This window comes from Spea bombifrons, chromosome 2, assembly GCF_027358695.1.
Source record: "Spea bombifrons isolate aSpeBom1 chromosome 2, aSpeBom1.2.pri, whole genome shotgun sequence".
Classification (NCBI taxonomy): domain Eukaryota; kingdom Metazoa; phylum Chordata; class Amphibia; order Anura; family Pelobatidae; genus Spea; species Spea bombifrons.
In genome coordinates, this window is record NC_071088.1 from 93,648,829 (window position 1) to 93,793,007 (window position 144,179).

Below are 144,179 nucleotides of genomic sequence, written 5' to 3' on the forward strand. Positions count from 1 at the left end.
CATTCACAGCAAAAAAGAAAAGTGCCTTCTGCAGTAACCGAAAAATACAAATGCACTCCACTATGCATTGAAAATGAAAGTAGGGCTGGGGTGCTCCTTTAACCCCTTTTGTTACCAATGACGTGCCAGGTAAAGATGACCTCTAGAGGCCTAATGGTTTAACTGGTATGTCATGAGTAAAAAAATAGGTCCCACCTCGCTGTGATCGTGGGGTCAGTCTATGCCAGATTACAAAGGCAGCGCTTGTTTTTTTTTTCCATTTATATCAATATGAATTAAAAAAGCCCTACGTGTCTTGAAAAAAAAAAAAAAAAATATATATATATATATAATATATATATATATGTGTGTGTGTATAATTTGTGTTCATGAAATGATAGGAGAGGGAAATAGGTGCTGAAAGACCTAGTAAAAAAAAATAAATAAATAACTGCTCTGGTCCTGTACTGTAAAATAGTCCTGGTCCTTAAGGGATTAAACTCTCCCACCATCTCTTTCCTTTAGTGTATTAATCTCAAAGTTGTCGAGGTCTTCCTTGCCTTTATCAGAGCAGCTTTGTATGTGAAAGATCCTGATTGCAAAGTAGAACCACAAATGGCTTGGTTATCGCACTGTTCTATGTCAAGGTTTATTTATTGCTGTTTAGGCACAATACCACCCATGATACAAGAAAAAATTAAATTACAAATGTCATAAATACACCAAAATAGTACTTGTGCTCCTTATAATGAGACCTCCTTATTGGTTAGGCAATTGTGAAGTTTGACCTTAATATATATTATTTTAGTGTGTACATTGTTTTTACAGCGCGTCACTTTTTTTTTTGCAAATATAAAGTTTTATAATAAGTTGGGCCTGTTGCCTACGTGAAAGTGGCTTCTGCACCCAAAGTTAACACAATGTGTTGCCTACATATAGGAAATTTAACGTTCAGTTAGAAAATATGAATACGTGCCGAAATAACGCCAGGTTTACAGTGGTTTTGTATAGCACTTAACAGGAGTGCACAAGGGCACCTGTTCCCACCCCTCACAGCGTTTACGGAGACGGAGCTGACCGGCGGGAGTATATATATCGCTCGCAGGGAAAATGTGTTGGGCAATTGCAAATGAGAGTATTTTGCAGTACCCACCCATACATTTGCAAAAGACACAATGTAACATCAAAGTGCATACAATGGTTGGGGGTCCCTTTTGAAGTCATAAACTCAGATGGGCAGCAGCCTGCGCCGGGCAAAGATTATCAACTGCAGGTCTCAAACGGAGTCTCTGAATAGCGAAATAGGAAATGTGATGTCATACATGGAATCTGTTAAATACAAACAATTACTTATTTCTCATCACTATAGCCAATGACCAGTGACCTTTTGATCTCCAGAAAATATCTACTAATGCCATCGCACTGTGCATGTTGTGGCTGTATCTACACCAGAAAGGTCTGCCAGTTACATATCAGAGACCAAGCTAGGGGGTATTCTTAGCTGCCCTCGTAGAACTCCCAGTTAGACCCCTGCACATTTCTCCTTACCAGAGTCCTTAAGAACATCCCCTTTATCTTTGCTTGTCTCTTTTTAAACAGTTCCCAAGCCGCCTCCTTTGCTTTTGCTCGTAGCCTACAACCTGGTTCAAGCCATGTATTGTATTATACAAGTTTTTTCCATCCCTGTGGTAACACATGTTCAGTGGCAATGGTATTTAAACACCATTTAACCTGCTTTGAAGTGTCTGCTCCTAACCTCAAGGTGCTTGTCATTAACAAGCATTGAGTCAGAGACTCGAAATTAGGAATTTGAAGGATTAGCATTTTATTTCTGGCTACCACTGATCTGCAGATTGCAATAAGTAGATTACAAGTATTAGTATGAGAAGTGGAAGCTTTCGTTTTGGCCGCATGTTATTTAGAGACTGGTTGGGGCACTGTTACCCGTTAACACTTGACAGAACTCTCACACAGAGCGCACTTGTAACCCATCTCGAATTGTGTGCAGATCCAGAAAACCATTATTACTACACAGTATAGTTTCAAAGGTTTCACATATAGCCCAATTTATCATGTAGTGCTGTAAGCGCTCCAATGGATGGTGGCAACCTCAGTCATTGCTACATGACACACATCATTTTCACATGTTGCCGACATCTCGTATGTGATCTCACACACGGCAGGCAGCACTTTATATTTTCTGGCCAGCAACATGTGAGAATTAAATGTCCTTAATGTGGTCATCCTGCTGCAAGTATGTCTGTTTTTTTTTGGTTTTTTTTCCCCTTTTCCTCTTGATGCTGCCATTTTTAATAATAAAAGTTAATTTGAGTAGGCAGTTTTCTGTTGGGGGGTTTTACTTTTTCTTTTTATGTATTACTCTTCAGTCTTGTATCACTAAGACATTGTTTTGGAGGTTGAATCTGTTCAGTGAATATCTCCTAATCTGATTGTGTGGCTGGATATACTACCTAGGCTAGGAGATAAATATGATGTGTCTTAGATCCCTTGAGGTCACTTATAAACACCTGCCAGAAGCCATTGTATACAAAGAAAGTAAAAAGCTCCACAGAACAAGCCCTTTCTAAATCTGATACAAGAGACCGTTCTTTTTACATGATGGTAGACTTCCAGTGATCAAATTCCTCAAGCATTTTCAGGACTCGGCAGGTATCGGGTCGTCGGTTGCGCACGATGAAGCATAAACCAAAATTCTTTCCCTTATACATTTAGAAGTGCAGTGTATAAATATTGTGCTTTCTGACAATCAATCTGGGAAAAGCTTAAGTTCATTGGTATGTGTTCTGTCATTGAATGCATTGTGCAAATTGTATTCAGGGACCCTCCAGAATTACGCCCATGGTCCTCCCTGAAGAGTCTGCCTGGCCCTGTTTTAGATTGAGCTTGCGAGCAGGGTCTTCTTTAGATAACGTAACTGGTACTTTCTCTTTCAGCAGGTGCCCGTAATCAATTAATCAATTAGATCAAGAGATTTAGTCATTTTAATAAAATAAAGGTGTTATTACCATTAATGTAATTCATTGATAATAGCCGTGTTAAGTTAGAATAAATCCAGGTGCTGCACAATGTGATGGCAATAGATAAATCCATTGTTATTATAGTTTATTAGAATTGGGTATTATTAGCAGTGTTGTTGGTAGTATTGATTATTAGTAGTAGTAGTATTTGTTTTTCTTTTGTGCAGATTACTACAGCCCAGAAATGATTGGTCTCAAAACCGACCAAGAGGTTCTGGGGGAGCTGGTGAAGATGAAGATTCCAGCAGTGGCTGATTTGATGGAGAGAAATGGTATGATGTGGACGTTGGTGGTCTCCCGGTGGTTTATTTGCTTATTTATTGACATCCTTCCAGTAGAGGTAAGCCTCTTCATTCCTCCATGTAGAAGAATCCATGATCTCGGCTTGTTCTGTTTTGTTCCAAGTGACACACACACCACTATTTCATTTTTATTTTATGTAGGCTGTATGGAGCCACATATTATGACACTTTAAGTGCCAGCAATGTGGGAGCTTTGGTTTGCCAAAAAAATGGTGCCGGCACACTCGCATTATGAATAGATGATGGAATAAAAAAGTCTGTATGAAAGGACTGCAGTCATGTTCATCCATTACAGTGGAAGTCTCCTGTGTTTAAATGCACAAGACTTCAATAAAAAAGGAGAGCTTTGCACTTGAACATGAATGAAAATAGAATTAAAATCAGATCCCGAATATGGCTGCTTGCTACCATGGAAACTAGTGAAAATGTGAAGAGTCAGGATGCTGGCAGCTCATCTATTGTGAGACCAGTTGGCCAGTATGTAGAAAATACATACGGGGATTGGTAACTGTGATGAAGGAAATCTCGCTTCCCCCATAATATTCTTGGGGAAAAAACAGACATGTAATCCATGCTAGTGGTCGGAAGCCGAGTCCACGTGGATCACTCTTGTGTTCAAGCGCCACCTAGTGCACATGTAGTCTTTTTGCACAACTATGATGTTACCAACATGCCTCGGGTAAGAAACTTTCAAAATTGATTGAATACAATTCAAAAATCTTGTTTGAATTAATTTTGTTTTACCTTCCCAAACAGTAGTATCTGTGTAGCAAGTGACATACACGCTATACAGGTTTTAGGCAGCTTCAGTAAACAGAGAAACTTTTCCTGTGCTGCGTATAGCGATGAAAATGAAGCAGATCCTATCACATCGAATGAGTTTTTTTTTTTTTTTTACGTTTTCCATAGACAGTGTTGCGAATATGGGACTGCTTATTCTATGAGGGATCAAAGATTATTTTCCGTGTGGCCTTAACACTAATCAAGCATTACAAAGCATTCCTGTTAGAAGCCAGAAATTTTCCTGATATTTGTGAGAAGTTCAAAGCGATTACTAAAGGAAAATTTGTTACAGAATGCCACGACTTCATGCAGGTAAAATGTGTATATATTCACACACGTATATGCAGGGGCATACTGTAAAGATGTGTTATTAATAGAACAGAATAAACATTTAAAGTTGCCTTTTAATGTATTTTGTGCTGATTTTTATGTTTGCACTGGCAGTAAACTATGAATCGCCAAAATATTTTACGTTCTTTTTGGATAAACAGCGTGTTTAATACCCCTGCTGTGTCATGCATAATATACTTGTGTATATATTATTCTTGCCTAGCATGAAGTTCCACTTCCTGGTGAGATAATTTAATCATGTTTTTGTTAGAGATTCTTTGGAGTGTATAGTCACTGGGGTGCATACGCATATGTGTGTGTGCAGAATATATAATTATACGCCCGATTTATAAGCCGCACCCTTAAAGTTTGGTGGAATGGTAAAACAGGAATATATGTATTTAAAAAAAATGTTGTATCTATTATGCTTTATGCCCCCTGATATGCTTTATGCCCCATAAATACCCCATATATAGCGCTGCAGGGAAGCCTCAGACTACCTCCGCTGCTGCTGGCACCTCTGCCAGGGCTTCTATGGTGGAGCACTGGAAGGTCATGTAATGCCGGCGCTCCTTCATAGAAGCCCCGGCAGAAGTGCTGGCACCAGTGGGGGTTGTCTGCATCGTGCAGACGTCCACCGGCTGCCAGAGAGTAGGATCCAGGTCCCCTGCAGCGCTGCGGGGGATAATTTAGCAGGGCTAAATCAAAGACGAAAAAAAAACACCTGCCCAGCGCCTGGAACTGCATGTACTGGGTGTTGGGTGATAGGAATTGCGCACCCCTGCGCTAAACCTCAATTATAGGCCTACAATCAGGCCAATGCGGTATGTGTGTATATATATATAGATAGATAGATAGACAGACATTTGACAATGTGTATTTTATTGCAGAGAATCTTTGTTGAACCTGGAAGTCTATCTCGATCTACTATTACCAAACTCCGAGAAAAACACAAGTCGACGCTACTCACTCAGGAATAATTCAAGAATTCTGATCTTCGGGAAATTATGAATTACACATTCCATTATTACGACTGTACAGATTAACCCCCTACAAGGACATGATACAAAACATGTTGTAGGATTGACCATGAGGGGGGGAAAGGATATCACTGACTGTTAGCCGAGACCAACCCACCTGCCTTTAAGTGCTTAATACTTTTTGTACTGTACTTTAGTAGAAACTATATTTTGTGATTTTGTAAATTTACTTGAAGCATGTACATTTAATCTGTTAAGACTTGTAAATCAGATCTATATTAAAATATTTATTTTCAATGTTATTTCCTGTCCTGGCAGACTGCAAATGTATCAAATATATATTCACTGTACACAATACAAAAAAAACCCCACTTATTTTAAACTTTTTTACGTTACTGTTTATTCACTAGCCTATGTAAGGTCAATTTCATTGACTTTATTACGAGGGGCCAAACCCAGTGGGTTTCTTGTGCAAGCGGGGTCTAGTGGATCCTGCATTACCAAGTTGTGGAAAGGAATTGTTTTGAATTACCTGTTAAGTTGAATAATCCCTCACGTACCAGCAGACACCCAGTACGAGTGGATTGTGCACCTTACTGCACGCTCTTGTGCATTATATATGTAGCTCTCGCCCTTTAAAACGTAGTCCCTGCTTAATATCAATCTCTGAGGTCCACAAACTTGAAAGACATTGAAGGATTGATCAAAACTAGAACACAGAATGGGCGTCCAAAGCAATTTTAATTTCTGAGCCCCAGCTGAGATTTTATGCCATACGAGGGACAGACAACTGACCATAAGAGGCAGTAGATCAGGAAAGCTCAGCAAACTACCAAAGTAGTTCATGTGGTATAAGGCTGCCGAATGTCTCGATAAAGTGTAGACTTGCATGGCCTGTTTCCCATAAAATCACTTCCCCTGCGAGCTGCATACAGGACTGAACTCTCCCAATTGTCAAGAACCTGTTGTACAACGCTGTGGAGTATGAAGGTGCTATATAAAATAAATACCATCAACAGTAAAAGGGAGGGAGCTAGCCCTGCTGTGTTCTGCAAAAGATGTGATGTTTCTCAGTACGAGAATTAAGGCTAAAAGGAAGATTGTCAGTATCTACTGCCATGTCTTGTGCGAAGGTCATTACACTCGTACATATTGGTATTGATGCATTAACTAAATGTATAGAAAGGGTCATCGTAACATTTGTTGACTCGGCATCCTTTGTGATCATACGCTGTAGTTTAGCTGTTGATCAGTTCCTGGTGTACTCCTTTGCCCCTGTGGGATACATACGGTGCATAAATAGCCACACAAACTCTAGTTTTGCCTTAGAAATGTCGACCTAAAACACATGCACTCCTCATAGAATAGCTGGGCCAGTGAATAATGGGAGTAGAATTTGGTTTCGATGTTGGTTTTTGTAGTCTTTGAAGCTTCCTGTACGTTTTATATACGGACCCCAGATGACCACATTTCCATTCATTGAAAAATGAATAGTTTTTATACAAAGGTTGTTCTTAAATCTGTATCTTATATTGTCTCAGTTGAAGCTGATCTAGTGCCTTTATTTTTACCCTTTCAAACTCTGCTACGCATCTGTAGCTTTAAGTAAATTATGTATATTTTCAGAACACTCCCACATGACTAAATTAGTAGATTTGTCCCTTTACAATCAATACACACATCTTAAAAGCCTCCCAATGCATCACCGTGAAATAATTATGTATCGTAGTTACATAGTTCATAAGGTTGAAAAAAGACCTAAGTCCATCAAGTTCAACCCTTCTACCTAACCTTTCTATTCTTGATCCAAAAGAAGGCCAAAAAACCCTAATTAAGCTACTTCGAATTCTGCCATCAGGAGAAAAAATTCCTTCTTGACTCCAAGAGGCAATCGGATTTCTCCTTGGATCAAGAAGCTCTAAAATATTAATATTATTCTATTTATATCCCTGTATATCGTGCCTTTCTAAGAAAATATCGAGGCCCCTTTTGAAGGTATCCAATGTATTGGATAACACCACCTCCTTTGGAAGTGAATTCCATACCTTAATTGTCCTCACTGTAAAAAATCCCTTCCTTTGTCGTCTATGAAACCTGCGCTCTTCCAGTCTCAGAGGGTGACCTTTTGTTCTTTGTATATTTCTGTTAATGAACAGGTCACCGAAGAGCTCTTTACATTGGCCCTGCATATATTTATATAATGTTATCATATCCCCTCTGAGACGCCGTTTTTCCAGTGTATATAATTTTAACTTTTTTAGTCTCTCTTCATAACTAGTATCGGTTGTGTGGAGAAGAGGATTGATGTGAAATGTTAATAAAAATCAATAACCATTTTAAAGAAAACCATGTATTTATTAGCATTGTTAAGGCAATGCAACACATTTAAGTATCCAACCCCAACCAGGCTTAAAGCTAGCCAATCAGCATATACATATCTATACTGTACATATGTGCAGAAAAATACCATCCAAACTTAGAACATTAATAAAGGAAAGAATGCAATATTTCAAGAGACAAAAACAAAAACCAAGAACTGTCACCCATTTTAGAAAATTAACGGCTCTGAAAAAGCAGAGCATCAGGAACAGCAAACAAGACGTCTCCACTATTGCATTGTTAATGCCCTGCACGAGCGGCATTGCGTTTATTACTGAATTAGAGTAGTAGAAGCATTGGAATCTAAACAAGAGAGAAAATTAATTTAAAAAAAAAAACCACTACAACCAGGTGAATTTAGTTTGATGTCAGTAATTCCGATATGCAGATCGGTCTGTGATGCTTACTCATTGCAGGTAAGAAATTCCCTTTATGTATGAATGTCTGAATGAGCACAGTGCTTTTGAACACCTCTGTAAAATATCGCATTCACTTAGAACGCTAGTGGATCATTTACTCAGAGGGAGTGGTGGCGAGGATCTTGACTCCTAAATAGTCACGTTCTTTATGTGCACCTACCATTTCTTTTTCTGCCAGTCTTTACAGCTGGAAATAGCTATACCTCTTTATGCATTAGGATGGCCCCAAGAGCATTGTGCCGATGTAAAGCACCACGAAAAGCTCAGCTTTCGTAAGGTATAGTAAACCAGAAAGAGGCTTTTGTCTATGATGCCCAGAGAAACTCCTCACGCTCTCCAAGATGCCAACAGTAAAGCGGAGCAGCAAGCACTGTCAGAAAAAGTTCAGCGCACATAAAACTACTTCTTCAGGAGATCAACGAATGCCCCTTTAAGAGCAATAAACTTGTTTTTTCCTACTTTTGAGCATCATAATTTCAATTAAAGATCTCAGTGCATAGTCAACATATGCAGAAACACATTAAAATAACAGAATATCTTATTAAGCGGTTTGTGTGACGTTGTGCTCACACAGATTAGTATCCCTAATCAAAAATGCCTGTTCACAGCAATCTTCTTGTTGATATAATGGGAAATTTACAATGGGTGGGGTATCAATTATATTGTTTGATATCCAGCATGACTTCTCTTCCTTCCGACGAGATAGGCGATCAGTACAATCAGAACAAGTCCAGCCAGGGCAGCACCAACCACAATCGGCACCAGCATGCTATTCTCATCCAGAGCACACTCCACAGCTGGGGAACAAAGGAGACGATATTATAATATACCATATTTTATCTACTAGTCTCTAGACATTCACATTGCATTAAATTCAACATGTTAATGTTATAATACTGGGATTTAATTCACAAGGTCACCAAGACTACAAAAAAAAACAATAGCAAATGTGATGGATTCCTTTCAAATGTTTGCTCACAGACTGATAGACTCCTTTCTTAACCATCTGAAGGAAAGTTGGGGAAAATGATAACATGATATGGTTCAGTACGCCGTCATCCTTTTGTTTGGGCAATTCTGCCCCCCCCCAGCTATTTGCTGCGCAGAAGAGGTGTTCAGGTAAACACATCTCCTTGCATGTGATGTACTTACCGCCAGTCTAGTCCACCGGCGCCTCTGCAAATGCTTCAGGAGGGGGTCTATTAAATGGGAGACCCTGCTTCAAAGCAGCCAATCAGTGGCAAGAACAGTCAGCCCACAGAGGAGGAGGGCAGTTGGAAAGCGTTTACTTGTTCACTATCCTATAGATGTATAGGTACATCTTTAAAAGGTGAGGCAAAATGCCTCTTAGGACACACCGGAAAGTCATGCATTTTCCATACTGTCTGGAGCCCTGTTTGCTGATCGCAGTGTGATCAGTGCAGGGGAGATTTCTACCTCTTCCAACAAATTAAACATTGCAACAAAAAAATAAATACATTTTTAAATACTAAAAAAAAATCTTCACTATCCCAAACTCCTTAAGGCACTAATACTAAAAGTAGTACACTATAGGGTAATATACAGGGGATGGATGTGGCCGTCTAGAACATAAAAAAAATGTTTGTGGGGTATTCCTGTTATCAGGGGTTGTTGCCAACCATTAAGGAGGGCATTGTTTATAAGTGACACCTACTGTGTAAAAGACATTCCAAGCAAAACACTTTTTTAAAGAATATTTAGTGTTATTTATGGTTTTTTTTTTTTATATATCATTTTAGACATCCTTTTTTCAGGACATGTAGGTACATTATAACACGGAAAAAGAGGAGTCTTGATTAAACCAGCTTACAGTAAAAATGGAAAAAAATATGGTACTTGGGGTACTAAAAACCCTTCGCGGGGGCTGTCAAGGTCAGTACATGAGAGCACCCAAGAGCACTCAGAATTACAATATTAGAAAGGGTCTGTTTAAATGCTGCATTACATACTCTGGTTAAGACAGATACATTGATCCTGAACAATGTTCACACCCTACCTACACAACAAGTAACCTAATGCTGGTGAAGATAAAACGATCACTGCTTACCAGGTCCAAATGCATTTCCGCTCACGTCAAAAGGCTGAATTTGAACGTTGTAGGTGTTCAGTGTGAATTTGCTCGTGATTTCAAGAGCTTGTTTAGCATTGCACCTGTAGGATTTACGGGCTGTAGTCTGAAAGTACGTCAGGCTATTATTTGCCACTCCAAGCTTGGGAACTGCACACAGGAAAGCCGGATTAGATTGAAACATTTCAAATTTAAGGCATGAGCTCGCAAACGTTTAGGTAAAACTAAAAAAATACCTTTTGAATCTGCCGGCAGGGTTGTGTTCGCTGCTACACCGCTAAGGTAATATTTACCGGCACTGGAATTCTGTAACAAAAATGGGAACTCGTGTGAGATGAACATTAAAGGGATACTACCAGCAAAACTCAGATTTAACTTGCTGCAAATTTTAAAATATATTTATATTTAATATAAAATACTTGTGCACATTCATAAAATGTTAGTAATCAGCCGCTATATTAAATAAAAATACACAATGTTAAATTAATAAATGAATAATAAAAAATAAAATTAAACTAGAAAGTAAAAAACATTTTATACCATGGCCTGTTACTTTCATTTGCAAATAAACGCACCAAAGTATTGTATGACAGGAGCACAAATTGTAAGTTTTCAAGTTTCTCATTCAAAGAGAGCTCCATTGGTAAGCGGCACACACATTTCACTTTATTTCTTTGAACAATGTTTGAAAGGCTACTCATAAGAACGTGTTTCTGACTAGGATGAACAAGACGCGGCGTTCTTCTTACCAATGCAAACTGAAGGGAGAGCTGCACAGCATCAGATGACAATAATATGATTGCTGAAGTATTTCCACAGCTTCCACTCACGTTAAAATTGTTTCGATCAATATTGAAAACATACAGGGCATCCTAAAAAAAAAACAGAAGTGTGTTTTAATTAATGCGCTGAAATATTTGCTGTAAAATACTACACAAGCCAAAAAAAATAAAAAATTGTGTTGAGAAACCGCAGAAAAATGGTCTAAAGCTTGATTTGACATTTTCCCCCCCAAACGCTCAGCAGCTGCCTACTGTTTTTACAAAAAGTACCTGCTTGCTTCACAATTCACAGAACCCAATAAGGAGGGAGAGTTAATGCATGCCCAATACGGCCACGGTGTAAGGGGTTCCGTAGCAAGGGATGGCACGTTTGAATATGGTAAGACAGGTTTTGTATGTTTTTTACGTTTACCCTTCTTGTATTTAGTTTCTATGAAACGTATTGTTCGGTAACCAGTGATCACTGCCCAGTATACCATGTTCGATTACATTGCTTCAGATGCGAGTTGCACACCTTGTCATCCTGTTTAGTGTAGGTGACGTTAAGCTGCAAGCCCATTTTCGCTAGTATGCAAGGTCCAGATGTCCCGTTAACCGTGTAATCCCCCACTGGGGGGGGCGTTGGTACAAACGGTGCACTTGTCGGTGCTGCAGTCGTAGGTGGTGAAGTAGGGACAACATCCTCGCTGCACAAAGTGTCTACGAGAAAGAATAAATAATTAACCCAAGTAGGGACATTTTACAGTCTTGCAAACACACATGTATTTCACATGTTAATGCTAGAAAGACATTTCTTTGCAGCATACCCCAGGAACATTCTGACACGTCTCCATGTAACATGTATGCCATACACATACACAGTGTATTAACGTGATAAGGAGCACAAAACCCCAAAGCATTCTATAATGTGTTAATGTCTGCCCTCCTGAAATCCTCACTCACATACTACGTAGAAAGTTACTAGTGAAAGCATCGGACTATGCCGCACATAAGCTTACCCTTTTTACTATACGTATTTTGCTTTAAAAAAGCTTCAATCTTTACATCATGAAAGGTTGCATTGACAGATCCCATAGTGATGAGGTGTGGATGAAAACATCTATAGAAAGTGTTCATCTCAGCAGATATGGCAGAGTTGTTTGAGGAAACTTCTTTTGTCACTGAAAGAAAAAGAAAAAAAACACATTGAAATAGCCTTTCATACTACCTAAACAGTTTGTACAGTTAAGCATCTGATAAAAATATTCTAAACAAATCCCATCCTACCATTTTCAGTAGCATTAGGGAAAATATTCTTGTCTGACAAGTTGTAAGCAAATACTATTTCTGCAACTTGATAGCTTGACGCCGTTTTTGTGAAATTAATGGTCAGGGAGTGATTTCGGAAGCTGATGGCTAAAACCGGGGCTGTGCCGTTTTCTGTGCCACAAGTGCTTCTTGAATCCACTTCTGCATTTGATGGCAGGTCAAACGCAGCTTTTTCCTTAAAAAAAGAAAAACAACAATACCAAAAACAATCATTTCTTGCACTGAACAAACAACTTAAAATATATCCGAAACGAATAAGCATTAGGATGCATTCATGTTAAAGGATCTCTGAAGAAAGGTAGCTACATACTGAAAAGCCTTATTAGCATTCTGCCAAATGCCCATACTAGTCTTGCTAGCCCTCAAGATTTTTTTCCCTTTTCAATTCATAGTTACAAACAATTGTACATTGGCCTACCCATAAACATTCATGTGGATGAATCTTTACTGAGACATTACTGAACTCTCCAAATTTTAAGTGATAGGGAAAAGTCTTTGACTGTACCCATCATGCCAAGGCATAAAATGTCCTGTCCAGGCATCTGGCAAGAAAAGGGTTAAGCCCAGTATGTGTATTTTTTGTAGTCTTTGATCCGGGGGTATACATGATATTCTTTGATAATCAGTCCTTAAAGTGTTAACACCAGTCCTAGGCCATAAATAGAATGAGTAGATAACATCGCCAGAGCTGGATTTAGGGCGTCATAAAATGTACTGGGGCATCTGCTCTGTGGGTGACGCAGGGGCCACAGACATAACATCAAACATGGAGAATTTATCTATGGATTGTTAGAAGGCTCAATATGAATATGCGTTTCTGTCATGAACGAATTACGGAGGTGGGCTGTAAATATCATGTCTGGGGAAGCCTAATGTATTAGGCTCGGATTCTTCCAGGTAGTGCTCGGGCTCTGGCTTCTTTGAACAAACTTGGGTTATCTAGATAATCTGGGTCTTGGAGAATCCCAAGGGGAACTTCTTTCTACCAACTTCAGGGATAACTTTACCATCTGAAGTTCCTAGAAAGGACTCATACACTGGTAGATAGGGATTTCTTGTGTTTCTCCAATTGTTTTATGGACCGTGTTGCCAATGTGTCACCTTTATTGCTGCAGGTCATTATTTTTATTAATTGTTTTATATAGCGCCATCATATTCCGTAGAGCTGTACATTGGGTAGACAGGACATAACAAGTAGTGCATAACAGGTGGGGGGGGGCGCTCAAAGAGCTTACAATCTAGAGGTCATTTATTTCTATATTTTATACACAGCTTGGGGCTTTGTTCTCTTTACTTGGGTAAAAACATGTCACAAAAAGGGTTCATCATATATGTCCGATTATTAAGGTGATTCTGTTTTGTTTAGAGTAACCTAAAATCTTGGTGGCAGTGAATTGTACTACTGGGGTGCAGGATGGATTTTAAGGGTTCATTTGGTGGTCTCTGGGGAAGTAACACGTAACCAGGAAATTGGTCGCGTCGTTAACCCTTTCACTCCCACTTTCTCATCTGGGCCCATAGCCCTCACCTGTGACAGTACCCAATATTGTAAAGTCTGATTTATCTCTTTAAGTGGTCAGTGAAGAAACTGTGCAATTCTTTCTGCTACGAGCGGGGCATCGCTTAGGGAAGGGGAAAAAAACAACGCTTTTTCCTACTGCCAACGTTCGGGATCACCTGTTGAAAAGGCCCTCAACACCCGTTAAAAAGGCCAGCATGCCTCCAATGCTAAAGGCGTGGATCCAAGCAGCTCTGCAGAGTGTTTGGCATATTTATATAGACTCGCAGGCCTGCTAGATCTTAGTCAAAGGATCAGTAGAGTATATAAGAAATGTAAGAATACGTTACCTGTTTACCGAGAGCAGTGTATTCCACTGTAAAATTGATAAAAATGTCAGCAATTATGCAGGTGTTATTTCCTTCTTTCACTTCAAACGGAACAGAGGATGCAGAATGAAAACAACCTGCAAGAATAAAACAGGGACATTCTTTACTTTTCCTATTTTGCACTTTTTATAATACTGGTAAAAAAGTCAATAGTGGTTATAAATTATTATCCACTAAACATATAAATAAAAGATAATATCATACCTGCATATATAACTGCAATTTAAATGGCAGAATTGCAGTCAGATTTGTTAAAAAAAAAAAAAATACAGAAATACTGCCCCTAAAACCAGATATACTTGTTACATGCAATATCAAGCGTGATTTTTTCCAACTTTGGGGTCAATTGCTTCCTCACGAGTCTCGTGTTCTGAGCGTACGTTACTCACAATGAACAGCAGGTGGTGCGAAAGCCTATGCTGCTAAACCCTATCTTTAGCAGGTACGATGTATTACGCTCAGTCTTCCCGATTCTTTGTTTAAAGACTGAATGAGCCACATTCACAAAGCGGCAAGTAATAGTAACAACATTTTTTATATTAAAACAAGATTTCGTGCATGCACGTGGTGTTGCTCATGCTGCTTTGTACAAGGTGTAAAATAAATAAATGAGTAAAGTAAAAAGGTGGCTATTTGCTTCATTCACAGCTTCTGGGTATTACACCCTTGTAAGAATGTTATATTTTCAGTTAGATTACAAATAATGCTTTTTCTTAAACTTTTAAGAAGACTAATCTGTGTGGTGTAAACATATGCATTTTCTTAAATCTTAAAAAAGATTTTATTTAGTTTGAATAATAATAATGACAGATAATTAAATGCCTCGCTGCTCGTACACAGATAGTAACTGGTCAGAGATAGCAGCTTGTACAAACCATTATCCTTTTCCTTCCAGACACTACTTTATGTCTTTCGCAACACCGATTAGGTTTGTATAGTTGCTGGATTTGTGCGTTCACATGCTAGCCTGTAAAATAAATTGCAGAAGGCGACTGTGCTGCACTGCCTTATGGGAAACAATAGAGTGTACGGACAGCATCATCACGCACAATCTAACAGGAAGATGGCAGCACCCGTGGTGTACACACTACCGTCCAAAACTTTGGGGTCACTCAGCTGTTTTCCCGGAAAATAAGGACATTTCTAGCTGTGTAACACAATTACAAAAGGGCTTCTAATGATCAATTAGCCCTTAAACTTAAGCTTAGATCCAGTTACAATAATCATTTACAAACATTAACAACGTCTACTCTGTATTTCTGATCCATTTCATGTTATTTTAATGGACAAGATTAGCTTTTCTTTAAAAACAAGGACCGCAGTTTTTTTTAAACAGTAGTAAATTATACATTGGACTGGTTGCTGTACTAACTTGTAAAATGTGAGAGTTGGGGAAGAAAGGGGTCCTCTGATGAGCTCTCACTTTGGTATACATGTTTTGTATATGTTCAGCATATCTTAAAAACAGTATTTCCCAATTCTTCATTGATGCAGGCAATCTAGAACAGGCTTATGGACAGAATCTCTGAGCGCCTACCAAAACCCAGGCATGTTTTAGCAGCATCCGATGTCAGGCCCTCCAACTGTACAACCACGAACTAAACACTGTAAAGTCATGACGGACATTGCTCCTTCGCTATAACAATATAATATACTGACTAATATTATATAACTAATATATGCTGTCTGGAACCTGGTCTATTCAGCTTAGGGTTCAATCAGACCCTTTTTGCTTTGTTAAAATGTAACAAACTGTAGAAAACAAAGACCTTTATCTATAATCTAGACTGCAGCTACCATGAAAGGCAGCGGGTCCTATGCACTGTAACATTGTCGTAATTATACGATCATTTTCCAAGACGTTGCGTAACTTATTTTCCCCTTTAGGTGCGATGTTTCCTTTGCACAGGGAAAGGTACAAAGGCAGTATTGTGTTTCAACCTGCACCGGTCACATGACCCGAAACCTTCAGCCCATGCAACAAACAGGTTTATGAAGTGTCACATGGGCCCGCGCCTGCAGATATTGTGTTACATTAACAGCTCGGGGAAGAAGTCTGAAGGGCCGGGACTTAGCTATGCGGGAGAGCAAGAACACGGAGCCGAGCGAGTGCGCTACAGATAAGAGCGCCACAAAACCACAAGTCAGATGTTATCCAAGCAGCAGGTTTTATTGTCTGCAGAAGCCCGTTCCCTTCACATCAAAAATAATACGGACGGTCTCCTGTGCTGCCAGTAACCAAACAGAATCGCCCAAGTCACTGATCTTATTATCTTTTATTCATATAGCACCGGAGCGCTTCTTACAATACAGATATTCAAGGGGTGTGACAGGACTAGACCTGACAGACTAAGACAAACGGATACACTAGGTCCACAGGGTCCTGCAAGCATGGCGGCTGCTCCGGGATCTCTTACAGACCTTAAAAACTCTGTATAGGTTTACATCCAAGGAAACAAAGAGGTTGCGACACACCGAAGGCCAAAGCTCTATAACATAACTTCTGTGCGAGCGGCCGGTGCCTTCCTGGTTGGCTTACAGCCAGAACCCCGGTGCCATGATCTGCGTATAACACACGTCCAGGCAGCTCCTGTGTTATGAGGATAATCAGATCCTGACTGAAAGTAACAAAGGACGTCTCTCTATTAGATGCATATTTGCCTTGGAGGGTGACGCAAATCATCAAAACCGACCATCACATTGCGTCTGTGGCTATAAGCCAGACAGCGAGGTAAATCCCACCGCTAGAGAAGTATTAAAGCAGACAAATCCCACGCAGGAGAAAGATTAGAGCTAAACAAGTCCAATTACTTGTCACTCGCCATGCACACTATTATATATTGTATTGCATAGCACCATCATATTCCATGGCACTGTACAATGATTGTGGCACTGTACATTGCATAACTACAAGTAGTCCATAACATTTACTTATAGACGGGCTTACAGGGTGGGAGATTTGCAGTGTTTAGCCTTTCATTCTCTCCCTCAGGCCCAATAAAGTACAAAGCCTCCCCCTCTGACAGCCTGACGTCTCTGCCAATACCACTCGGCTGTCACCTTCCCATCTGCCCGGCCTGTCACGCACACGGCATCCTCCCTCAGACCAGGCACCGATACCGCCTTTTAAGACGTCCCCAGGCCCCGGTATGCAAACTCCCCAGCGGCCGCTATAACCCGGTGCCAGGATAATAACAACGCCTTACCGAGCACAAGGAGTAAGACAGCCGCCCGCCCGCACTCGCCGAGCCTCCTCTCTCCGTCCGCCTGCACCTTCTTCATGGTCGCCGGGTTCGTCGGTTCCGCTCGCCGACAGGACTGACTGTCACTGGAGAGGGGATGACTCGCGCTGCAGTCGGTGCAATGAGTCTCGCGGGAGCGCTGCTGTACACAGGGGCGAAGCTCCTCTCACAGAAAAGTCATGTGAAGTGACGTCACTGGATCACGAGGAAATAGCTTTTTTTTCCCGTTTGCAACAACTTTATAAACAATTACAGAACATGACTTGAACTGTACATTTAGAATGATGTATATTTATTTCTTTATTTTTCAAGTATTTTACCAGGATGGATACATTAAGATTTCTTTCTTTTTTTCAAGTATGTCCTGGGTTCTATCTCTGTCGTATAAATCGTAATGTTATATCACTGAATCACGGGACAAAGGGAGTGGGGCCACTCACTCTGCATGACCCTGGCCTGCAGCATTGAGCTCTAGGCTACCCAGTACAGATACTGGGTAGTTTTGGAGCTCAGTTACAAGCATTTAGGCTATGTGTGTCTTAGACATACACAGTTAAAACGCAGTGCTGCCTGTACACAGTGTAATGCAGGGAGCAATCACAGTATTTTTATGGGTCAAACAGACCCAAATTAGACAGGACAGGTCCCTAAAAAAGGGGACTGGTAAATTCAGGACTGTTGGCAGGTATGGTCTAAGCATATGGGTGAAGATAAATCATGGAGGTTATAAGAGCCCCGGGGATGACTCGGGGCAGCTACCCCCACCACTTACTTCTGCAGGATCCAAAGTGGCAAGTAAGTTTGCTAAGGAGGCTGTGCTGGCATGCAGTCTTATGTAGCGAGTATGGGCCAGCAGGGCTAGACTGGCGGCCCTGGCCAGCTGCCACCTGATGACGAAAGTGCAGCTGATGGCTGGATATGTGAGGGCGCATCCAGCCACTGGCTTCACAATCTGAAGATGGCCAGTCCTGGCCTGTGGGCCGGTTACAAGGGGTTTTTGATCCTGAATGTCTGCTCCTAACTACACAGTGGGCTGCAGTATGTCCGGTCTAAACTAGTGTTTTAACTGTAGATACAGGGCTGCCATATTTAAGCATTAAACGTAGGCACAATACAGTGTTACGCAATGTGTCTAGCAGTACAAGGTCTGTGTCAGTTTACACTGGCTGAGACTGATACATACATCGTCACTAAGGATAACTAAAATACCAACCATACCATGGAAAGCAGCCGCTACGTGACACGTCTGCAGAGAATCGCCTGTACTGTATCCATCATCCAGCTTCATTTAGGTTTCTAGTTGATGGCTGTGTACGGATGGACAAAAGCATTCATTCCATTTAACCAGAGTGTCTTAAAACTGCATTTTCAGATGTAGACAGTTTTGCTTATTTAAAGTTGGTAACACAAAGTGGGTTATGTTTAAAGAATCGTCTCGATGTAGAGAAGTCAAATTGGTTACTGCTTCAGGTTTTAACGGTAAGTTCATGTGTTTACCCACCTTAACCCCCTTAAGGACAACCCATTAAAGACGACGCACCGTGAACCCGTAAATGTCCAGGCTTTGTCTTAAAGAAGCTGTGCTTGTGAGTTTTTACATTCTGGTACCCATTGACAACTCACCTGTTAGCAGCGTTGAAGCTGTGGTACCCATCCATACCATTCATAACAATCCTGTGAAGCACACTTGGGTTCTCATGTGAGCTTAACAGTCTGACTGAGTCTTTATCACCAGCCACCGATGTTAATCATTAATAGGAATTAAATCATACAGAAACAGAACAGAAACATAATAACAGGAACATGATTAAAACATTCCTAAAGAGTATGATACGAAATAGTGAATAACTGGTTTCATATTCAGGCCTGTGGAGATGTTGTAGAAGGTCCTAGCTAAACCAAGAGCAAAACCTAACAGTGCAAATGTACAAAATAGTTAATCCAATAACGTCTTCACAAAGAAACACGCAAGGCCTATTTCACTGAACGACTGCCAGCTTTGTCGGGGGGGGAATCAGAACACAAGAGGCCACCGATTTAAATAGCCGGGCGGTAGTACAATAAAAAAAAAAGATATCGTAAAAAAAATATGCCAGACATTCCCATCGCTACTGATGAACGTGTTGAGTGTTCACTATAATGTATAGCCTGCCAGCATATAAGGTGATCTATAGCAAAGAACCTGTAACCTCTGATGTATGGAAAGCTTATATGACTCTCCCTCCTCTACTATGTTGGTCCATCAAAAGAAATGACCTTTGGCTAAAGGTACCATCTCTCTAGTGCTAATGTAAGATACCTGAAATTGCACCCCTCTTGTGCTTATGAGAACCAGCCATCTGTTGGCACAATATAAGAAAGTCTTTGTAAGTTTTTACAATGTTTGAAGGTTATGGAATAGCATCTGATGCAAAAACTAAATAATGATGAAACAGGTGATATGAGATCATGCTTGTCCATATATGTTTATTAGAGGTTGCTCCACAAAGAGCCAATGCAAAATTGTTAGCAATAACACAATAAGAATGAGTGTACTGTGACCTTATCACACAGGTAAAGGAAAACTCCTGATGATAAAACCTTAGTCAATAGACTTCTCAACATGGACAAAGGTCATGTATATACAAAAGTAAAATATCCAATTAACTATTATCTGTTTAGTTGTTATCCATATATTTCTCATTATGTGAGAAACTAAAGAGGGAAAACTGTACAATATGGTGTTTTATAATCAGATAGTATTTGATATCCCAAAATAACAGTCCTGGACTGGCCATCTGGAACACCGGGCAAAAGCTTGGTTGGCCACTGGTCGATGAATAAATATTTAGGAGTCTAAGTTAAAATACAGAATGGTAGTTACTAAATCTAAAGCTTGAATGTGTAAGCAGATATCACTATAGTACACATAAGATATGGTCATGGTACAGCTTATATTTAAAACAAGATCTTTCATGTCCTGTATTATACACGCTGATAATAATCCGGATCAGAACGATGGTATATAATGTCATTATTGTCCCCTCAGCAAGTGATGAGATGATATACTTCTGGGGATAGACACAGAAGTCTTTACAAAGTCAGGGCCCATAGTCAATAGGGAGGAGGCTGGCTGTCAGGCCTCTCCGGTGGCCCCAGTGATGGAGGGTTCCGTCACAATCACAATGTGGCTACATGGGACCTTGATTTCTCAGCTTAGTGGGCAGACCAGGGGAGATCCTCTAATTTCTTTAACTGGCCCATGATCCACACTGACAGCACAGCAAAAAAAAAAAAAAAAAGGTCAATTAACATGCACTAATATCCAACGAGATAGCGCTTACTCCAGACGAGTAGCTGATACGGAGATTCCTACAGTTTTGTGGAATTTTGCACCTACTGTAGTAGGTGTAGTAACACTATATGCAGAATTCTCACAATGGGAAGCTATGTAAACCGCATTTATTCTAGTTCAGAAATGACTCATGTCAATCAAACTAATTAAGAGATGTGATCATGGCAACCATGGGGATTGTAGTTGTGGTAAAAGAGGAGCAAGTAGCAGGAACATTCTAGCTGCTGCAACACTTTGAGTTACTACTATAGAGTTAATGTGTTAAGTGCAGTTCTGCATTTGGATGCTAATAGGACTTGAATGACAATGGGGCCATGAGCGAACCTTCATAGCACAGTTCTAAAGAGACAATCTGGTTATCATATATTTTTTTTATTCAGATATGTTACACATATGCAGTTAGTAGCACAATGTGTACCTTGCTGCAGAATGTATGTTTATGTGCTTTGACCAAAATAAAACAGAATTATTTACTAGGCTGTATATTTGGTAAAGGAGACTGGTAAGTTAATTATGGCTGATCTCTCTGTTACCCATGCAGCTCTGATAATAGGTAAAGGGAGACTTTCTGGGAGACTACATTAGCCAAAGAGAAAAGTGAAACAGAAAAAGGGAAGTGGTAGGAGCTTTGTGGTACTCTGTGGTATTTTGAGGAAAAGAAAAGAGAAGAAATTGTCATCATTCAGTAAAAGGTTTTAGTTGGCGTGACTATGAATAAGTAAAGAATGAACAGGCAAATGTAGCACAGAGGCCGTGTGTTGTGAGTCAGCGTAAGTTATCAGCACAACCAGCCGCCATGGTAAAAAAATAAATAAAAATAGATGGAATATCTATTATAGTATTTTTTTAAGACAAAGACCAAGAACTGTTTTCTGCAGGGCAAAAAAAAAAAAAAAAAATCAGATGTCATTCATCACGGACACGCAAATTATAACTGAATGCAAATAATTCAAAGAGTTTCATCATATACAGTTAGGTCCCAAAGAGTTTGGACATTGACACAAGTTTTGTTATAAATTCAAGTTAAATCAAAAATAGAGGGTTAAAGTGCAGCTTTAATTTGAGGGTAACTCACATCCAAATTGGAAGAATGGTTAAGTAATTACAGCTCTTTAATATGTCCCCTTTTTCAAAAGACCAAAAGTAATTGGACAATTGAAACTGTTTTATGGACAGGTGTGAGCTATTCTTCATTATTTCTTAATTGAGCATGTTAAAGGTCTGTAGTTGATTTGAGGTGTGAAATTTACAGTTGAAAGCTGTTGCTGTCAATCCAGACAGATGAAACTAAGATCAGAATGATAGGAAGGAAAAAAGAGTTGGAAGAAGGGTTGGAACGTCTCATGATCCGAAGCATACATTTATCTGTAAAACACGGTGGAGGCAGCGTGATGGCATGGGCATACATGGTTTCCAGCAGCAATAGTTCACTCATGTTTATTAATGTTGTGACAGAAGTAGCCGGTTGAATTCTGAAGTGTATAGGGATATGTTGTCTGGTCAAATTCAGCCTAATTCAGGGAAGTGGATCGGACGGGGCTTCACTTTACAGAGATGGCCAATCATCAAAAAATTCCCCCGAGAGCAACCCAGGAGTTTTTTTAAGGCAGAGAAGTGGAATATTCTGCAATGGCCGAGCCAATGACTTCAAGCAGTCATTCCCTGCAAAGGATTCGACAAAGTATTAAAAATGAACATTTTATTTATGACTGTGTTGATTTGTCCATTTACATTTGAAGCCTTGAAATAAGGGGACTGTATGGTTGCAATTCCTAAACATTTCCTTGAATTAAAGCTGAAAGTTAAAATTATAAAAAATTGCGTCAGTGTCCAAATATTTCCAGACTCAAGTGTATTATGAAGGGCTGATCAATTTGAGCTTCGTCTATACCAGCATCTTGTCTGCATACTACCTACTGCATACTATCAGTGAGATTTCTTGCTGTTGGAGATACCATTCAGAATTGGCCCTTCATAATGCACAGTGAGGTCAGGGACTTGCCTATACAGTAGGGACAGACCTGGGTATAGGCAAAAAATAAACCTATGTGCAAAGCTACCAGTAGCCCTAGGGAAATACAATCCTATATTTTATCTCAATGAGTGGACAGAGGAAAGAGTGAGGTTAATCCTTAACAACCCTTATAAATATTGTTCTGTCAACATGAACAAAAATATGCAGTAGGCATGATGATATGTGTTAGTTATGATAATTAAAAGGGATCCTAACTTGTTACACAAACTCAGAAGAGTGGAATGCTGCCATGTGACTCAGCCGAAAACACCATCCGTATAGAGACTAAAGCGAGGATTGTAATTTTTACGGAACACAACCAAAGAAACCGCTGAATAAACAATAATAAAGAGAGGCTGCAGTTTTTGGATTTAGAAAGGAAACTGTGACATGAATATAATCCATTTTATTTGTGGTTTACATTGATTTGTATGAGACCACTGTCTATAATGTATTCCACTACTTACGGAAGACGCGCAGCCACTTGCATTACTAAATCCACTAGAACATTTTAGAAAATCTCACTAAATGTAATTATGGAGAGACAGTGTACTCCTTTATGCAGGAGACATGTACCGGGCTGGCCCTTTTAGAAAGCATTTAAAATTAGGTTGTTGAGACAAAATTCACATTTAGCTTAGTTAAAAACAAAGCCACTTATGCTTTAATTTTTTTTTTATTAGCAAATGCAAATACCCATACTTTACATTGTTTACAGTGTACAAATGTGCTCATTCGAAATGTCATTTACCTTTAGAAATTGCATATCGAAGGCTTTACTGGAAATGACAGCATTAGCCCCGTTAGTAACGGAGGCTTCGATTTACTAACTCTTTAAGTGCTGCACCATGTGGAACAATCAACCGAGATCAGTTCTATGTAGCAGCAAAGCTAACCAACACAACAGTGGCCTAAGGATGGAATGGCTCGACAAAAAAAAACGGGATTTTGGGGATACTGTATATGGCAGCATGGTCTATAAGCTTTGAGTTCTCTCTCTGTACTGTCTGCAGTTGTCATACTTAATGACAAGGATTCCTCAATTGTTTTTGAGACTGATATGAAGACTTATCTTCTCTAAAATGTCTGCAATCCCTTCCAGAATATTCCTAATTTCACAACTGCAAATATAACAAAGAAATCTGATATGATCGTCAGTATAAAGATTGCTCCACGTGCTTCGAATTTAGAAGGGCAGATGGCATTTCTTAACTGAATACACAGTCCTATACAAACCTACATTGAAGCAATAGTTATCAAACGCACAGGGACATATACATCGCTCCATCCACTGCTTGGTTCCAAGCTACCAAATATCAAAAAGAACAGACTGTATGAAGAAGGTCGTTTCTTCTGTCACTGAGCATGTTGCCGGTAGAGAAAGAAAACAAGTAATTCTGTTGCTGGTTTATTTCTGAAAGGAACTTGTAGAACATAAAATGCCCCCCCCACCTCCCCCTTCTTGGATCCAATAATAAATATGCAGCATTAAGGGTCTGTTAATAGATCCAGCTGTTGAGTGCAATATAAGCAGAAACAGCAGGAACGTGAAAGAACAGAAGGACAAAGAACAAACAGAAGAAGAAAGAACCTCATGAGAAAGGCAGAAAGAAAAGTGGGAAAGGAAGAAGACATTCATAAAAAAATGACTAATGACAATATACCTTTAAACAGCCACACAAAGAAAATGTATTATATGGAAAAAAAGCTAATTAAATATTACTAAGGCGTATTAAGGATGGGGGTGATCAAGAGGAGATTTGCTTTGCTCACACCAGTGGCATTATTTCACTATAAGATTAGCACGGGGTGCATTATCTGGCCAGCACAGCTTTCTCTACTCAGTCAATGCACATCTTTAACTTGTTCATGCCAGATAGTGGTACTGTTTGGCATTCTCCTTGTCCCGTTCCATATAGTCTCTGTCTATTAGAGATTCAATCCTTTTCTTCAAATCACCAGGCTAAAATAAAAGAGTAAAAAAAGTTATTTAACACATACATTAAATGTATAAATTATGTGCTTGCAAGCACGTAGGTATACAGAACAGAAAGGTAGATATAACCATATCTTTAAAGTGATATACACATTATTTTCTAGCATGTGTGAAGTATACCACGTCAAAAAATACCATTATGGCACCGTGAGTGATCACCTAACTTTGTCCCCTTACATTCTATACACATTTCTATGTATACTTGACCTTAACATATGACATTCCAAATGAAACACATGTTGTTGCCAGATTTGAATTGTCTATTTTTTTCACTTTTCTGAACATACATGCGCATGATTGCCTAGATCAGAAAGCTTTTACCTTGACAGGAAACTTTAGTTGGTTATAAAGCTCTGATACCAGAAGGTTGTGGGTCAGCGTCTTCCTCATTTTCATTATACGTACAATAGCTGCATCAATTTGGTACTGACGGTCTTGGAAAACCCTTTCAGTTGTATTGACTTGTTCTTCTACCTGGAAAGCAAAACAGATTTTCCAGCATACACTTTAGACACAAAATACATTTTGGACAGGAAAGAACAGCCCATGAGTATAGAGTCTGAATTATACGTTAGGTCTTTCTGCTTATTTAAAGGGGAAGTTGCATGGAAAACAAATATTTTTCTCCTTGTACACAAAATATAGCACTGTATACAGTACAGCACAAACTGATTTGATCTAATTTTGTTGCAATAAACTTCCTTTATCAGCAGACCTGGAGGCTGCCATTGTTGTCAGTCATGTGATATTTTGGGCGACTTCCTCTTAATCACCACACTGAGCCGATTCTTTATGGCAGTGGTAATGAAGTCCAGATTTCATGAGTCAGAGTCTCTGACAGGCTGATAAAGACTAAGCCTATTGATTACCACAGGCAATATGAAAAAGAGCCAGAGTGTTTGTCTATTATATTGCAAGAAAACCAACTAAAAAGGGCTAATGTAAAGTTGTCTGATGCCTGTAATATAAAAAATGGTTAGATTTCCCCTTTTGATGGTTCAATATGAAACCTAAAATGCAGATATGCATATTAAATGCTAAATATTAAACTGAAACTGATGGGGTACACCAGGGTGTGAAAGGATTATGACATTCCAATTTGAGTGCAGAGGAAGGCTGTAACATTCTGCTAAAACTGCACTTTTAGTAAATACATTGATTTGACATACATCATGGCATTATGTAGGATCCACATACTGGCAGAATGACTGTAGAGGCTACATTGCACATGGAACAGTTTGCGTTCCCAGCAGCGCATCATGCAGCCGCGAGATAACTCCATTTCGTTAACACTCACTGTTTCTTTCATTTGGATTTGGTTAATCTTGATTCTGTAGAGCTTGTGCTTGAAGTCGCCATTAAAACTAAACTTGTCGCCATCTTCCACTTCTTTGCCCTTCGGAATTTTGTTTAAAACTCTAGCTTTGCCGCACGCAAGCGACTGCAAAGTTCGTCTCAGCTCACCGTCCTCTAAAATAAGAAGACATGCATAACATAATTGTGAAAGAAAAGAATGTCCGTGCTTGTGGTTCATGTACGTTTTCTCACCTATTCCTGTAGCCATTTTTACTTCTTCCAAACTGAATTCTTCTCCTTCGTTATACATGAGCAGCACCAACGTCTGGAACAATGACACCTGCAGCTCTTTCTTCTCCTAAAGGCAATTATATTTAACAGTTCAGGTTAGATATTAAGAAATATTAAGACCAGCTCTGAACATTTTACCGGCTATTCCAATGCTACGAGTGTTGACATTTATGCTTCTTGACAGAGGTTTACAGAGATGCACCAGCAAGGACGTCTAGAAGAGCATGACAAGGACAGTGAAAACACAAATCGGGGGGCAATTGTGAGCATACAGTCATAAGAGTGCACCTAAGAATGGCATTCGTAAATGAATAGAAGAGGTAACACCTGTAAAATTTACTACTAAAATACAGTATGAAAGTAAGTGTTAGCAATAGTATTGTGGCAGTATTATCCCATCAAGCTGAAAGCGTTTAAAATCCCTAAAAGGCTACGTAGAGTTAGGTTAAGTAGCCATGAGGTGCTGACACCTTGTGTTCTGGTCAATCGGAGCTCACATGATTAACCCTTTGAGAGCACTAGTGCAATGTTTTATTGAGGTACTCAATAAAACATTGTCCTTATTAATCACGCAAGCTACACACTCATTTATCTACGTTTCAAACAACTCCTCGATGCACAAGGGTAATGATAATAAACAATGATAACAAACAATGATAATAAATTGAACCCGGATAAGGATATATATTGATAATAATAATTATATATTTTAGACTGCTGAATGAAGCAATACAAAGGGGATCTGGTTGCTTCAGGATGTCAACTTCATGCTGAAACTTCCTGTGAGAAGAAAGAGTCATGCTTTCCAGAGTAAAGAAATCTGACATGGCAGCCACAACGCACAGGAAGCAGTCGACACCGCACTAAAACCACACATCCCACACATAGAATCTGTCCGCAGTAACATTTGCTAATGGCGATCTGTGTTATGCAGTAATAAAAGCGGCATTAAGTACATACTGTTGATTGGCATCCATGGTCCTGATCATCATAAAATATATACATATTTGGAGGCCAGCCACAAAGCATAATTTTAATAAACATATTCCGTTATGCTTACGCACAGGGAATTATTGGCATCAAAAACAAACCCAAATTGTCATTTCCTGCTACTGACTTCACTTGGCATAACCAAAGCCCCTTTTTGCAGGGAATTAGATTGAGAACATGCAAACACAGGGCAAAAACACAGTCTACCTACATCTTTAAACTCTGCTTTAAGCACTGCATGCCCCAGTGTGGACTGCCATTGTAATCTTCTGCCGCTGTGCTTCCCCAAATAAAACGTTTTAAATATTTCCTGAAGTTTCACCATCTGGAAAAGAAGTGAAGACAAACATTTAGCACATAGGTAACCATATTAACCAACACACGGCCTGTTATCTCCTTTATATTCCAGTCATGAGGCACTGCAGATAAGCAAGTACAATAAAACAAGGTGGCTGCACACACGTGACCGTTTCCGGCCCGTCTGTGGTCGTTCTCCTAAAGAGACCAAAAACATGTTCAAGGTAAGGAGTAAACCCCGCTCTCAGATTCTGGTTGGTGTGAATAGAACTCCTGTATATTGTTCATATTAGACACTGAAATAATATTAGTGGGCTGCCTCCTGCTACGTCCGAATTGCTCATTTTACAGGCTCCTCACCCTGTGGATTGAGGGCAGCCCAAGTTTTTTTAGGGCGTTTAGAATTTAAACTGGGATAGAAGTTTTCTACTGCATGGACAACTTGCTTCTAGAAATTGCATGTGAGTATGACATGAACGTTTAATCAACCATTATTCCTAAAGAGGAGCTTCCACATTCCAGAATATTAATAATACTTACTTCTATACTATACAAATTAATGACTTACTCATTTGACTTAATTTTTAACTTTAATTGCCGGCTGGGCTCCTATTTGAAAGATGTCACCATCGCATCATATGGTTTTAATTGCTGCCATACAAGATTTTTGGAGTTGATAGCTACACAGAGGAACTGCATGATCTAAACAATCTCTAGCACTGGAGGCACATGTACCGACTATATCTTACACAACATCACATAACTAAATCAAAGAACTGTTACATTACTTTAGGTGTACACCTTAGTATATACACACACAGCCTTTTTTTTTTTTTTTTTTTTTTTACAGTTGCCTCCTAGAAAAACATGGCAGCAGGTAATAGCTACTTGACCTATCTTTCTTACCTCTGTTGGTAAATGAACATCCATGGGCGTATAGGTTGGCCAGTAGCCCATTGTCAATATATTAACCGTCAAGTCTATGGTGCCTGGGTCGCTGTGACTCTGCATATACTATATAAAGAAAAGCAAACAAATATTTAGTATATCAGTTGTATATCCATATAGATAGAAGTCATAAGATTACATTTGTATGAATAAGGTCAAGTAAGTAAAGTCATGTGAGCACATTAATTGTAACCAAAAAGAGTTTTTCTGCTATTTAGGTTACTGAAGTAGACATCGGAACCTTAGATAAGTGTAATGTCTCTAGGTTTTTCAGTTGTGACCACAGATTGAAAAGTAGGTAAAATGATCTTCACCAGAATGAAGTAAATGATTCAAGACATTGGTATCTGTCTGGTAGCCCAGAATTCATCTACGGCCTTCTATCCTTTTCTAAAAACCCATAAAATCTATGATATTACATAATGGTTTCTGACCTCCCAGACTATGTCCTCTGATAGTATGGATGCCTATACACGGGACAGGGGATATTCATGCACCTTCCTATTTCTATTATTATGTTGTAACCATATAACCAGATTTACCTGCTTGAACTGAACCATCACGTCTTTGGAGAGTTCCATATCTTTAAACATCCCCTCGAGTTTACTCGTAAATGCAGCGCCGCATTCTACAGAGAGAAGATGGACAGAACAGGTCACAGAACCTAGACGGCTTGTTTACACAGCAAATACAAGGATCATATCCCACCAGGGTGTCACTACTTCTAGTACAATCAACAAATGCATCACTTGCCGCTTAATGTGATGACTGCCACAATAATTAACTAATATCTAAAACAAGTAGTAGCAAAATTTGAGAATAATAGACTACAATATTTACTGAAACAAAGCAGACTCTAAAGTGTTGGGAGTTGGCAATATGCCAAGAGACAAAGTTGCTTTTAAGGGATTGTGACGTTTATCATTAGCCACGCATTATTCTATACCTGTGCTCTTTTTGGGTTTTCTACATATTAAAAGGTGGGTGTTAGTGGTTGTTCTCTATGTTTAGGGCCCATGACACTTTTTTTTGAGAATCAGTTTCATTTAAATATTTATACCCCTATTCCTGCATCCATTTTTTGGCTTTGGCACACACATATACTAGATGAAAACTGGTGAGAGCTACGTGAACATGACTTTGGAGTTTCTATCCCTTTTTAATGTCAGCCCATGAAGTACAGTTACTAAACCAAATGCTGTGACGCAATCCTCCCTTACCGTGTTTGAGTTTGGATAACATTGATTTCTCGGAATCCACAGACGCACTTTTCCCAACCAACAACCTTTTCGCAAGATCCTTCTTATAAAACGCTTCAAACACATCTTTACCTGCAAGACAGGAAAAACCAACCATTTCAACAGCATGAACGCCTCGACCAAGGTAGAGTCTACATTTCACACGACCACAGGAATGTTCACCACGCTGCGTTCCTGCAATGCGGTCCTGAGCAAGGACATCACCGACAAGAAATAAAAAGAACAGCAAGATGTCATGCTGCAGATTTTATCATCACATGTCTAGGCAAACCCAGCGAATTGGTGCAATTTCCAGAGCTCCTCGTTCACTTACAGTAACCTTTAGACATGCCAGGCCAGCAAAACTTGGAGGAAAAAGGTCTGCATTGTAACATTAACTCAGTATAATGTATATTGGAAAACATAATCCGATAAAATCAGAATATTCCACCGCTCAGTGACCCCGAGTGCATTATGCAAAGAGACATCAGGAGAAGCCCTATGAAACCGTAGTCCGTTAGGTGGGATGTTTTTTCTTCTTGGCATCTAAAATATCTTAATCCTGATAACATGTATCCATTGGGTGACAAGATGCAACTTGTATAGTCAAAACATATATTGATCTAGTAGTTAACATATAGATCGCCCTACAACATGTTAATGCAAAAGGACATGATTGGGAGTGAAGAGCTATACAAAAGTATCACATAAACCATGTTAATAAAAATTCATATTTGATGTTGTAATAGCTTCACTATGCCTGCAATGTGCTTAACATATAATTTAAAATACAGTTATATTGTGAGAAACTATGTTTTATGCAAAACACATTCTAAATGTGTAATACCTTTATTCTTTTTTTATGCTTTGGTTTATGATGAGTTATTACACATACACCATATTGGGCTTAACAGGGGCATTATACTTGTGGGCTGGGGTAGAAAGACTTGCACATCCATTATCTTTAAAGGAACGGTCCTGTCATGCCTTGTAGACTAGCATCCTATTAGTAAGCCCACGTGCAGGAGGATGGGAGCATTGGCAGGTACATTTAAGGGGGTTCCACTTAAACTCTCATATGGACTGTGTGGTGGGCCACTGAGCCCAACAAATGGACTATGCACATTAAAGTACTTTGTAAGGTAATCACCATTAGAAGTTGCAGCGGATCACCACCTCCGTGGTCTGGTTTTCACAACACTTTTGGCTGCATGCAAAGGCTAGTTGGTGTAATGAGCACAGGGGGTCTCATTAATCCCACTGGAACCCATATGCGAGCCAGCACTGGAGCTAGCTAGCCGGCAGAGAGTACATCCCACATGCACTGTGATAAGCATGCGCTTGGCTGGGGTGGAACAAGGAATCCCTCCATGCATTTGGAAGAGGGAGGACATAACTTAAGAAGGGACACAGCTACCATATGCATTAAAGTGTGTATATGATTGCTGGAATGTCCCTTTAAGAGTTTTTATAGAAATAAGAAAACAACGAAGCAAACGTTAAGTGCAGACGCCACTGAAGAATATATGGCCACTTAATACTTTTTATATATAGGTAATTAATGTTCTAAATTACTTCTATTATAGTAAAGCCTGTATGTGTAAAACAGATTTTGTTTAATGGATATATCATGATGGCATACCACTTACAAAACAAGATGCCCAAATAATTTGGAAAATAAACACACTGGTTAAAACCTACCATGAATGAATCTAAAAATGATCATGATCTTATCAAGGAATCTCTCCAGCTCTTCATCTGTCGCTTCCTTGTTTCCAGAACGAAGCTTAGAATCAACATATTTTGCTGCATAAAAAAAAGTTGTATCTATAAACAATAGTACGAAGCGACACAGGAAAACTTATAAAACATGATATTTCAGTACTAACAGTACTATCAGCACTGGTCATCTGAATGCAAGTACAAAACATAAATATAGACTTGGCCTATGTAGAAAGCAACAATTTCTAGATGTCGTAACAACTATCTGTAATACATACATAGTACCGTATTTTTTTTTCAATTCCTCTAAAGATTTGGAGCACATTCAACTGATCAATGAAATAAGTTACTCTCTAATCAGGGATGTCGAGGGAAGAACCACTAGAATATGTGAATCTGCTCTGTAAAAATAATATTTAATGTAAAAAGCCTCTTTTAGCATGAAACTGTGGATACGTGGTGTTTTAAGCAAGGGGGTGTCATCTTGGTATATTTTCCCAAAATGCATCCAGTGCACACTTTAAACCTATATTTTGCTAAACACTAAACTACAGTGGATGTTGTATTTGTACACACTGTTTAACAGAAACCAGTATGGGTTTTCTTGTAAAGTGTCTTTTATCGAAGAGCGCTCTATGGCCTGTCCATCAACATATTTTCTTAAAAACGAGGAGCCATTTATAGACGAAAAGCGAGGCATACCTATAAGTTCTGCTGGTTTATTAGCCCGTCTGTTGACAAAGGTCTCAAATGACTCTTTCATCATGTTTACAAACTTCTCATTCTTCTGAAAGCAGACATCAATGATATGGTCCACCTTATCCTTGAAGTCCAGTAACTCCTGCACCATCTCTTTGTCTTTCTCAGGATTCACAACTATAGAACTGCCAAAACTCTGAAGATAAAACAGTATTTTTGAACTATGGGTCCAAAGCAAAGCTTTACATAAAAATGTGATTACACCAGTCCATTCTGATTTCCTTCCAAAACATGTGACACTGAAACTAACTGTGCTGAGTCAGAAGAGCCCAAGCCAATAATTTAAACAACAGTGTTAATTAAGCAAAAAACTTGGGGAATATCAGACAAGCGCGAGAAATTCCTATTTACCAAGCTGCTCATTTGCAGGCTGACCTGACGGCCCACTCATTACGAAAGGGATCCCAACACAGGATCTGGCTTTAACACGGTACTCCGCCAACTCCCAAGTGGATTTTAACCCCACATGTGCATTTAGTGTGTCTCTGCCTCTAGTACATGAAGCCCATAAATATAGACATTGCACGGTTTCGAAAATAGGAAGCTACATGAAATGTACCTAGGATAAATCACTTCCATGGCAGGTAGGTGGAAAACGATCATTAAAAATATCTACGAAACGGCCGTATGATTCACCAAATATATACACAATTTTGGGATGCTTGCTTTAATGCCAGACACCATGTGCCCTGCAGAGTGTTCAGCTACAAAGCTGTTCTCCTCTCTATTAGGGTTCAGTCATGAATCCAGCCCGTAGTTGAGAAAACACTGGGACCGTTTGAATGAATGCCGCCAGTAGCCATGCATGAAACAGCGTTTTACTGATCCCAGTAAAACAAAAAACTTATGGGACATGGCAGCCAGTTTACAAGGCAAAAAAGTATAACTTACTTTAATGTACTCTCCCCAATGCTGCAGGAGGATTGACTGGCCACCTTTCACTCGGCTGAAGAGTTGGTACATCAGGGTCAAATCTGGCACCCTGTTTTGATCTAGCATGTTCTTCAGACCTATGTTAAGAAGAAGAAAATAAAAACCAACAATTGCAATATAGATCAGTATTCTTTCAGCATACACAAGGGTAGGGAAGTATTAGTTTATTAAAAGTTGTACAGGTGACGTAGGTAATCTATTCTAAGTACGTCTAGCCCTGCCAAGATAATAGGAAGTTAATAAACAAGAATGTGGACAATGCGTGAGACAGGCCTGCACACATAATGGCCAGAAGGTAAAAGATAACAAAGAGCAACAAAATGTAACAGATTGTTGGGGCACAGACTTTTCATGGCTCATTTGGGCATGTGATATAAGGTCCGGACTGTATAAACAAGCCATATTCATTTTACCTTTTTGTAAGATGGCAGCCAAGTGCTCTCCCAGCAGCTGTTTCTCCACACACGCTATCAACGGTTTACTGTACAACAAAAGACAGCATATTACACGTTAAAAAAAACCCAAATACATTTTTTGGCGTTTTAAAAAAGAACTACCAACAACACAGGTTTTAGCATCCCATGAGAATGCTACCATTGGAGACCCCAAAACACTTTACACAATTCAACTCAGAGAACTCATTCTCTTTCTACCGACGTTAGAAAATGACCCCCTGCTTGCTACTGAAGCAGGATGTGTACTTAAGTACGCTCCCCAAAACAAACAGGAACAGAGCTCATATACACACAAGTAATAATATAGTTATTTTATAACCAGATTATCTCACGGCTTTACCAATGCATTATGCAAGGCCAACTTAGTCTGCCCTTCAGGAAAAATACATAAGACTTAGCCCTTCATAGGTGCTCATATCATGTACTTACTGAGTTCCATGGTCTAAATACGTAATAACCCTGTCCACCTCTTCTTCCAAGCGCCTGTTCACATGGTGAAGATACTCCGGGATCTAAAAACAACCATACTATTAGAACAGATGCCACACGATACACAGCATTTATTCAGAATGTTTGCAATTGTTTCAACTCTTATATTAGTTGATGGCAAACTCTCTATAACAGGTATTCGTTCACTGCAAACTAAAAGTGCTTATTCGCCATGCCTCATATATCACCCTCCTTTTCTTTGGTGTTCAAGATCTAGAAAGGGCCATGTGTTCTCAAAAGTCATGAACTTCCAGATCCACACTCTATCACTCAACATTATATTTAAAGGAACAGAGTACAACAAGATTTTTATAAACCAACATCACTGTGCGTTATTTGCCATCCAAGTAATTATTTGGTCCCTTTTACGATACGTATGGGCTTATGTTTGCAGGTAACAGGCTGCAATTTAGTTAACGGGACACATAATTATGATATCAGCATAGATATCCTTTAATTCTGGCCTGGGCAGCCCACAGTGAATGGTTATGTTACAAGGTTCTAAAAGGCACTCACTAAAAACATCTGCTGCAAGGAACGAATACATGGATTATAGCACTCTCTCGCACCTCTCTTTCTTGCATTAACCTTTGACCTTCCGCAGCATACAAGCTATTTGTTTCCTCCAAAAACCGGACCTCGAAAGAGTCCTTGTATACCTTTAAGGAAAAGAAAATATGAATACGTTTATAGACATACACAGACACACACACACGATGCTAAAACACTGAAGGAAATGTGACGTTGATTTCCCAATGTTTATACAACTCTAAATTATTTAACAAAAGCAAGGAGTAGTAAATAGAATGAACTAATTTGTAGAGAAACAAAACAGTTTAGAGTAACAGTATTACTACAACATGTTGAAAGGAATCTATAGATATTTTAATGCATAGCTGCGCGGTCCCTTTACATTTTTATGGTGCCCTCCCCATCTTCCACGCAAGAGATTTTATCAGTCAGACACATCTCCATGTACGTTGTATACTTACAGCCAGTCAGCTGTTGGGTCCTCAAACACTGTGGTTGGGGGTCTGTTCAACCCCCCCTGCACATGCACGGAAGGAGTTCAACAAACCATTCAGTGGCAAGAATCTGACTCTTAGTGTAGGCTGCTTCTACCAGTACTGTCCCCCAACATCCATCAATCCTCTCACTCAACATAGATACCTTATGCTTAGGAAGGGGTCCTAATTCCTTCATGGCATAATATATAACGAGTGAGTTGAATGCAAGTAGCTTGTTTGTTTTGCCACACAGGGACGAGCGTGTAGCGTGTGGCCTATTCAGTTACCGTTACAAACAGCATCATGAACAATATTATCTACCTATTACGTTACAAGATAACACACATCAGTTTATATTTCTATTTAACATAGTTTAGTGTATATGTTTTGTGTATTTGATCACTATTGCTTTGATTGAAAGTGAAATACATTATTTACACCGTGACCCCACGAGCTACTCACTTGTAAATCAGACAACATGCCGAGTAAGCTGCGCAGCAAGCTCCGGTCCACAGCCTCTCCGGAGCGCTCTCTCTCAATTAGCTGCAAGATCCCATCAATGGTCTTCGTCTGAACCATCTTGTCACTTATGACATGACTGCGAAACAGCTCCAAACCCATATCCCTGCACAAATAATCCCAGACTTTAAAGGTTCACATATTTATAGAAAAAAAAAATAAATCTATGAAACGTGGACATTTTCACTAAAGATTTTCGAAAAATCAAAAGTAAATGTACATTCTTACTTTTATTTTGCATTTTGGAAACAGACTAATTCCCTACTTCATCCAGAAGAATAATAGTATTTAAACCACATTTGCGTATTTTGCCTTTTTTCACCTTAAAGCCCTGAACCCCCTTTCCAACAGTGAATGCATATTAAGGCATGGATCATTAACTTTGTGAAGTGGAGTACGGTACACTTTTTTAATAAAATATGCAGACATATATGGGAACACGCGTCAGGGAAACTAGACAGAGACTTACCATATCGACAGAAGCATAGAGTTCTGAAGGACATATGTCCGATCCAAGAACAGGAAAATACTTCTGATCATGATCTAAAAAAGAAAGTCTAACAATTGATTTTCATAACAGTGAATATCATCTATAAATGACGTCTAAGCACAGCTGGATCATTACAATAGCTTTTAGAAGAATCATTCATTTAAGGGAGTTAAATAAACTAAGCAAATGCACTGCAGTTGTGTCAGTTTCCCCGAGGGTGGTAGATTAGTGGAACAACCTGCCGGCGAAAAGGGACAGAGACTAATACAGCGAGGGTATTTAAACATGGATGGGGTAGGCATACAACTATTTTAAATCTAAGATGAGACCGAGGACTAATTGAGGTATTTACATAAGAAAAAAAATGGGCAGACTAGGTCGGACAACCGGTACTTATCTGCCATCAAATTCTACATTTCTATTTAAATGAGTTCAAAGAGTTCCACTGTGTGCACGTTAAGTCATACAAGTGGGTGAACTGCAATCATCAATGGTAAGACAGGAACAGGGTATCAGGTAGCCAAATATTATTATAATATTTGTTATATAGTTGAAAAGCAACCCAATTTCAATGGAAATAATTTTGAAATAATAAAATGTTAAATTATTAACCATGATGTTTTATAGTACAACTTGTTTTTCAGAACATGAAGAATAACAGAACTTAATACTAGAAACGTTCTCATGTATTTATATATATTCTCAGACCAATTACCATTTGCCTACAGTGATCCTTCCAACACCTATTGACTTTGCTTAAAAATAGAACGCTGTCCAGAGAATCTGTGCAAAAACAACGTGGCTAAGGAAAGATCAACTACGCAAATGATGTCAAATAATTCAAAACGACGACAATTATGGCCTGCTTAATGCCCCACCTGCTGTAATGTGAGCATGTAATGTAGTCTATTCACCACTGGTATGTAAGAGTGATTTAATGTCACCACACAATAATAATAATAATAATGTGGCTCTAGACCAAGCTACATGCCAAGCATTACAAATCCTGACTTGCAGGATTTGTTATATAAGATAATAGCACTGAACAGAAACGGCAAGGAAGGCAGGGTGGAGACGTCTTTTTGTCTGTTAGCAATCAGAAGAAATAACATGGGGTGCAAGGTGCAGCCTTGTGATGTCAGTAAATCTAAACAATAAGGTTTTCAAGTCCTACCAAAGGCTAAAAGTAAAAAAAAAATAATAATAATAGTAAAAAATAAATACATCACGAGGGACCAATGCAGCCTTCATGGAATTTTGTGCAGTCAAGTCAGTATGAAAAATCTAGACGCTCCACTGTATTACCTAATTAACAGCATATGGCTTCAGTGAATGCCCCTCTGCATTAAAGGCTGCACATGTACATATTGGTGGCTATGTATAAGTAAATAAATGTGCAATTTGGTAAAAGTGAAGACATCACCACAACAACCAATGGAATGGTCCTGGTGACTGCTTCACTGAATAGTTTACATCAGAACTGCTTGATCTACTATCCCCATTGCTCCTTTGGGGCATTCAAATATGCCAAACATCCTCCCCAGCGTTGTTATCAAAGGATATTCCCTGAATTGATGGATCTGCGCTTTCATGTGTTCTTCACATACTTGGCGGAGCTGTTTGTACAGAGTGTGGGAAACTTTATAGGAACATAAATTTTCAACAGCCTGAAAGAAAAAAAAAATACATAAAAAACGACTTATATAATGATTAAACACAACATTAGCACACAATATGTGCATAAAATACCATCATTTCATTTTTTAACATTAAAATGTCCTTCAACGTGTAAAGCCTCAACTTTCTTTGAAATGGATCTGGACGATCCTATGGGCAATATACAGAGTAAAGTGAATGCTGATTTCAAAGGGGGACTCAGGCTTTCAAATAAGCGCACTTTGGTAAATACTGCGTTTTCTTTGGTGAGACTCCAGTCTTGTCATGAAAGATCTGGCTAAAACGCAAGGCAGAGTCCAGGTGTAAAGCAGATTTCTATAAAACCAAATAAACAAACTGGTGCTGATGGAGTGAATCCGCAAGAACCCCAGCCGGTGATGGATCACAGACACCGGTCAATTACCAGCAAGCGCTGAAAGAACAGGAGCAGGTTTAAACTGCGTAACCAAACTCCACATTCCCAAACGTTACAAGAAGTTGAGAAATAAGTGCCAAGCTGTTATGAAAAACACATTGCGAATGCGAGGATTAGCAGAATTTGCATAGCGACGTTCAGGTACCTGAAATCATCACAAGGAAGTAATGAATATTCTTAACGCCTTAGCGAAAGCCATGATATTTCATGAGCTTTTGGTTTTCATACCATCGCTTAGCATATTCATTTTTGCTGTCCTTCTGCCAATTTGAGATAAATGGACACAAAATGCATACCTCCCCGCAGCTTGAATGTATACACAGCTCTAAATGATACAAATGCCGTAACTACATTACACCCATTAACCCTTAGAGTGCCAGGGATACGTTGTTGGCAGTGGGCCTACAATCCCATGTACATAGTGGTACTGTAAGTGACCCCCCTTTAGATGGACGTCCTGCCTTTACACCTTACATTTATAAAGCACCAGCTGATTCTGTAGAGCTACTTCAACAAGGAAGAGCGAAAATTGCCAGTAAAATAAAAAAAAAATTGGCAACACTAAACCGGTAATAACATTAACACACACTGGTACAGTAGGAAAAGCCAACCTATTTTTACAATCATCATTTGAATTTGATAGCACAACTTCTATGGGTAGTGAATGCCACACTGTTATTGTTCTTACTGTGAAGAACACTTTTCATTGTTTGGGTGAGAATTCTATTCTTCACATCTTAATTCACGATCTCTTGTCCTTATTAACAGACAGGTCACCAAAGAACTGTTTGTGTTGGCCTATATATATTTTATTGAACAGAAAAAAATGGCAGATGAGTGTTTGCAGACAACTCCCCTTGCCCTAAACCACAATGATGTTGAGGGCCGTATCATTTATCAAGTATCATTTATGAGTACCTGTCTGGCTGAAAATGTATTATAGGTGTATTATGCATCATATAACTAAATGTAGTTGTGAACTAAGTTATTAAAAAGGAGTAGCAAGACATTTACAAATGTACGGCCCCCTGGAGCTGTCCGTACTTTCAAACCAGTCCTCACTCGCGCGTGAATGTAATAGTATTCCAAATGAAAGGAGACAGCAGGCCGGTTCAGCAGCACAACAAATCTTCAGCCCTGCGTAAGCAAATTATTCCACATACCTGATAGAGTTCTTCAAGATTATACTTTATAGATCTGCTGCTTTCTATAGCATTTACGGCTTCACGGAGCTTCTGCCACGTATCCTGTGTGTAGTTGTCAGGTAGTTTGGGCTTATCTGTAAGAACAAGCATAACGATTAGCGCGCACATACAGTAAACAGGCAATTACCTTAAAAACAGGCGGATATTTATATTGTAATTGAGCATTAAATATTTATTACATTTCTGCAGAACAGGAGAGATTATCGTGGGTTTGGAGGGGGGTGGAATACACGAGTGGAGAGAGAGAGGTTAAACACATTGGTTAGGGTTGGTGTAAGGACACAGGACGGCAGGAGATGAGATACGGTCAAGTGGGAGGACAAGCGGACATCTGAAACCTCACTAAGGGGTACTGGGAGAGGATGTTATCCCTGATTTTGTCCATTTTATTTTTACAATGGGTAGCAAAATCTTGGGCAGAGAAGTAGGTGGTGAGGGTGTGTGGTGACGTTTGTAGAGATGGAGGGCAGAGGTGTGGGAGCGGAGCAGGAGCTTGTAATGTGAGAAGTCCTCTGGCAATTTTCTGGGAAGCATCTAAATGCAATCAAGCAGGGTTGGAGGAATATGATGTTTCATTTTTTAACTCCTATTATCTATACATAAATAAAATGTACTGGAATCCACGCAAAAGTTGTCTCCAAAACGTTACTTAAGTTTGGGGTATAGTGCCACGTTACCAATATATTACCTGTAGAGGTGAACAGGTATTACTACTTCAAAATCGTATTATTGTGAATAATACACAGCCGTTTATTTTTAAAAGCAATTGTGGAAAGAACCTTTCTGAATGCTGTGGAGGCTGCCGACCGGCTTCCAGGTTGACGCAAGGCCACGGTTAAGGGGACACTTCGGCCATCATAAGCACTTTATGCACAGGAGAGCATAGAAGTATCTGTAAATGAGCATGGAGTCTCCCTCGCAAGTGTCTGGCGGGATTCTGCAGAATCATCCTATAGGCCTTTTCCCCTTTCCCCATCCCTAACATGTGCAGGGAGGAGGTGGGGAGCTGAAGCTTCTACCTACAGTAAAGCCTTGCATTTCCAAAATAAATACACACAAAGTTTACTTTTACTATTTAGTTTGGAATTTAGTAACACTTTTTTTTAACCACTGTAGCGTGTTATGCAATACCTGGTTTGCCTTATACTAGATATCTATAAATACGCCTGGGGGGGTAAATTATATTTAATATATAAGCTCACGAGTGGGGCGCTCATAAGTCCACCATTCCTGCCAGGAACTTTGTAAAAAAAGTACCAATAAAGCTAGATGGCGAGCTTACCGGCAACTCCTGATGTATCTGTATGTATTAATGTATATTTGTTGTGTGTTAACTGCCCCATTTAAATTGTACAGCGCTGGGTAATTTGTTACAAATTTTGTTTAAGACTGGCTTATTTATTTGTCTCATTCATAAATCTGTACCTCAGAATGATTATATTGTACACAACGATTGGAACGTCTGATACATTTCAAGTTTCCAAAATAAATAAAATAAACATAACAAACAATAACATTAGGTGGGGGGGTCCTTAAAGCAAAACACCTACACCTACCTTTAAAGTTTTTGATAACCAGTTTCTTCGAAGCTCCAGGCTTTGACACAAGGGATGCTGGCTTCGTTAACCCATTAGTGTGCCCCGCCAGCACTGAAAAGTTGGCTTTCTTCTGAGCTTCCTGTGCCATGATAACACTGCAAAAGACAAGCAAAGTGAATTACACAGTCAAGGGAGCCGTCCTCACCCGGCCATGAAACACCCAAGGCATTAGCAGGCATCAGAAACTTGTCACACAAACAAAAATATTTAATGACAAAGAAAAAAAAAAGGTGAAATATGCCGACAATGGCATTTGTTAGATAGATAACATAACTCACGCTGATCAATGCCCAAAGCCTTCCCAGAAATACTTTAATCATGTCAAATTTTGTCACATTCAAAGTTGACATCAGGAACACCTATCATGTGACACAAAGGCAAGCACTGATTGGTTGTTGGCAGGGAATCTGGGAAAACTTATTACAATACACCAGCAAGGATCTGGCGTTGCTGATGTTTAAAGCGATAGGATGTTAGTTGTCAGAATTTTGGGATGTACTATTACAGCCATCTGATGAAATGGCTTAACCCCTTTGCAACCAAGGACATCGCATGGTTTATGCCGGTACATGGCCCCTCAGGCTGAAGTTAGACAGCCTTGGATTTCCCCTGTCAGCAGGAGCCAGCATCTCTAGCTTCCAGCTCACTGATCCGATGTAACAGATCAGCAGGAGCGTGGATCAAATGGGGAGGGGGGTAAGGTTTCCCTCACTTCAAAACATATATTTTTTTTATATTTAAAATAGTTAAAAATATTAAAAAAATAAATAAAATGACATCATAAGGGGTATCATCTAGTTCCATGAGAGATTGTTGAGGTCTTTAAAGAAGAGCGATCTCCAGTTAACAAAAAGTCTGAAAAGTAAAAAAAAAAACTAAATAAACATAATTAAAAAAAAAACAAATTTAAAAATAGGTGTTCACCTCTTATTCCTCCCACTAGGAAACTCACTGGGGTTGGACCTTCATAACGTAACCAGCAAAATTCGGGGCGCATGTGTACATAGAAAAAAGAAATAATCTGATAGTGTAATATTGTCAAAAACAATAAGATATTGGTCATGACAACACACCGTTCATGACCAAATGGAACAACACTCTTGACCACTGCTCATTTGAATTAATGAAATTATTGATAGATTTTGCACAAGAAAATATGAGAGATATAGAGACCGATATACAACAAATAGAGAACAGGATAGACCAACATTTTGATACAATGGAAATAAGAACAAGAAATGAAAATATGAAAGATAGAATCTTAAAATTGGAAACAACTATAATTGAAACTAAAAGTAAGAAGTTACAGAGAGATAAGAGAGACTATCTGAGTGATATACATAAAGGTTTTAAACCAAAAACAGGGGATATGATCTATAGACCTACACAAACACAGTATAAAAATAAGAATTATGCAGAAAGAAGAACGAGGCATGATTATCAAAACCATAGAAATACAGACAGAAGAACATCATCAGAGAGATATGGACAAAGAATTAGAAAAGTATCATCAGATAGATATGGTGAAAGGGCTGTAAAGTCCTCTAATTACCACCATAAATACAACAACTATAAAAGACAAGAAAAAGCTCCTAATGATTTTAGAGACATTTCTAAAACATACTCTCCACTGCCCGCGTCCTCTGTTTGGGGGGACAAAGATAGTAATAGACCACACACTTCCAACCAATTTAATAAGTCTTTTTTAGACAGGGAGCAATCCCGAAAAACAAGATACATGATATCAGATCAATCCCACCACTCAACAGCACAGAACGAGGAGAGAAAACTCTTGACCAGGGCAGGGTCCCCAATGAGGAAAAGAAAGACAAGACATTCAGAGGATCGAGAGGACAGGGAAATAAATTAAAACAGAATAGCAACAAGAAAGATAATGAAATTATAAACATATCTAAACATACCCTTAATAAGACGGAACTCTCTCTTCTGGAAAAAGGACTCAAATTTGCCCCCAATAAAGGACCGGATGGCTTTAACCTATTTATAGACACACAAAGGTTCCTAAGGAAACTTACAGTTAAACGTTTTTTCTCTAAAAACCATATAGAGCAGGGCATAAATATGGATAAAACATCACTCGAAACAGACCCATTTATACATACAACCTTAAAACCAAAATCAGGTTTTTTCCCTCAACAAGACAAAAGCACACACATTGAGGTGTTCACTGACATGTTACAGAAAGAGTTCGAGAAAATAGAAAGAAACAAAAAAAGACAGTATAATCTTAGTAAAGTGGAACAAGAGTCCTTAAAAAGGCTAAAAGAAGACAAAAACATTGTAATCAAAGCTGCAGACAAAGGGGGAGCGATCGTCATCATGGACAGAACATACTATCTAGAGGAATCTTATAGGATTCTTAATGATACAATAACCTATAAGAAATTGTCCAATGACCCTACAAAAACCTTTAAAATTCAATTAAAACAACTTTTACAAGATGGTTTTGATAACAAAATACTCAACAAAAACGAATTCCATTTTTTAGATAATAAATTTCCCAAAATACCAATCTTTTACTTTCTCCCTAAGATTCACAAAAATCTAAAGAAGCCCCCCGGACGCCCTATCATTAGTGGGATTGACTCCCTCACTAATAACGTTTCACAATACGTGGATACTTTTCTACAACCTTTAGTGTCACTAAACCGTTCACACATTAAAGACACCACACATATCTTACAAATTCTGGAAGAAGTAACATGGTCTACAGATTATATATGGGCTACAGTTGATGTGGCCTCACTATATACGGTAATACCTCATGAGTTGGGTATAGAAACAATAAAAAAGGCAATAATAGAGGATAAAAAAATCAACTCTCTTCAGAACGATTTCATAATTAATTGTATAAGATTCATTCTTACACACAACTATTTTTCGTTTGATGGTAACTTCTTCCTCCAGACATGCGGGACAGCTATGGGAACCAGATTCGCGCCGAGTTACGCAAATCTCTATGTGGCAGATTGGGAAACAAACCACATTTGGAACAACAACCCTTTCGGCGCGAATCTGGTTCTCTGGAAGAGATATATAGATGATGTCCTTATTATATGGAACGGACGGGAAGAACGTCTATTGGAATTCATTACATATCTAAACAATAATGAATATAATCTAAAATTCACCTCTTGCATAAGCAAATCCCATATAGATTTCCTCGATCTCACATTGTTCGTCGAAAATAATACAATCAACACAAAAACATTCTTCAAACCTACGGATGGAAATGGATTTATACACTTTTCTAGTCGACATCACCCTAACTGGATAAAAAACATCCCAAAGGGACAAATTACTAGGATTCGCAGAAATTGTACTAAGGATCAAGATTTCCTGGAACAAAGTAATCATCTTCTGAGTAAATTCAGTGAAAAGAAATATCCAAATGACCTACTTACCAATAGTCTAGAGGCTGTCCATAAAATTAAAAGGGAGGATCTTGTACGTAATAATAAAAAACAGAAGAATAGAGAAGATTTTGACTTCTCGTTTATTACACAATTTAATGATCAGGCTCCAGCTATTAAAAGGGCCATCAACAAATGTTGGCCCATACTCCTTGAAGATACGGTGTTACGAAAACACCTCCCAAATAAACCAAAGATTATTTATAAAAAGCTGGCAAATTTAAAAACACTATTGGCTCCTAGCGCTCTCCCACCCATAGAAAAAATAAATAAACATTTTCTTGCCACAAAACCTCCTGGTTTCCATCGTTGTGGCCATTGCAAAGTCTGTAAGACTTGCTATACACAACCAAAGAAAACAACATCATTCACCTGTACAAACACTGGAAAAGAATACATCATCAAAAACTTTATACACTGTAACACTAAAAATGTTATATATTTGCTACAATGCACATGTGGAAAGCAATATATTGGCAGAACTACGAGAGAACTGAAGGTTAGAGCGCTTGAACACTTAGGAGGGATCCGTAACAACAACATCAAACACAGTGTCCCCAGACACTGTAATACATGTAGCTCCTTTTCATTACCGAATTTTCAAATTATAGGGATAGATTCAGTAACGGTACACTGGAGAGGAGGCAACATCATTTCTACACTTTCAAAAAAAGAAACACAATGGATTTTCAATTTCCAAACATACAAAAAAGATGGCCTTAATACAGATCTGGATATCATTACTTTTATATGAGTCTAGCCTTGCTTCACATTATATTTTATTTCCACTATATTTCAAACTGGATCATCAGTAAGAAACAATCCCTGTACTTCGACTTTGTCCTTTTACTAATGTTTTGTACACTTCCACTCAGATATATGTTTATACATGTATATATATATATATATATATATATATTCTCCTTTATATACATATTTTTTTTGGTACCTTATATATATCCTTTTGGTTCCAGTTTTTTAACATATGTTAACTGAATTTTTTTATTTTTTTATTTTTTTATACATATATTTTTTTATAAAAAAAAAAAAAAAAAAAAAAAAAAAAAAAAAAAAAAAAAAAAAAATTATTTATCCATACATGGATAATCTATCTCTCTCATACATCTGTCTAACACTGACATACTTACCTTATATGACCTATATCTCTCACATTTATTTTTTCACTCGTTTTTTGAGCTGTGAACATAATTATATATTTTTTTCCCGTCCTTTACCTCCTTTATACCTTCATGAGCTTGGATCTCCAATATAGCTCACAGAATCATTTTCCATAAGCTCCGACATCCAGCTCCTGAAAAGAGATCAAGCCGAGAACTGCCTCAGCGTATACGTTGCCTGGATACACCTCGTCATACACAGAAGACCGAAAAACGCCCACCATTGACGCATCAACATCTGAATGTAAACCACGCCCATCCAGGGAAGAAGAAAGAAGAAGCTTGATCCGTTGCTAGGATACGACGCAAGGAAGTGATGACGTTTTTTCCCAACATGCACCGTGACACTGTGAGGAGCTTGATCCGTTGCTAGGATACGACGCAAGGAAGTGATGACGTTTTTTCCCAACATGCACCGTGACACTGTGAGGAGCTTGATCCGTTGCTAGGATACGACTCAAGGAAGTGATGACGTTTTTTCCCAACATGCACCGTGACTAAAAGCATTCTGGAGGACATTTAAAGCGGACGGCGACAATCAAGTTTTATTCTATTTTTACTCACCACGATTGCGGATTATCATAGCGGATGACATCAATTGATATTTATTTCTCCTGAGGAAGCCCAGTGAGCGGCGAAACGCGTTGAGAAGTTTTTAATCTGCATGTTCCTGATCCACTTCAATGGACATTTATTTTGAATAGCGACTTGAATTCAACCATCCTGTAAGTGCTTTTTTAACTTGCGCACATACTATTAAGGAAGATACTGCACCATATGGTTGTTTTCTTTATTTTATGCTCTTAGAGATTTTAAAGAATAAAGAACAGTCTTCATACCTCAGACGAGCCTGTTGTGCTGGCACTGTTTGTGAGTGCATTTTACACCTTCTACATATCTTATTGTTTTTGACAATATTACACTATCAGATTATTTCTTTTTTCTATGTACACATGCGCCCCGAATTTTGCTGGTTACGTGTTTGAACGCCGAGAGGAGCGTTTTGGTTGGGCTGCGGCAGTGATACATTAGAGAAGTATTTTTTGGTTCCTATTCTTTTACCATCACCTTACACGTGTTTTTTGGGTGTTTTTAGTTTTTAGTTTTTCAGTTTATATTTTTCCTCTATTTAAAACACCCCTCACGTATATATATGGCTTGTTCAAGCAATTATTATTCCAATATGAGAGAGCAAAGAACACAAAGATTTAACACTATTTTCACACACACGGATAAAGAAGAACCAAACCCATCTGAATTATTTAATCAATTAGAAAAACTCGCTGAAAAGGAATTGAAAAAATGGTGGGAAATCACATTCTTACAACATTATATTACACATAAATTAATACCAAGGGGTCTAAGAATTCACAAATATCCGGCGTTTGGTCATGACAACACACCGTTCATGACCAAATGGAACAACACTCTTGACCACTGCTCATTTGAATTAATGAAATTATTGATAGATTTTGCACAAGAAAATATGAGAGATATAGAGACCGATATACAACAAATAGAGAACAGGATAGACCAACATTTTGATACAATGGAAATAAGAACAAGAAATGAAAATATGAAAGATAGAATCTTAAAATTGGAAACAACTATAATTGAAACTAAAAGTAAGAAGTTACAGAGAGATAAGAGAGACTATCTGAGTGATATACATAAAGGTTTTAAACCAAAAACAGGGGATATGATCTATAGACCTACACAAACACAGTATAAAAATAAGAATTATGCAGAAAGAAGAACGAGGCATGATTATCAAAACCATAGAAATACAGACAGAAGAACATCATCAGAGAGATATGGACAAAGAATTAGAAAAGTATCATCAGATAGATATGGTGAAAGGGCTGTAAAGTCCTCTAATTACCACCATAAATACAACAACTATAAAAGACAAGAAAAAGCTCCTAATGATTTTAGAGACATTTCTAAAACATACTCTCCACTGCCCGCGTCCTCTGTTTGGGGGGACAAAGATAGTAATAGACCACACACTTCCAACCAATTTAATAAGTCTTTTTTAGACAGGGAGCAATCCCGAAAAACAAGATACATGATATCAGATCAATCCCACCACTCAACAGCACAGAACGAGGAGAGAAAACTCTTGACCAGGGCAGGGTCCCCAATGAGGAAAAGAAAGACAAGACATTCAGAGGATCGAGAGGACAGGGAAATAAATTAAAACAGAATAGCAACAAGAAAGATAATGAAATTATAAACATATCTAAACATACCCTTAATAAGACGGAACTCTCTCTTCTGGAAAAAGGACTCAAATTTGCCCCCAATAAAGGACCGGATGGCTTTAACCTATTTATAGACACACAAAGGTTCCTAAGGAAACTTACAGTTAAACGTTTTTTCTCTAAAAACCATATAGAGCAGGGCATAAATATGGATAAAACATCACTCGAAACAGACCCATTTATACATACAACCTTAAAACCAAAATCAGGTTTTTTCCCTCAACAAGACAAAAGCACACACATTGAGGTGTTCACTGACATGTTACAGAAAGAGTTCGAGAAAATAGAAAGAAACAAAAAAAGACAGTATAATCTTAGTAAAGTGGAACAAGAGTCCTTAAAAAGGCTAAAAGAAGACAAAAACATTGTAATCAAAGCTGCAGACAAAGGGGGAGCGATCGTCATCATGGACAGAACATACTATCTAGAGGAATCTTATAGGATTCTTAATGATACAATAACCTATAAGAAATTGTCCAATGACCCTACAAAAACCTTTAAAATTCAATTAAAACAACTTTTACAAGATGGTTTTGATAACAAAATACTCAACAAAAACGAATTCCATTTTTTAGATAATAAATTTCCCAAAATACCAATCTTTTACTTTCTCCCTAAGATTCACAAAAATCTAAAGAAGCCCCCCGGACGCCCTATCATTAGTGGGATTGACTCCCTCACTAATAACGTTTCACAATACGTGGATACTTTTCTACAACCTTTAGTGTCACTAAACCGTTCACACATTAAAGACACCACACATATCTTACAAATTCTGGAAGAAGTAACATGGTCTACAGATTATATATGGGCTACAGTTGATGTGGCCTCACTATATACGGTAATACCTCATGAGTTGGGTATAGAAACAATAAAAAAGGCAATAATAGAGGATAAAAAAATCAACTCTCTTCAGAACGATTTCATAATTAATTGTATAAGATTCATTCTTACACACAACTATTTTTCGTTTGATGGTAACTTCTTCCTCCAGACATGCGGGACAGCTATGGGAACCAGATTCGCGCCGAGTTACGCAAATCTCTATGTGGCAGATTGGGAAACAAACCACATTTGGAACAACAACCCTTTCGGCGCGAATCTGGTTCTCTGGAAGAGATATATAGATGATGTCCTTATTATATGGAACGGACGGGAAGAACGTCTATTGGAATTCATTACATATCTAAACAATAATGAATATAATCTAAAATTCACCTCTTGCATAAGCAAATCCCATATAGATTTCCTCGATCTCACATTGTTCGTCGAAAATAATACAATCAACACAAAAACATTCTTCAAACCTACGGATGGAAATGGATTTATACACTTTTCTAGTCGACATCACCCTAACTGGATAAAAAACATCCCAAAGGGACAAATTACTAGGATTCGCAGAAATTGTACTAAGGATCAAGATTTCCTGGAACAAAGTAATCATCTTCTGAGTAAATTCAGTGAAAAGAAATATCCAAATGACCTACTTACCAATAGTCTAGAGGCTGTCCATAAAATTAAAAGGGAGGATCTTGTACGTAATAATAAAAAACAGAAGAATAGAGAAGATTTTGACTTCTCGTTTATTACACAATTTAATGATCAGGCTCCAGCTATTAAAAGGGCCATCAACAAATGTTGGCCCATACTCCTTGAAGATACGGTGTTACGAAAACACCTCCCAAATAAACCAAAGATTATTTATAAAAAGCTGGCAAATTTAAAAACACTATTGGCTCCTAGCGCTCTCCCACCCATAGAAAAAATAAATAAACATTTTCTTGCCACAAAACCTCCTGGTTTCCATCGTTGTGGCCATTGCAAAGTCTGTAAGACTTGCTATACACAACCAAAGAAAACAACATCATTCACCTGTACAAACACTGGAAAAGAATACATCATCAAAAACTTTATACACTGTAACACTAAAAATGTTATATATTTGCTACAATGCACATGTGGAAAGCAATATATTGGCAGAACTACGAGAGAACTGAAGGTTAGAGCGCTTGAACACTTAGGAGGGATCCGTAACAACAACATCAAACACAGTGTCCCCAGACACTGTAATACATGTAGCTCCTTTTCATTACCGAATTTTCAAATTATAGGGATAGATTCAGTAACGGTACACTGGAGAGGAGGCAACATCATTTCTACACTTTCAAAAAAAGAAACACAATGGATTTTCAATTTCCAAACATACAAAAAAGATGGCCTTAATACAGATCTGGATATCATTACTTTTATATGAGTCTAGCCTTGCTTCACATTATATTTTATTTCCACTATATTTCAAACTGGATCATCAGTAAGAAACAATCCCTGTACTTCGACTTTGTCCTTTTACTAATGTTTTGTACACTTCCACTCAGATATATGTTTATACATGTATATATATATATATATATATATATATATATATATTCTCCTTTATATACATATTTTTTTTGGTACCTTATATATATCCTTTTGGTTCCAGTTTTTTAACATATGTTAACTGAATTTTTTTATTTTTTTATTTTTTTATACATATATTTTTTTATAAAAAAAAAAAAAAAAAAAAAAAAAAAAAAAAAAAAAAAAAAAATTATTTATCCATACATGGATAATCTATCTCTCTCATACATCTGTCTAACACTGACATACTTACCTTATATGACCTATATCTCTCACATTTATTTTTTCACTCGTTTTTTGAGCTGTGAACATAATTATATATTTTTTTCCCGTCCTTTACCTCCTTTATACCTTCATGAGCTTGGATCTCCAATATAGCTCACAGAATCATTTTCCATAAGCTCCGACATCCAGCTCCTGAAAAGAGATCAAGCCGAGAACTGCCTCAGCGTATACGTTGCCTGGATACACCTCGTCATACACAGAAGACCGAAAAACGCCCACCATTGACGCATCAACATCTGAATGTAAACCACGCCCATCCAGGGAAGAAGAAAGAAGAAGCTTGATCCGTTGCTAGGATACGACGCAAGGAAGTGATGACGTTTTTTCCCAACATGCACCGTGACACTGTGAGGAGCTTGATCCGTTGCTAGGATACGACGCAAGGAAGTGATGACGTTTTTTCCCAACATGCACCGTGACACTGTGAGGAGCTTGATCCGTTGCTAGGATACGACTCAAGGAAGTGATGACGTTTTTTCCCAACATGCACCGTGACTAAAAGCATTCTGGAGGACATTTAAAGCGGACGGCGACAATCAAGTTTTATTCTATTTTTACTCACCACGATTGCGGATTATCATAGCGGATGACATCAATTGATATTTATTTCTCCTGAGGAAGCCCAGTGAGCGGCGAAACGCGTTGAGAAGTTTTTAATCTGCATGTTCCTGATCCACTTCAATGGACATTTATTTTGAATAGCGACTTGAATTCAACCATCCTGTAAGTGCTTTTTTAACTTGCGCACATACTATTAAGGAAGATACTGCACCATATGGTTGTTTTCTTTATTTTATGCTCTTAGAGATTTTAAAGAATAAAGAACAGTCTTCATACCTCAGACGAGCCTGTTGTGCTGGCACTGTTTGTGAGTGCATTTTACACCTTCTACATATCTTATTGTTTTTGACAATATTACACTATCAGATTATTTCTTTTTTCTATGTACACATGCGCCCCGAATTTTGCTGGTTACGTGTTTGAACGCCGAGAGGAGCGTTTTGGTTGGGCTGCGGCAGTGATACATTAGAGAAGTATTTTTTGGTTCCTATTCTTTTACCATCACCTTACACGTGTTTTTTGGGTGTTTTTAGTTTTTAGTTTTTCCCTTCATAACGTATGCTGAAGGTATGGACTGAAACCACAACCCTTCTTACAACTCTCACTTTACGGAATAAGCCCCAAAGTCTTTTAATTACATGTTAAACCTTGAAACAGTGCTTCTTTCCAAACAGTCCCCACAGATATAAGGATAGCCTCCTGAAACATTTAGAACCGTAAACAAAATTGGAAGAGAATCCACTCCCTCCAAATTTACATTTTGTATCGCTCTACATTTTCCTCACAGAGTGTTTTGGCCTTACGTACAAATGCTTGCAAGCAGGCCTGGACTGGTCATCTGGGATACCAGGCAAATGCCCAGCGGCCCTTCATTTGCACCCCATCTGCCACTCCAACGGCAGATCTGGTGCTGCAGTGTCTGGCCACCAAGTTAACGTGCCTGGCCACATGCTACGTGAGCATAAAAAAGTAATATCCAGCCGTCAGCCACAATTACATCATTAAGGGGCACCAGCCTTAAAATGCTAGGGCCGCCTTGTTCTCCGCAATTCGGGCCGGGCCTGCTTGCAAAGTTCTTCTGTAAGTGGTGTACGATGTTAAAAGGACACTCCAGCCACCATATGCATATGATAGTAACATTGCCCCTTTACATTTTCATGTGGTCTGTTTTGCGAATGTAGAATTTCTGTGGAACCCCCCCATATGCATTGGCCCCTTTCCACACCCCCCAGTTAAATACCTTGCAGGAGGAGTGTTCAGCTGCACACATCTTCCTGCAAATAAATTCACCTCCAGCCAGGTCCCGCACTGGCTTAGGTGAACGCTGCATGCGGAAAGTGCTGCCATTTATTTCAATAGGAACACTTTCCTGCCACTGATTGACAGCTTTAAGCAGCCAATCAGTGGCAAGAAATGGATCATGAAGGAGAAGGGCCGCTGCAGTTGCAGGAGAGCATCTTCTCCATAAGAGTGTTCATTTATTATTCTCTCTTTTGGAAGAAAGTCTACTAACATACTCACAGAGTACTTTAATATGTATTCTTCTTTAGAGGGGGTGTCGGGGACATTAGACCGTCCCTTCAATAGACTTGGCTTCTGCCACGCCACCAGCAGACATGAGCAACTCAATTGGGCCACAGAAGGGTGTTCAAATAAACAAAAGCCTGAATACTAAAGCATTCTACGCCATTGTACACACCGAAAAGTCATTTTTATTTCATTTTGAAGTGACTACTCTGCTTTCAGGCACTATTTTGTAATTCCATCCGGATACTACTAGATAAAAGACTCCACAATAATGAACTCTGTCCTTGATTTTACAACACTTTGGCAAACATCGTTAATCACGCCCACGGTTAAGCTTTTCCTACGCAATATTAGCGATATAAATGTATGTATGGACATTATGCAAATCATTAAAAACAGAATCATGTTTATGGCCCTGAAAACGCAACAAACTAGCAATGAAATGCTTGAAAAACAACTTGTTTGTTAATAATACTTGCTAGTCTCATGTCTCCTGGCATAAAACCAAACGCTGCTTAGACTTACTTTGATGCCAAAGTTCATTCACAGATGTAAACCGATTGCATTTCTACATCAAGCGCGGCCGAGAAGCGGCAGTTGTTGAACTACTCCCATTGTCCTCATCCAGCTTGATGAGATTTTTGGCTGCCCTCGTAATAGCGATGCCCTTGGGTAGACCCACGCAGTAGATCACTAACGCTGCTATATTATCATAATGAGAATCTGTGTTCTTTAAAGCTGACTTGGAAAATCAGTGCAATTTAAGAGACAAAGGGAAAGCAACCAACTACCTGTGGATGATTGAGTGCGGGTTCAAATGGCAACAACACATTCCATATGTTTTCTTAAACAGAATACATAAAAATACATAGCTTAGGGAGAAGCTGCAGCTCCCTGCCTCCTCTGTGGTCCAATGATTCTCACCACCGATTGGCTGATTGAAGCAACCAATGAGTAGCAGGAAAGCACTGGCAGCGCTTTCCGCATTGGTGTAAGTGAGGACTAGTCAGACCCCATCCCGGCATATGACGTTTACAGAGTCAGTACTGGAACTGATCGGTGATAAGTATATCACGCGTCAGGTGATGCGTCGCCAAATCTGCTACACAACGTGTACCCGGGGGTTGGGGAAAAGGACAAATGCATATGGGGGGTATTCTGTAGAATCCCCCCATGTATTTGCAAGGTGTACCTCAAGTACATTTAAAGGGACTTGCATTAAAGTACATATGATGACTGGAGGCTCCCATTGTGTGAAACATTTCGGCTGCGCGTAGCAATCTATCGTAAGTATAACTTGACGCTCATGGAGTGCCGGCACGCAGGGCACGCTTCATGTCGCCTAGTCGTGTTCATCAATCGATGCTCTGCATGTATGTCTTACGCCTTAAAATAAAACATTGCATTGCAGTTGTTTGGACTACACAGGTAATTCTGATCAACACAGACCGTCCGGCAACCGATCAAAGCTTAAAATGGGGAAATTCATTCAGAAGAATGGCCGAGATGGCAGCGAGATAACATCACACATTCTATAATGTGATAAGGGGTGACCTGCGTCTCCACCACCACACCACAAGCTCATGTAAACGCACCGGAATGTTCAGTCCTACAAACCCCGGGGTATTAACGTACGCAATGGTTTGACTTTATGTCAGTTTATCTACAGTACGCATAAAATCGTATTCTTGTGCAGCAGTCAGCAGGGACAGTCCATTGGTTTCCATGGTGACTGCTCCAGAATCCGAACTTTGCCTTGGAATAGCTCTTTACAATATGGCCTGGCATTTGTAACTGTTCTAGGTGCATACTTCAATGGTCTGTGAGGGGCAGGAGCTGCCTCCTACCCCCTGCGCGCAGCTGTCTTGGTAATGTTTTCCGGAACTTGAACTGGAACCTCATATAAAAGGTTACCAGACGCCCCGGGATCTCCCCAATAACAGTGAAGGGTACACGGCAGGAAGCTCCCACGAGAACCCCTATATCAACAAAGCACGCACTATTCATAAAAACAACAAGAAGCCCCCTCCCCTCTTACCAGCAGCTGGGGAGGGTACCAGACCGGCCGGGTCCACTTTCTTATTTTTATTTTTTATTTTCCCTAAGGCGCACGCGCAAAACTTCACGACGTAAGGGAGGACAGAGCGCTGATGTCATCGCGTAGCCCGCCCCCTCCCTTTCCGAACCATTTTGACAAGCCCCTTAGTTGCATTGATCGCAGAGTGTGACGTCACTTTTCCGCGCCACGACGGTGAGCGCAGATGTGCCGTTGGTAATGAAGTGGATCTGGCCAAGTAGATAATACATAAGGTCGCCCGCTGTCGGTAAGAAGGGCGGACTTGTCTAGCACCGTGTACTGTCCTTGCGGGATTTGAGGCCATACAGTGCTAGTTACTAGTACAGCCGTACGCTGGAGTTAAAGCTTATTTAATTAATATTGGTTATTTAAGGCCAGTGTGTTTGTAGTGGCTGGCGCTGTGGAATACTACGTTACTGCAGTGTTCATTTACGTGGTGCCATCACATAGCGTTGCGTTGCACAAGGAATTAAACAGACTGGGTAAAATTTGGTTCTGGTGAATAATTTGAAGATAATCTTATTGCTATAGCAACTAGCTTTTTTTCCCCCTCTGGAAACACTTTGAAACCCCTTAAGTATAGAATTTGTAAACAAGCTTAGCTGGCAGCATACGTAGAAATATAAGCCACTGATGCCCATTCTGTTTCTGTTCCTTTGGAGAATAGACATTAGGTACCTAAAAGATCTGATTCAATGTGATTCGTTAACACATAGAGTTCACGTAAATGACAGCTCCCAAATCAGGCATAAGCCCTAACCTTTTCTACATGCACATATAAGATGTAAACATTAAACTGCATGCTAAACATGCAATTAAAACTTGGACAGTCTCTTCCACACACCATCTAAGTGTGATTAACTCGTAAGATGAACTTTGTTAGTAAATTGAATATTGAATCTGGTCATGGCACCTAGTATTCTGCCAGTGGTTAATCAATATGATCTTTGGTTTGCCAAAGTAGCTGCCGTGACATCGATCACAGACCCGCTAATCCCAGTGCACATTATCGCTTTGCAGCTTTAAGTACACATCACTGACTTGATAGATCTCCTTTTCATTTAGGAGGGAAGAAAACACTTGGCTTATGTTGTTGCAAGTAGGTGTTATAATGAAGTGTGCAGGGTTTCTGATGGCTGGAATAATCACTGTTGCGAGTCGTGATTTCTAAGAAAAAAAAAAAAAAGTATTGCATGTCCGTGCTTTATGTACAGTTTACTGGGGGGGGGGGTTATAAGTATCAAATATGACAGCAATATATCTGTTATTTTACAACAGGACCTGCACACCAGACTGGAGAAATGGCCCACATCACTATCAATCAGTATTTACAACAGGTAAGCATTTTATAAAAGGGATCTACTCCCATCATACCTGTGATAACTAATTGTATTCATTTAAACCATAGCTAAAGCTTGTGCGTTTTGCCAGTCAGTGTAATTCTTTTGGAGATATTTAGCTTAAAATTTCATTTCATGGAAGCCACGATCAACAGCATCCTGTGGCAGAGCCAATGCTACCTAATAATGCCATTTTTGGAGCTTTACTCCCTTTGTCTCGCCCCACCCTCACAAAAGAATGTTGCAGGAACTAGTCGAAAACCATCAGCAATTTAAGGGTGCGCTCGAGCTCTTGTATGCAATTTACCTTGTAATTCACTTTTTTCTCTCATCGAAAAGAATAGATGGATTCATCAGAATCCTCTCTATAGTTATGGGATGTTTCCCTGACGCCCAGGCCCATTGCCATGCAGAAGATGCGCAAGATACTCATAATCAGCAAGGTCCAGTGCTGGCTTGCAAACCATTTCCCAAGGTGTAATATTCCTGTGCTTATTTGCATTTGGTGTTTAGTTCATTTCAATGACAGCGCTTTCCTGAGTCATTGGCTGCATCTGGAACTCTGCACCTTAGGTGGTCTCCTTCATATCCATATTGGCCCTTACAATCCATCATGAATGCTGCTGCCAGGCTTACAGTATGTTCTTTACACATTGCTCTACTAATGCCTTTCCCCTCTGTAAATGTCCTTATTTGCTGCCTGTACACATCAGGGCTCAATCTAAAGTCCTGGCTTTCACGTACAAAACCCTCTATTTGCATCTGCCGACTTAACTCCAAATGCACATCTACTCTCCTCTCCTCTCTCATGATCTTTGCCTATTCTCTAATCTCTGCCTCTCACTTTTTAAGGACTGCCCCTCTCCCCTTGAATGCCCTACCCTGTCTTATCAGACTCACCCCAGTCAACTTTAAAAAAAAAAAAAAAAAAAAAAAAAAAAGCTCTCTCAAGAATCCCTTCTTCTGGTAAGCCTGTGATCGGACAGGTTAACTTCTCTCCTCCCAACTGACGCTGTCTCACCTTTCCTAGTCTCACTCCGACTGTTGAATGACTTCAGTCCATACCATCGTACTTTGCAGTCGTTCTCTAAGCATGTCTAGCAATATACTTTATTTAATCAATGTTTACACCGGAATACGGTTTTTGGGCTGGTCTACCTCCCCGTCCAGTGTAATATACCACCATTCTCCTTTCTGATTGAAAGCTCTTTTGAGCATGGCTCCTCACTTATGGTTTCTATAAGTCTTAACTGCTATGGGATACACCACTATAATGGCACTTTACAAATCAATAAGTCAGTAAGTCATATTTTCTTTTTTATCGTACAATGTAGGTGCAAGAAGCAATTGACTCGAAACATGGCTTTAATTGTGCAGACCTAGTTTCATTCAGACACCCTCATGTTGCAAATCCAAAGTTACAGGTAAGAAAATAGCCGATCATCATATATTATTATTCTTCTTATTTTGATTCTTTATGGCAATGCCAATGAAGTCCATTCCCCTTTAGAATAGTCAGTGGCTGGCTGGTTAATTAAGTAAACTAGGCTAAGATGACATAGCTGTAACACATGCAAGTGGCATTATGTAAACTGCACAATATTCTCAAACATATTTTTAATTTGATACTAGTAATAAAAAAAACCAATAGTAGTATTAGTAGTAATAGTATTTGTAGAAATTGATTTAATTGCTGGTATGTGTATATATATATATATATATATATATATATACACACATATATATATATATATATATATATATATACACACATATATATATATATATATATATATATATATATATATATATATATACATGTGATACTCTAATACTTTATTATAAAGGACACTGCCAGAAACAATGTTACAATTATAAGGGTTTCCAGAGGATCTGTCCAGTTCCCTGCAAGCTGATCACAGATACTGCAGTTAACAATGGAGGCCAATGTGGCCCTTCTTGCTGATCACTCTGTGATCAGTAGCAGAGGAAATCAAAGTGAAAAGAGGGAGAGCTTTTTTTTTCCCCCTCTTCAGAAATATTTAAAAAAAAAAAATATATATATATATATAAACATACATTTAAAAGTAAACAGAGCCCAGTGATGTCACCATGGCATCATAATAGGGAGCTATCTGGTTCTTGGAGTGATCCCTGAGGCATTTAAAGACCTCAAAAGTTTCTGCAGTCAAATGGAGTCCATAAAAAATATAAATTAATAAAATCCCTTCCCTGGCGCTAACCCAAAGGTTCAGTGTATTTTCAGTATTTATAGAAATGTTTGCATGTATATCTGTGCACTGTTTTCAAAAAAAACTGACACACTATACATTAAAATACCCACATTCATTAACATCATATGTGAGGAACAGTATTCATAGTGTCTGCATTCTGTTTATTAGTTGTCGTCTCCGGAAGAAAAATGTCAACAAGTGCTGGAACCGCCGTATGATGAAATGTTTGCAGCTCACTTAAGGTAATAAAAATGTCACGGAGCTGGCTAGTCCGACCGACTACCTCCGCTGTCTTGTGCTCCCTTAGCCTGGGACAACACACTTTCCCCGGTTCCCCAGTCACTAGTCGAGACTCAGTGTAGGGTAAAACCAAACGAAGACTGATTTATTTTGGACACACAGAGCTGGATATATCCATCAAAACACACATTTACATAAAATAAGATATTGGGACACAAACCGCCCCCTTAATCTGCCTCCCAGAGACAACAGGGGCAGTAACGAGATTAACAATACAATGGGGGGGAGACTGATTTATACAACATTAAACTGAAAGAATGGCAGTCACTCCCTGGTTGCAGATCCTGGCTGTCTGCTGGAGATAATCCCCTCAGACAGTGATGAGATGATACTGCCGGGGGTAGCCACAGAAGTCTTTACAAACCCAGGGCCCATAGTCAATAGGGAGGATGCTGGCAGTCAGGCTTCTCCAGTGGTCCCAGTGATGATGGAGGCTTCCGTCACAATTCTCCCCCCTCCGAATTGGACTGACACAGGATGAGACCCCAAACGGGTTGACTCCGTAGTCAGTCAGTTTATTTGGCCCATCAATGCCCTCCCAAAATTGGTGCTCCTGCTGCTGCTAGGGAGATGGGCCGGCTGCGCCTTCTCCCGGGTACCGCTGGGGAGGGATGCCTCCTGCATCCCTTCCCTGGTGCTCCTGCCGCCTTTGAGGAGGGAGGTCAGGTTGATCCGGTCCCGGAATTAGGTTCTGCCGCTGGGGAGATGGACCGGCTGTTCCACCTCCTTGCTTCTGCTGGCCCATAGTCAATAAAAAAAGGTTTATTTTAATCCCTCTGTGTGTTTCTCGACGTGCTATAATTAACAATGGTCTGTTCTTTCTTTCTTTTCTAGGTGCACATATGCCGTGTCTAACCATGATTTTGTTGAAGCATACAAATGCCAGACTGTTGTTGTTCAATATCCTTTTTTTCTGGGAGTAGCGGCAGCCAGTCATTGGTGTGCCGAACACTAACGTGTCCAAGGTGCATTTCAAAATGAAACAGTGCGTGCGTATAAAACATTCATTCTAATGATAACGAATTGCAAAAATGCTGAAAATTCGTTGCTAGGTGTAGCTGCCATTACAAGCCGTTTTGGCGCTCCTTGATGAGGTAAAGCGGTAGAAGTAGTGAAAAAATGGGAGATGGTCTCATTGGTTGTTATGGCTGTGAGAGTTGTTCCTTACTTTTTGTAATCTGGCCAATCACCATTTACAAAGGGAAGAGACGAGCGTTAGATATATATGTGTGCTGACGCCATTTTAACTTGTCAATAGCAGTGGTAACAGAGACAGTGTGTGAGACAGTGACAGTTAGCGTAGCAAAAGGCTGCGATTGATGCTCATTGCTCACCTACCATACTGCAAGTATGTTCCTGAGTAGAGTTTAGTTGATTAAGACGGTTGCCCATTAATGCTACCAGGTTTGCCTGTAATTTGTGATATCTTTCTATCATATCATCCTTATTGATAAATATTGGTGACAAAACCAGGCATTATAATACCTTATTGGCTCGGATATAGGCCGCACCCTAAAAGTTTGGTGCTTTTTAAAGAAAAATTTTTTTTAATAGACATTCTGCCACTCTGTCCCCCCCCCCCGAGATATGCTGCCACTCTGTCCCCCCCCCCCGAGATATGCTGCCACTGTCCTCCCCGCCCGAGATATGCTGCCACTGTCCTCCCCCGCCCCCCGAGATATGCTGCCACTGTCCTCCTCCCCCCCCGAGATATGCTGCCACTGTCCCCCCCCGAGATATGATGCCACTGTCCTCCTCCTCCCTCCCCCGAGATATGCTGCCAATGCCCCCCCCGAGATAAGCTGCCAATGCCCCCCCCCGAGATATGCTGCCACTCTGCCCCCCCCCCCGACTTACCAGAGAAGACTCCCGGGTGTCTTGCGGGGCTGGCGGGGGACATCTACGCAATACGCGTATACAACTTCCGGTGCCGGCACTCAGTCGGGAGTCTGCTCTGGTAAGTCTTGGGGGCAGGGGTAAAACGCATCGTGCGGACGTTCACCGGCTTAGACAACCTCCCGTGCCGGCACTCCCCCCGTGGGAAGTGCTGGCAGGGGAGGCTGTCTGAGTGTATTAGAGAGTAAGATACAGGTCCCCTGCACCGCTGCGGGGGATCTGTATCCTAACCCCGCTGCCTGCCCGCTAGACCCCGAATATAGGCCGCACCCCCACTTTAAAGACTTTAAAGTGGGGGGGGAGTGCGGCCTATATTCGAGGCAATACGGTATATAGTATTGATGAAATTCAGTCCTGCTCCACGGGGCTGCATGTGCCTATCATGTGCCAGTGACTGCCTGCCCAGACCCAGTGCTCTACTACTATTGCTGCTTCTGTACCTCTATATATAGTGTTTTTAAGGAATTGTGGTGTTTAAGCCGAAACTGTGGCCATCTAAAGTGTTACTAATCTTAAATCTAAGAGTAAATTAGTCCGGGAAGGTTCCTGATTTCAATATGCTTTCCTTATCGTAACACATCATTTTTGAAAACGTTCCAGTCTCATAAAGAAGAAAACTGGTAAGTGTCCTGCAGATTTCCTCTTACCCTCTCTTGAGGGATTTTTACCACTTTTTTTTTTTAATTCTCTTATTTCCACCTTAAGTTTTTTTCTGTCGGTAAGTAGAGCTGGACAAAAACTTCTCCCCAAAAAAACCCAGCATAACGTGGCACTTCCCAAAAATGCCCCACACAAATAGCACACGTGCCATTCTTTCTGGCAATGCAGCAGAGTAGAGCTGTGAAAAGGGCAGACATAGGACAAGCTAGAGGCCTGCAGTCTGCGGACATCACACCACCAGGTGTGTTTGAGGGAGAGGAGTCCCAATTCCATCACCACAAGAATACCCCCCGGGGTCTCACTGTCTGCATGCAATTCTTTGCCACAACACCTAATCTGCATCTCCATAGACGAGAAGGGTAATAATGGTGGCCTAATACTCTTCTTAAAGGTACACTTCAGCAATCATATGCACTTTAATGGACAAGTTTATACTTGAATGTAGGCAGGAAATGTGCTTTTATTTACTACCACCATCTTAGCACCGTTTTTGTTCAGAGATCTTTCCTTCTGATATTTTGATGGCTGCAATAACATCCTAGTGGTGGCTCTTGATATAAGAAAAGAAAGTACTTGAAGGGAATGTCCATGCTTTCTGTGTAATGGTACGTATGATGAAGTGGGGACATGCCAAGATATGCTATTTTGGAATCCTCCTATTATGCGTAAATGAAAGTATTAAAGCAACAGGCATGTGGCTATTTAATCATAAGTAAAATATTCAATTCCTTGATGTCCTGCTAACATGATTGTGGCTCTCCTCCTTTATTTTCCTGATCCAGCATTGAGTGCCTCGTTTTTCCTGTTTTTCTTTGATATTGCAGGGCCTTGCCAGTAATGTACGCCATCACACTTGACTTGCGGATTTTCGCTAACAGTGTAAGTAACATAATTCCTATTCTCTGGTCATAAACTGCGAGATGTTTGGCCGGTATACCGTTTGGGACACATCTTGCTTCTCAGACTCTAAATACTGAAATGCTGCTCGGTGATCGTTCAGACATTTTGCCAACTCAATATTTGCGGTATTGGTCATTAAATTGTTTACGATTCTGTCTGCCATGGTCAGTGTACCCATTTATACAATTTTCCAGCATGGCATTAAGGCCAGAGGGGAGTGAGCTCTCAATCTAAAATAAAATTTGGACTTTATTTTAAAACATATTAAATATGATATAGCAGCTGGCATGGTATTAGTATGATGTCATAAAAGTTTAGGCCTGTGATTTTATTCTGCAAAGAAAAAACCTTTCAAATGACAAATTGAGGTTCATTTTGATGTGTACTCTTTGTCACTCTGTTATTTAAACCGTACCCAGAGTTGCAAGTCTATGTAATGTTCTTTTCTTATTTCCTAAGGCGGATCAGCAGCTGGTAAAGAAAGGAAAAGGCAAACTTGGGGATATGCTAGAAAAGGCTGCCGAGCTCTTGATGAGTTGCTTCAGAGTATGTGCAAGCGATACGTGAGTCTTCTCCTCTTCTTTTATTTATTTATTTTTAATTCATTTCTGTTTTGTTACCCCTTTTATTAAAAAAAATAAAATAGCAGCTTGTATATAAATAAATAAGGTAAACGTGTACCATGACATCGCTGAGGCCATATAAGTATGTGGAGACGATTCTCAGAGTTACAAATAGCGTATTATTTATACAGTTCCAGAATATACTGTTTATTTGCTGCATTTTTCCACAGACGAGCAGCTTTTGAGGACTCAAAGAAGTGGGGAATGTTATTTTTAGTGAATCAGCTTTTCAAGATTTACTTCAAGGTAAGCATTGAACATCCATAGAAATTCCCGTTTTGATAATAATGCAAATTAAACTGATATCCCTACCTTGCAGATCAGCAAACTTCACTTGTGCAAACCCTTAATACGAGCCATTGAGAGTTCCAATTTCAAGGATGAATATGCCATGGCACAGAGGGTTACGTATAAGTACTACGTTGGGCGCAAAGCCATGTTTGACAGTGATTTCAAGAAAGGTATGTTGCCCGAGGGATTAAGCAATGTAAACCAATATCATTGTAGAGTGTTATGTGACACGCACACACACTCATTGCACTCTCTTTTTACTTTAATCCCTTATTAAGGTTGTCCCCACCACCAAAATTCTCCATCCTCGGTCTCATTTGACAATATAGTACTTTAGTAACTATAGTTGCTTTGATTCAGTTACCTGAGTTTGAAATCTTACTGTGATGCCCAAAGCATCTGATTGGACTTTGGTGGCCATCCATGTGTTTAAATGCAGAGAAAATAATCATGTGTACACTCCTTATTTTAATTTAATTAGCTGAGGAATACCTTTCCTTTGCCTTTGAAAACTGCCACTCCTCCAGCCAGAAGAATAAAAGAATGATTCTAATCTACTTGTTGCCTGTGAAGATGCTACTGGTGAGTGGAAACATATAACACTGTGATCAGAGTGGTTTTGCATTATGGCTTCTATATTATCCTGATATTTACAATGTTTTTTGCAGGGTTTATTTTTTTTAATTTGTGCTTCACACCACCAAAACACTAACTAGTTAAAACTATTTTTGCCCACAGGGACACATGCCAACTATTCACCTCCTGAGAAAATATGATCTGATGCAGTTTGTGGAAGTCACCAAGTCTGTTAGGTAATGACATTTGTAAGATGTCTCTTACATGTGTCTTTTAATCACTTTGGCCCATGAGTATTTCAGTTCGCATTCATCTTTCATCAAAGATGTAAGTGTAATGTAATAAATGCAGCACTAGCCCACTGATCTATGTTGATAAATGTGTTTCATGCGAGGTACTGTATCACATCTATCTTTTGCAGTGAGGGAAATCTCCTCTTGCTGACGGAGACTTTGGCCAAGCATGAGACTTTCTTTATTCGTTGTGGCATCTTCTTGATTCTGGAGAAGCTGAAAATCATCACATACAGGAATCTCTTTAAGAAAGTGTAAGCTGAACACTTCTACACAGGGGAAGGGCAGAGTCATCTCAGTTACAACCAACTTCCATTTATTGTGTTAACTTCAGAAATGCTCAACTTGTTGTAGACATTAAAAGGCGACACACACTGTAACTAGCGAGCTATGATTCCGAGAGCCCCAGCTTGCCACCTTTTTATAAAAGCTTACAGAACACCAGGATTTTTGTTATCCTTCTAAAACACTGTATTCTTTTTATTACAAGGGAGAGAAATCACAGCGTTTTTACAATAAAATCCAAAGGCTGAGTGTTGTCATTGTAATACTCATTGCTCAATCCAATATGTAAATGATGATATTAGGATGGTATCCTGTTGAGCATGTTTCATGTAATGATAATTACGTGTAGATCATTTTAGTGATTACCTGTAACAATAACAGATTCCATAGGATTATAGGTTCCTTGATCACATTTTACACTGTAGTAGCATTTTAGTGTCAGAGCCCTCACAAGTGACACAATATATACAATAGTATATTTTACTGTAAAGGAGCCAAAAGGCTTCCACAGATTAACCTTATGCAGTACTTATTGATTTTATGATTCTACAATTTATACATGAAGCAACTGAGCACAATATTTTTTTTTTTTTTTTTTTTTTTTTTTTTTTTTACAGGTATCTGCTGTTGAAAACCCACCAGCTTTCTCTAGATGCTTTTTTGGTTGCCTTAACATTTATGCAGGTGGAAGGTGTGGATATTGATGAAGTGCAGTGTATTATAGCTAACCTCATTTACATGGTATGTGTTTGCCTGTTTCATGTCCCTCTCCCCTTTATACATAAAGCCATTTCATTGTACTAAATGTGAACCTTTAGTAAGTTCTCCATCATTGAGGCTATGGATATCCCTATTCCCTTGATAAAATTGACAATACTTACTAAACCGCTCCTTTGTTATTGGCACATATTCAGGATTATTTGTTTCCATGACCACAGATACAGCTGATGATTATAGTGGAATTGGCCAAATTCCCTATTGCAGAGTTTAAAATGTAAGTGCATTAGGACTTCCAAGGCCTCATCCATTCTTAAGTCTAATAGTCCTTAAGGATATGGGTAACACCATGGAAGAAATTCACATTCACATTATCATTTCAAACGTCTTTGGACTAAAATTAAAAAGGAAATTGACTTCCTAAAAACTCTGAGAGCCACTACTAAACCCATGAGTTGAGGTGAGACAAAACACTTAATGTCATGCAAGGGCCAAGGTGGCCCTGTGTTATATAATATTAATCAGGCTAACTCAGCTCTTCTTGCAGAAGGCCTGTAAGGTTGATCACTGATAATGCATTGTTATAGTGGGAAGAGGAAATGCTGCATCTCACAACACAGGCTTGTATATTGCTGCACTTTATGTACCTAACATCCACAGAGGTTTTCGTAAATAAGACATTACAAAAGGCTGGTGAAAGGTGAAGGGTTTTCTAAAAGAAGAAGTCATGCCGATTGTGATGAGTGAAGCTGTTTGCCTTACCAGTCCTTGTCTGTCAGTAAGCAAGCATTTATTTTGTTAGTAGCGGCTAGTTAGTTAGATTGCCATGCCATCACTAATATCTGCCAAGGTCTGTCTGTGTCTAACGGCAACCTTTTAAAGGAAGTGGAGCTTTTTGAGGTTTATGGTCACAGATAGTCTTCTGTAGCTGAGCTGCCAGTTCTTCTATTAAAAGCTGATTGGAAGACCCTGACTTTTTATTCCTCCTCCCCAGGTATTCTGCTTTTGTTTTCTCACAAGCTCCTTTATATTTGAACGTGTCCTCTATAATGTGATGTTTTTTTTTATATATATATATTTGTGTGTACCTTTATTTCTTTCATTATTTTTTTCTGCAGGGCCATATCAAAGGCTACATATCTCACCAGCACCAAAAACTTGTGGTCAGCAAACAAAATCCATTCCCACCACTGTCAACAATTAGTTAAACTCAGCCTAGAGATCTTGGAATCCTACCTGATTCAAGAAACTGCTTTGTACATTTTCTTTAATATTTTTTGTATTAAATAAAACATTTTATTACATTTGCTGTATATTATTTTCCTCCATCTACGACGAATCAGTTTTTTTTTTTTTTTTTTTTTTTTTTTTTTTTTAACACAGCTCAACACATCTGCAGTGACATTACTCCTAGCCATTAATATTGCATGGCAGCCTGTTGGGGGAGCTACAGCTCCAGTCATCCAGACACTATGGGGTTACTCAGTAACCTCTGTAATACATTACTGCTGGCTTGTATAACGTATATTAAATCTGTACGATTTCTCTGAAGTTTCTTCACCCATTAAATTATGCATTATACAAGGTCAGCTTACCCCTGGATATACTTAGTTGCTGGAGATACTTAGTAGGATTGGCCCTTCATACTGTATAGTGAGGTGAGAGGTGAAGCCAAGACTTTTCTGCCAACTCTCCCTATAGTGAATAAACCCATGTTTTCATTATGACACTAAACATTGTGCGCTAAATCAAGTATTAATAGTTTTATTGTGTTTTAATCTACAAAATCACAAAACTTTGTGAAAATATGAGGCCTTTGAAGACAGACCGGAGTGGCTTGGATTAAGATTTCGGTCAATTTGGAATTGCTTTAGAATTCAACATCAAACTTATTTTTATAGTACAAAATGTAATTTAACATATAAATTTGCAGCCCAAAAAGGTAACAGATGGAGAATTACACTAAACCGAAGTTATCTCTGCCAGTATACAAAGTGGTCTGCAGTATTGGATTATGAAAGAACAATGGATGCTCAGAAAGAAATTAAATTAAATATTATATATCTTTCTACATGTACATGTCTTAATGATTTGGAACACAGTGCAATCACCATCTCCAACTGGCATTTATTAAAAAAAAAATAAAGTGACCACACCACCAGCAGATTAGTATAAGTAACATCATTATGAAACTGAACAGAATCTGGCTCTACAACTCAAGCCCAGCTGAACCAGGAACATCTTACCATCTACCAAGCAAAGGACAACTGCCAATGTGTGGCTTTTATTGTTGAGTAAATCTCTAACCCACGTATTTGTTGGAAAAACAAGTCAAGGTGTTTAGTGTTAGCCAAGCAATACAGAGATTTCACAGCGGGAGACTGGCAAAAAATGTCCTGTTTATGGACAAATGAAAACTTCATCAAAATGTATAGTATTGTAAGTCTATGTGATGAAGCAGCGACGTGAGAATGCATGTTCCAGTAGAAGAAGCTCTACCAGGGGTATTTGAAGTCCAAATAAAGTGCTAATTAGCATTGAACCCTCTGAACATCTTTGGAAAAGGCAAAACACACATCTCTACGATACTTTAAAGGGGAGCTGGAATAGCATGTTTAGTTTTGAGCACTGGTAATCTGTTCTTCTAAGTCTTGCTGCCGCCCAGAAAATAAGGGAATGAGCACAGACATAATGTATCCATGATTTTGCTTATGTTTATTACACATATATGATTATTTTCATTACATGATGTGGAACATTTAATACAGATTAAAAATCTCATTATTCAGTTCCAAACTACAAATGTCATCATATAATATTGGTAAATATAATTTGCCATGTACCATCCATGCTTAAATTGCCATTTTTATGAACTAAAAAAAATAAGATATATAGAATGTAAGAGGGCATATCAAATTGAACATGTTTAATGAAGTGGTACTGACATATGCTATATGAACAAAAGTATTGGGACATTACACCAACAGGGACTTTGATGACATTGCATTCTAAATACATGTTTCTGTGTTGTTGCCCATTCATCCAGTAGAGCGTTTGTGAGGTCAGGCACTGATGTTGGACGAGGAGACCTGGCTTGCGCTCTCTGTTCCAGTTCATCTCAAAGGTGTTTGATGTGGTTGAGTTCAGGGCTTTGTGTGTGGGCCAGTCAAGTTCTTCAACATCGTCTTTGGGATGACCTGGAATAGAGATTGCAAGCCCGGCCTTCTCGAAAAACATCAGTGCCTGACCTCACAAACGCTCTACAGGATGAATGCGCAAAAATTCACACAGAAACGCCCAAACCTTGCGGAAAGAGGGGACCAACTACATATTAATGTCTATGTATTTAAAATGCGGTCATAAAAGTTCCTGTTGGTGTAATGGTCAGGTGTCCCAATAATTTTGTCTATATACCTACTGGAACGCCATAGTTTGTGTCCCTTTACAAAAGCCTATATTAACAGAATGTCACCAAAAATGCAGTGGTAACAAATGGGCTCTAGTGAAACTGGCCTTCTGTCTGTTTCAACCACATGATGTATCTGGATATTTTAGTAAATGAAAACACATTCTGGTTGGAGAGTGCTGAATTCTTTGATCCCATAATTCCTGTAAGGAACCACGTACCTTTGTGCTCCACAGCAAAATAGCTACCGTCGACCATAGGAGAGTCAACAACATTTTGTGAAACACCGCAAAACATTCTGTTAGTCTGTGTGACGTTTAAAGCAGACTCACAGTTTTCTTTCTCAGAGTATGTTGCTGGGAACTCGAAAGGAGCCAAGTCTAAATCAGAGCCTTGTGTCCAGCCACTAACTATACTGTTGTTACTATGAATCAGCACGTTCTCTGCAAAGTCTTTCTGAGGAATACAAATAGGGAGGGTATAGTTATCGAATTCAATATTGCTTTGTAGCTTCAGCAGTGCAATGTCGTTGTCTCCAGTCTTCTCCAAATAGCGCATATGTATTGAATGATCCTTCACCTTGATGATCTGTTTTCCTTTTTCAAATGCCCCTTTTTGTGTGCCTGTTAAAAAAATATTTTAAGATAAATTACTTTTAGGAAACCAACTGAACTGATATCACTCTTTTTTTTCATTCAGAAATGAAATACTTTAGATACCTGTTTCAGGTATGAGATTATTTTATTTATTTTACATTTTCTATTATAACATTTGGAAGAAAGGAACAGCTAAACTATCATTATATGCTCAAACTTTGCAGTAGATGAGCCAGACTCTGGATGGGCATGTCTACATCATAATAATCCTTCTGGTTGTATGTGAGGACCAGAAAGCAGCCAGCTTTCATAATTCTAATATAACATACACTATTCGGACAAAGATATTGGGACACCTGACCATTACACCAACAGGGATTTTCATGACTTCACATTCGAAATACATAGACATTACTATGTAGTTGGTCGCCCCAGCTTCGTTTGTGAGGTCAGGCACTGATGTTGGACAGGAAGGCCAGGCTTGCAATCTCCGTTCCGGTTCATCCCAAAAATGTTCAGTGGGGTTGAGGTCTGTGTGGGCCAGTCAACTTCTTCTACATCAAACTCATCCAACCATGTCTTTATGGAGCTTGCTTTGTGCACTGGGGCACAATCATGCTGAAATAGAAGAGGACCTTCCACAAACTTTTCCCACATAGCCGTGTCCAAAATGTCTTGGTATGCTACAGCATTAAGATTTCTCTTCAGTGGAAGTAAGTTCTGCATCCTCCACCATAGTTGGCACAGTGCAGTCAGGCCAGTAACTTTCTCCTGACATCTGCCAAACCCAGACTTGCCCATCAGACTGCCAAACAGACAATCGAGACTCGTCACTCCAGAGTTCAGTGGATCAGGGATGACATTTCACAAACTCACTTATTGTAAAGGTGGCATCCTATCTCAGTACCACGCATGAATTCACCCAGCTCTTCAGGATGGCTAGGTGCTTGATTTTTTACACCTGTGGCAATGGGTCTGATTGAAACGTCTCAATTCAATAATTAAGAGCTGTGTCCCAATACTTTTCTCCATATAGTGTATTACTTAGATATAATATTAAGATGGATCTCTAACCTCACAGATTCTTACCAGGGGCAGCCACTTTAACCAGATATACATGATAATTGTATATCAGAATTTTGGACTCAGACGGGGTTTGGATGGGCGCATTATTATTATTTATTATTATTATTATTATTCAGGATTTTCCAAAAGGCAAATAAAAGGGCAGGTGATATATCAACTGAGTTAGGTTAGTGCATAAGAACTTTTACAAGTAAATAATTGTTACCTGCAAAGACGTAAATAGGGTTGTGTAGATTGCTGCACTTCGCAGTTGTCAATATCAAAGATGGTTTAAGAATTATTCCGCTGCAAAACTGATCTGAGTCTGAATTTAGGAGTATGACCTTTACAGAAAACAAGGCAGAGTTCCATGTTATGCAGAAATAAATGAAACAAGCAATAACAGACATAAAGTACCAACTTTCTGCAATGATCCTATACGTTTGTGGGGGTTCATGGTATTAAGGTCCCAAAGTGTGTAGTAAGCGCTAAACATGCGATAGGAGAACCTCTGCGTGAACCTCTTTTTTGCTTGGATTACCTGACCCGGAGAATGCAACTAGGCTGAAACATGGAAACATAGAATTTAATGTTAAATACGAACCATTCGGCCCATCAGATCTGTCCATTATTCCTGCTGTAAAGCCTAGTGGGCATTTTGACTTCATGACTGTATTCCTATCTGGAAATTAACCTCTGCCATTTCTGCTGGAAGTCTGTTCCCATTATCTAGCACCCTTTCAGTAAAGCAAAACCTCCTTGCATTACAGCTTAAGCCACTGACCATCTAATGTTCGACTATGACCCAGGCCCAGACTGGCCATGTGGCACACCAGTGGGCCGCTGGCAGACAGCGCTCCATACTTATCTGATCTGGCACCACCAGATCGGGTGCTGCAGCGTGCAGCCACTGGCCGGATATAAACTTATTGGCCGTTGGCCACACTTACATCATTTGTCAGCCAGTGGCCTGAACATACAAAAGCGCTGCCTTTTAGTAGACTGGGGAACCAGAGTCCAAAATGCCTGAAAGCTTGGTAACAAGAAGTGCTGGATGAAGCATCCAATATGCACCTGCCTGAGTGGCTTTCGGTTGTTTCTTTTTCCCCATTAAATCAACAATAGCATATACAACATTTAGCCATAGTTAGGAATAGTAAATGTAGTTTGAGTTTGTACCTCCCATGGAAAAATACGCGTCCGGTTGTTTGGAAGATGTTCATTTTCCACGTAATCTTCATTGTCTACCGCTTGGCCACATGCATAGGGATCTGCCAATGAAAGGTGCAAACACAAGTTCCATGATCCAACATAATTGTCCACCAGCTATGTTAGGGTGTCAAGAACCCCAGGGAATCTCTAATGGTTTATGCTACCAGGTCCCAATAATCAAAATATAGCATTGACATGCCACATCCAAAACTAGTAGACCTGGCAGCTCTGTATATCCTGGAACATCCAACGTCTCCCTAATAAGATAGAGCGTTTTCACCCTGAAACATTTCTATACTTAATGCTCTACTCTCCTGCCAGGGGCATTAGAAGGTGACTTTGTTGTGCCATTGCTGTAATTAGTAAACTTGCCTGTAGGATTACATGACCTTTCATCTCCACCAAGAGTATACCCTTCAGCACAAGAACAAAAGAAAGAGTGAAATCCATAGTTGGGGTGGCAGAAGTGTTGACATCCATCATTCATATTTGGGTGACACTCGTTGTTTGCTAATGAAATAGACCAAAATTAATTATGTGATCAAATGAGGCTATCAAATATATGGGCAAATAATTCAATTATTGTTTTAACAGCAATTTATTTGGAATAAATCAACAGATTTCATAAGGCTAGATGTAACTAGGCCACATACAACATCTAAACGTTCTCCTGGATTCTGCAGGACATCTATAACGTGTTCAGGCTTAAAAACAAAGGGTAAACTGGGAATAAGACTGGAAAATTTTAGTATTCTAAACAGATAAGGTGAATGTAAATGTGTTACTAAAACCTAAAAACTGTTGATATGCTCCCAAATCTGGATTCAGTGATTTAGTTTTGTACTTTTTTGTTTTTGTTTTGTACTTTTTTGTTTGATGTCAACATCTATGGATTATCCATTGTTAGTTATTACTGTATTGCAGTTCTTCTTTCTTACATGAACCATTTACAGACTGAGGAAACTCCCTCTCTGTATTTTAAGTGAGTGCATTTACCCTGCGGAATCCTTAAAGGGAATTTAATGCCTCAGAGTACAAGCATTTTTTTAATTTTAGGATCCAATATAAATAATGATTTATAATAAAGATCTGGAAGATGTTCCTTACCAAATTCACAATTGCGACCATAATATCCTTCTGGGCAACTGCATGTATAACTCCGAATTGTGTCTGTGCATTCACCTTTATTTAAACAAGGGCATGAGGTGCATTGTCTACCACCTGCAAACATGAATGACCATAAATACTAATTAGCAGAACATTTTCAGTCAATGCTATCAAAATTGTGTGGTTTGTGCTCAACGTTTAGCCATTTAAAATCAACAAATAACATTGGTGTCTATAACAGTATTTTGTGGAAAACCATATCTATAAAATGAAACTGTGGACAATATCATAAACTATGTGGAGTCCGAAGCTGTTGTTACTTGTACAGTTAGAGAACTGTTGCTCAGATTCAGGTCTCCAGTTCACATCTTTCGTTCCTCCAAGAGGATTCAAGGAGAAACCCAAGAGTTCCTTGCAGAAGGCAAAGAAGTGGGGCTTAATGATAGCTTAGTTAGAGCCAATCCATGCTCTACTCAGTTAGAGGATTACCCCAACAGGCTTCCATCTTTGACCCTTTTATTTTGTATATATTTTTGTGGGATGGCATAAGAGGTCTTTGTTCCTAGGAGGTTCTGGTATGTAAATAACGCCCAGAAGACTTTAGTGCGTATAGGTCATAATAAGCAAGGAGTTTTATACTTGGTATCTTTAATGACAAGTAGGACCAGAAGAACTGCTAAAGTAAGGTAATGATGCAGTAAGGTAGAGCAAGAAGTTGCACAGAGCAGTTCTGTGGTTTCATTAAATGCTCTACACACCAGTGATCCTATAATAACTATCAATAAACTTACCATGATAAGTCTTCCAAAACCTATCCTGCGAAGACAAAAGAATGGAATAATGTGACTATGTACTGCAATGTTCATACCAATGTTCAGTTTATTTCCAGGCTTGCAAAAGGAAGAACGTTGAAAAAAATGATTATATGTGTATTATTTAGAGACATTTCATCAATCTTTGAAGGTCATCCAACAATAGGGGGCCTGTTCAACAGACTAGTGTGCTGCTGGAACAGACTGGTGTTCAATGGGTTCAACCCTAAAACCTGCTGGGATGAACGTAATGTGCCTCTCATGGCCTGAGGTCACCTGGACTTACATAAGTGCCAGGGCTTCACTCGTACTCCCTATTAATTACTGTATATAAACAAATATATGCATACATACATACATACATACATACTAACAAGCGTGCCAGTGGCATCTAATCCAGGATTTAGTATTAGACTTGTAAAAAAACAGGAAAAGGGAAACATCCCATTTAAAAAAGGCAAATGTACAATTTTATCATAAACCCTTTCAATACCCAAGGAGAAAGAAATCTTTAAAAAAAACAAACACACATTAATATGGTATACAATCACAAGATGAATAGATCACAACAAATAATAAATAATAATTAAAAGATGAATAGAAAGGACCATAAGGCATTTTATTGACTTTTAGGACACAGTTAAATGCAACTAAACACATGTAATTTCTGCTAAAATAACGAAGGGTGTCTCACAGTTTTCTCTTTGTCCTCAAATGTTTCTCTTGCCTCTTCATACGAGCAAAGTTCCTCAAGACACTCTCTTTCCAAGTCCCCTTTTCGGATTTCCTCAAGCAGTATGAAGTTAGCACGCTTGGATCGATGTATGACCTTATTTGCATTTTCAGAAGAGAGGAACACTGAACAGAAGTGAACAGCAAATTCAAGATAGGATTTAGTACCACTGTAAATAAACACGATTTGTGATTTGTCCTTACAGCCATCACATGACATCATTGTCTCCATCACATGACATCATTCTCTACCCCAAAGCTACCCCAACAGGGTGTATGTTCCATTCATGCACTATGCAAAATAGTAAATAGAACAGTAATAGAATATTTTGTAACTGCACTGAATTTGAACCATTGTGACAATTTTTAAGACATATATCGTAATTTGCGTGGTACTGACATACGCAAGTAGAACAAGATAACGCCCAGGCTTAATGGGCACATGTGGGTCCTATATATATATATATATATATATATATATATATATATATATATATATATATATGATTGTGGTTATAATTACATAAATTAGTCCTTTAGAATATTGCTGCTCAGGACTATATGATATCCTGGGCATCTACATTGAGGTTTTGTTTGATATATTACGGGGGTGAGAAGAAAAATAGCTTGTGCCCAGCATTAACTATATGGCTGCTTTTCTTAAAAGGGAAGATACAATACTCCTAATACATACTTCTAATTAGGCTTTGCGTAAAGTATTTTTTTTCTACTAAATAATGATAAATAGCAACATTACACTGACACGAACACGTCAGTACAGCATACAGTCATTGCTTCCAGGACACTGTATCTTCTATGAAAATGACAGCATAATAACACTATGACAGCTGATTATAACTGCAAATAAAATTCATATTTTCTAAATGCGCTGGCAATTAACCAGAGCATTTCAGTTCATTTGCTTCAACTACTTTTCCCTCTCTGACTTCCCAGTTCCCACTTACATGCTGTCATTTTTTTTTCTCCTTTGTCTATCCCTCGTGATTTTGGCAGCTAAGTGCAGAAATAACATTTCAAATAAATAATAAACTAAATAAAATGAAACTGTACCTTTTTGTTCCGCCTGATGAAGGAGAAGTGTAAAGATGAGTAAGCATGTTGCCTGGATAACATCTGCCATTTTGATTCATTGGGAAATTGAAATCCGCTTCTGCCGAAAGAGTTTGTAAATAAAAAAAAAAAGCTTTTTTTTTTAAAGTTCAAAGTTCAGGGTTTATTGAACATAAACATTATGGGGCAACGACTTCATTTGAGCAAAACAGAGACGAGGTTACGTGCTAAAAAGAGATAATCTATGGTGTTTAGACTATTAAAGACTACAACTCCCATTCGTTTCAGCTGCGGTTATAAAGAGAAACTATAGGCATTGTAGTCTAGAGCAGCTGGAGTGTGAAAAAAAGGAAATATCTCTGCCGAATAACTTAAAAGCTTGACTTAAAAAGGCTGTAGATGGCTGATCTAGTTAAAAAACTGCAAGGAAATGCCCATTGTGCATTATTCATAGCAGCGCCTACACATATACCTACATCGTATACAACTGAAAAGTACAAATATATTTTATTTATACAAAAAAAGGATCATAGAAATCAATAAAAAAAACTACATGTTTTCCACAATATCGTCAATATGCAAAATGATGAGTAAATAACACAACTGAAATGTTATCACAGAAATTATGTTGACTAGAACAACATGCATGCTTTGCAGTCATCATTCGCCTTCTACCATATTGGGTTGGTGGAGACCTAATTATTGTCCTTATGTCTTTCCTTTGTAGTGAAGTGTTACGATGGAATAAATGTAGTTGCCATAAGGTATTGCCCCCACCACCTAGTCACAAAATATGATGTAATATAATAATAAAAATATAACCTGCTCTCTTGCCCCAATAGCTATAGTTAAATAATATCCCCACTTGCTTCCTGGCCTTTTTCTGTAGCTAGAGGGCATGTGGGTGGCCTTCTTTAGCTATGCATATTGACCGCTTTTGGTACCAGAGGGTGGCCCTTGACATTCATCACCATGTGGCATGCAAAGGTTAACTCTGTAAAGAACAAAATCCATAACACTCAAGTTTTCAGGAATGTCCTTGTTTCCCCATCGTAAGCCCTGGATATTGGCTCCAATGTACATTTTCAATAGCTAGCCAAACAAACCAGGAATTAATAGGGTAAGGAGCATCTATGCTATCAGAAACACCTATAGCTCTCTCATTTGTGATAACTGGCAATATGTTTTACTTCGCTATGGAGGAATTTTGGCCCGCTCTTCTTGGCAGAATTGTTTTAATTCAGCCACATTGGAGGGTTTTTGAGTATGAACTGTCTTCTTGAGTTCATGCCACAGTGTCTCAAATAAAAGATCCAAGTCAGGACGTTGACTAGGCTACTCCAAACCTAGTTCTTTTCACCCATTCAAAGGACGACCTGCTTGTGTGCTTTAGATGATTTTCCTGCTGCATAACCCAACTGCGCTTGAGCTTTAGGTCACAAACTGATGTCTGGACATTCTCAGGATTTTCTGGTAGAGAGCAGAATTCATGGTTCCATCAATTATGGCAAGTCGCCCAGGTCCTGAGGCAGCAAAGCAGCCCCAGACCATCACACTACCATCACTGAGTTTCACTTTTGGTATGTTCTTATTGTGGAATGCTGTTCTTTTGACTCATCAGTCCACAGAATATTATCCCAAAAGTCTTGGTCATCATTATGTTTCTTTTTCAAATGTCAGATGAGCCTGTGTGTTCTTTTTGGTCAACAGTGGTTTTCACCTTGTAATTCTCCTATGGATGGCATTTTTCCACTGTATCTTTCTTATTGTAGAATCATGAACACTTACCTTAACTGAACTGTTTTCTCCATTTGTAGATAAGGCTCTCACTGTGGTTTGCTGGAGCCTCAGAGTCTTAGAGATGACTTTGTAACCCTTTCCAGACTACTAGATGTCAGTGACTTTGTTTCTTATCTGTTCTTGAATTTCTTTAGATCACAGCATCAGTTTTCAAGACATGTTCTATTTAATTGATGTTTAAATTCAACAGAGCTGAGAGTAAGCATGCCTGGGTTAATTAATTAATTTAGTAACTGAGGTAATTACTTTTTTTAAATGGGGCCAGGAAGGGTTGGTACCTTTTTTCCTTCTATACATGAAATTATCTTTAAAAATGGCATTTTGTGTTTAATTAACTGCAAAATTATTTTGATGATCTAATACATTTAAGTGTGACAAACATGAAAAACGAAGAAATCAGGAAGGGGCAGATACTTTTTCATACCACTGTAGATCAACTGCAACCTGAAGGGAAGACTTTCCTAAATATTTGCTTCCTTCATGCACAAATGGTACAATTTCAACATGTACACATATACTAAGCCAGTACTTTGGACTCTGTGTTTACTTTATTGATCAGGTTTCCTGTGTCTGCAAACATCCCTTACTTGACCCGATGTGTGTGGCATGAGTCCATGAACTTTTGTTCCTCTACACCAAGTTAATGACATTTTGCTTGGTGTTAGTATATAATATACTATATAGTGATTCATTTATTCAGTGTTTCTATTTTATCTTCTATTTCATTTCAATCACACAAATCATTGACAAATGTATCGGTTTGTCTGAAGTCAGTTCCAGTTTTGTCTTACTCAATCAATGTATGTATTGCAAGAAGCGCTGTGTAACTCATTGGAGCTATATAAATAAAATATAATAATAATAATACCATTTTGGCTCGCATATAAGGTGCTCCCGATTATAAGCCGACCCTAAAAGTTTGGTGCTATTTTAAAGAAAAATTTATTTTTGAAGAAAAAATACACATTAGTAGAATAGTAAAACAGTATTTTACCTAATGAACTGGAATACATGTATAAAAAAAATTTTGGTATCTATTATGCAGTTAGTCAGCATATGTTATATACAAACAGAAATTTGTAAAACAATAGCCATTTTAAGGTCCCCCTTAATTCATAATGCACCTTACTTATAGATATGCCCCTCTGCCCCCCAGATATGCTTTATGCCCCCTAGAAATGCCAATCTGCCCCCCAGATATGCTTTATGGCCCCTAGAAATGCCACTCTGCCCCCCTGATATGCCACTCTTCTCCCTAGAAATGCCACTCTGCTCCCTAGATTTGCCACCCCCCAGACTTACCAATGCACCCCCAGACTCCCTGGTGTCTAGCAGGGGCCGGCCGGTGGATGGGGCTTCTATGACAGAGAAGCCCCGGCGAAAGAGCTGGCAGTGGAGGTTGTCTACGCACATTGCCGCAGCTAGTGAACGTCTGCACAATGCACCTAGACAACCTCCGCTGCCGGCATCCCCGTGGAGCACCGGAAAGTTATGTCAAGCCGGTGCTCCATAGAATCCCCGGCGGAAGTGCTGGAGAGTAGGATCCAGGTCCCCTGCAAAAAAAAAAAAAAAGCACCCGTCCAGCGCATGTCCCGGGCGTCGGGCAATACGAATTGCGCATCCCTGCGCTAAACACCGGTTATATTCGGGCCAATATGGTAAATATGAAATTACTGTTTGATGTTCTTGTAATTAAACACCAGTTCAAAGGCTTAGGTCACATCAAATCAGAGTTAAGAATGCATGATCCAGCTCCTGGCTATGTGATTCTGGGAATCTGCATGTTTACCTAGTTATTTCAGAGTAGAGCAGTAGCTAGCTCCTTTTGTGCCCGAGGCAAGAATGGAAAATTGTGCCCCCCCCAGCAATTTTTTTTTTACAGAGGCTATTTTATTTTACTGTTGTTGAAAAATATTCATATATCACTATGTCCTTTCCCAATTTTTTTTTAAAATATTGATAAATTGGAACTTTTGCTCATTAATTTATTAAAATAATATATTTTTTTAATTTCAAATAACTGATGGTGCTGTGAAATCAAGGCATTTATACAATATTTGCATTGCAGGAAATACATTTAGTCAGATGCATCTCTAGCTCAGAAGTAAGCATGCATGCATACTCACCACCAGCCACCTCCAGTACTACTGGCTCTTACGACAGTACCAGGGGGTCTAACGAACCCCCCCAAAGCACATGTGTAGAAAGCGCAGCTGTTGATTTGCTTCAAAAGGCCAAAAATGGCAACACCAACAGCTGAAGGTGGTGTTATGCTGCAGCTCCGAAGAATTTTTACCAGGTGTTCCTTTATTTTTCTTTTCTTTTGGGGGCAGGAAAGAATGCATATTACTTACAAAGTGCTTTAATATGTATTCTTTGTTGGTGGCCCATTTAATGTAAGCCTGCATTATATTTTGTTTCTGTAAACCCAAGGTGTTATGTGATGCGCTGCTTTTTATATCCTATTTGTCCACTATACAGCTCTGTAGAATATGACTATATGATAGATAGATAGATAGATGTGTTCTCAATTTACACCACCTCACTTGGGAAACTGATCTCAACCTTTGGCTTTCAATACCGACTTTATGCCAATGACACCCAGAGATACCTATTCTCTCCTGATCTCTCTCCTCCCTCTTAGATCTAACATTCTGGTCTGTCCCTAATAGTGGCACTTTTACCTCTTGTGTAATATACCCTAATTCCCTCTAGATTTTGAGCTAATTTGAGCAGGGATCCCATTACAGTGGCAAACTGGGGGGGGGGGCTTTCCTCCAAGTGTGCCAAAAAATTAGAAAATTGTTCACAAAGAAAATCTGCAGCATGGGTATGTAAATGCTTGTGTGTGAGCATGGATGTGAATGTGCGTGTTAGTGAGCATGTTTGGCTGTGTGTTGGCGTGAGTGTGTAAGTCTCTGCAAATGTGAGAGTGTGTTTAAAAAATGTGTGCCAGTGCATATGTGAGTTACGGGAAGAGATGCCAAATATAATAATGTATAAGAGGAGAGAGATTGAGATAAATAGGAGGAGAGAAATAATGAGAGATGAGAAGGAGAGAGATGGGAGAAAGGTTAGACATAACAAAAAGGAGAATGGATAATGAGAGGGGAAGATAAGTGGAGGAAATAGGGAGAAAGGGAGAGATAAAGTGAAATAGGAGAGATAAAGAGAAATGGAAGGCATCAGATAAATAAAAAAGGAGATATAATTAGAAAGGGGGTTCTAAGAAGAAGAAGAGCGATGCAATCTGGGTATTGGGACAAGGCCTTATGTACATATTATAGAATTAAAATAAAGCATAGAGACTTGGTTGCATATTTCACATGGTGTAAATAAAGAATTCTGAATTTTGTAAATGTTTTTTTTTTATAAATGTTTTGCAGATATTTGTGTGTATATATACAGTATATAAAATCTGCTATGTGCTCTACAAAATAAAATAAAGAAACTATTTTTATAATTACAAGATGAGACAGGGAGTAGGTGCATTCAACATATATACAAGAAAAGAACAAATAGAAACAATATAGTGTAATATGCATTAAAAAAAGTTGGGTTATAAATAACAAAGTGGCCACTCACCTTTTACATATCCACCACTCTGTATAATGTGCATTCACCAGATAAACAGGTACTAAACTTGTTGGTATTTTCTGTTCATCAATTCTTCAGGTTATACTGTATACAGCAAAGCATAGAAGTCGTAATTTAGGTAAGCGACAGAAATGTATTTCAACAAACATAAAGGTACCTACATCAACGTAAGTAACAATGATCACCACATAGTCCAGTCCTCGCTATAACTGCCTCTGTTGAAGAGCTACTGGCTTCCTCATGATACCATGTGTTTTGTAAACCTAATACCTCTACTGCTTAACAACTGCTCCAGGTGAAGAACACAGAAGTCATTCATAGGGTTCAGCATGTTAGGAGTTGCAACTAGTGCACAGCCATACTTGGGCTGGGCCTGTTGTTAAAGAGTTCCATCTGAGAACACAAGAATTCCATTAGCCACAAGGCATCCTAAATATATGTACATGAAGCTAATTATTTGGAACGTGCATGTACATGTCCACCTTGCTTTGTAACAGCTGAGACACCTACACCTACTTAAGAGAAGTGTACATAGAGAAAATACAAATATATTCTTCACATACTAAAGAAGCTACATATTCAAATCAATGATACATTTGATTTCTTAGTGTATACAGTTGCTTATGATCCACAAGATTAATGTTAGGTGTGAGCAAAAAATGACTTCCCAACCACACCTTAGCAATAAAATGACATAAAACTAAGCAGAGGTTCACTTTTACCCTTAATATGTACCCTTTCATATGTATGGAAATTGGGTGGCTTATTGTTGTCCCAGGTGGCCTTCCTCTTCTATGTGTTGGCTTGGGAGGTATACTGAATATGGAACTTTTACAATAGGCATAATTCCATAAAACCAAATGTAAGTACAAATGAAGCAACTACTAACTCAGAGCGTCCAACAATCATTATACACCATCCTAATTATATCAGACTGTGATCTGGCTGTCATCGCATGTTTTGGCTAGTCCAATCCATACTGTTAGAGACTCAGGGTTTCAATTCAGTAATGAAGGTGCATTTGCTATAGTCGTTTAGTTGTGTAGTAATAAACAAAAGTAATAAAAAAATTGGGCCTAAGCAAGTGGCCTCTTTTGCATTCAACCCACACTCATGTGTAAGAGATATGATTTGGGGTATCCCAGATGCATTCCTCAGGATGAGAAGAACACTAGGTCAAAACACCAACATAATTTCTGACAACCATAAAGAAAACCAAGATAGAGTAATGTTCTATCAACCGGTTAAGTGGCCTTGTCCAACGCCTTCTTCAAATACATCAATATAGCAACATAATGTTAAAAAAGTACAATTTGTTGTGCCATAATTTAGATTGCATCCCAAACTAGCCAGATACTTTTGTGCTAGATTTGTCTTCAGATATTTTTTATTGTGGTTAGAGATATATCATCCAGTGACAGGTATATTCATTGCTATTTATTGGTATATACAGTATATTTGTATTATAAGGGAATATATGCTACAGCAGTTAGTATATTGTATGGAATGTAATGGAAGCATATTTAAAAAAAAAAACAAAAACATGCCGTTATAGTTGCTTATGTGAACAACATGGAGAAGAAGTAAGGCCATTTACTTTTTTGGACCTTAGGTAAATTTATTGCAATGAAAACATAACAGATGCAATATGTAACAGAATGCAAAATTACTCATTCCCAACAGAGCCAAAAACATCTAACATTGCATTATCAAGTGTTCATATTGAATAAAGGAACTGTGTCTATACTTTAGGATTAAAGATAATGTTGTACTAATGATTTAACACACACACACACATATATATATATATATATATATATATATAGCTGTCTAGGGCAATATTATTTGATACTAAAATGCAATTTATTGTATGAAACAAAGTTAAAGCAGAACAGAAGAGGCAGTGTGGTTGAAGCTTGGCCGCCATGCATTTAGCCTAATCATTTGTATTAGCACATGTTGACACAAAGGCAGAGTACATAAAATACATTGCCTCAAGGAACTAACAGGCTAGGGTGTATCGAGTATATCTGCAGATTTTGACTATTAGATTTTATCAAGGACAGATTTGTCAAATTAAAATTTTCTTAGGCGTGTCTTCGCAGTACTCCTCTCAGCCACTTGTATAAGTGTGATACTTTTGTGTATACTCCATATTTGCCTTCTTGTGCACAGCCTTCTCCCCAGCTGACTATTCCAGTAACAAAGAAGGTGTCTTTGAAAGGGGTGACATGTGGACCTCCACTGTCTCCCTGACAGGCATCTTTGACTTCTTTGTCATAACCAGCGCAGAACATATTTTCTGTGATTGCGAACTTGCTGGATTCTTTACAAAGTTGTCTTTTAATGTATGGGATGTTGAGCATCTGAAGCTTTGTGGCTTGAACCCCACGTTCATGAATACGTCCAAAACCGCTTACCATAGCCATTGGTTCATTCATCAACACTTGTTCAGCAAAGTCCGGATCAGGAATGCATGCAGGAATAATGTAGTCAGTGAAGTTGATGGCTTCTTTTAGCTTTATCACTGCTATATCATAATCGTAGGTTAACCTAACAAACTTTGGATGTGAAATATATTTGTCCACTTTATGTGTAGATTCAGTTCCTTCAATCTTATTCAGATTTAGCTCTCCTGTAGAATTAGATAAGTATATCCTTCAGTTAAGGTTCTGAGACATGAGGCAGTCAACTTTTGATAAATCCATGCTAATTCAAAAATACAGAAGGTCATGGGGCCCTGCCCCTTTGCTGTGGACTAGGGCTATTCCTACAAGTGGGTTCACCTGTCCTTTCTGCCCCATCTTTGTGTCTCATCTTGATCAAGGAAATTGTAACATCATGGGACAAATGTCACATAACCAGCACATGTTTGGAAGATTGGCACTGCTCCCCATGTACTTTTCTATGAAATGGACATTTGTTATGAGGATGGTGTAGGCATGGATCCTATTTGGATTACAGGTATATAGCCAGGAGCCTTACTGTTGCTAGTAATGATAGACAGGCAACCAATGTGACAAGCAAATATGATGCAGTCTCCATTAAAGAGTATTCCCTGGGTCTAATGTTACCCCATTCTTATTATTTCCCCCACTGGTATACTAGTTTATCAACATTTTTCACATGCATTCAGTTTATGATTTCTGTGTAACCATGGAGCTAGGAGGTAGGTCAAGGGACTAAAACCTCAAGTGTTTTATGGAAAACCCTCAGTCTGGGATGTCAGAAATACTAGAGAGTACATCAGGTATTTAGGAAAGCATACATTGAATTTATGGCATGCCTAAACTTGAGTATTATCTAGTCTTAATGTACATAAAAATCCATTCCATGGGTGCACTGCTCTGTTGTAGTGAATTAGGGTCTATCCATATATATGATTCCTTTTATGTTCTTTTAAAATATGAAGTACAGACACTTACCAACAACTACTTTGAAATACCGGGTCTGATTCATGCAGTGAGCTGCAGTAAGAATGAATTGTGGACTTAATACGGTTCCTCCACAAAATGCTTCATTTTCTTCATTTAGTAAAACAGCCTATACAGCCGTAGAAAAAAAAGGATGAATGAAAAATAACCTTACAACTATTCCATAATATTTGTTTTACATTTATTTTAGGCAGTATTTCTAAGACGGGTCCTCAAGGGTTACTAATGATCATCACACCTAGGAACTGTTTACCTTGAAAGCTAAGAGTCACAGCTTCTTGATCGCCCTGGTGAGGGGCAGTGGTTTATGACCCATCTTATTCCCTGACAGGTTCTGCACATTCTTTGCCTATTTCTCTGAATACTTGGACTGGTTGTGTCCACCTGGAGCTCTGCCTTCCATAAGGAGCAGGAAAAGAGGCAACACCATGGCAACATGGTGGTTTCCTAGGTCTGCTAATTATCCAAGCTTTATGGATACTCCAATATGATCACTAGTGTCATGAGGACTAGAAAACCACTCTTAAGAAAAATAATAATTTACCTCACTTGAGACACACTTTCATTTACTTATAGTTATACCTCTAAAATGGTTGCTCAGATTTACCTGCCAGGGACATTCACCAAGTTTACAGTCTCTTCCACCCACAATCCGACCATCTCCTTCTTCATCAAAAATACCCATTTCACTATCGGTGTCAATGGGTGTCACAGGATTCACATGAGTTTTATTTATATTTTCTTCAGTGGAATTGTTTAGTGACCTCTTATATCTTCCTAATGTTCTTTTTCCACAGGGATATTTATCTATTAGAGGACATCAAATTGAAATTTATGAAACTGTAAGTGGAATATATACGTGTTTATATAATTTAAACCAAGAAAGTTCATTCTTACCAGTTGGAATGCAGGACTTCTCATCATCCCCTAGAACGTATCCGTTAGTACAGGAGCAGACCACATTTCTGTCAACCACTTTACAGAACTGATCGCAATCACCATTGTTTAAGCTGCATAGTTTTAGTATAACTAGGAGAAATAAAAAACAGAGTAGCTGAGTGTGACTGTCATATCAAGCTATTGTATGTCAAAATGGGCAAACAGATCGTGTGGACTTATTTTCCTAAACCAAACCCTTGCTTGTCGTATAAGCTGTATTTTATGGCACAATATGTATATCCCCTTTCTTTCCTTTAAACATTAGCCATCAAAACCTAATTTACCATTTATTATTGTGGCATTATTAGATCATATTGAGGAGATGTAGGGATGGGAGAACATGGACAAGGAAATACAATAGCTTCAGGTGGATGTGCATGCTTATAACTGGACATAGCCACTTCCACCATTGCTTCTAAAAAGTACTTGAATCATTTTCAGTTTTCAAAACGTCTGTAGTGCAATTACCTTTGGGGTTCAGATTAAAATGTTAGCACCAACAGAAAGGTACAATTTGGGTACAAAGTGGAATGCAACACACATCAACTTAAAGTAGTTTACCTGTTTCACAGTTTTTGCCTTCATATCCAGGATTACAAAAGCAGGTGTATTCACCAATGCCGTCTTTACACGAGCCACCATACATACAAGGAGTTGAACTGCACTGATCTCCATCTACAAAACACCAAGCCTTAGTTACGCTAGTAGTCTGAAAACACTGGTCAACATACTAGGGCAGCATGTGCAAGCCGGGGACAGCTAAGGTAGAGTATCAGGATTTGATGCCTGCTTTCCCTCTATACAGGCCATTATGGAAGCTGCCAATGCCCATGCTGTCGGTTAGAGAAAGCAGGCGACTGGAGGTGATTAGCAGTATGGTAAGAAATGCACCTTGTTTTACTTAATTGCATAAAACAATAATTGTGCAAGCCTTACGTTTCATGCAAGTAAGGTTATATCGCTTAGAGGGTCTTTAAACAAAGGATATGCAAACCCTCAATAAACCTTGTTGTTGGGTGGCTTAGATCATACAAGGATGTTTAGCCTAAGCCACTGAGTACATCACTGGTTATAATCATACAAAAAATGCTTACCAAAGTACACACTCCAATATTCTTTCTGTGAAAGAGAATAAGCATATTAGAAGCAAAATAAAACTTAGAGCCTTACTTTTTGGATGCCACCATTAGTTTGGGAGCATACAATATAGCATGCAAAATAACTTTTTCTTAATTCCACATGTGAATTTTTTATTGAAACCCAAAATGTAGTCTTTTATTATAGCATTGTGTTGGCTTATTATTTTTTACTTAAAAACTTAACTGGTAATGTGGCCTTCAGATCCTGCTCTGATCTGAAGGCCACAGATTCTTTGGCCTCTGTGGCCAAATAATCTGTGGCCAGGGTAGAAATGCAAGGGTGGGTGTATGGTTTGCAGGGGGGGGGGGCAAGCAAAGCAGCATAAGGGTTGGTTAGAGCCAAACACCATTGCCATCTGTACCAAGATCAGCGTACTTGTATTTGGCTATTAGTGACACAAATACTGTTACAAAGTCAAAGGGAGTCACAGTTCAGACTGAAGTGATCTATATCCCACTTCTTGCTTACTCTCAAAATGTTGGATCAGTTGCTGTTCAGCTAGGTTTTTTTTTTTTTTTGAAAAAACTTTTAAGAAGACAACAAAATCAACGGGAGTCACAGTCCAGATTGAATTGATCTGTATTCCACTAATTTCTTACTCTCAAAATATTAGGTCAGGTGCTGTCAAGGTAGGTTGTGGGGTTTTTTTTCAAGTTTATTGGTAAGTTTGACACCTGTGGTATGGCAATCCTATCATGACAGTCTGTTTTTTGAGTTGCCCAGTAGAGTTTAAATGACTTCTGGGTCAAATCACCTTCTTTATCAACTTGACTGCCAGCTCAGCTGAACTTTCTGCAAATTGGCGTGTTCAGTTGACCTGAACTGTGGGTTCAGTTTGACAGTAAAGTTCACGTTAGTGACAAGTTGGCCAGTTTTCAGCTAACTCAGTTTAGGTGGCCTAAGTAAATTGGTTCCATTGCCATTCCATTAATACAGCCCAAACCACATAGTTATTACCGTGGCCTCGTCATTCTCAAAATATTCCCGCGCCTCTTCATAGGAGCAGACTTCTTCAACACATTCTCTTTCCAGGTTTCCTTTCTTGAATTCTTCAAATGGTGAATTTGCACGTTTAAATCTCGATAACACATTATGAGCCTTTTCATGCTTCAGAAAGACTGTAAATTGAAACAGTATTAAGTAGCTATTATCAATGTCTCTTTCTGCACGTGAAAACAAACATTTCCTGTCCAACTTACATCGGAATGTGTGATGAGACAACCAACAAATTAATGGAGTGTGGAAAAAATATTGTGCTTTTCTGACAACTTCTGTATTCAGAAAAAAACAATTGGTAAGCATAAATTGAATAGAACAGATGCCTGTTTATTATTTATTATTATATATTTTTTATTTTTTAATGTGTCAATATAGAGGTTTTAATATGTAGAATTATTTGTCAAAAACAAATGGACATGCCAGCAATACAGCGCTACGGAATTTGGTGGCGCTATATAAAACAATAAATAATAATAACCAAAAGAGAAATCCAGATGGGTCCCAGCAAGACTTATTTATGAAAACGGCCTCTAGGGGCGGATTAAATGTCACTTGCGCATGTTCCATAGACCTACAGCTGCTGCTTTTTAGGAGAAAGGCGGCAACTGCTATTAAGTTAAGTTAACAGCCTGTTTAAGTTAAACACTGATGGTTTTCCAAAAAGACCATTACTGGCACAAATGCTATATGCTTCACCCCCCTTGGGGGGGGCCTAACCAAGCATCATGCTCCCCTGACTTTGTTGTTGCTGCTGCTTATTGCCAACCACTACCAATGTCCTGAAATTGGCCTTCCTGATTGGCTAAAATCTCAGACCTTTCCAATTGGAAGCTGGTTAGAAGTGAGGCACTATGTATTTATTTTAGGTTAGAAAAGGGTGGAGGTCCACACTTCCCAAATGTGGTTATTGCCCCAATGCACCATATACACAATAGAGTAGGTCATATGTTAACTAAATAATATCCCTCCCTCCCGCTGTGCATGGCTTGTGGGATGTAAAGTAGGTGTCTGCAGAAGGGGTTACTGTATTTCTGGCGCCTCTAGAATTGAGAAGTTAAAAGTGTAGAAGATGAACTAGAGTTCTATAGTAGCAGCAACTCAGCTGATAAGTATGGATATGAGCTAGGAAACACAGAGCCATAATTAGGCTGGGTTAGAGGTTTTGCCCCCAATCTGATGTCACAACTAATTCTAGAAGCAGAAGTGTGATAGGGTATTTGCTGCTGGGCAGCTCATTTACGCCCCTCACTTGGTGGCACCTGGGGTAGCCGTCCTCTTGCCCCGTGGAGTTAAGAGCTGAGTTGCACCCTAACTGGGTACAGTAGACAGCAATCATTGAAAAATGTACTGCCAGCTTAAGTTCCTCTCAAAGCCAAATCTACTTCATAGAAACATAGAATCTGACGGCACTTAAGAACCATTCAGCATTTTTAGTCTGACCATTTTTTCTGTAATTTGCCCTTGGTCTGGTCTCGTGGTCAGGATAGCTTTATAGCTATCCCATCGCATGCTAATATACATAGATTAATGTCCAGAAACCAAGAAACATTTTTTTTATTTAGTTTGTTTAAAAGCGGAAAGTTTGATTTACAAATAGCACTGGAACTGACAGAAGCATCGAACATATTATTTCTAATTACTTGTTTCTGCTTTAAGTCCTACACATATAGTTAAAGGTGTTCTAAAATACTAATGTAATGCAGAATAAATACTATTATGTACTAACTTCTGTAGCAGGATCTTACAGAAAAGATTATTTTGGTAAATGTAACACAAAGTTATTCCTCAACCATCCTTATCACAGGCATTATTAGTGCTGTTCTATATTAACACAATAGCATTAAAAGATTCAAATAACCAAAACAAAATCCATAATAAACTTAATGGAAATGTATTACTTTATCACACGTTATAATTAACCCCTTCAGCCACGTCAGCGTCACAGACCTTTTTTCTGCATCAGTAGATTAACATCCCAGAACTAAAACCATAAAGTTAAATACCTTTTGCCTACAATGCTGTTACCATGTATTCACAAAACAAAAATAGATTTTGATTAGAATTGACAGCTTTTGACATTTTAATCTGTATCATACCCTGTTGAATTGCAAAACACTGTCACAACAACCCTAAATGTACACATTGTGTATGGCATAGAATCACTGAAACACCCCTTCTGCTATACCTAATCCTTTGCTAAAGCCCAACTCTGATACAGACACAAAGAGTAACCACGATTCCGAAAATCCAAAGCAAGTACAATACAAGAGTTTTACATTTCTTACCATTTCCATCTTGTTGAAGGAGGGCGACAGGTAAGATAGTAAGAAGAATGAACAAGATCTGGTCAGCCATAGTACTGTCTTATTAAATGCAAAGTGATCGTTCCCTCCTAGGAAGCCAAGCTAGGGACAAAAAGAGTCAATAGTTCATGCACCAGCTTGCCAGGAAAATTAAGGAAATTCCTGCCCTGAAAACAAAATGCAAGAGAGGAACCTGCACAATTCCGTTGTTGTAGACACATATAATCAGAAGTAAAACTAAACAGCCTCTTCGTAAAGGAAAGAGATTGCATTACAAAAAAATGGCTGTTTAGGACTGGATTCTGTCCATGAAACCTATTTGTTTGTATTACTCAACATGTTCCTGTGACTTTAGATGTGTTGTATTTGCTCAGTTTACATGCTGAGAGGGCAAAGAACGGGTTGTTGACTGACAACTGCAATGGCTAATATTACAGCTTTAAAAGTACATGCCTCTGTAATTTCTAGCTTTAATAGCACCCGCATGTGAAAATATGTTTCCAAACAATTTGCACACTGCGGGCAATAATATTTATATATATTTGTGCTTGGGAGCTGAATGTAGCTACATAATTGATAGCCAGTCCTACCATATATGAGATAGTAGGGGGCACCACTGCCAGCTTCTCTTCTATGTTAACAAGCAAGCGCATGGAGGAGGTGGGCAATGGAGACATCCTTTGCCTTGGGCACTAGAAACCCTGGGGACAGTCACTACAAACTCAGAGGAGAGTACAAAAGATTAACCCAAAGACAAGTCTGCTAAATATGGGTTGACCTCCCTTGAGGGCAGATCAGATATACCTGATCAGTCACTGTTTTGCAGCTGTAAAAATGTTAATTGCGAGAGGATGGAAACTACTAAAAATTAAAGAGAAAAAATAGGAGAATACGCTTTGCTGGCAATGTGTGATATCAATTAAATCCAGGGTTAAATTTATTGTCACACTCACAGTATTTGTTAATTTATTGCCTATGACTATTGTGAAACTTGAAAGGCGTTTGTTGGTCCCCTCTTTCCCCGTATTATGTGCTACAAAGTTGTAACCACTTTTTGGTCTTTTCTTTGTGGGCATGGTGCAGGTTTTCTTTTTAGCGGAAACACTGTAGTGCACATGTTCCTCTCTGATCCACAGGGTGTGTTTGTTATCACCGTTGATTGAAATTACATTTTGTAAGCTGTGCATATTTAGCCTATCATTGATATGTTTAACCCTTGGGCCAGTCAAGATTAAAAAAAAATAAAAAAATGACTAACCATTGGTGCAAGAAGTCATGGTGGTGGCATACGTGGTTCTAGACAAAATACACACTACGGCATCATTGTCTTTTTGTTAGAAAATAGTGTCTGTGTTCATTGTACCTAGAGGTGGTCCTGCTAGAAATCTATGATTTCTGCTCCTGGGAAAGCAGGGCTTCATCAGGAGATTCTGGATCCTTCTGCCTGGGGCTAGCCAGAAGGTGAAAAGCTTCATGTAGCGTACACTGGGAAGTTTTCAATAGGGGCACCTACCAGACACACAAATAGACCTTTCAAATAAGTCTACATTTGGGTAGAAAAGAGTTCTGGAATTTGCGAGACCAACAAGCTGGGGGGGGGGGCAGACATACAAACACACGCACACCAACATACTTCCACATAGGCACTCACACTAAACACTTCTATATATCCACTCACACACTTCCACTCACAGTCCTCCACACATCAGTCCGCTACTTTTGCCTCTCCTGCTGGTTGCCGTGGGCAGCAAATGAGTGCATGGTGGGTTGCCATTACCAGATCTGGCAAAGTCTAGATGTGGTTGAATACCTTTTTGACTCTTGCAAGGGCCTCTTTTAGTGCTTGGTTTCAGATGGCCTGCAGAGGGCTTGGATGTTTCAGGAAAGCTTTTCGATTCTTTCATGGGAGTAGACTTCAGTCCTGATTTGTGTGTGTTTATGTGTTGATGTGGAAGAGCCTGTACTGGTGTGTGTGTTTGGGTGTTGGTGTGGCAGAGCCTGTCCTGATGTGTGTGTGTGTTTTTGTGTGCCAGTGTGGCAGAGCCTGTCCTGGTGTGTGGGTGTCGGTGTGGCAGAGCCTGTCCTGGTGTGTGTGTCTGGGTGTCAGTGTGGCAGAGCCCTGTCCTGGTATGTGTGTGTGTGTCTGGGTGTCGGTGTGCAGAGCCTGTTCTGGTGTGTGTGTCTGGGTGTCGGTATGGCAAAGCTTGTCTTGGTGTGTGTGTTTGGGTCTTAGTGTGGCAGAGCTCGTCCTGGTGTGTGTATCTGGGTGTCGGTGTGGCAGAGCTCGTCCTGGTGTGTGTATCTGGGTGTCGGTGTGGCAGAGCCTGTCCTGGGGTGTGTTTCGGTCTTGGTGTGGCAGAGGAAAAGTAAAGGTTTTGTATTATTTAATATATTGTAATCTGCATATATTAATATATATTATATTATATTAAGGATTAATGGCACTAAATTGTGGCTTCAGGTGTCCCGTGTTAGATGACTTTCTTTATTTTAGTGTAGTGATGTACTCCCAATCCCATGACATAAGATTTTATCCTATACTATCTGCCTAGCACCGATTTCATCTTTATCCAGTACACATGGATTCTGAGAAGTTTAGATTCTGTCTATTTTAATCCTCAGCCCAAAAGATTCTAAGAAGTATTTATTTTTTTATCTCATGGAGAAAATGTTAGAAATAATGTATATATCATACAATCACTTCATAAACACATACCAAATAAACTGCATATATAGTTTGAAGAAAATATGCTTAAAAAATATTCTATCCGAACACAGTATTTCAGTATTTTTTTTTCTGGGTACATAAAATTACTGAAACAACTTGTGATTTGTATTTAGAAACACCCCCGAGTACAGGAATACCCCATATACATGGGTAGGGCATGTCTTTTTGGCATTGCCGTTTCAAAACTGGAACATGCGCATTTCAGAATATGGAATTTTGACAGATCAGTTTCTTGGGTCCAGGTCTAATCTGAGATACGTAGACGTCCCCTATTTCATTTTAACCCCCTAAAACTATGTATTTCCTTAAACTAGACAGCTCAAGGAATCTAGTTAGGGACAGATTGGTCTGCCCCATGCAGCTGATTCCACACTGGCGCCTTCCAAATTTAGTCTAACAAAAAAGAAAACATTTTTCACATCCACTGTGCGATCCACGAGTGGACATGTGAAAAAACTAAGAAGGTTTTGATTTGTGTTCAGTAACACCCCCCGAGTACAGCGATACCCCACATGCATAGATAAGTCATGTTTCTCAGACATTGTGGAATCATAACTGGAACGTGTGCATTTAAATTTTTAAACTTTAAAAAAAATATTTTTTTTATCAGATTACTTGTAAGTGACAAGTTTAGCCACTGACATTGATCAGGGAGACTGATCAATAATCAGTGACTTAAAATGTCACTGACAAGTAATGAGGTAATTATGTATTTTTTTATTAATATTTTTTTTTCATAATTACCCTAGATGACCCCTCTCTCTCTTTGTAGGGAGTTCTGCAGCAGTTACTAAACTCACAACATTTGACCTGGAAGCACCCTGCACTTTCAGGTCAGTGCTGTTATTTTTTAATTATTTTATTTAATTTTTTTTAACTCTTTCAATGCTGATGCTCCATTGAAGCACAACATTGATTGATATTTTGTCCCCACAAGCTTGTGGGGACTAATATTAACCCCTGCAATGCTGCGATGGGGTCATAAACAGTCACAACATTGAAGGGGTTAACACTCCACAACTGCTATTAATTGAGCAATCGGGAAGCAAGGGTACACCGACGATTGCAGGGAGGGGTCACTTTGATCACTCCTGTTGTGGGGGCTCTTTTTTTCTGTTGCTCTATTTCTTTTAAAAACCTAAACAGTTTTATCATTTCTTTTAGGCACAACCAGCTGATAATTTTGCTTTCCCAATCCACATACCGACCATTGAGCAGTCTGGATTTTGTTACTGATCTTTCTAAAAATGTAGCAGCAAGGTGTTAACAAGTAATTGTACTGAAAACAGGCCTCTTTCTATACTGCACTCTCAAAATGTACTTAATCTGTTGACCGTTGTAGTGGTATTAACAAGGAGAAAGCAAAGCTAAAATGTTGCATTTAAGAAAACTAAATACACATACCTTTCCTTTTGTGTGCGATGCATTAATGAACTGTTACACTATTCCAATTGACATTAGCTTGGGCATAATAAGTCAGCAAACTCTAAACATACACGATTTCTGCTATAGTAAAAAATCACGTTTCCAAATATTTTGGATACCTTATTTTTACCGTCAATGACTGTGTTGCCAAACTTTGTAATGTTAAGGGATGCTTACATATCAAACCAGAAATAGAGCATTTCACTTACTTATGCAAAAAAACAAAAAATACTTCTGCTAATAAAATATCCCATTTATTCAGATGTATATCTGTTAGCGTGGACATCTAGCACAGGCATAGCAAGGGTGTTTCATGTGAATTTCCTTTATTTCCTATAATCTTCAAGAGTTAGCTGTATTGGAATAGTGCTGTCAGCATTAATAGACAATTGTAATAAGCTGATTGGAATGGCCATCTGTCGCTAGGGGGAACAAATGTCCTGGATTGCCTTGGAAAGTACCGCAGTGGGACTTTATGTATTGTCCCAGAATGAGAATTCTCAGTGAAGGAGGTCTCAGCCAATCAGTAGTGACTTTTCAACTCTCCTGATTTGCTGAGAGTTCAGAAGGCTTTCTGGATAGGTTGAGTCCCTCCTTTGCACTAAGCTGCAACCAGCCCCAGGTATGTGTGTATGTGACTGTGTGTGAATCTGCTCTTGTCTGGTAATAGAGGGGTTAATTATCTGAAACTGCCAATTTGTGTAATGATTGCATGCATATTAGTTGGTGGATCACATTGCAAGGGGGATGGAGCTATATATTTCCAACCCTTTTGACTCCATGGTCTATTTTCAAGGTGAAATTCTCACTGCAAAAGTTAATTATGAGCGAATCACGAGTGGGGGCTCCAGGCTGCATAAAGGATCAATATATATATATATATATATATACCGTATTGGCTCGAATATAGGCCGAACTCCCCCCCCCACTTTAAGTCTTTAAAGTGGGGGTGCGGCCTATATTCGGGGTCTAGCGGCAGCGGGGTTAGGATACAGATCCCCCACTGCGGTGCAGGGGACCTCGGATGTGCTCTCGGATGTGCTCAGACAGCCTCCCCTGCAAGCACTTTCCACGGGGGGGGGTGCCGGCACGGGAGGTTGTCTAAGCGCATTGTGCGGACGCACTAGGGCTGCAACTAACGATTATTTTAATAATCGATTAGTTGGCCGATTATTTTGTCGATTAATCGATTAATCGGATAAAAAAATACATTATTTTAAATTGAAGAAAAATTGCAATAAAAAACGTACAATTTACACTTTTATCTCTTTATTGCAATGGCCTCTCTCTATTCACCTTCTTATTTTACTGACATAATAATAAAAGCTACAAGAACCCAAACACAGTGCTTCTCAAACTAGGTTTTAATACAAAGTTATTAGTAAATATTAATTCATATGTTAACTATTTTTCATATTTAATAAAAACAGAGAAAAAAACCTTGTTTAACCCCTTGATGACAATTGCCGGTCCGGGCACGTCACCGAAAATCGTGACGATTATGACAATTGACGTGCCAGGACCGGCACGTCTTTAAACGGGTGAAAAAATCGATCCGTGATCGATTTTTTCACTCAAACGGTGTTGCTCTAATGCCTCGACATCGAGGCATTGAGCAACACCAAAAAAAACATTCCCGCCCCCCCCGATCGCTCCTAGGAGCAAATAAAAAAACATGTTTGAAAGACTGCACGTCTTTCAAACATGGCCGCGCCCGCCGCCGAAAAACGGGTTTAGGAAGCGATCGCGAGTCGCTTCCTTTGCTTAGCTGGTGTTGCTAAGATGCCTCAGTATCGAGGCATCTTTGCAACACCTGTTTAGCAAAGGAAGCGACTCGCGATCGCTTCCTAAATGCTCAACTTACCTTCCCGGTGCCGGCGTCTTCGAAACACACGCGGTGTTTCAAGATGGCGGCGCCCATCAAGCCGGGGGGCGGAGCCTGCTATCATCATCGGGGGGGGGTGTTGCTGGATGTCATGGACATCCAGTGAATAACACCCCTAGTGGTCAGATCACTCATAAGAGTGATCATGATTTCCTAAATCAAAGGCAATGTTTTCTAAACATTGCCTTTGATCAGTATTGGATCTGCCTCCCTCCTTCACTTGCTTCTAGTGAGGGAGAGAGACAGATCAGTGTGTTTTCTGCTATTTCAGGTATTTTCAATAAAATATATATATATATATATATATATATATATTGATCCAAAGGCTCTTATAAGAGCCACCCATTTAATATTAACCCCTTCATTGCCATTGATCACTGCATAAACAGTGATCTTGAATAGTGGCATAGGGGTTCTTTTTTTTTTTTACATTTTTTTTTAACTTTTTTTTTTAGGTTTTTTTTTATTTTTTTTTTATTAGAGCCATTAACCCTTTCCTTCCCCACTATTTTTGCTGCAATTGTTACCATGCAGCGGTATACGGCTGAGGAGGCATGTTCCAAATGTGGCCCTTTTGGCCCCAAACAATCTGACAAACCCATGCATGTGGGGTATCAATGTACTCAGGAGATGTTGCTGAACACATATCGGGGTGTTGTGTGACAGCAACAGCATACCAGGAGCTGTAATTTCACAACTGAAGTACAAAGTATGTGAAAAAAACAGCAAAAACAATTACTATCACAAACTTTGACAAGGGTTGGTGGTAGGATTAGTGCATGGAAAGGGTTAAACTATCAGCATCTAAAATACCCTGGGGTGTCTAGTTTTCAAAAATATATGGTTTGGTGGGGTAAATTTAATTTGCTGGCTTCAAAGATGCCCCAAATACCACATGGAGACAGAATTACCAGATTCAGAGAAAAATGGTTTTGAATTAGCAAAACGCTACTTGTACTTATTGCCCCATAACGTGTAGAAGAAAGCAAAAAAACATAAAAACATTGGGTATTTCTAAACTCGGGACAAATAGTAGAATCTATTTAGCAGGTTTTTTCAGTAGTTTTTTATGATGAATAAAAGATTTTTCAAATAAAAGTGAGAAAATGTGGTTTTTTTTCAATTTTTCGTCATATTTTATTATTTTTATTATAGGAAATTACATCATATATAAAAATTATGGTGTCTGAAGAAAGCCCTTCTTGTCCTGAAAAAAACAATATATAACTTGTGTGGGTTTAGTAAATGGGTTAAGAGAAAATTACAGCTAAACACAAACACCGCAGAAACGATAAAACAGCCATTGTCACGAAGGGTACAAAAAATAGAATCAGCCTTTGTCATGAAGGGGTTAAATTTTTGTATTTACCAAACTGCCCCCAGTTATGCACATCTGACCCCCAGCTTGCCACTCTGCCCCCATATATGCCTTATACCTCTTATATGCCAGATTCCACTGTGCCCACTGATATGCCACTGTGCCCCTGATATGCCTTATACTCCTTATATGCCAGTGATATGCAACTGAGCCCCCTGATATACCTTTTACCCCCAGATTTGTTTTATGCCCCCCTGATATGCCTAATATCGATGTCTTATACCCCCTATATGCCACTGAGCTCCCTGATATACCTTTTACCCCCAGATATGTTTATGCACCCCTGATATGCCTAATATCCATATGCCTTATACCCCCTATATGCCCTAAAAATTCATAATACCCCGCATACACCACTATAACTCACCCATACACCACTCTGGCTCCTCCCCCTCCCATACACCACTCTGGCTCCTCCCCTCCCATACACCACTCTGGCTCCTCCCCCTCCCAAACACCACTCTGGCTCCTCCCCCCTCTCATACTCCACTCTGCCTCCTCCCCCCTCCCATACACCACTCTGCCTCCTCCCCCTCCCATACTCCACTATGCCTCCTCCCATACACCACTCTGGCTCCTCCCCCTCCCATACTCCACTCTGGCTCCTCCCATACTCCACTCTGCCTCCTCCCATACATCACGTTGGCTCCTCCCCCTCCCATACATCACTTTGCCTCCTCCCCCCTCCCATACTCCACTCTGCCTCCTGTGAACCTCCGTTTCTGTCAAGACACCAGGGAGCCGGGTAGAGAGGCAGAGTGGCGTATGAGAGGGGGAGGAGCCTGAGTGGTGTATTGGAGGGTGGCTCCCATACACCCCTCTGATTCCTCCCCCCTCCCATACACCGCTCTGCCTCTCTACCCGGCTCCGTTACTGAAGGCACTTTCACTGCAGCTTCATAGAAGCCACAGTGTAAGTGAAGGGCAGTAACGGAGTCTGTCTGTGCGATGCAGACCCTCACCGGCTATCAGAGAGGATGATTCTCTGTCAGCCGGTGGGGGTCTGCATCGCACAGACAGACTCCGTTACTCACCTTCACTTACACTGAGGCTTCTATGAAGCTGCAGGGAAAGTGCCTGTCAGTAACGGTGCCTGTCAGTAACGGTGCACCCCCCTGATGAGCGGTACCCTGGACGGACTGCCCGTCCCCCCCAGCTTCCCGTTAGATACTGTGCACACAATTTTGGGACGTGTGCACTCTTTCTAAAAGTTATGTGCGCGAGCACAATCGCACAGCTTAGAGGGAACACTGGTTAGGGGTACAGATACTTTTCTCATCTCTGCATTTGACGTACGGCAGCAATGTGGAATTAATAAGGTTTTGGGCCGGTCTTAGTTTACAAACACGTCTTGCTTGGGCCGCTATTTTGCACAGAGACGACCTGATGAAGATGCATTTAGGTGGTTTGTGAAGCTGCTATTTTTATTCTGTTGACTGATGTGCAAATGGAGCGCTCTGGACTTATATTGGCATTTATAATCCAAAACTCCAAGAAAAACATGGCCTACATCCCGCCAAATCAGTATTGAGTATGAGAAGTAAACAGCAAGCAAGAAAGCTGACAATGTTCTGTCTAAAGTAGGTCGAAGCCAGCAGCAGAGACTTTTCTATAACTGGTTGATATGAACCACAAAACGTGTAGGGCCCATCAGACATGCACTTCTTATCTTATCTTATAGGATATTCTTGTTTCATCTTTCATCTTGAACCTTCGGCTTCTCTCCAACTTCTTGTTAGTCTCTGACAATTTAGAGGAAAAGATATAGACGTCACTTTGAAACTAACTGTGGCCTGCAGTGTTTGTGATTACCAAGGACTACTCTGCTAGCAGTTACTGCCCAGTAATTCTACTAATACATGCTTAAGTCATAGATATCTCACATCTGAAACTAGTCATCAATGTATCAATCATACGTTTGCACTATAATAACCTTATAGTGCAAAAGTATTTTTTAATTTAACGCTATACATTTGATTTAAATAGTGCTTATCAGAAATGGTCACATGACCCTCTTTTGTTGTATTAATTTTTGTTTTATGTTTACAGTTAATAATGAATCAGTAAAGCATTACCAGTAAGAGCAGGAGCCATTCCCAGCACCCAGACACCAGGTAATAGCGCTCCGATAACCATGGTAACTGAGATTTCACCCTGTGGTAGTAGGATGGCAGCAGGAGCGGTGGAGGGGTGCTGTTTTATTCAGCCATAGACAGCCAGAGCAAAATGCACCTGGGATTAAAAACCTACAGACAGGATCATCCCCATGAAACATATCCAAGAGGACCAGAAGGGGCCACAAAGCCAGAAGGGCTATCATGAAAAGCAAGTTTTTATTCTACAAAATTCCATGAAGAGCTACTGCATGAGCTCATATATAAGTACATACATGACATCCATGCACACAAACACCTAGATATTCATGTCCACACACAGACATACATGTACACACAGAGACATACATGCACACACACAGACAGACATACATACAGAATAGGACAACCATGTGCATCCATACAGAGATACCCCCACATATATTCACACACACAGCAGTATACACACTGACAGCTCTTACCTGCAGAGCATCTCTTCCTGTAGCGGCAGGTTAATTGCTGGGGATCCTCCCACAGCTACCCTGATCCTTGCCATTTCCTTACATGCAGAACCATGAAGCCTCCATTTTAACTTCTTCCATTTTGACTGCAGCACCTGACAGCTGAAGGAGCTTCTTACTGGTAGATCCTGTCACATGACAGGAAGTTGGAAACTGACTCTGCCATCTCTGATGCCTCTAATGGAGTCTGTGTCTTGGCAAATACCCCTGCTGGAAGAGGAACCCCATACATCAAGTGAGTCTCCATCTACACCCTCACCTCACCCACCCACCCAAGTACTGGACAGATGCTTCAACTACACTGCAGCAGGTGGGGCCCCAACCGCCAGGGCTCCGGAGCAACTGCCCCATTTGCCCCATTGTTAGGCTCAGTGCAAGGGAGTGTGAATATCTGTATATGAGTACGTGTATGTATATATAAATATATCTATAAATAAATATATATATATATATATATATATACACACACACACTAAATCTTTTACACAGTGTACTTAGCTGTTAGAAAAATTTCTAGTTGTAACTTGATTGCAAAAAGGTTGTCTAACGATCAATTAGCCATTGCAACACAGTAGTGATGGGAGTGATAAATGGCCTCTGTACGCCTATGAAGATATTTCATTACAAATCTGCTGTTTCCAGCTACAATGAACATTTACAACATTAACAGCGTCTGTGCTGTATTTCTGATCCATTTCATGTTATTTTAATGGACAAAATTTGCTTTTCCTTTAAGAACAGGAACATTCCTGTGAACCCAAACTTGCATGATCCGTGTTCTATTGCTCAATACTTATATATTTTATTAAGGGTAAATAGAATAAACAAACACAGGGTGCTAGTTTGAATGTGTTCCTTTAATTTCATTTAATGATCACTATTTGTATTATGAAAGCAGCAAATTACTATTTTTTATTGAATATGATAGAGAAGAAGCAAATGTATTTTTAATTTATTAATATTATGCAGTTTTGTACTTGTATGTGATGTATCTATTTTTTTCTTGCATTGATCCTTAATGTGTGTCTGTGATTGGCTGAGATTCATTTTGTGATCTCGTAGAGGATTCTGCCTTGACAATGTCATAATACACACAGGTACACATATTCTGTACAGTGTGTGCATAAGATGACAGCTTTTTAGTGCACAGCACTAACCATGAAGCTGTTCCTAATCGGATTTATTATTTGGGCTCTTTTCATTGTTTATGGGAGCTCTGAAGATGGAGGTGAGTTTATTACAGAGAATTTGGCATCAGAAGCTTTAAGGAAAATATAAGGCAGAGATTGTTACCATTAACATTGCAATTTATGGATGTGCTATAGTTTTATAGCGTATTCTATTATAATTAACTGTTTAACCCACCTTCCATGCTTTGTACTAATTTAAACAGGTTGTTGCCTAACTGTCAAGTAGATTTAAATCTCACATATTTAATAAACTGTGTATCCTGGATTATTCATATTCCGTTAATACCAATAAACTCAATCTTACTTTATTCTTTGAAAATATAATGGAGTAGCTTTAACATACGTTTATTTTTTGTGTGTTATTTTACTTTAAACCAAAATCTCCTGTTTCTCAAATGTTTTGTCATTTCCGTTTCAGTCTGTGGAAACAGACCCCTAGTGCAGGATTTCCGTGGCTCCCGCGTGGTTGGGGGAAAGGATGCGGAGCCCGGTAACTGGCCCTGGACAGTGAGTATCCAGGAGGAAATCGACAAAGAGTATTTTCATTTATGCGGAGGTGTCGTCCTGAATCCTTTGTGGGTTCTGACAGCTGCCCATTGTTTTAAGAATCTCAGCAAGTAAGTAACTTAATTGTTTTATGGCAGAAAATGCAGAATTAGAATGGTTTAGGAGACAGTGGCCAGTGCATATTACATTACAACTAACTGGAATCTTTTAAGAGAAACATTTAACATAAATCCCATAATCAGAAACCTAGTCATCTATTCTTTAGGAGAAACCGTGGATATGCTTATTTCCTGAATATATATGCATGCAAAATATATACACAACTATTTTGGGGGAAAGTCAAACCCCTGACTTTATGTGGGGGCTCGTTCCTTTATAACATAAACAAACACAGCATGTGTTCTGGTTAATATGGTGTTTATTAATGCTTGATAAAGTAAGATAACTAATAAAATTTACCTTGGTTTATTCAGTGAATATTTTTCCTGGAGACTTGTGTTTGGCGCCAACCAACTATCACAGATTGGGGCAAAGGTTCAGATCCGAACTATAAAAGAAAAGATTCAGCATGAGAAATACGATCCTGAAACGGAGAGCAACGACATCGCTTTGCTTAAGCTGAACAAGCCCATCATATTTGACGACTACACTCAGCCAGCGTGTCTCCCTGCCAAACAGGCGATTCTGAGTAAAATGGACGACTGCTACATCGCAGGCTGGGGTGTCCTTGAAGAAGGATGTAAGCATAGCTTTATCCGTAGATTTTGTCCATTTGTAGGTTTCTATTGGTCCAAAGATTTCTGAGGCCAGCTCTGCATTAAATAACTCTTTTTTTCTCTTCAGCGACTGAAGCATCAGACATCCTCCAGGAAGCTCCTGTGAACCTGATTCCAGTGGAACGCTGCAACCGCCCAACCTGGTATAACGGAGCTTTGGGTAACTACAACCTCTGTGCTGGATATGAACAGGGAGGCATCGATAGCTGCCAGGTAAGCCAGTTTTCCTCCTGGGCAGTACTTCTTTTATAAAACTGTGCCGAGGAACAGCTGGGGAAATGGTAATTATTTGAAGTCTTTATTAAGGAATGTTTTATTTGCTTTGAATCACGCAGGGTGACAGTGGTGGACCTTTGATGTGCAAAAAACACAAAGCCAAGTTTTACACTGTGGTTGGCGTAACCAGCTGGGGCTCCGGCTGTGGCCAGAAGCAAAACCCTGGCATCTACACCTCGACCCAGTTCTACCTCGAGTGGATCTTTAAACACCTCAACAACGAGAAGAAACCTGCATCAAAATCTCTGAAGATGAAGGCCGCTAAAAAAATCTGGCCAAAATTAGCCGAAAAACTCAGCAAAGCTGGCAAGAAGACCCATTAATTTTAGGGTGCTCCAGAAATAGAAGAATCCATCAAATCTGGGCCATCTCCTTAACAAGAGAGAATAACATGTCAGCGATGAGTAGACTTGATTGTATAGATTAGTAAGCCAATAAATAGAAAAGCATCAAAAAGGTGTGTACTTGTGATGACTTTAGAATACCCTGGATATAGTTTATTTTCTTGAATGTGTATTGCTAAGGACTAGCTAGTGTGTATATAAACGTGTACGGAATTATACCCTACTTTTTTAAGTGTCTGCATAGCCACACCCAGGAAATTGTACCAAATTTACAGTATATATATATATATATATATATATACTGTTATATATTTTCTTCATGGCACTACCACCAGCCTAAACCATACAAGACAGGATGGATCCATGCTTTCATGCATGGGCGTAGGAACCCCTAAAAATCTGGGGGGACAGCATTTTCCCCCATCAGATCCCCACTTTCACCCCATCTCTCACACTATATACCCCCTCTCCCCCTTCTCACACTATCTACCCCCTCTCCCCCCTCTCACACTTTCTTACTATCTACTCCCTCCCTACCCTCCCTTCTCACACTATCTACCCCCTCCCTACCCTCCCTTCTCACACTATCCACCCTCTCCCTACCCCCCTTCTCACTAGCTACCCTCTCCCTATCACCCCCTTCTCACTAGCTACCCTCTCCCTACCCCCCTTCTCACCAGCTACCCTCTCCCTACCCCCCTTCTCACTAGCTACCCTCTCCCTACCCCCTTTCTCACTAGCTACCCTCTCCCTACCCCCCCTTCTCACTAGCTACCCTCTCCCTACCCCCCTTCTCACTAGCTACCCTCTCCCTACCCACCCCTTCTCACTGTCTACCCCAGGGGTGTCCAAGTTTTTTCTGCAGTGGGCCACTTCATCAGAATTGTATACGTGCGCGGGCGGCACTCATTTTTCACTGTGAGAAAATATGGCCTTTAATAAAATATACAGATTAAAATAAAGTAAATGACACAAAACCTTTACTTTTCCTCTCACTGATTTCTGGGCCTAGAAAGTTTTGTGACTACTATCACACTATCACACTCCTATCATACCCAGGCAGCCAGTACATGCTGGTACAGGGTGGCTGTAAGTGATGTGCCCATATTGCTGGCAGCATCAATACACAAGGGGGGCAGCTAGCTAGGTTTCAGCATGTACTGGCTGACTTGGCATGATAGGAGTGTGATTGCTAACAACAATCACAGTCCCATCATGCCTAGGTTCCAGCACTTACACATCCATGCTATCACACACACACTCATTCATTCATATACTCATTCATTCACAGATTCATTCCCTCAATCACGCATACTGATTCAAAGACCCTCCCCACCCCCTTACCTGCACTGCAGCTCCTCGATGCCGCTCACAGACTTCAGCAGGGGGCGCGGCCTCCCTCTGCATTCTCTGGTAGTGCACAGAGGAAGCAGGATGTGATGTCATGTGATCTCTGCTGGGTTCCGCTTCCTCTGCAGTACAGAATACCCTCCCACAGATAAGTAGCAGGGCTCTTGTTGTAGCAGGACTCGAGGTGCGGACCGCGTAAGATCGGTTGCCCTGGCTGCCGATCTTGCGGGCCGCATTTGCGGTGTTTCTATTGAGGGGGGGGGTTACCACATCCCGGGGGGGATTTCTTCATTATCGGTCCCCCCCGCATGAGTTACTGGGGGGGATCTGTCCCCCCGGTTCCTACGCCCATGCTTTCATGTTGCTTACGCCAAAGTCTGAATGTTGCATCTGTGGTTGAGACCATCAGACCAGGCATCGTTCTTCCAGTGTTCGATTGTGCGATTTTGGTGAGCCTGTGCAAATTGTAGTCTCATTTTCCTGTTCTTAGCAGACAGGATGGCACCTGGTATGGTCTTCTGCTGCTGTAGCCCCTCTGTTTCAAGGTTCGACGCGTGGTGCATTTAGCGATGGTATTCTGCATACCTTGATTGTAACTAGTGGTTATTTGAGTTACTGTTGCCTTTCTGTCATCTCGAACCAGACTGCCCATTCTCCGCTGACCTCTAAAATCACAAAGGCATTTTCGTCTACACAACTGCCACTCATTGGATATTTTTTTCCCTTTTTCGGACCATTCTCTGTAAACCCTAGAGATGGTCTGTGAAAATCTCAGTAGATCAGCAATTAAATAGGTGTACTAATAGGTGTGTAATAAAGTAGCCAGTGAGAGTATATATACTGTATATATATATATATATATATATATATATATCTATATATCTATATATACACACACACAGGGCTGGTGCAAGTGATTACACCCCTCACATTTTTGTAAATATTTTATTATATCTTTTCATGTGATAACACTGAAGAAATTACACTCTGCTACAATGTAAAGTAGTGAGTGTACAGCCTGTATAACAGTGTAAATTTGGTTTTCCTCTTTCCACTTAAGAGTCCTCCCTTAAGTGGAAATGTCCAAATTGGGCCCAATTAGCCATTTCTTCTCCCTGGTGTCATGTGACTCGCTGGTGTGAGTGTTGAATGGGGAGTAGGTGTGTTAAATGTGGTGTTATCGCTCTCACACTCTCTCATACTGGTCACTGGAAGTTCAACATGGCACCTCATGGCAAAGAACTCTGAGGATCTGAAAAAAAGTATTGTTGCTCTACATAAAGATGGCCTAGGCTATAAGAAGATTACCAAGACCCTGAAACTGAGCTTCAGCATGGTGGGCAAGACCATACAGCGGTTTCACAGGACAGGTTCCACTCAGAACAGAGTGCATATAGAGCATGTGACAAAAACACAAATTAAAGCCATAAGGTCTCTATTTTGGATAGATTTGTCTATCTTGTTATCTTGTGTATTCATTATGAATGCCTCAATGAGATTTCTTCCTTGGGTTTCAGACAATCAGAGGTTGATAACAAAAGGGTAGAAAATGAAACAAACAAGATAATTTTGATACACTTTATTTCCAATGCTGCATTTTCATACTTTAAGGCTTAAGGGTAACTTATAAAACTTTTGGGTAGCGTATGTGCCAATCCACAGGGTTGTAAGACGACCCTGATTATAAGACTCAAAAGAAGATTCAAATCTGAATATTAGTTTATGAAAAAAAGAAAAAGCCTGAATATAAGACGACCCTATAGGAAAAAAGTTTTACCAGTAAATGTTAATTCGTGTAAACTATGTGAACAATTTTTTTTAATAAAAGCTATGATTGAGAAAAATATTTTGTTTTTATTTCCTTTTTTTTTCAACCTGCCCCCCCCAGTTATGCACATCTGCCCCCTGGCTTGCCACTCTGCCCCAGAAATGCCTTATACCCCCTATATGCCACTGTGCCCCATGATATGCCTTTTAACCCTCTAAATGCCACTGTGCCCCATGATATTCCTTTTTACCCCCTATGTGCCACTCTGCTTCCAAAATTGCCTTATACCCCTATATGCCATTCTGGCAGTTAGGGGGTTAAAGGGCATATTATGGGGCAGAGTGGCATATAGGGAGCTATAAGGCATTTCACAGAGCACTCTGCCTCCAGAAATGCCTTATGCCCCCCATTTAACACTCCCTCTCCCTCCCTCCTCCAAACTTACCGGAGCTTCTGAGTCCCCGGTGCGTAGTCCGGGCAGCGTGCACAACTTCCGCTGCAGGCGGGAGGAGGTGCGCTTAGTGGCGGGGGTTGTCTGCGTCCATCGTGCAGACCTTCCCCGGCTGTCAGAGATCACGGGGAACTCTGATCTCTGACAGCCAGGGAAGGTCTTCTCGATGGATGCAGACAACCCCCGCCACTAACTGCACCTCCTCCCGGCTGCAGTGGAGGTTGTGTACGTGAATCACGTAGAGCTCTACACGCTGCCTGGTGCTTAGTCCGGGCAGCGCGTAGTGCTCTACCCGAATCGCCTTCCTTTTGTGTAAACACCACCCACCCACCCTTGTGTATTGATTTATGTGATGCCCCCATTTATACCCCTCTTAGTATTGATTTATGTGATGCCTACCAGCCAACCCCCTCCCTTGTGTATTGATGCCCCACCCCTTTTGTATTTAGCCAGCCAGCCAGCCAACCACCCCATTTATATTTATTTTGTAATGCCATAACCCAGCCAACCCCCTTTTGTATTATTTAATTTTTAATGATGTCCCTAGGCAATTCTTCCTCCACCTCCCTTGACTGTGGGTTCCTAATTTTTTGGAATACTTACACGTTTGCTTATTTTTCCTGTTCTCCTCCTACGTAACAATCCTCACATCTTGAAAGGGGTGGGACAAATAGCCTCACTGACACACTGCTACTGGGCGGCACGGTGTGTGCATGCCGACCCCTCCAAAATTTAGTAGGTGGCTGGCGGAGGCATTCTTACGGCCGCTTTGAACCTTGTGGCCACACGACGGCCGCTCTGAATGTTGGTCTGCCAGACTACAGACAGGCCGGCCGGGAAACTTCCCAGTTTCTTGATGGGCCAGTCCTGCCCAGACATAATTTGTCTGGTTACCCTAATGTACAATAACTAAGTATATAAGTATATTAAGTTTCTAAATGTCTATCTATCTATAAACTATTGGCATAGGCGTATTTTAGAACTTTCCAGGCCATCTGGATCTGTTCTGGGGGAGTGTCATGCCCCATCCAGGGTGCGGAGCTGCATATCTCTGGTTTTTCCCTGTTTTGCTACAATCCATTCCTGGATTTCCTTATGCTCTGTCCTGATCTTCTGATTCTTTGATTCTAGCCCTGCTCTTTGTTTCAGCTTCCGTTTCTTTTATAAGTTGTGTCCCACCCGTTATGTTTCTCTATTTATGTCAGATCTAGTGTGTAACATGTCCTGGTAATGTTTGAGGGCCGCTTTGCTCTGGCCCTGTACATGATCCTGACGTGTTCGTTATTTGCACCCACAGGTAATATGACCTTCACTATGTATGTATATATATATATATATATATTACCATGGTAAACAGCACCTACACTAACCCCAACTCCATTTTTTTGTGAGAGTTGCTGATTGTCGGCTTTTTCCTCATCTGACGCAGATGACTGTTTGCACATGCAAGCTCCTGTGTGTAACAGAAACACAACACGTTCCACAGAAAGAAGTTTAGCCTTTTATTAAACTTGGTTAACGGATCACCATATGGTTGAAAGCACATTTAAATACTTGGTTGATCCATATTTCATTATAGCAAAGACTCAATATGAGTATACATTTATTTTTAATGTACACTTTTTTCATTGGGATAATAATGACTTTGGGGTTATAAGAAAATTATTTTCTATTGGAATTCAATGATTGTATGGTAGTTCTTGGTTCTGAATAACTTGTTTCATTCATATGATCCTGTAACCAGTCAATATACATGGACACTCTGGTGTAAACACCATATTTGTCCTTGCTTGCACATCCTAGTCCCCAGCTGACAATACCAGTGAGGAAAAATGTATCCTTATACTTTGTGGCGTGCGGCCCTCCACTGTCACCTTTACACGCATCCTTGGAACCATCGGTGAAGCCTGCACAAAACATGTTTCTTGTAATATTTATATTAGTCTGCTGGATACAATCTTGTGTCTTCACTCTGGGCAGCTGCACTTTGTGCAATATGTCAGGGGTTACCCCACCCTCTAACAGGCGACCCCATCCAGTGACTGTTGAATACCTGATGGACATCAGCTCTTGTACAGCAAACCGTCTTTCAGGCAAACATAATGAAACCACATAGTCTGTATAATTAACTGGATGATCCATTTTAAGTAGAGCTATATCATTGTCATAATTTGAGCTTTTCCCAATATAGTTTTCATGTACTATGATTTGAGATATGTTCCTCTCTTGTTCTGTACCTTCAGCTTCGCTCAGTTTGTGTTCACCTTAAAAAACAAAACAAAACACAAAATCGTATTTGTAGAAGATAACTATATGATAAGTATACACCAGAGGATGGGAGCCAGTATAAAATGAAAGTGTCACTATACATTTATTTTATTGAGATATGTTATACATTTGAGTAGGCGTGGGCACACCAAGTTGTTGATTATCACCTATATAACTTTCAACTTTCCAAATAGGGGCACTTGTGGGTAGACTTGAGTCTAGAGGTCAGTATATTTAATGTACTTTATTTGCACAAATTTAATCCATTTTTTTAGTCTCTACACACAAATTATTCTGCCTTTTACAGCTGGAGCAGGGATGTATCTTGGTAGGGCCCGTCCTGTTCCTAACCCAAGGCAATGCCCTAGCTGTCCCCTACCAGAACATAGAAACATAGATTTGGACAGTAGATAAAAACCTTTCGGCCCATCTATCTGACCATTTTTGCTCAGTCCTTAATTACTCCTTGGTTTTGTCTTAGATACAGGATAACTTTATGCATATCCAATGCAAGTTTAAATTTTCTCACTACCATGTCTGATGGGAGGCTGTTCCATTTAGCTACCACCCTCTTGGTAAAGTAATACTTCCTTACATTTCATTCAAATGATACCCAAGAGCTACCAACGCCCACTTTGATGTGCACATGGGTACAGTAAATTCACTATAAAGGCTATGCCCACTAGGCACAGTGCTCCATAGTGTTTAAAGGCAGGTGACAAGTGAGCTCTCATCTCCCAACCAGTGCATGGAGCATGGAGAGCAATATACCCTTGGTTATGTGGGTGCTGCCTACCAGGAGCTGCTCTCTAGACCTTGTTGGCTTAGGCCTGTATTCACCACTGAGCTGGAGAACACTGTGACACTCTCATATCCAGCAAACATTCCTAAAAAGAGACACTAGGGTGGTATGCAGTAACACAAAGAATACTAATCCAGTTAAATAAGGCTGAATGTTAGTCCTTTTAGTAACAACATTGGACATAGACATAATCAGCTTCTAGTGATTTGGAGATCACACACGCAAATACCCAACTCTAGTGGGGTGGGGGATACAGTAGTTTCTGAGTTACAGACCCATTTTACCTCCCCATCTCTAAATTGTTGGTTCTGTATGAATAAAAAGATAATAATGATAATAATAATAATAATGATAATAAAACGCAGGTGTCCATCTATCAATGTACAATCAATCTATTCTATCTATGAAATATACAAAGAACAAGAGGTCACCCTCTGAGACTGGACGTCATAGACGACAAAAGAAGGGATTCTTTACAGTAAGGACAATAAAGGTATGGAATTCACTGCCATGGGAGGTGGTGTTATCAAATACATTAGATGCCTTCAAAATGGGTCTGGATATTTTTCTAGAAAGGCAAGACATACAGGGCTATAAATAGAATTAATATTTTAGAGCTTCTTGATCCGAGGAGAAATCTGTTTGCCTTTTGAAGTCAAGAAGAATATTTCCCCTTGATGGCAGAATTTGAAGTAGCTTAATTAGAGTTTTTTCCCTTCTTTTGGATCAAGAGTAGGAAGGTTTTTTTTCACCTTATTTACAATATTTACTATGTATCAGTCATATGATCATATGATGTATCAGTGTTATAACCATTGGTAAAATAGTTTTATTCTGCAATTTCAGCTAAATGTAGCCAAAGCACAGTTATTATTTGTGTATATTTTTTCAACCTAAGAAATATACTGGTACATACTCACCAAGGACAACAATTAGTTTTTTCATGATAGCTGATTTTACACAATGAGCTGCAGTGACAATCCAGTTTGGTGCTACTAACGTTCCGCCACAGATGAATGTTTTTCCGTGAAAGAGTGCAGCCTAAAAGTAAATTTTAACAAAAATATAACACTATTAGGGCTGCAACTAACGACACAATGAATTTGCATTTTGAAATTACTATGTGCAATGATTAAACAGGTGTTCTCACGATGTTTTATAACTAGTATTTTCAAAAACATAATATTGCATCTTCTGTTTTTAAGAATTTTCCCATAACATTTTCAGATACCTGCATATTAGCCATTTACACATGTTCTAACTGTTCCAGTCTAACTGTTCCACTTTTCAAACACTCTGATTTCTTAATGGCTTTTGGAAAACAATAAAATGTCTAATCCAAAGGGATAGTATGAATAATGAAAGCCTTTGGAGTAAAGGATTTCATTGGATAAGCAGGACTTAACTAGCCATAAACAGTAAATCCTCAAAGAAAACATTTATTTTTCAATGGGAGTTCCCCTTTAAAGGGGATAGCTTGCCGTGTCAGGGGGTCTAATAGCCATCATCACAGAAGTTGCAAAAGCCACCAGGCCTACCACTCTAGTGGACCCGGGCAGTGGCGTCTCCAGCTTTCATATTTAGGGGGGGCACATTGGGGGCCAGGGACCAAAGTAGGGGGGCCAATTATAAAACGGTACATATACACTATATATACATATATATATATATATATATATATATATATATATATATATACACACACACGTTAGACGTGCATTTTTAACTACATAATATGCACTTATCTCTTTGAAGTTAGCCCCTGCTGACAATATATATAAATATTAGACCCTGCTGCCGATATATAGAAATATTACACCCTGCTTCTGATATATATTAATATTAACCCCTGCTGGGGATATTTGTTGATATTAGCCCCTGCTGCGGATATATACTTATATTATACCCTGCTGCTGATATACATAAAAATTATACCCTGCTGCCGATATATATAAATATTTGACCCTGCTACCATTATATATTAATATTAGCCCCTACTGCCAATATATATTAGTCCCTGCAGCCAATATATATAATTAGCCCCTGCAGCCAATATATATATTAATATTAACCCCTGCTGCCGATATATACCGTATTGGCTCGGATATAGGCCGCCCCCGTATATAGGCCGCACCCTAAAAGTTTGGTGCTTTTTTAAAGAAAAAGTTTTTTTTCTTTAAAAAAGCACCAAAAAAAAACATGCTGCCACTGTCCTCCCCCCCGAGATATGCTGCCACTGTCCTCCCTCCCCGAGATATGCTGCCACTCTACCCCCCCCCGAGATATGCTGCCGCTGTCCTCCCTCCCCGAGATACGCTGCCGCTGTCCTCCCTCCCCGAGATACGCTGCCGCTGTCCTCCCTCCCCGCGATACGCTGCCGCTGTCCTCCCTCCCCGCGATACGCTGCCGCTGTCCTCCCTCCCCGCGATACGCTGCGCTCCCTCCCCGAGATCCGCTGCCCTCCCTCCCCGAGATCCGCTGCCCTCCCTCCCCGAGATCCGCTGCCCTCCCTCCCCGCGATACGCTGCCCTCCCTCCCCGCGATACGCTGCCGCTGTCCTCCCTCCCCGCGATACGCTGCCGCTGTCCTCCTCTGCCCCCCCTCCTCGACTTACCGGAGCAGACTCCCGGGTGTCTTCAGGGCCGGCGAGGGACATCTACGCAATACGCGTATGCAACTTCCGGTACCGTTACCGGAAGTTGCATTTGCGTATTGCGTAAATGTCTCCCGCCGGCCCCGCAAGACACCCGGGAGTCTGCTCCGGTAAGTCGGGGGTGGGCAGAGGTAAAACGCTTAGATAACCTCCCGTGCCGGCACCCCCCCCCCGTGGGAAGTGCTGGCAGGGGAGGCTGTCTGAGCGTATCGGGGAGAAGGATGCAGGTCCCCTGCACCGCTGCGGGGGATCTGTATCTTAACCCCGCTGCCTGCCCGGCGCCCGGGACTGCATGTCCCGGGCGTCGGGCGCTAGACCCCGAATATAGGCCGCACCCCCACTTTAAAAACTTAAAGTGGGGGAAAAAAGTGCGGCCTATATTCGAGCCAATACGGTATATAAATACTAGACCCTGCTGCCAATATGAATATAAATACTAGACCCTGCTGCCAATATATGTTAATATTAGCTCCTGCTGCCAATATATATGTTAATATTAGCTCCTGCTGCCAATATATATTAGCCCCTGCTGCCGATATATATTAATATTAGCCCCTGCTGCTGGTATATATTAATATTGGACCCTGCTGCCGATATATATTAATATTAGACCCTGCTGCCGATATATATAGTATTAGTCCCCGCTTCCTATATATATTAATATTAGCCCCTGCAGCCAATATATATATATTAATATTAGACCCTGTTGCCAATATATAAATATTAGCCCCTGCTGCCAAAACATATATAAATATTTGCCCCTGCTGCCAATATATTTTATAGTGAAAAATTTGGACCCTATCCAAGCATTTCCTTGGGCCCCGCTCAACGCTTCCTTGCATGCAATCACTCCCTCCACTACCACAACAAAAAAAAGAAATATTTCCCACACTGACTGCAGATCAGGGAAAGACTGTGAGAGTCAGTCCTGCACCGTGACATTGAGAGGTCCTCTCCCCTGTAATCATCCCCAGAGTCCCTTTATCCCCTCATTCACTAAACCATACCGCTCTTTTACTTACACCCTGTAGTTCAGGTATGGATCAAATAAACAACACATGGAAACAGCACATGCAACTAAATGAGATATATCAAAAAACAACTTGTATTTGCAGGTATACATAAATAATGTATGGAAACATAGCATTGCAGGTATAAACCAACAGAACACACAAACACAGCATTGCAGGTATAGATCAACTGGAAATCACATGTACACTCAGCACTGAAGGTATAGATCAAATAAACAACACATGGAAACAGCACTCCAGGTATTGATCAACTGAATAAGACATACAAATCCTATATTTGCAGGTAAACATAAATAATATATGGAAATATAGCCGATACAGATGAACAGAATGACACAAAACCCAGCTTTGCAGGTATATATCAATTGGAAATTACATATAAACTGTGCATTAAAGGTATAGATAAAACTAGGGCTGCAACAACTAATCGATAAAATCGATAATAATCGATAATGAAATTCGTTGCCAACGAATTTCATTATCGATTAGTTGAATCGATTATCGATTATAAAATGAGGGTTTTTTCAGAGCAAACGCTCAGAAAATACCCCTCATTGTATAATCCGTTTAGTCTGACTCACAGCAGCAGCTCCTACTTACCAGTCCCTCCCTGTAATCACTGTGACAACTGGCCCCGCCCCCTTCCTTCTCCCAGAAGGCCAGAACCACATGGCTGTGACACTCATCTAACTGTAAGTATAAAATTAATATTTGGGCTACTGAAAGTTAGGGGAGGTGGGGGTTAATTTAGGGGCAGATATGGTTAATGGGGTGTTTAGGGTTAATTTAGGGACAGCTATGGTCAATGGGGTGTTTAGGGGCAATTATGGTTAATAGGGTGTTTAGGGTTAATTTAGGGGCAGCTATGGTTAATGGGGTGTTTAGGGTTAATTTAGGAGCAGCTGTGGTTAATGGGGTGTTTGGGGTTAATTTGAGGCAGTTGTGGTTAATGGGGTGTTTAGGGTTAATTTAGGGGCTGTTGTGGTTGACAGGGTCTTTAGGGTTAATTTAGGGGATGCTGTGGTTAATGGGGTGTTTAGGGTTAATTTAGGGGCAGTTATGGTTAATGGGGTGTTTAGGGTTAATTTAGGGTAGTTGTTTTGATGGGGTATTTAGAGTTAATTTAGGGGTAGTTATGGTTAATGGGGTGTTTATGGTTAATTTAATGATGAGGACTGAGGGTTAATTTAATAAAGTTAACTTAAGGTGCAGTTAGAGATAAAGGGGGGCAGACTAAAGGGAATCTAAATCCTGGGGGCAGTGAAGATTAACCCAGTACTTATTTATAATAGTATGGTGTCAGTGTGCTGTGAACGGGTCTTTGACTCTATGAGGGGACTATGAGATATCTGGGGGGTATAAGGCATATCTGGGGAGGACGGAGTGACATATCTGGGGGTATAAGGCATATACATTATATAAGGCATATGTGGGGAGGGCAGTGTGGCATGTCTGGGGAGGACGGAGTGGTGTATCAGGGTGTATAAGGTATGTCTGGGGCCACAGTGGCATATCTGGGGGTAGAGTGGAGTGGGATATGTGGGGAGGGCAGCGTGGCATGTCTGGGGAGGATGGAGTGGTGTATCAGGGGGTATAAGGCGTATCAGGCACAGTGGCATATGTGGGGGTGGAGTGGTATATGTGGGAGGCAGCGTGGCGTGACATATGTGGGAGGCAGCGTGGCGTGGCATATGTGGGAGGCAGCGTGGAGTGGTATATGCGGGAGGCAGCGTGGAGTGGTATATGTGGGAGGCAGCATGGAGTGGTATATGTGGGAGGCAGCGTGGAGTGGTATATGTGGGAGGCAGCGTGGAATGGTATATGTGGGAGGCAGCGTGGAATGGTATATGTGGGAGGCAGCCTGGAGTGGCATATGTGGGAGGCAGCGTGGCATGTCTGGGAGGCAGCGTGGAGTGGTATATGTGGGAGGCAGCGTGGAGTGGTATATGTGGGAGGCAGCATGGAGTGGTATATGTGGGAGGCAGCGTGGAGTGGCATATGTGGGAGGCAGCGAGGATTGGTATATGTGGGAGGCAGCGTGGAGTGGTATATGTGGGAGGCAGCGTGGAGTGGTATATGTGGGAGGCAGCGTGGAGTGGTATATGTGGGAGGCAGCGTGGCATGTCTGGGAGGCAGCGTGGAGTGGTATGTGTGGGAGGCAGCGTGGCATGTCTGGGAGGCAGCGTGGAGTGGTATATGTGGGAGGCAGCATGGCATATGTGGGAGGCAGCGTGGCATGTCTGGGCTCAAATGTGCATAAATTGGGGGGGCTGGTTGGGAAATAAAGACAATAAATGCATTTTATCAAAGTTTTTTTTTATTCTGCTGTTTGTATTTAACATCATTTGTTTATTAAATTATTTTAAATAAATGAAAAATTTACATTCATTTTTTTTATCCGATTAATCGATTAATCGACAAAATAATCGGCCAACTAATCGATTATGAAAATAATCGTTAGTTGCAGCCCTAGATAAAACACCCTAAATTACAGGCATAGATCACTGGTCAGACACCCCAAAGCCAACCCTGGTGTCCACACTGCCCACATAAAACCCGACCAGCACCCAAATTACATATTGTGTCAACTTTGTCCCCAAACAGCTGAACGTACGCCAAGTTTGTCCCATAAACACCTCTCCCTCCTAATCTATCCTATCTACCCCTCTCCCTCCCAATCTATCCTATCTACCCCCTCTGCCTCCCTATCTACCACCTTTGCCTCCCTATCTACCACCTCTGCCTCCCTATATACCTACTCTCCCTCCCAATCTATCCTATGTACCCCCTCTCCCTCCCAATCTATACCTATCTACCCCCTCTCCCTCCCAATCTATCCCATCTACCCCCTCTCCCTCCCTATCTATCCCATCTACCCCCTCTCCCTCCCAATCTATCCCATCTACCCCATCTCCCTCCCTATCTATCATATCTATCCCATCTACCCCCTCTCCCTACCAATCTATCCCCTCTCCCTCCCAATCTATACCTATCTACCCCTACTCACTTCCTATCTACCTCTTCTGACTCTCTAACCCCCTCCTAACTTTCTACCCCCCTTTGAAGTTCACTTACCTTGGGCTTGTCCAGCGGTGAGATCGCGAGGTCTCTGTATCCCTGGTTCTGCAGTGTGCGCGGCTTCACTGCCGGGCGCCGGATATGACGACATATACCGGCGCTCGGCTTGAAATGCCGGCACTGCGACCAAGGCAGAGGCCTCGCGGTCGCGGAGAAGAGTGAGAGGCGCCGAACGGTTGCTGAGAACTTAATCCTCAGCGACCGCTCGGCGCCTCTCTTTCTCTCCTCCGGGTCTATTAAAAAAAAAGCCGGCGTTTCAATTGGGGGGCACACCGGGGGGCACAGTATGATGTTGGGGGGCCATGGCCCCCTCTGGCCCCCCCTGCCAACGCCACTGGACCCGGGCGACTACTTGTCCTCCACTTGCAGCTCACCCTGCATGTCAAAGGGCCTGCAGCTTTCTCTCTGGTACTTATACAGTCTTTGTGAGTGTGTTTATATTAATGTGTATGTGTAAGTGAGCATGAGTGTGTATGTGTACTTCAGTAGACATTTGTATGTGTGAGCGTGAATGTGTAAGTGTTTATGTGTTAGCGTTGATGTGTAAGTGTGGATTTGAATGTGTAAATCATAAATGCATTTGTGTACTTGTGTAAGTGTATGAATGTGTATGTAGTGTAAGAGAGTGTTAGCATGAGAGTGTTAGTGTGTGTTAGTGAGTATGAGTAAGTGTATGTCAGTGTAAGTATGTGTAAGCATGTTTATGTTTGTTAGCTTGAGTGTGTAAGTTTGTGTAGGTGTGTGTACATATTTGTTCCAGTGCATATGTTAAGAGTGCAACGGGTCGATGGGGCCACTTGGTTTTACTTGTTTTTCAAGCCAGAAGGTGCCAGTCCTGCTGCACGCTGTGTCTGACTGATCCAGCATGCAGGAAGTGAAATTCCTTTCACTTCCGTTGTGCTGGGTCAGTCTGCACAAAGAACAGAGAAAGGGAGACACACCATGCCTGCAGGTAATTGATGCGGGCAGGCTGTTTGGGGGCAAAGATGGCACAGGCAGGCTGTTTGGGGGAAATATGACACAGGTATGCTGTTTGGAGGCACAGATAATCTGGCTAGTGGCACTGACAAGCTGTATTGGGGAAAAATGGCACAGAGGCATTTATAAACTGTTTGGGGCTTGTGTGTGTGCAATCTGTGTCATATATATACATATATAATCAAAGGAAATGTTGGAGACCCCTGCAATGAAGTTTATTTTTGTAATGCTACTTTATAATTTAGATACTTATTTTTTAATAAAAAAACGGTGGCTTGTAGGGATTAAATTTTGATAAATAATCAACGTTAACTCAACTGCTTTCTTCCCAGTCCTGTTTTTACGACTGAAACCATTTCATATAAATTATTATTTTATTGCTTCCTTGTAAATTGTAAACACAAACTGGGTTTATTCTCTAAATTGAGGTCTAACTACCAAAGTAGTGCTAAAATTTGCTGCAATTGTGGAATTTCAATATACATGCCACAAAGGCTGAGCTGACCCTATATAATGCATAGTTCCTCCAGTGGAGTAACTTTCAACAACACTCACTTATTTCACCATGTACTATGAAGGGCCACCTCAACTCTTCTTGTAGGACAAATTTGCTAGAACCTGTAAGTTTTTTATTGTGAATAAACTCAAAAGCACATAATGCAGGTTTTAACTAAACTCTTTGGTAGTCAAACTTCAAACTTTACCACTATTATATATTCTTATTCAATTAATAAAGAAATCCTAAAAATCTTAAATAATGAATTTAAAATAAAACAGAGGATTCATTGATTTAGTGTCACTAAGCATTATGTTAGAACAAGAAATTTATGAAATGTGGGTTAGATTAACTGAATTCTTAGAATTCACAGAATCCTCACCAAGTCTTGGGGTTGCTTACCTGCCAAGGACATTCCCCTTTAGGACAATGTTCACCTCCCACAATTCGACCAAATTTCCTCTTATTCTTTAATATTGGAATTTTCCCACATGGATATAGCACTATTGGAAAAAAGAATGCACTTAAAGAAACACTTATGTTTAAATCATAAAATATTACATAATAGATAGCAACAGAATGGTTGCATTTACAGTTACTTAATTATTAGATGAGATAGTCTCTCTGTAGCTGCAATTAACAATCTTGATTTACGTGTTAAACATTTCTAGGGGGAAAATGATTACCGGTAATATTTTAATTCTGACACTCTTTAATACATACAATAGGTGAGCAGTCCCTATTTCAAGGAAGGAGTCTGCAGAATGCATGGGGGAGCCCTGAAGAAGGCACATTGTTGAGCAGTGAAACATAAGTCTCATACAACCTTGTTCACATGAGTAGATTGGGCCATTTAGTGAATGGGGAAAATTAGTTATTATGTGGTAGCATTTGGGGATTTACATGATGGATTTTCAGGAGTAGTAGGATATAAAGGCAGTTATGCAGGTGTTATCTACCTCGTTGTCCATGATTCTTTATCTTACTCTTTAGACTGGGTTAGTTAAGGTTTTATTTAAAGTAACATTTTATTTAAAGTCGGAAATATTTTTGCGCAAAGTACAAAATTAAAAAGACCTTGGCTTTAGCGTGTGTTGTTTAAAAGTTTATTTACTATCTGCTAAAATCCAGTTTTGCACAATAAAACAATGCACATTCATACAAAATGTGTTTTAGCCGACCCTAGCATGTTCAAACTTTGTGAAACTAGTTAGTTGGGAAAACTTACCAGTAGGTATGCATGATAATCCATCTTCTCCTAAAACGTAACCTTCTGCACATGAGCATGTCCGGATTGTAGATGGGGTGTCATTGCAGAAATGTTCACATTCTCCATTGTCATACATGCATCTCAGCAAATCATTTGTACCTGGAAACCATACATACATTAATGAAAACTACTTACTGGACAGATTATATATATGATAGTCTTAAAGCTATCCTAACTATTGAACCAGATCAAGCACTGCTTGGGGTTGGAATCCCTACGTCAGGAAACATGGGCAGACTAGATGGGCCAAGTCCTTCTTGTCTGCCTTCAAATTCTATGTTTCCATGTTTCAATGCTAATCTTGTCAATACTTGAGTAAAAATATGTGACATGGCATTATGCAAGCAATGTACCAATTTGATAAATGGGATAGATATGCTGTATGTATATAATGTAATTGGTAATGTGGTATTCTGCTAAAAACATGCTGGGCAAGCCATGTTCATATAAACTGTCTCAGAAATTCTGTATTTTAATGGTAATCATCAAAGTTCCTTTTTACTGGAAACACTTTGTAAATTCTGTACCATTTTCTTTCACAGTTATAATATGGATACAATGCCCCCTACTGATATTGCAGGTTTAGGCAATAAATGCATTATCTTATTCCTTATCCACTTCATTGGGGGATGAGTTTAGGGAATAAACCCATATACCGACCATGACACCAAAAGTTGTCCGAAGAGGGACAATTATGTTTTAAGGGGTATAGTTAGATGTACTGCTAGAGGGAGGGGATTTACCAATATTTTATAGCATTTATAAGATGGATAGTTTATTTTATTTACACAATTTAGATTAAAACAATTTCCTGGTATTATTAATGCTGTCAGTCTGTTAGTCTGGACTGCACTTGAAAGGTATGGAAAAACAAGTGATATAAATTCTGGTGTTAAAGACAGAATAGTAGTGTGGCATGTTTCTATTTGTATCCAAGAAGTATCCAAGAAGTTCATACTGTAAAATATTGGGTATAATAAGCACAATGAGCTCCTTTTTCAAGAGTCATGATGTCATTTCCCAGGCAGCGTGTAAAGGACCAAAGGCTGCAGGAGAAGAGACCTGCACCAATGCTGTGGACCATGGCTCCTCAAGGGATGTAGTTTCTACATGTATAAGTGTCAGTGTATGTGAGTGTGAGTATATGTAAACGGGTGTATGTTTGCAATCGTAGAAATAACCTGTGAAGCTGGAGTTATGGGTTCATTTACACAAGTACTTCATTTTTTTTTCCTACAAAAAGTTTTGTAAAGTTATGCCTGTGTGTATTATACACAGGTGCGTATTATACCTGATGTTTACAGATATGCCGCTGCTTTCCATATGAAGCCTATTATAGGCATATAAAAGTATAGAGTATAGACAAGTCCCTACAATGTATAATAACCTTTTCCTGTTTTACTCACTTTGCTCGCAGTTTCGGCCTTCATAAGGTATGGGGCAGCTGCACACGTATGACTGGAACTGATCAAAGCAGGTCCCTCCATTTTTACAAGGGTTGGACAGGCATTGGTCCTCATCTGCAAACATGCCTCAGATTAGGTTTGTCCCCACACACCATTTTAAATGTGCCTTTTCTGTTTATTTTACTTCAACATGCATGTACAATAAAGCATACCTGTGTAAGTCTTCCAAAATTCTTTCTGGGGAAAACAGAAATTAAAAAGTGTTATTTGTTTTGAATTTTACAAAGGCGATGTATTAGACATTATTATTATTATATTATTATTATTTAATCCTACGATTTTATAACAAGACACGGAGGCTCCTATTGCTTTACTCTTTCTTTACTGGAACAAATAGCAGCAAGAAAATTTAACAGAAAAAATAAGAACAGTACATGGCCCCAACAGCCAATCATCACACAGTATACAGTATAACACAGGTCTCCTCCCGGAAATCCTCCTCTTTCTTTGCTGCTCACTGGATCAGATAAGTATCATCCAGTGTATTTGCTCTACAATTGCTCTGTATACCGTTTTTATTTGGTTATATATATTTTCTGCTTGTTTCCTGGTCTTGGTTTTGATTTATCGTATTTATTTTATCGTATTTATTCATTTTTTATGCTCGTTATTTCCTTGGTTTCCATTCGGTTGCAATTATTTTAGGTGTTCTTCCCCCGTTTCGGGTTATTATTCCAACTTATTTTACTTATCTCGGGTTTCCTCCAGGGCCGGCAGATTCAGGGGCCGTCTGGCCGGCCGTAATGCATTCAGTTCTTCCAGAACTTCCAGAGGCGCCTTCACACAACTCCCTCCTCGTCGGGAGTTCAAACAACCCTCACCGTTCTTCCCTTCCCGAGCCAGACCGTGGCGATCCAGGGGTTCCGGAAGAGGTCATCGACGTCCCTATGGTGAGTACACGACTAACCATCCCTTTTTTCCCTCTTCAGGTGGGCGGTCGTCTCCGTCATTTTTTCCAATCTTGGAAGGAGCTTACGGCAGATACGTGGGTTCTAAATTGTGTCCGAGGTTACACGATAGAACTGACCTCTTACCCGCATCAGCGGATACTTCCCTCTCCTATTGTGTTTTCCCAGCAGGATCAACTGCTCGTAGACGCCGAATTGACCTCTCTGAGGAACAAAGGCGCTATAGAGGTGGCCTCCGACGAAAGTCCAGGTTATGTCAGCAACATATTTCTTGTCCAAAAGAAGGGCGGCGGGTTCCGTCCGGTAATCAATTTAAGATCATTAAACCTGTTGGTTCGTTACAGGCATTTCAAGATGGAGGGGATTCATCTCCTTCGCGATTTGTTGCTACGGAACGATTGGATGGTGAAATTGGATCTGCAGGATGCCTACCTCACGGTCCCCATGGCGGAGCGGTCGAGAGATCTCCTTCAATTTTACTGGAAAGCGCGGAAATGGCGCTTTACATGTCTTCCGTTTGGGCTCTCGTCGGCTCCTTGGTGTTTCACCAAGTTGCTTCGTCCTGTGGTATCGTGGCTTCGCACGCAAGGGGTGAGACTCATCATTTATTTGGACGACATCCTGATCATGGCTCAGGATCGTCATACTCTACTATCTCATCTCCACTTGTCAATTTCCTTCCTTTCGGAACTAGGTTTCCTCATAAACGAGGAGAAATCCTGTATGACACCTTCCCACAGGATGGAGTTTCTGGGATTCATGGTGGACGCAGATCTAGAGATGCTCAGTCTCCCGACTTCCAAGATTCGGTCTATTCGCAAGGAACTGACTCGTGCTCTACGGCGCCCGGCCATCTCGCTTCGTTTCCTAGCCAGGATTGTGGGTTTGCTCACATCTTCGATCCAAGCGATCTTTCCGGCTCCGCTCCACTATCGGGCTCTCCAACGTTTGAAAATCGCTCATCTTCGCGAAGGAGCCTCCTATGCAGACCTGGTTTCTCTGGACGCGGATTCGAAGGTCGAGTTGCGATGGTGGATACGGAATCTGGAAGCGTGGAATGGCAAGGCCATTGTCGGGCCTCGTCCGGATTTCACCATCGATTCGGATGCCAGCCTTCACGGTTGGGGTGCTCATTGCGAAGGTCTCACTACGGGAGGCAGGTGGTCTCCGGAAGAAGCCGGTCTTCATATCAACTCTCTGGAGTTACTGGCCGGGTCCTTCGCAGTCCGCAGTTTCTCCAAGGATCATGCCAACATCTGCATCAGACTCCGGATGGACAATGTTTCGGCAGTGCGGTACGTCAATCATTTCGGCGGAACCCACTCCAAGTCCCTGGCAGATCTGGCTCGACACTTCTGGGACTTCTGCCTCAGCAGGAACATTGTGGTCCAAGCGGAGTACCTACCTGGTTTGCACAACTCGGTGGCCGATTGGTTTTCTCGATATCTACGGGACTCCAGCGATTGGAGATTGGATCCAGAGGTGTTCCGTTCTATCGCTTCAATCTGGGGTCCTTTTTGTACGGACCTGTTCGCGTCCAGACTCAACACGCAGCTTCCACGTTATTTCAGCTGGAGACCCGATCCAGAAGCGTTGGCGGTGGATGCGTTCGCACAGGATTGGGCCGGGGGCACCCAATATGCGTTTCCCCCGTTTTCCATGATACCACGTACCTTACTGCAGATTCGACGCCAGGGTGTTCGTCTGGTGCTCATCACCCCGCTTTGGAGGTCTCAGCCATGGTTTCCTCCACTGTTGGAGTTGTCGGTCGATCCTCCCAGGTTGTTACCCCACTCACCTCTTCTTCTGCTGAGTCCGGAGGGTCATTCTCATCCTTTGATTCTGGACGGGTCGCTACGCCTGGTGGCGTGGCTGCTTTCCGGGGACCTTGGTCATTCCACGGTCTTTCGGACACGACTTCGCGACTCTTGGCAGAGTCATGGGCCCCAGGAACCAGGAAGGCGTATGGATCAGCTTGGCGAGTTTGGTCTGGTTGGTGCTTGGCTAGGGACTTGGATCCCTCTTCTGCACCTCTGAATGCGGTTCTTCAGTTTCTTTCGTCTCTCTTTGATGAAGGCAGGGCTTACCGTACCATCAACGTCTACCGGTCGGCGATTTCAGCGTCTCATGATGGCTTCAATGGTGGTCCGGTAGGACAACATCCGCTGGTTTGTCGATTGATGAAGGGCGCCAGGCTTAGCAGGCCTCCCCGCCCTCGGTATTCGACTACGTGGGATGTTTCTTGTGTCCTTTCCTTTTTAGCTTCTTGGCCGCGGAATGAGGACCTTTCTCTGAAGGACTTGTCGGCTAAATTACTTACCCTGCTATGTCTAATTTCCTGTAAGAGGGTAGCGGATGTTCGTGCCTTGGATATTGACAGTCGCTCTTTTGACCCTTCGGGGGTTACTTTTAATATTTCCAGGCGTACTAAGACCTCTATCAAGTCTGTTTCTTACCCGGCGTTTCCATCTTCTCCTTCATTGTGTCCTGTTGCCTGTCTTAAGGAATATGAACTTCGCACAGCTCCATTGCGTTCGGGCTCTTCTCCCAACCTTTTTATTTCCTTCAAGGCTCCTTTCGCTCCAGTTTCCTCTACGACCTTGGCCCGATGGTTGAAGAGAGTCCTGGGTCTGGCTGGAGTGGACACCTCTGTGTTTGGGGCTCATTCCTCTAGATGTGCGGTGGCCACGAAAGTCATCAGTCTTGGTGGCCGCCTAGAGGATTTAATGAAGGCGGCGGACTGGTCCAGGCCGTCTACTTTTAAGGAGTTTTATTTTCGACCTTCGTCACACATGTTTGCTCCTATTGTTGCTCAGCTTTGAACTTGCAATAGGAGCCTCCGTGTCTTGTTATAAAATTGCATGATTTTACTATTACCATGACGTAAAGTCATGATTTTATTAAAGACACGGAGGCGAGTATTGCTTCCCACCCTTTTTCCGCTACGTGGGACTCGCTCCCGCCCGATTGTTATGGTTTGTATGCTGGTAATGTTATTTATGCCTTCTTTATTGCTTATTTATTGCTGATTTTATCTCGTTTTTACTCGAGGCTGTCTGGTCATGTATTTCCTTTGTTCTTCTTCAACTATGGTTTATGCCATTTATGTGTTATTGGATGTCCTGCTATCCATTTATGGACACTGGAATTAACCTGTAGATTCTTGTTTTTTCTTATGCCCCTACAGCTTGACCTACTTGTGAGAGTTCTTCGTTCCCACTTTGTTCTACGGATGTTCCGGTTTTTGGTCCTCTCTTACGGCGGATGTTTCGTATTGTGGTTCTGACCCAGTTCGCCTATCAAAGAAAGAGGAGGATTTCCGGGAGGAGACCTGTGTTATACTGTATACTGTGTGATGATTGGCTGTTGGGGCCATGTACTGTTCTTATTTTTTCTGTTAAATTTTCTTGCTGCTATTTGTTCCAGTAAAGAAAGAGTAAAGCAATACTCGCCTCCGTGTCTTTAATAAAATCATGACTTTACGTCATGGTAATAGTAAAATCATGCAATTATGCCCATCCAATTTAAGCATCCTGTATTTACTAAGGTTAACACTTGGATACATGAGGATAATTCACTATTTTATCATGTTTAGTTTGACATCTAAGTCACTCTGTGTTGAAAAAATAGACCAGGCTGGATATTTACTGGAGTTTAAGTTTTATGTGTCCTGTCAGTGGCCATAATGTTATCGCTGATTGGCGTATATACACATATAAATGAATGTGCAACATGTACTGCACTGAGTAAGGACCAAACACAAGAGTATAAGACAAGACTAAGGGCTGATTAAGTTCTAACCCCTTACATCAGGAAAATAGGCAGACTATATGGGCTGAATGGTTCTTATCTGCCGTCAAGTTCTATTTTTCTAAGAGACTTCTGATGTTGCTCTGCAGACCACAGGGTTCAAGAGTGGGAATAACCTTTATGTAATTAACAAACAGGTCCATTGGCACTAATAAGAGATCAACTTCAGAAAAACATTTCTAATTTCGCAAGTCAGTATAGAAGAAATACTCAAAACAGAGTTGGTGTTTACATACAGTACGACGATCATCCTTAAAGATTTCTTTGGCTTCCTCATATGAACAGGTCTCTTCTATACATTCTCGCTCCAAGGATCCCGGCTTTAGCTCTTCAAACCAAGAATTGGCTCTCTTTGTTCGGGTTTTCAAAATAGTGGCTGCTTCTTTAGCCTGTAAAAAAACTTTAAAGTGGCACTGGATTAATCAATGCTTGGCTTAAAGCAGAAAAAAACAAAGATCATCTGATTGACATCTGAATATTACAATACTTGTGATCAACTTCCAGTTGAAGCACTTCCTCTTTGTCTGGACAGGGTAGCTTACCCCCATATACCCTGCTAATTAAGGCCATTTTAGGCTAGTCCTGTCTCCACATCATCCCACTCCCTTGGAGGGAGAGCTCCATGTAGCCTACGTTGGGAAGTTCACAGGTTTGATTCTGTTATTGTGTTACATTAATCAAATGGTCTTATGATCACTCAAACTGCATAGACATGGTTAGATTACCCTTTGGGCCCATCAAATATTAATGAATCTTTTGGGACATGTATGGAGACCCAAACAGCTTGGATGTGGCTAGCTCTTTTCCCCTCATGATAAGCCAAGCCAAGCCAAGAAAAGTATTAGCACCAGCCCACACCAGTTACCTAGCTCCATTGTTGCTATTCTATATTGTCACCGGAGTAAATGATTAGCCCACCACACTGCAGCTGTGATCCTTTTTAATAAACATTAGTTGCAAATGCATTGATGAATTAATTAGATTCCCCCTTTGTATTTGTTCTCTTTAAACTTAGAAAGCAAAATACTGGTAAACAAAGGGCAGTTTTCTATAAATATTTGAAACATAAACCTCCTACCACCAGCAACTTGGCTGGCAGAAGGCGCACTCGGCCAAACACATGGCTTGATTTTATTGATTTTAACAGAAACGTTTTCCTGCCAGTGACTGGCTGTTACAAGCATTAACTGTGTATAGAGAACAGAGAACTGGCACCCATTTTTACACACAATTTCACATTTGCATAGACTCACACACTAGCACACATGCACACACATACTCAGTAACACACACTTACACCCTCACACTAACATAGACTTTACTCATGTTAACACATACTCCCTCTCACACCCACTTATGCATGCACATCCATGCTCACACATACACATTCATACTTATACACAAACACTTCTAAATACAATCTCACTCTAAAATAGATAGTCACATATATACCGTATGCTTCCTTACTCACTTACTCACCCCCTTACCTCACCTGCAGCTTTCTCTTGATTTGTGAGCAGCCTCACATTGAACCATAGGATCATGTAACATTGCATTACGTGACCCCGCTGTGTCCCTGACACCCCTGCACCCAGGTTAGCTGTATATAATTTACAATGGATAGCACTGTAAAAATGTGCCTGTTTATTCAGTTTCTTTAAATAAGTATTTTGTTATATGTGTGAATATGGTTTGTACAGAAAGCCCAACTTGACTTGAAAAACCCAATCTATAATTAGTTTTGAAAACAAAATTCGGAAAGAAGGAAATCACGTATGAAAATGCTTGTTAAGTATAAACCGCCTTGCACTTTAGGGGTCAATACAATGGTACTTTTAACCCCTAAGGTTACATTTTCCAGTGTGATGACCCAGGGGATGTGTTTAGTTTGATTGCTACACTCCATTATTATTATGTTTAAGAATACATTGGGTAAAGAGGGTCCTGCTCGCAATATTACGATCTAGAGGACATCTAGACTAGAGAGCCACATTCAACAAAATGAACTTATTATCTCTTGCCACATACACTCCTCAGGCAGAGAAGTAAAGGAATTTCAAAGTTATGCCAATAGAAGAGTCTTAGAAAAAAAAATTAATTTAATTTATAGGAATTCTATTCATTTTTCATAAGACCATAAGACACATGAGGACTATTGCATATCTCTAGAACTTCATTTAAGTGCCCCTAAAATGTAGCGTCACTGCTCTAGAATTCCTAAACTTCAAAGTAAACGCTTCTGAACATCTATCACTAGCCAGCATTTGCCTGATGTGACAGCCGGTCAGGGCCTAGTATACCTTGGAGGGTTTTTCATGACGAAATCTGACAATTCTGATCCAATTTCTGAATTTCTTTTTAATAAAAAAAAGGATAATTCCCCCTACTTTACTGAGAAGGTGGCAAATAAATGGAACAGCCTCCCAGCAGAAGTGGTAGCTGCTAATACTGTGAATACTGCATGTTCCTGATCCACTTCAATGGACATTTATTTTGAATAGCGACTTGAATTCAACCATCCTGTAAGTGCTTTTTTAACTTGCGCACATACTATTAAGGAAGATACTGCACCATATGGTTGTTTTCTTTATTTTATGCTCTTAGAGATTTTAAAGAATAAAGAACAGTCTTCATACCTCAGACGAGCCTGTTGTGCTGGCACTGTTTGTGAGTGCATTTTACACCTTCTACATATCTTATTGTTTTTGACAATATTACACTATCAGATTATTTCTTTTTTCTATGTACACATGCGCCCCGAATTTTGCTGGTTTTGTGAGGTAATTTAAGCCTGCATGGGACAGATATGAAGCGATCCTGAGTTTTTACATAAGGAAAATGGGCAGACAAGATGGGCTGAATGGGTCTTCTCTGCCGTCAATGGGTTTCTTTTCTGTTAAATAGCACATTTATAATCCCAACAATTTCTAGCTTTGTGGCACTTTTTCAAAGGGCCGGTACACGGTGTGCACACAATTCACTACAATCCTTCTGCTTTTGTAATTCTACAAATTTGGTAAAAAGTTGGAGCGGTTTGTTCTGCCCTTATGTGACCAGGACATTGGGTCTTCTGTTTAAATTGCAACTTCTGATAGGGGAGGAATTTATTCCCAATGTTTAAATGTAGCATACGTAGATAATTCCGAAAGTACTGCAATCTTTTAAATAATAATAATAATAATAATAATAAACATACAACCAACTAGATTTATAGACGCTATAATGTTACGGTGAAAAATTGAAACGTTAAAGAAGTCCATCGAGGTTATGTAATGCTGACCCGAAGGCACCGAGCAGCTACGGTATCAGCAACTGCCCTCCCTTCTCTAAAGATAAGATGAAAAGAAATAAGATAGGGACGCATTATATATGTTACTATTAAACGCGCAGCTTTCATGACGTACCTGAAACCGTTTGGAGAGGCACGTAGAGAATGATCAGGCAGAAGCACAGGGATTTAAGCTGTCCCAGGTCCATAGTGGAGGACATGTATTCCTATTGCAAAACACTAAACATATTGTCAGCCTGTCCAAAGTTCTTTGTTTAAACATTTGGGATGGGGGGAGGGCCTAGCTAGCATTGCACAAGATTGACACAACCATTAGAAGTAGGATGTGTTCACATTGTTCTATTGATGAGCCACATCTCATCGAGCAGAAGTAGAAACCCTATTGCAAGACAGCAGCCATTGCCATCAACCCCCCCCATCATCTAAGAGACTGAATGGTACCCCAGGGCAAGAATACCCTTTGAACCCTCCTACCCAATGTTTTAGCCATTTTAGATGGTATTATTGTGTGTTTACATATTTTCATTCATAAATCTGTATTCTACTTTGGCTTGCTGTTTTAGCAGTGTGTGTGTGTGTGTGTGTGTGTGTGTGTGTGTTACACTCACATCCAAACATTCTGTGTTCTTACATCATGGTAGAAAAGAGTGATGCAGGAATTTAAATGAAATTAGCTGATATATCAACAATATAATGGTTGACAGCTGATGTAACCTCACTATATTCTTTTATTCAGGAATTGAGGCCATTTCCTCTACTCTTTTTCACAATCTATTTTTTGAACAAGTGAGACTTTGATGCAGAAGGAAGATCATTGATTAACTAAACTTGGAGGAGATGCCAGTAAGAGAGGCTGGGATTTGCTTTCAGGAGACTATGTACAGTAAATGCTTGGGGGGTGAATATCTTCCAACAAACAGCTTGGAACCCCTGGCAGTAGGAAGGGTGGTGCTTTTATGTGCCCATTTTACCTGATATTAGACCCAGATCCTAATCAGCCCTTGATCTTGTCAGATTCAGAATCGCTTTGTGCCTAGCCCATGCATGTTTAAAATCCTTTACTGTATTATCCTCTACTACCTCTAATGGGAGGCTGTTTCATTTATCTACCATCAAGTACTCACTGCTGATGCTTTTTTGGGGCAGACGACTATCCATTTAATAATCCTTTTTTTATTTTACCTTACGTCTATTGCATCAATTGATGGTGTTCCTTGTCACTTTGCGATTAATCACAGCAGGCATCATAATGTTAAACCCCATCTCAATTTATGATTCCTTATTTTCTCCAAGTAAAGGGCTCCACTTCACATTTTTAACAACGGTCTTTGTTGTGTAACCTTAATAACCCAATTCACAAAATATATAAAGCAATGCATAATAATAACAATCCAATGCATCTGAGAGCCCCAAAACAGTCACTTACTCAATCACCCATTATCCAATTCATCCTACATTCATATCACACGTCAGAGCCACCAGTGACCCGCACCACTAAGCCATTGTTTCAGTTTCTCAATAATATAACATGGTATATAAATGGGATTTAGATTGGTTTTATATAGAATACATTTTAAGGAGATTCGGCAGGAGCTGGCGAGATGTAACCATCAATCCTTCATTACATAATATATACATTCTGTACTGAAATTTACAACGCAATAGAAAGAAAAAAAAAAACTACAAGATGAGACAAGTTCTTGGAAAAAACACAGATCTAGCAGAACAGACATATAATGGATATTTTTAATTTTAACAAGGTGTTTTTCACAATATATTTAAGAGCAAATATTTTACAAAATATTTACAAATAACTTACAATGTAGAGATGCCAAAAACGTGTGCAAATTGCTATCGTATACAAGGATCGTATAGTATCTAGCAATGGTCAAAAGGGGGGCAACCGATTGTCACAAGGTCCTGAAATGCTTAATTTTATTTTACAGTCTTCAAAACAGTGAAAAATATTTGTATACTGAAAAACAAAAAAATATGTAGCTAAAGGTGTTTGCCCAATGTCCCAGTTCTGCGAATTGTCAATGCTGGTCTCTGAAGGTTTTAGTACTTCCCATACCATCATAGGGATTTATTCATTGAAGCGAGCAGCAGAGTTTGTAGGAAAGCTCCAGTGTGGACTTAACAACTTCACTATACATTATGGAGATCCAACCCCAGTGAGCTTCTGCTGTGGAAGAGATTGACTGGCCCTGTCTAACGAAACCAAAAAGGTTTCTTTAGCGTCTCCTCACTGACTTAACTATGCATAACACCGGGCCAGCTTACACCGGGCCAGCTTACACCGGGCCAGCGTTGGCCCTTCACAATGCATAATACATTCCCCAGGTTGAAAGTACAGCTCTCCTGCCACTACTGCTAGAGTGAATAAACCTCAACGTTTGTGGGCTTGCATATGAAATATAAATTCACATACAGAGCAACCAGGACTTATGCCAATCACTATATTTGAGAATGACTCAATGGGAATTGCAGTTACTGGGCACTATTCAGATCATTCACTAAATTTAAACTATTTATCATTGAAGTATTGCCCACCAATTTATTATTGCTTTATTATATATAGCTGTGCAGTAGTTTTTTTTAGCAACAGTCATCTAAAGTGGGAAAATATTTGTTTTCATAATTAGTGGGTCATAATTTGTCTTCAATTAAACTTTTGAGCAAATATAACCTTTATGTACACGTATGTACATAGTATATGTATGTAGTCTCCAAAATAACAGCCGAGTACCTTTCAGCGAATAGGAGCATCTTGGGTTTTACAAATTTAGGTGCCCCGCCGTAACATGTTATGTGTGTTGAGGATACAATGCAAAGGAAGGAAAGACAGAGAAAAGCTGCATGTTTAACGGCAGTCACATCATTTCTAGATGGAAGCTCGAATGTGTACTGCATCTTGGTGGATCTGTGACTTTTATGTATATTTGCAGCACCCTCCAGCGTTCTAAGTGGCAACAGAAACAACAAAGGGTGCAGGAACTACACAACATACACAAAATAAATTGGCACTGAAAGCTATGGAGTTTTAAGTACATTAAAAAATAAGGTTAACTTGCACATTTAAAGAACTTGAGTCATAATTCTAGTAAGGAAAATGGCTACAACTGTATTGTCTGAGAGAAGATGGAATCTTTAGTCGAAGGTGATACTTTTCTGAAGAAGAGACCCCGGAGGTCCCGAAAGCTTATGTGATGCCACATTTCTCTTTTATGTTGGTCCAATAAAAAGGTATGCACTTCAACTAAACGTTCTGAAAAATCCCATCCCATTGATTATTAAAATACTGTCATACTGGAGAACTGCATCACTGTGTTGTGTGCTATATGGAAATAGTTTGAGCTCCAGTACTACTCAGTGTTTACTAGATCATCAGCCAAGAACTAAAATGCTCTGTACTTCTCCTTCTTCCACCCTCCATTGCGATGATTCTGTGGAATGCAAATAGTATTTCTGCAGTTTAATTTATTGCAATACCCTGTTATATCTGACCATATATATATATGGTGGAACACAAAAGGCAAGAACTTGATGACATGACCTAAACGCATTGGTTCCCTGCCTGGTCTATATATAACATATATAATTATTGGCAGTACAGACATCTTATGTGTTTCCAGCCATGGAAGAGGATATGTCATGTGCCGGATTATATAAAACCCTTTGAGCAGCTCACACTATGCAATCCATGACATGGAAGCGCTAAGAACTTTTACTGTCTAAACGTGTGAGCAAACCTCTTGTTAGTGGGCAGGCTGCTTTAAATGTGTATGTTACCAAAGAAGCTAAAAGCAAGCACTAAACAACATACATCAATACAGATACTGACTACTCTGATCTAATGGCATGCCCCGGTGTGAAGATGAACGAGCCATAGTTGAAAACACAGATGGCCAGTCTTGCATGCACCATGAATATGTTCATTTTCTGTATGGCATAATGGAATCAGTGGAAAGAATGTTATATTATATATATATATATATATATATATATATATATATATATATATATATTTTGAGTCTTAGGGAAATATCTCCAAAAATAAGTGGGACTTGGCCATTGTTTGCAACCTGATGAATAACGGAATTGTTGTGATATTCAAATAAATCACAAACATTTTGGCTTTTAGGGTTATATTATTTGAAATGTGATGGCTAAGCATGGAATTAAATGCGTTGAGATGACCTAAGGTATATCTGGTAGAAATAAATAGAGATGGCTGCTCATAAGCCCTCTTTCTGCCTGTTTTACTCCTATGTAGTCGTAAATCTACACATCTGTCTGTGCCATATACCTTACATATAGCTCATTCCTATATCCTGGGGTATTTTTTTTTTTTTTGCATGTAACCAATGTGTCAGTAATGTAAGCGGACCCAGTGTTTTAGGGACATAGCATCAGGAAGATATTGATGCTACAAAGTGTAAAAAGTGCTGCTTATAAACCGTATGATGATTTTCGTAAGAATGTTTGAATACGGTCTATGATGTGAAAAAGTCTACTGCTTGATTACATAGTTCATTCCACGTTGGAGGTAAAAAGCAGTAAAAAAAAAATAAAAAAGTTGCTCTCATACTGTGTTTAGTTTGGGTTTTTAATCCGTGACCCAATCAAATATATTAGGAAAATGCGGTATTACTTAAAAAGTTGACATCATTTTCTTTTTAGAAAGCATCCATAGCCGAAAAAAAGGCCACAGTAAAAAGTGAAGATAGTCTTTACTGATGGGGTGTAATTATTTTCTCATGAGACTTTGAAAGGGGTTGGTTGGGTGTGTTTGTGGAAAGCACAGTGCTTCAAGACACGGAACCACAATGGCAGTACAACTACAGTTTGTCGTAGTGTGGCACTTCATATCCTCCAATAGCAATGCAAGTTTCCATGGGGGGTGAAATGTAAACGGTGTAAACACTTTTCAAAGCTGTGGACTGAACTTCCAAAAAGTGCAGTGTTTTCGAAGGCAGGTTCTCTGACGCAGAGAGAGACATGTTCCTCCTTCACTCTTGTAATCATTGGCTTGATCAGCTCACATGCAGCTGAGTGGGGCTAGGAGTAGACATTTAACAGTCCGTTTAGCTTCAGCAAGAAATAGCTGTCATCCAGAAACATCTGAAAATCATAAACGCACGTGTTGGGAAATAAACGTGTGCATTATTTCCTACTATTCTTACTGAACGCCTGTTAAAGGTTCTTCTGTCCAGAACAGGATGGACTTTGTAGTATGAATTCAGACTCAGCTCTTGATATCAGAGAAGCTTGTGCTGCTCACATTGCAACTTTCACTGCAGCTGGATGAAGTGCTTAAAGTGCTAGAAGCAGTCCCCGATTCTGCATGGGGGTAACAAAAACAGAGGCAATTAGTACGAAGAATACAATTTGATGTCCACACCTAAGATCTGTGGTTGAGAGAATGTTCAAGGAAAAGCGTACCAGAGCTGCTCAGCGAGTGTGCAGACTTGGAAGTCCCAATGAGAATCATCAGGTTGCTGGCTGTCACAAACCCATCTCTGCTGGTGCTCAGATTCTTCACATACCTGCAGGTAAAAGACTAGCCCTGAAATGACTATGTTCAGAACATTCACAACATCTGGCCTACAGACCGTTAGCAAAATCATATGACTTTACATCTTCTTCTATGTTGGCCCGATCAAAGATCATCTTTAAACTATTATGGCATACTTCATAAGTGGCATTTTTCATATCACTGTGTGTACTATTTAGGACATAAATCTCTACATACATTTCAAAGTTAATTAGCTAGATACATCTATACTGCCCATAACCACTACCCACCGTATGGGGACTGTGGCATCAAGTTCTGTCAGTAATGACTAGTGAATTTGGCTGAGTGCTATTCTGATGTATTGGGTAATAGCCGCATACAACTAAAGTACATAACTATTTGAATCCAGTGTGAAATTATTGCAAAAACTTCTAAACTGATAAGAAAAAAAAACACATTACGCTTGAACCTACCATACTCCATCCTCCTCTTCACGTATCAACTGAACTATATCACCACTCTTTACCGGAAGTTCTTCTGCACTACATTTCTCACAATCTCTAACAACTGTATATTCACCTGGACTCTGAGTAAGATACAAAGAAACAGTTACCTTTCTAAAAGTTACAATTTAGTGCAAATAATTGTAAAGGCACATAATCTTTTTTAACTTTAACTGGATATGGGCACGTTCACTCACGAGAACAGATTTCCTACTTTGATGATATTGCAAAAATCGCAACTTATAAGCACTATGTTCCCTTGGCGAATGAGGCGAGAAAAGAAGCCAAAGAACAAATTTAATCATGCCAGTTTTCAGAGTTGTACTTTTACCACCTTCATAAAGCATTATGAAGGGCCAACCCCAGTGAGCTTCTCCTGAATAAGGCTATGAGCTGGCCCTGTATAAGGCATAGTTAAATCAGTGAGGAGCCACCCAGTTCACCCACTTGATTGAAGCATGTCTTATGCAGGGCCAGTTTATCAATCCATCCAAGAAAAACGTACTTTAGTGACTACAAGTTTCATGAGATGTATCAGCCCCCCCCCCCAATACACAAAGGCTGAATTAGATATGTGCCTAACGAATGTGTAGCTCTGGGGGAAATTGAAAATAATTATAAAATGAGCTATTCTTAAAGTGAGGTTTGGGTTATTTTAAGCAGCGTCTCTAATATGCACAGATGAGGCGCTCATGCTTTCTTTTGAATTGCTTTAAAACATACATGTATTCTGGTCTAGGTCAACAAAGGATAGGGTGGCAGGTCCTGGGGGACGACAGACCCTCTGCTGCAAAATCAGAGGCAGATTACAGGTTTCCCGGTGCACCGATCGGCAACGTTTACAAGAGAGATCTCCCCAGCTGTCACAGATAGCACGGCCACTATAGCATGCTGTACGTGGCTCCCTTTGTCCTTAAAAGGTGGAGCGTGGTTTTACGGCTGCTGGTAGCCAACAACTATGCCCAATTTGGATACGTAGATGATGGTTTCTTAAAACAATGATATGAATCCTGAAGATATAAAGACCCCCATTTGAATTTACACACAGCTCTACACACTTAAAATACAATTCATAGCTGGCCATTACCAGTTTTTTATCATTAGTTTCTCCTCCATCTTCCTCAGCATCTGAAGAATTTATCTGGTCTTCTCCACTGGACCACCCATCATTGTTTTCTTCTGAGACATCCAACGATTGAGTTGTTCTGTTCCAACCTAGGAATCAAACAGTAATTATTCTTATTGTAGTTTTATCAGGAAAGCAAAAAGCTCCATGCAGATCTCGAAAGAAAGTAAGAATGCTTTTGTGAGCACACCATGCTGTTGTTTTCACCCAACCACCAATTTTGGACTACATAAACATTCTTAGAAATACTGTAACTTAAGAACTGCTTTGTATATTCCTGTGTCATACATGCTTACAAGGATTGAATGTTATTCACTATATTGAGAGGTCTGAATGAAGAGCAATTCTGATGCAAAATAGAATTGAGAAACGAGAACACTCACCAGAACTGTTTTCCATGCATAACCTGTGTTTTCCATTAGAAAAACACTCGCTTTTTACCGGAAACGTTTTTGTTTAGCTTTTAAAACACCACTTGTGTGGTTGTGTCATCCATTATCTGGCTAAGACAGACAAACTGTAAGAACTATTACTTTAGAACATTTTTCTAGCGTTCTTAGTTTTTAGAGATGTATCAGGTTTTCAGAACTGGAGAAGATTATAGCAGATTGTATCTGTCTGCCTGTCTGCTCCCTACTGCTACTTAGACTGCAATATCTATTGGACAGGTATGGGGACTACTTTATTTACTATATGACAATCTCCTATCTCTCCTTTATTATACTGTAAGTTGTTAACCACCAAGTAAATCTGTTCACTGAAAAAAATATAGGTACCTACATTGATCTACTCTCATTATTTGTTGTGATGTGACAATAAAAATTTTTTTCGCAAATTTGTTAAACTGAGGCTTAAAAAAGGAGGGGTCCAGGAAAGACCAACCTTATTAAGACTGCCCATAGCAATCCATGCAATGTTTACATCGGTGGCTGCGTTAGTAATGTTAGTCTGGAATTGGGTAATATGGGGTTTAGTGGTAAGCATGCATTTGCCAAGCAACATTCTGATTCCACAAGCCGCCCTAATTTTAGTTTAAAATCAATTCAGTGTACACACGCTGCAGGGAGTTTGACAGCTCATACACCTCGATACATTATTATTTCTTCGCACAAGAGTACAAACCTTAATTACCCTGGTGCCACACATCCCACACAAGAAGGGCTGACTTTTCACTTCAGTTGTTTAACAGAATAGCCTAAGGTGCAAATTACCAACTCAAGAGTCCACTTGTATCAGATTAGCCCTTTGTGACTAGCTTCCGGCAACCAAATTACCCTATATCACCATTCCAAAACAATGAGTAAATTCAAGCCACTGCAAACACACATTCCACCAACCCAACAAGTACCTCGTCTGCGCAGATCTGCTGTATTGAGATGAGATGTACTAAGCCACTTGGCTTTGGTGAGTGTAAGCACTGAATCTGTGAAAGACCTTATGGTAAATTCTCCAAACCGAGACTAATCCTTACATACTCGTTCATTGCTTTGACTGGGAGCAATAACAGCACACTTGGGTCTAATTAGAAGATGCCCTTGCACTCTAACACCTGGACACATTCGGTTTCAGAGATGTCAGACAGTAGGACCAACACAAAGCAACACTGTAAGACAGCAGTACTGTCACTTACTTAAAATGTCTACGCCTGTTTTTTTTTTTTTTAAACATACTCCATAGTTTTGTGTCTGTTGGAGTAAGATATCTATTATACACACATTAAATTACCTGACAGATAGTATTATCTAGTGCTTTGTGTGATGGTATATTTCTAACTAGTATGGTTTTAAGCCGAGCAATGTGACAGTCTGGAGTACGAAACGTTGTATCACTCTACCTCTCAAACCAAATGGAGTTGGATCACTCTTTACTTCATGGCGTTTAGCTTTTTTGTCGGGGCTGGTAGGAGAAGCTGCAGAAGGATGAACAGGGAAAACACAGAAACAGAGAGTGAAGATTTGGAAGGGACAGGATGATCAAATGTTCAAATATAATACCTTTGAGTTTATCATAGAATTACTAGCAATTCATGGTATATGGGTTCATTTTTTTTTCTGGGGGTAAGCGACTGCAGACTTGAGACATTTCGTATATCATTTACTTTGATCAGTTAAAGTGCAACTACTTGGATTACATCAATTTATTTCAGTGTTATATATATTTTTACTTTACAGCTATGAGATAAATTGGTCTATATAAATATTATTCCAGAGAGACTCAAAGGTAGTCCACTTGTGTGGATTGTTTATATTATGGCAGGGCTCGACAAATCCCAGGCGCCAGGTCGCCATGGCGACAGAGAATTTTGTCCTGGCGCCTAGGTTTTGTCAGCCTCTTACATCCAGAAAAAATTGTGGATGTAAGAGGCTGAGTCACCACATGGGGGCGCTGTTCCTGTCTGCCCAGAAGTCTGGGCAGACAGCACAGCCACTCCGAGCCCGCCCCCGAGCCTGAGATCACTCCCACGGAGTGATCCTGTAGGCTGAAAACGCGGTTGCTGGAAAAGCAGCAATCGTGTTTTCAGCTGCCACAGGCAGCCTCAGGGAAGGGGTTTGTGTGTTGATTGGGTCCCCACACAAGTCTGGGGACCTCACCCAACACCCCCCAGCTGCCTGATCGCTCCATGGGAGCGACAGCGCAGCGTTAACCCCTTCAATGCCGCGATCGCGGCATTTAGGGGTTAATTCCCGTTTTGGGGGCTTTGCTGCTGGTGGTCTGCCTGGAAGCCCAGGCAGACCAGCAACAGCAAAAACGAGCCCCCACAAGCCCTTTGATGACTCCTGTAGGTATGGAAGCCTACAGCAGTCATCAAAGAGACTCCCTCTGCAATGGCTGGTCCATAGACCAGCAATTGAGTCCCAGCTGCCAGAGGCAGCTTCAGGGACAGGGGAGAGGGTTCTTCGGTCTCCACATGAGTGGAGACCAGCCCCAACACTCCCCTGCTGCCTGATCGCTCCCTGAGAGCGACAGTGCAGCGTTAACCCCTTCAATGCCGCGATCGCGGCGTTTTAGGGGTTAACTCCCGTTTTGTAAGGGGCTCTGCTGCCGGTGGTCTGCCTAGAAGCCCAGGCAGACCAGCAACAGCAAAAAAACGAGCCCCCACAAGCCCTTTGATGATTCCTGTAGGCATAGAAGCCTACAGCAGTCATCATAGACTCCCCCCTGCAGTGGCTGGTCTATAGACCAGCAATTGCTTCCCAGCTGCCAGAGGCAGCTTCAGGGACAGGGTAAGAGGGTTCTTTGGTCTCGCCATGAGTGTGGAGACCAGCCCCAACAGCCCCCTGCTGCCTGATCACTCCATGAGAGCGACAGTGCAGCGTTAACCCCTTCAATGCCACAATTGTGTATTACACATTCGTGGCATTGCAGGGGTTAACATTTGTCCCCACAAGCTTGTGGGGACTAAATATCTGTCAATGCTGTGCTCCAATGGAACATCAGCATCGAAAGAGTTAAAAAAATGAAAAAAATGTATTTAAAAAAAAAACAAACAGCACTGACCTGAAAGTCCAGGGTGCTTCCAGGTCAAACGCTGTGAGTTTAGTAAGTGGGCTGATGATGATCAGATCACTCCTGACCAACTGTTAGTTTAAAAAAATCCTGGCTCCTAACTTTTTTACCTGGCGCCTAGATTCACAACAAATTTGTCAAGCCCTGTATTATGGCATTATATTACAACATGTTAGCGGAAAAGCAAAGCGAAATAAAATGAGTAGAATTGTCAGTGATTGTCTCCAGATTAGTACATTCTCAGGATTGATTAAATTAATATTTTAAAACAGAACAAAAGCTGTCCAAGGCTGTATTTTCTTAAAAATATTGATTTGAACTATATACTCAGATCCTACTTTAATTAATGATGTAATACAGGATAACCACATATTTCAGGCTTTCTTGAGGACATACAGAAGCACGTTAGAGCTTTAGCTGGTGTGTGGTCTTATATGGAATTGGTAGAACGCTCTTTTATTCTATTAAATTCAACGCTACAGAGGTGAGACATACAGTGAGGGTCTACGTGGGACTCTTGGATGGTACAAGGAAAACAAATTGGTGAGGGGTCGTTACAGTCTGTGCCTGTAAACTTTTCAGTCTCTTGTTGCTGGCATATGTCCCAAGGAGATTTGTTCATACCAGGCTTAGAACACATCACCTTGCTGACCTTATATTACCTTTCTGAGCTTTGAGGTTAGGAAAACCCTGCAAAATGAAGCGCTTTTTTGAGAATGAAGAAGATTCTGAGGTAGGGCTAGGAGGTGTGCCATCTAGAAATGAAAGAAATAGTAGATAGCAAAGACAGGAGAAACAGAGCCACATAGAATATAACCACATGCCCATGCAGTGGTTGTGAAGAGAAGAAAAGCTCAGAAGGTTTGCACTTTAGGAATAAAGAAGGGCTCTTAATTGAGATGGCTGTGCTCAAGCTGGGATATACAAAACCGTCTGTTTGTAGCCCTGGAGGGCTGGAATTGTGAACCACCTGTCTAAAGCCTCAGCATGTCTAAGTACACAAGGGCCACAAACATATCAGGTTTTAGGGTGATACAGAGCACACTGTTCAGTGTTCAGAATGACAATACCATATTACCTGTTAGATACAGAAATCCTGAACCTTTGTAAAGCTGGTGGCTCTTCAGGACTAATGTTGACATGTTTGTTCTATGGTATCTGCTGGTCATATGCAAAGCAGCTTTCCCATTAGCTCTCCTACCTCTCTTATGCCCATTTGTAGAAGGACGCATCTTACAGGTCTGCTCATCGATTTCCACTTACCTTTGCTTTTTTCAAGGGACTTTGGTAGCGATGCTAAATTTGTGTCCGGACTTAATATGGGCTCTGTTTTTCTTTCTTCCAGTTTTTTTATTTTTCCTGACTTGCTTCTCAGAGGACTGAAAATGAACAGAACAAATTATTTTAGCCCACTTTCTAAATATACCATGTGTGTCAGTTAAACAAAGAGTGAGCACATAGTATATGCCCTTGTGATTAAAGATGTAAAAAATCCTGATCTTCCTGCTTGCACTAAAAAAAAACCCCAAATAATTCTTACATCTGCCCTTTCCTTACCCAAGAAGTCACAAATACCCTAGATCATGCGCTAATCATCTCTTGCCTCGACTATTGCAAAATGCTGCTGTTGGTATTATTCTACCAATCCATCCAAAATGCTGCTGTTGGGCTTATCTTCCTTGCACAACGGTGGCCTTCTGCACTTCCAATCTGTGAAGCCCCCCACTGACTCCCTTATGCCTCAAGAATTACATTTAAAATCATTGCATGAACATACAAAGCCTTTCATGGTACTGCTCCCCCATACATTTGTGCCTTTGTGACAAAATATTCCTTTTCTCGATCTCTACGTTCTTCCCATGGTCCAAGGGTCTCCAGCTCCCTCACAACCTCTTCCTTTACTCGATCTCTACATGCTTCCCATGGTCCAAGGGTCTCCACCTCCCTCACAACCTCTTCCTTTACTCGATCTCTACGTTCTTCCCATGGTCCAAGGGTCTCCACCTCCCTCACAACCTCTTCCTTTACTCGATCTCTACATTCTTCCCATGGTCCAAGGGTCTCCACCTCCCTCACAACCTCTTCCTTTACTCGATCTCTACGTTCTTCCTGTGGTCTAAGGGTCTCCTCCTCCCTCACAACCTCTTCCTTTGCATGCTTACAAGACCAAGTGGTGACCCATTCCTCTGGAACTCACTTCCACCTAACCTCCAACTTTCACCCTCCCTCTCAATATTAGAGAAATACCCCAAAACCCATTTCTTCAGAGAAGTGTACAATATTTTCTAATAGAACATTCTTAGCTACAACTAATACTACTCCCTCAATCATCTATGGAACGGTCTCTCATCCCTTTCCTATAACTTGTGCCTTTCTACACCACATCCCCTCTATATTGTAAACTTTCAAGCAGAACACGCTTTACCAAATGTGTTTGTCTTAGTCTATCAATTCTAGTTTTATCATATGATTTGATTGTAAGACCTGTAAGAAGCACTGCATACATTTTGGCACATTAAAGTAAAAGACAATAATAAATATCACAGAGGATACAAGAAACATGCTAAATTATCAAATACTGATATTGTGACCAGTTTTAAGATTACAAAAACATTAATGCAGTATGTACATTTGTACAATGGTTCCATTTACAGTAGTAAAAAGAATTACCATTATGGAAAAATAAAAAAACTAAAATAATAAATATACTGGTTATTTGTGGCTTTGGTTTGTGTGATGGTCAAAGATTGAACTACTGGTGCACTTACACGATGATGCTTATTAAAGTATGTATGATAAAGCAGGCAAGTTCAGGTTATTTAACTGCATATAAAAAGTATAAATAATACACCCTTCTATCAACTTTATAAACAAGAAATATTCCAAAATATATTTTGGAAGAGCATAATAAAGGTTAGATTCCTTGACCATACTGTACACAGCAGAATGGGACAGGAAAATGGTAAACGAGGACTGACAGAACTTATCGTAAACACTCCTTATACTCAACAAATCGCATACCTAGTACTAGACGGAGCTGGTAAAGGAGAACTGTTGGTCTGCTCTAGGGATTTGTGTTGACTGGCTTCTGTTCGGAAAACACAAAAAAATTCATAACAATATTATAGCTATATACAGAACACAAGCTCATTCATATGACACTATGCAACAAATCATTTGGTCTACTGGACACTGCAGCATATAGTTAATTAAATTAGAAGTTATATTATGGGATTCTGAAACATTCAGTAAATTAGTACAAGGTACAGTAAGAAATGTAGAACATATTTCTGTAAATAGGTGTATCTTAAGGATAAAGCTCATGTATGTGTTGTGCATTCTTCTAACAGTAATTTTAGGAAGTACTAGAAGGAACTAATTACCTCTGCATGCCTGCAATTGACTCGTCAACACCTTTCGGATTTCACTGACCCAGGTAGCCTTTATTTCCATGGTTGGTGCCTATAAAAACAATTATTTATATGCAATTAATTCAGTGCCACAGCTTAATCAATTAAATAGTGATAAATACAACATTATACTGTGACTCCTTTCAAAGAAATTTTAGAACTAGACACGATTTCTAAATTAGTCAAGTGACGCTTAAACATACCCCCTTTGCTGACACTCAGGGAATTACAACGGCTCTATTTATAGCTTTTGATTTCAGTAACCCGTTTCAGAGCCCTACAAAAACTAATTAAATTATAGTTTTATAAATACCTCCATTGCAATTATATTATATTAATCATAATTGCAAACTATAGTGTAGGACAACTATTTCTTAACTTAATTAAAATAATGCCTAATAAAATAAAATAATTTTCACTACATGACTATAAATGAAAATAAATAATTTTGATTAATCAGCATATACAATCTAGCTGCAAGATTTGCTCATGATTGCATTAATACAGGCTTCTTAAGTGTTTAGATGAGGACATAACATTACCTGTACAATATAAACTTCTTCCCTTGCATTGTACCATATTTCAAATTTTTTGGTGTCCCCTTTGACATTCTCTGTTATTCCAACAGCTCTCATCTATTGAACAAAAAAGCAGATGCCGTCACTTTTGGAAGCACAGACTTATCTGCAGAACAAAACTCCTATTACATGAACGTTTCACACTAAATCAAAATGCTGGTTTTCATGGTGACGGGATGAAATGTGCTGCCTTGAGGATTGGTTATGGTTCTCAATCGAACATAGATACAGTGAAGCAGATAGACTTTAGCATATGTCACTGCTACTGAATTGTGCTAAAAGACATTGGTTTCCGGCTTGCCCTAGGGCTTTTAGCACTCTTCTTCTGCTTGCACTTGTGAACACAGAAATCCTCCACGTTTGGTATTTGTAAAAAGTAGGTAAGAAATACTCCTTTGGTTTCTACATCAACTGCTAGAAATATGGGTCATGTTTGTAAATGGCAATTCTGGAAAAGCGTATTATACATAACTTTGCCTCAAAAACCCAAATGCGGAATACAAACCCATAGAGAAATATAGGTTATATAAAAAGTATAGATTACTAGGTGCCCTTTACTTGGGTGACAGGGAGATAATGGAAATAACAGAGTTCATTCATGACTCAACACATCAGATCAGTTTATACCAAGGTGAATGTAACACAAGGCAAACACCTTCCGGCCAAATCGTGTACCATGGCATTTCTGCTAGCATAACTTTTCTGCAGGACATGGGAGCTACAAAAGTATTATAGAGAATGTAAAAATGTTATAAGAATAGCATAAGGTTGTTTCTTGGTTGTTCTTACATTTAGGGAATGCTTGAAGCTGTACGAAGGGGCCTTCTCATAACCTTCTCCGTTCTCTTCTCTCTTCTTGCAGAACAGCACTGCCTTCTCATGGAGAAACAAGTGTCTCTGCATTGGCTTAAATCGAGCAAGGTCCTTGACTTTGGAGTGGCCTTTTTTATGCTCTGTCCATACATTGAAGGATCCTTGCATTAGTAGTTTCCCAAGGTCATTTAGGTTCCCCTGGAAAAAGAACGCAAATGATCTATTAAAGAATGCTCACCATGAACTACGAAATACAATGGTGCTACATTATTCAATAAATATAAAATAATATGGTAATGTTTAGGAAACATGTTTTGTACCATTGTGATCAATTTGTCACATTTGAAGGGAGGGATATATTTTTAAATATGCCTCTGACTGCTCACACTTTCTTCATCTCCTCCTAACTAGTTTATTGCAAAACAACCACTACATAATTTGACATCCTCCAGTTCAGGGATCACAGCTTTGGGTCTCTTTGCCGCTCAGATATCAAATGTGTTCCCAAAAGTGCTTCACTTGCCTCATATCCAGTGATGGCGATCTGGTGCATTGAATCATTTACAGCCTTGAGAATGCCCAGGATGGAAGCCAGGGCTTCCTGAAGATCTTCTGCTCCTTCACAGCTCCTACTGTACTTCAGCATTTCCTACAGAGCAAACAAACACTCACTCACATAAGCACATTGCAATGTAATCCTCACTGGAGGACATACATTAGCCAATAAAATATAATCAGA

At 39.9% G+C, this 144,179-nt stretch overlaps 9 protein-coding genes and 1 long non-coding RNA gene across 13 annotated transcripts in view; 4 read left to right on the plus strand and 6 right to left on the minus strand.

Annotated features, from left to right (window-relative positions):
- The window catches only part of GRTP1 (growth hormone regulated TBC protein 1), a 16,648-nt gene extending 10,939 nt beyond the window's left edge, over positions 1-5,709 (plus strand). The window contains exons 7-9 of the mRNA XM_053455234.1: positions 3,185-3,357; positions 4,229-4,414; positions 5,323-5,709. Coding sequence (XP_053311209.1) covers positions 3,185-3,357; positions 4,229-4,414; positions 5,323-5,412 — 449 coding nt within the window. The 3' untranslated portion in view covers positions 5,413-5,709. The remainder of the gene's footprint in view (positions 1-3,184; positions 3,358-4,228; positions 4,415-5,322) is intronic.
- A 2,960-nt stretch (positions 5,710-8,669) lies between these two features.
- LAMP1 (lysosomal associated membrane protein 1) lies at positions 8,670-17,689 on the minus strand. The gene is made up of 9 exons (XM_053455226.1): positions 17,483-17,689; positions 14,238-14,353; positions 12,348-12,564; positions 12,080-12,241; positions 11,596-11,780; positions 11,049-11,171; positions 10,536-10,605; positions 10,279-10,449; positions 8,670-9,007 (listed from the first exon to the last, which is right to left on the minus strand). The coding sequence occupies exons 1-9, from the start codon at positions 17,556-17,558 to the stop codon at positions 8,868-8,870; spliced, it is 1,260 nt and encodes a 419-aa protein (XP_053311201.1). The 5' UTR covers positions 17,559-17,689; the 3' UTR covers positions 8,670-8,867.
- Positions 17,690-24,096: 6,407 nt separating this feature from the next.
- Positions 24,097-54,895, minus strand: CUL4A (cullin 4A). Its single transcript, XM_053455240.1, has 21 exons — positions 54,879-54,895; positions 41,150-41,286; positions 39,552-39,667; positions 37,860-37,963; positions 37,012-37,081; positions 36,276-36,349; positions 35,750-35,912; positions 34,850-34,939; positions 34,221-34,303; positions 33,750-33,817; positions 33,295-33,413; positions 32,347-32,539; positions 31,624-31,728; positions 29,905-30,015; positions 29,227-29,312; positions 28,643-28,750; positions 27,651-27,764; positions 26,411-26,516; positions 26,160-26,332; positions 25,184-25,336; positions 24,097-24,829 (listed from the first exon to the last, which is right to left on the minus strand). Exons 2-21 carry the CDS (start codon positions 41,277-41,279, stop codon positions 24,734-24,736), a joined length of 2,262 nt encoding a protein of 753 aa, XP_053311215.1. The 5' UTR covers positions 41,280-41,286; positions 54,879-54,895; the 3' UTR covers positions 24,097-24,733.
- Positions 54,896-55,064: 169 nt separating this feature from the next.
- Positions 55,065-66,273, plus strand: PCID2 (PCI domain containing 2). Of its 2 annotated transcripts, XM_053455230.1 has the most exons (15): positions 55,065-55,164; positions 56,196-56,254; positions 57,592-57,681; positions 58,660-58,733; positions 59,626-59,691; positions 61,266-61,307; positions 62,172-62,226; positions 62,707-62,810; positions 63,041-63,116; positions 63,190-63,331; positions 63,643-63,743; positions 63,900-63,973; positions 64,159-64,284; positions 64,933-65,056; positions 66,151-66,273. In XM_053455230.1, exons 2-15 carry the CDS (start codon positions 56,219-56,221, stop codon positions 66,238-66,240), a joined length of 1,200 nt encoding a protein of 399 aa, XP_053311205.1. In that variant the 5' UTR covers positions 55,065-55,164; positions 56,196-56,218; the 3' UTR covers positions 66,241-66,273. The 2 variants fall into 2 exon arrangements, with proteins under 2 accessions (XP_053311205.1, XP_053311206.1); XM_053455231.1 differs by lacking the exons at positions 55,065-55,164; positions 56,196-56,254; positions 57,592-57,681; ... (1 more) ...; positions 59,626-59,691; positions 61,266-61,307 and having other exon boundaries at positions 61,424-62,226; positions 62,711-62,810.
- Positions 66,274-68,346: 2,073 nt separating this feature from the next.
- Positions 68,347-80,663, minus strand: PROZ (protein Z, vitamin K dependent plasma glycoprotein). Its single transcript, XM_053456006.1, has 9 exons — positions 80,592-80,663; positions 75,034-75,133; positions 73,925-74,088; positions 73,210-73,234; positions 72,419-72,532; positions 71,622-71,821; positions 71,279-71,425; positions 70,326-70,443; positions 68,347-69,061 (listed from the first exon to the last, which is right to left on the minus strand). Exons 2-9 carry the CDS (start codon positions 75,101-75,103, stop codon positions 68,532-68,534), a joined length of 1,368 nt encoding a protein of 455 aa, XP_053311981.1. The 5' UTR covers positions 75,104-75,133; positions 80,592-80,663; the 3' UTR covers positions 68,347-68,531.
- A 1,608-nt stretch (positions 80,664-82,271) lies between these two features.
- Positions 82,272-89,566, minus strand: F10 (coagulation factor X). The gene is made up of 8 exons (XM_053455225.1): positions 89,228-89,566; positions 86,901-87,061; positions 85,898-85,922; positions 85,365-85,478; positions 84,762-84,893; positions 84,472-84,671; positions 83,856-83,973; positions 82,272-83,065 (listed from the first exon to the last, which is right to left on the minus strand). The coding sequence occupies exons 1-8, from the start codon at positions 89,295-89,297 to the stop codon at positions 82,518-82,520; spliced, it is 1,368 nt and encodes a 455-aa protein (XP_053311200.1). The 5' UTR covers positions 89,298-89,566; the 3' UTR covers positions 82,272-82,517.
- A 6,160-nt stretch (positions 89,567-95,726) lies between these two features.
- On the plus strand, positions 95,727-96,249 carry LOC128473161 (uncharacterized). The gene is made up of 2 exons (XR_008346250.1): positions 95,727-95,915; positions 96,010-96,249. It is a non-coding gene; the product is annotated as an uncharacterized LOC128473161 (long non-coding RNA).
- Positions 96,250-100,432: 4,183 nt separating this feature from the next.
- LOC128473769 (acrosin-like) lies at positions 100,433-102,413 on the plus strand. Its single transcript, XM_053456007.1, has 6 exons — positions 100,433-100,502; positions 100,668-100,686; positions 100,797-101,081; positions 101,445-101,710; positions 101,815-101,960; positions 102,083-102,413. The coding sequence occupies exons 1-6, from the start codon at positions 100,433-100,435 to the stop codon at positions 102,344-102,346; spliced, it is 1,050 nt and encodes a 349-aa protein (XP_053311982.1). The 3' UTR covers positions 102,347-102,413.
- A 5,012-nt stretch (positions 102,414-107,425) lies between these two features.
- Positions 107,426-128,235, minus strand: F7 (coagulation factor VII). The gene is made up of 8 exons (XM_053455245.1): positions 128,101-128,235; positions 124,933-125,096; positions 120,131-120,155; positions 119,919-120,032; positions 118,471-118,611; positions 117,645-117,745; positions 109,927-110,047; positions 107,426-108,200 (listed from the first exon to the last, which is right to left on the minus strand). Exons 1-8 carry the CDS (start codon positions 128,183-128,185, stop codon positions 107,599-107,601), a joined length of 1,353 nt encoding a protein of 450 aa, XP_053311220.1. The 5' UTR covers positions 128,186-128,235; the 3' UTR covers positions 107,426-107,598.
- Positions 128,236-132,419: 4,184 nt separating this feature from the next.
- Positions 132,420-144,179, minus strand: part of MCF2L (MCF.2 cell line derived transforming sequence like) — an 84,755-nt gene continuing 72,995 nt past the window's right edge. The window contains exons 23-34 of one of the 3 annotated variants that reach the window (XM_053455241.1): positions 143,964-144,089; positions 143,417-143,638; positions 142,592-142,684; positions 142,023-142,101; positions 141,661-141,727; positions 139,903-140,018; positions 139,302-139,394; positions 136,967-137,041; positions 135,094-135,221; positions 133,977-134,089; positions 133,431-133,534; positions 132,420-133,328 (exon numbers count right to left, since the gene is read on the minus strand). In XM_053455241.1, the coding sequence (XP_053311216.1) occupies positions 133,234-133,328; positions 133,431-133,534; positions 133,977-134,089; positions 135,094-135,221; positions 136,967-137,041; positions 139,302-139,394; positions 139,903-140,018; positions 141,661-141,727; positions 142,023-142,101; positions 142,592-142,684; positions 143,417-143,638; positions 143,964-144,089 (1,311 nt within the window). In that variant the 3' untranslated portion in view covers positions 132,420-133,233. The remainder of the gene's footprint in view (positions 133,329-133,430; positions 133,535-133,976; positions 134,090-135,093; positions 135,222-136,966; positions 137,042-139,301; positions 139,395-139,902; positions 140,019-141,660; positions 141,728-142,022; positions 142,102-142,591; positions 142,685-143,416; positions 143,639-143,963; positions 144,090-144,179) is intronic. The other 2 variants (XM_053455242.1, XM_053455243.1) reach the window with 2 other exon arrangements.

Coding starts and splice junctions, on each gene's coding strand:
- PCID2 (XM_053455230.1), top strand. CDS start 56,219: ATGGCCCACATCACTATCAATCAGTATTTACAACAG. Junction 59,692..61,265: donor TGCCAGACTGTTGTTGTTCA/ATATCCTTTTTT, acceptor TTATCGTAACAC/ATCATTTTTGAAAACGTTCC. Junction 62,227..62,706: donor TGCGGATTTTCGCTAACAGT/GTAAGTAACATA, acceptor TTATTTCCTAAG/GCGGATCAGCAGCTGGTAAA.
- CUL4A (XM_053455240.1), bottom strand. CDS start 41,279: ATGGCACAGGAAGCTCAGAAGAAAGCCAACTTTTCAGTGCTGGCGGGG. Junction 37,082..37,859: donor CAGATCCATCAATTCAGGGA/ATATCCTTTGAT, acceptor TTGTTTTTGCAC/AGATTCTCTGGACAGCGTTC. Junction 29,313..29,904: donor GTTATCCAAACTCAAACACG/GTAAGGGAGGAT, acceptor TTCTCTCTGTAG/AATGCGGCGCTGCATTTACG.
- F7 (XM_053455245.1), bottom strand. CDS start 128,185: ATGTCCTCCACTATGGACCTGGGACAGCTTAAATCCCTGTGCTTCTGC. Junction 120,033..120,130: donor ATTTTGGAAGACTTACACAG/GTATGCTTTATT, acceptor GCATGTTTGCAG/ATGAGGACCAATGCCTGTCC. Junction 118,612..119,918: donor AGGCCGAAACTGCGAGCAAA/GTGAGTAAAACA, acceptor TATGGTTTCCAG/GTACAAATGATTTGCTGAGA.
- LAMP1 (XM_053455226.1), bottom strand. CDS start 17,558: ATGAAGAAGGTGCAGGCGGACGGAGAGAGGAGGCTCGGCGAGTGCGGG. Junction 14,354..17,482: donor TGTCTTACTCCTTGTGCTCG/GTAAGGCGTTGT, acceptor TTATTCTTGCAG/GTTGTTTTCATTCTGCATCC. Junction 12,242..12,347: donor CCCTAATGCTACTGAAAATG/GTAGGATGGGAT, acceptor TTTTTCTTTCAG/TGACAAAAGAAGTTTCCTCA.
- PROZ (XM_053456006.1), bottom strand. CDS start 75,103: ATGGCAGATGTTATCCAGGCAACATGCTTACTCATCTTTACACTTCTC. Junction 74,089..75,033: donor TCATCAGGCGGAACAAAAAG/GTACAGTTTCAT, acceptor ACTTCTGTTCAG/TGTTCCTCTCTTCTGAAAAT. Junction 73,235..73,924: donor TTGAGGACAAAGAGAAAACT/GTGAGACACCCT, acceptor TTGTCTTCGCAG/GATAGGTTTTGGAAGACTTA.
- F10 (XM_053455225.1), bottom strand. CDS start 89,297: ATGGCTGACCAGATCTTGTTCATTCTTCTTACTATCTTACCTGTCGCC. Junction 84,894..85,364: donor AGGCAAAAACTGTGAAACAG/GTAAACTACTTT, acceptor TATTTCTCCTAG/TTATACTAAAACTATGCAGC. Junction 83,974..84,471: donor TTGGTGAATGTCCCTGGCAG/GTAAATCTGAGC, acceptor ACGGCTGTATAG/GCTGTTTTACTAAATGAAGA.
- LOC128473769 (XM_053456007.1), top strand. CDS start 100,433: ATGAAGCTGTTCCTAATCGGATTTATTATTTGGGCTCTTTTCATTGTT. Junction 101,082..101,444: donor TGTTTTAAGAATCTCAGCAA/GTAAGTAACTTA, acceptor TGGTTTATTCAG/TGAATATTTTTCCTGGAGAC. Junction 101,711..101,814: donor GGGTGTCCTTGAAGAAGGAT/GTAAGCATAGCT, acceptor TTTTCTCTTCAG/CGACTGAAGCATCAGACATC.